The 142,393-nt window shown below is 49.5% G+C and overlaps 2 protein-coding genes, 2 long non-coding RNA genes, 2 other non-coding genes and 1 pseudogene across 14 annotated transcripts; 3 read left to right on the forward strand and 4 right to left on the reverse strand.

Annotated features, from left to right (window-relative positions):
• The first annotated feature begins 36,669 nt into the window (after positions 1–36,669).
• Positions 36,670–36,741, forward strand: TRNAC-GCA (transfer RNA cysteine (anticodon GCA)). The gene has a single exon. It is a non-coding gene; the product is annotated as a tRNA-Cys (tRNA).
• Positions 36,742–39,338: 2,597 nt separating this feature from the next.
• On the reverse strand, positions 39,339–60,245 carry LOC127034675 (zinc finger protein OZF-like). Its single transcript, XM_050923805.1, has 6 exons — positions 60,189–60,245; positions 48,688–48,770; positions 45,029–45,155; positions 42,356–42,469; positions 41,528–41,987; positions 39,339–41,359 (listed from the first exon to the last, which is right to left on the reverse strand). The coding sequence occupies exons 2-6, from the start codon at positions 48,751–48,753 to the stop codon at positions 40,447–40,449; spliced, it is 1,680 nt and encodes a 559-aa protein (XP_050779762.1). The 5' UTR covers positions 48,754–48,770; positions 60,189–60,245; the 3' UTR covers positions 39,339–40,446.
• LOC127034660 (zinc finger protein 391-like) lies at positions 60,127–95,543 on the forward strand. 9 transcript variants are annotated; one of them, XM_050923754.1, is made up of 10 exons: positions 60,127–60,342; positions 78,521–78,607; positions 80,188–80,409; positions 81,056–81,078; positions 82,408–82,523; positions 82,778–82,810; positions 83,719–83,823; positions 86,178–86,266; positions 86,674–86,770; positions 93,005–95,543. In XM_050923754.1, the coding sequence occupies exons 1-10, from the start codon at positions 60,163–60,165 to the stop codon at positions 94,048–94,050; spliced, it is 1,998 nt and encodes a 665-aa protein (XP_050779711.1). In that variant the 5' UTR covers positions 60,127–60,162; the 3' UTR covers positions 94,051–95,543. The 9 variants fall into 9 exon arrangements, with proteins under 9 accessions (XP_050779711.1, XP_050779709.1, XP_050779710.1 ...); XM_050923752.1 differs by lacking the exon at positions 86,674–86,770 and adding an exon at positions 86,996–87,122; XM_050923753.1 differs by lacking the exon at positions 86,674–86,770 and adding an exon at positions 86,996–87,122 and having other exon boundaries at positions 82,411–82,523.
• On the forward strand, positions 61,679–65,092 carry LOC127034718 (uncharacterized). The gene is made up of 3 exons (XR_007769466.1): positions 61,679–61,893; positions 62,926–63,039; positions 64,508–65,092. It is a non-coding gene; the product is annotated as an uncharacterized LOC127034718 (long non-coding RNA).
• LOC127034725 (uncharacterized) lies at positions 67,116–67,818 on the reverse strand. The gene is made up of 3 exons (XR_007769473.1): positions 67,768–67,818; positions 67,520–67,591; positions 67,116–67,132 (listed from the first exon to the last, which is right to left on the reverse strand). It is a non-coding gene; the product is annotated as an uncharacterized LOC127034725 (long non-coding RNA).
• Positions 95,544–97,528: 1,985 nt separating the features above from the next.
• On the reverse strand, positions 97,529–97,699 carry LOC127035078 (uncharacterized; annotated as a pseudogene).
• A 6,484-nt stretch (positions 97,700–104,183) lies between these two features.
• On the reverse strand, positions 104,184–104,380 carry LOC127035101 (U2 spliceosomal RNA). The gene has a single exon (XR_007769575.1). It is a non-coding gene; the product is annotated as a U2 spliceosomal RNA (small nuclear RNA).
• Between the last annotated feature and the right edge of the window lie 38,013 nt (positions 104,381–142,393).

The raw sequence follows: 142,393 nt of genomic DNA on the forward strand, positions 1-142,393 counted from the left end.
GTAAAGACAAAACTTTTCAGTGCTGAGGTTTGTTTGTTTCTTGAGTAGGTGAGTGGACTGGTAATCATGCTTTTAGCCATATGAGCATTGCTTTAAAGGAGCCTCTCTATCTTTCTTTCAAGGAGCCTGGGTGATATGCTAGGTATGGAAAAGTTCCTGTTCTGTGCTAACAACCCAATTGTTTTGCATGACTGCACATCTGTTAATAGCTGGCTCTTGCCTTGGGAAAGAGTACCAAGTTTTGGGCTGCATTTGTGCCTTATAATATTGTATCTACATTTTGTACCATGCAGGTAATTAAGTATTTCTTCATTCCATGGGAACGTATATAGCACAGTCATTTGTAATGCTGCTAACACAGTATCGAGAAGCAATAAACAGAAGGTACAGCAGAATTTATTGTTAAATCTCTGGGTGGTGCATGAGTAAATTTATAAAGAGAATTATGGGCAAAAGACACAGGTGACATAATTTGTGTGTAAGTTACAAGGCTTTTGTAAACTAGTCAGAAAATGGGAGTAAATTGCACAGTAGTGTAATTTGCATAGATTTAGCATTGAGGGTAACAAGTCCTTAAATCTTTTGGGTCAAACGATGCTCTCTTTTACATGGACGCAAAATCCAGAGTAACTCCACTGACTTTCCACTGGCATAAGTGAATGAAGAATTTGTCCTCTTAACCTTTGCATTTTTAAGTTGTAATGATGTGACCTTACAAATTCTGTTATGAAAAAAAATCACATTTAAGGTACTCAATATTTTCAAATGTGTACATTTATTTAGCAGTGACGGACTAACAACACTGGGATAATCCAAGTGTAATGTGGACTGCCAGAGCAAGTTTCCACACATAACTCTGGCAAAACAGCAATACCATCTAGCAAAACTGCTATCCCAGTGCTATGTCTCTCTTGAACAAGGATTGCAGTTCTGACCAGACTGATTAATGTTTTGAGGTGGGGCACCAATCGGGAGTGAAACGAGAACACCAAATGGTTCATTTCCACATGTGAAATAAGCCAGCCTTTGTGTCTCATTCTCTGAAGGTGGAACAATTTATGCACTAATTCACTTCCCAGTGTTTTATATTGATGTTTGAAAATAAAAAATGAGATGGATCCAATTGAAGGACTTGATCCTGACCACCTGGGACTTCTTTTGTCTTCAGTGGGAAAAGCAGGTGCTCAGAGCCAGGCTCCAAAACTCCACAACTGGCCATTTCTAAACCTTTGGGAAGTTTAGATTGAACTCTGGATCCATTTTTCATAAACCAAATACTCAGGTCCAAATGCTCCCCAACTTTGTAAACATTCAGAGCTGAATCTGAACATTACCGCTTGGTCCCATCTCTAATAAAAATAATTCTTGGTCATTTTCCATTTGGGTATTATGTTAAATAGTTGCCAAAATGTGGTGGTTATCAAGGTGCTGTATCAGATGGTTCACTTTCTGACTTGACGTTTCTCTCCGTATTTTCTATTAGCATTTCCAGTACCAGATTGCGGGGGGGGGGGCATTTAATTATAGCAAAATTGCAGCACGTTTAGATGGGATTTCCAAAGGAGCCTAGGAATATTAAGTGCCCAGTCCTACTGTACTTCAATGGAGTTGTAAGCCTTGCTCCCTTAGCTTCCTTTGAAAATTCCAGCCTAGATCTAAATATTTTTCTTCTTTCACAAATCCCAGTGGTACAGCCTCAGGATGAATATCATGTGCAACAGACGTGGAAGTTAAAATGAAAGGGAAACTTTTTTTAATTCCTTTTCAGTCTGCAGGAAGACTAACTAAAACTCCAACAACAGCTCTGAATGCTATCCCGGCATTACGACTGTTTCTAAAACTACGAACAGCAGAGAAATCATAATTTTGTGTTCAGTCCTCTCTAACACACAGTTCTGGTTTCCTTCTGAAAATCACCGTGAGATTGTTAGGTGTTTACATTTACAAAATATCTGTACTTTGGAAACAAGGGGCATTAACATTTTGATAAACTGTATTGTTTACTGCTGTTGACTTCTCAAGGAGGGATTTCTCTGCTGAGCCAGTTTCTAAGGAATATTAAAACAAAGGATGTGACCCCCCCACCACTGATGTCAATGGCCAATCTCCTGTTGTCTTGAAGTGTTAATTGTGGAAGCTGCTCCATGAAGGCAGCCGCCTGGAGCCCCATTGACTTCAATGTGGCTCAACAGGAATACAGGGGTCTATTTACTCAGATCGGTTTACAGGATCAGGGCCTAAGGCTGGTAACTGAAATGAAGAAGCTACTGAAACCAGGTATAAAACAAACTACAAATATTGGTTTAAATGTTAAGTGCCATTCCCACCACCACCATAACCCCAGTGTCACGTTCAAGCCAATTAGAGAAGAAGGAATGATCTTTTTGCTTCACAATTTGCATTAATGGAAGCCAACTACTAGCTATAATTTTTGTCTGGCAGGCTTTGGGAGACTAAGGGTACGTCTACACTACAGGATAAATTCAAATTAGCTTAAACTGATTTTATAAAACAGATATTATAAAGTCGATTGTGCGTGTCCACACTAGGCACATTAATTTGGTGGTGTGCGTTCGTGGTCCGAGGCTAGCGTCGATTTCTGGAGCGGTGCACTGTAGGTAGCTACTGTAAAAGAATGAGGCCAATAATGTCGATTTGCATCCACACTAACCCTAAATCGATATAGTAATATCGATTTTAGCGTTACTCCTCTCGTTTTGTAGGAGTACAGAAATCGATTTAAAGAGCTCTTTAAATCGATATAAAGAGCAGTGTAGTGTGGACGGGTGCAGCGTTAAATCGATTTAACGCTGTTAAAATCGGTTTAATAGCGTAGTGTGGACCAGGCCTAAACAGTGCTATGCTTACCCTCTCCTACATATGACTTCCACTGCCTCCAGGTACCCATGGTAAGCTGCCAAGAGGGGGGTGTCATTCTATCTTCATCTGAGGTATTGAGATCTTTTCTGGTTGCTTCTTTCAACAGATCCAGGTTGCCCTCCGCGGCTGCTTTGTGATACCTGGTCGACATTTCCAATAGCTCCCAGGTCCCTGAGGCTGTGTCTCTCACTCTGAATTACAGCTGAGATGCACAGCTGCACTTCCGCTACCAGGATAGTTAATTAATAATTACAAGCTGAGACGTCAGCTTTAGCAGGATAGAGATGAGAAGGCAAAGTTCATCCCTATAGAACTTGTTCAGATCTCTGCATAGTTAATAAGGCAGCTGTGCAAATAGGTGTCTTGGTTTTGCAGAAGGATGACTGTGCCATTTGCCATTAACTCCAGTATTCTACATATGAAAGGCCTCTGGGTTTCATTCATCTACCATTGTCCCTCCTCCCTTTTTTATAATATGGGGTGAAATTCTGCCTATGCTGAAGTTAAAGGAAACTTTGCCATTGACTTACATGGGGCCAGGCTTTCACCATTGGTGTTAAGACGAATCTCGATTTTGACAGGTGAAATACTGGAGGAAGAAGCATACCTTAGACTGAGCAGCATTTGCCATTACCATTTTGTAGCAGAAGCTGAGGAGAACTAAAAGAAGATTGAGTAATAAAATGCCTCCTTATCATCTATCCTGGTCATGATCAACACACCTGCCATTTGACATATTTTCTCCCCTTACTGTTTTCTATATTTAATTTGGACTTGACAAAATCCAAATGCAATAATTAGGAACAATAGTATTTGACACAGTGAGCCTTTTACTATTTATTATGGTCCCGGGAAGAGTAGTGGTAGCAATTACAAACCTGGCATTTTAAGTGAGTGAGGAGTGTAATTACTGACTGCAGTAAACCCTCATTCATTTCCCACAATGCATACCACATAAGTCAGTGAGGCCTCTGCACAGGTTTCCCTCCCCGCCTCCAGATGCTGGTTAGGAGCGCTTCAAGAGATGAACTTTTCATATGTTTTCCTATATGGAGAAAGAGAATTGGACCAGACTGATCCTGTAAGGGCATGGTCCATCCTCTGGTGCCCCAGAAATCTCTCAAACTCTTCAGTAAGTGGCAACTTTGTGTGAATTTATTTATATCACTACCACCCATACAGTCATGCAGCCAAGTATTTACAGTACTTCTTCCTCTTTCCCACAGGGCCAGGGAGGAACTGCAGTCTCCCTTTTTCAATATATTAGCACTTACTAGATTCAGCTAGCTAAGGTCCTCACTCCCTTTCTGTCTCTTCTTTTATACCTCTTGGCTGATGGCTAAATGATTCATCAGCCCTCCCAGCTAATTAGCTAATTAACTGTATATCCCCAATCAGCCTTCTCTGGGAGAACTAATTAGTGCCTAAAAATCAGAGTGCTGGGTCACCGTTAGCTCCCAGCACTCTACCACACACCTCCCTCCCTCACTCGCTGAATGCTGAGGTTCCTTTTCTCTGACACCTGCTCTTCTTTAGAGGAAGCACCAGGTACTTTTTGCCTGTGTTTGCCCTCAGGCTGATTATCCTGCCTCCACCCACTCAACTCACAATTTATGGGCTGGGGATCCCGTAATTCTGTTTCAGATCACTGGTCTTCACACCAGGGACAATTCAAGGATCTAGTTTCCTCCTCTTTACCCTCATTCTTTTGGGACAGGGCAAGTCCTAGCCCTTCATCATCTCATTTTCCTATGGCCCCTCATTCTCTTAGTCCTACCAATGTATCTTGGGGTTCCTCCTCTCAAGGCCTTGGTAGTGAACATTCTGTGGACAGCCTACCCTTCTCCAATATTTTCCGGTTTCCTTTTCCTCTGATGCCTGCTCGGACAGTTCTTCTTTGAGTGATTGCTCACATCCATTCCAGTTAGGTGTGCGCGCTGCGCGTGCACGTTCGTCGGAAACTTTTTACCCTAGCAACTCCAGTGGGTCGGCAGGTTGCCCCCTAGAGTGGCGCCACCATGGCGCTCGATATATACCCCTGCCAGCCCACCCACTCCTCAGTTCTTTCTTACCGCCGTATCGGTCATTGGAACTGTGGAGCGCGGCATTGCTGTCCTCCACGTCCCTAGCTCTCCTTGTTACTACCGTTGTTACTACAGTTGTTAGTTAGTCGTTAAGTATAGTTAGTTAATTAGTTGTAGTGTAAATAGTATTTGTATATAGTTATCCGCCGGTCTGGGCTGTAGCCCTTCCCGGCACCCGGCACCGGGCTCATGCCTGGTTTGCCGGGCTTTAAGCAATGTGCGGCCTGTAAAAAGCCTATGCCAACCAGCGACCCTCACGACGCGTGTCTAAAGTGCCTGGGGGAATCGCACAGGTCGGACAAGTGCCGCATTTGCAAGGCTTTTAAGCCCAGAACAAAGAAGGAGAGAGACCAGAGACTCAGGACTCTCCTAATGGAAGCGGCACTTGACCCAGCAGCTTCGCAGGCCGTGATCTCGACGCCGGCACTGGATCCCACCGGCACCGGAAAGACTCCCCGGCACCGACCTTCCCCGGCACCGAGTGCAGAAACGAGACCATCAACGTCTGCTACTCCAGCCAGGCAGACTCGAATGGAGCGCCCGGCATCGACATCGGCCGCGGCACTACCGGCACCGTCGACTCCGGGCCCGGTGGGTCCGTCGAGTCCGGTACCGCCAAGCTCCCCCATAAGATCTGGGGTTGAGCTATTGGTCCCATCCACGCCGGAGACCTTCGCCTCGGCACGGGACCTTATCGCCCTGACTGAGTCGACTCAGCCGCCACCCCCGGTACCTCCGGTGCGGGTAGCATCTAGGGGCAAGCCCATGATGACGGCACCGTCTCGGGACTCACGCTCGCGATCGAGGTCCCGACGCCACGGTCGCTCGAGATCCCGCTGCCGCTTGCAGTCCCGGCACCGCTCCCCTCGGCGGTACCGGTCGCACTCGTGGCACCGATCGACCTCCAGACTGTCACGGTCTGACTCCAGCCGTCGATACCGGCACCGTGACTCGAGGAGCCAGTCTCGCCGTCACTCGCCGCACCGGTCGACCTCCCGGCACCGAGCTGGTGGCAGGTCCCGGTCCCGGTCGACCTCCCGGCACCGAGCTGGTGGCAGGTCCCGGTCCCGATCCCGGCACTGAAGCAGCGGCCGGTACCGGTCCAGATCCCGGCACCGAGACAGAACCCGGTCCCGATCTCGGCACCGCTATGATGCCCGGTACCAATCCCCGGCACCGAGAAGATCTTCGGTGCCGAACCGCGCAGACTCTTATCAGCCGGGGTCGGCCCCGCCATGGCCTTCTAGACAGCCGTCGGTGTCATCTCAAACGGACAGCGTATATGCGCTGGGCACCGACAGGCAGGCGGCATTATTCCAGGACCCTCCGCAACAGGACCAGGGTCCGCATCAGTGGGGGTTTTGGACACCCTGGGCGTACCATCAAGCCCAGGGCCCCCAACAGCTTCCTGCTAGGCCTGCAACGGCGGAGCACAGGGTGCCAGAGGCTTCGTTGTCTCGCCCCCCTCCCTCCCCTGATGGAGAGGAAGGATCGAAGCAGCAGGACCCTGGTCTTGCTCCTGAGACAGAGGCGAGGGCTGAGGGGGACCCCCCACTGGACACTTTCTTGCCAGGGGTCTCCTCATCCTCCTCCCCCGATGAAGCGGTGGCTGGCACTTCCTCCAGTAGCCCCCCTCCGCTAGATCTCAGGGCACACCAAGACCTCCTTAGGCGAGTAGCACAGAATCTGAGCTTGCAAGCCGAGGATGTCTCTGAGATCGAGGACCCCATCGTCACCATCCTCTCATCCGATGCTCCCACCAGGGTCGCCCTACCCTTCATTAGGACGATCCAGGCCAACGCCAATACAATCTGGCAGTCACCGGCCTCCATCCCCCCTACGGCGAGGGGCGTCGAGAGGAAGTACATGGCCCCCTCCAAGGGCTACGAGTACCTCCACGTTCACCCGACACCGTGTTCCCTGGTGGTGCAGTCGGTGAACGAGAGGGAGCGCCACGGACAGGAAGCCCCAGCCCCCAAATCCAAGGAGGCCAGGCGTATGGACCTCCTCGGCCGCAAGGTCTATTCGGCTGGGGCCCTTCAGCTCAGGGTTTCAAATCAGCAAGCCCTTCTTAGCAGATATGCTTTTAACTCATGGGTGGCAGCGGACAAGTTCAAAGAGCTGCTGCCACAGGAGGCCCGTCAAGAATTTGCGGCCATTCTGGACGAGGGCAAGAAGGTTGCACGAACCTCGTTACAGGCCTCTTTGGACGCTGCAGACTCGGCTGCCCGCAACCTCGCCTCGGGGGTAACGATGCGCCGCATCTCCTGGCTTCAGGTTTCTGGCCTTCCACCGGAGCTCCAATACACCATCCAGGACCTCCCGTTCGAAGGCCAGGGCCTGTTTTCAGAAAAGACAGACCCCAGACTGAAAAGTCTTAAAGACAATCGGGTCATTATGCGCTCCCTCGGGATGCACACGCCAGGAACGCAGCGCAGACCCTTCCGGCCACAGCAGCAACAGCAGCGTAGGCCATACCCCCAGTTCCGCCAACGGCAAGACCTTAATAGGCGCCGCGGCAGGAATGGAAGGCGTAGACATTCGGGGAACCAAGGGGGGCAGAATCAAAGCTCCTCCAAGCCCCCGCCTGGGCCCAAGCCTTCGTTTTGAAGGTGCGCCCGAGGGCGCAATAACAGTTTCCCCCACGGATCCTTCCCCCCTGTTTTCCAACCGCCTTTCGTTTTTCCTCCCGGCGTGGACCCAAATAACATCGGACCGCTGGGTCTTACGCACGGTGCAGACGGGATACCGCCTGCAGTTTATATCATTTCCTCCTTCCCGCCCCCCTTCCTCGTCCCTCTTCAGGGACCCCTCTCACGAGCAATTCCTTCGGCAGGAGGTACAGACGCTCCTCAACAAAGGAGCTATAGAGGCGGTTCCGGAAAACGAGAAAGGCAAGGGATTTTATTCCCGCTACTTTCTGATCCCCAAGGCCAAGGGAGGCCTCAGGCCTATCCTCGACCTGCGAGAGCTCAACAAGTACCTAGTGAAGTTGAAGTTCCGCATGGTATCCCTGGGGACCATTATCCCATCCCTGGATCCGGGAGACTGGTATGCCGCCCTCGACATGCAGGACGCTTATTTTCACATTGCCATTTGGCCACACCACAGACGTTTCCTTCGATTCGTGGTGGGCCGCCTTCACTACCAATTTGCAGTCCTCCCATTTGGCCTTTCTACGGCTCCGAGGGTATTCACAAAATGCATGGCCGTCGTTGTGGCACATCTTCGGCGCAATCATATCCACGTGTTCCCTTACCTAGACAATTGGTTAATTCGGATCACCGGCCTGTTTGCTACCTTGGGCCTCATGATCAACGTAGACAAGTCCACCCTGCTCCCCACGCAGAGGGTGGAGTTCATCGGGGCCGTCCTGGACTCCACCGTGGCCAGGGCTCTTCTGCCGTTACCAAGGTTCCAGGCGTTGTCGGCGATCGTTCAGCGATTGCGGGCAGCCCCCTTAACATCAATACGGACATGTCTAACCCTGTTAGGCCGCATGGCAGCATGCACATTTGTGACCGGTTACGCTCGGCTCCGCATGAGGCCCCTCCAGTTGTGGCTCATCGCACATTACTGGCCGGCAAGACAACCACTAGACATGCTGATCACAATTCCCCAGGGGGTGTTGGATTCTCTCAGCTGGTGGCTAGACCAGTCCGTAGTGTGTGCGGGGCTCCCATTCCACCCACCCCAGCCCTCGGTGTCCCTAACGACGGATGCCTCAGATCTTGGCTGGGGGGCCCACCTGGGATCCCTGAGAACACAAGGCCTGTGGTCCCCGCAGGAGGTGAAGCTGCACATCAACATGCGGGAGTTGAGAGCGGTTTGCCTTGCTTGTCAAACGTTCTGTCACCAGCTTCGGGGTCATTGTGTCGCGGTGTTTACCGACAACACGACGACCATGTACTATATCAACAAGCAGGGCGGCACCAGATCCTCTCCCCTATGTCACGAGGCGATGCAACTCTGGGACTTTTGTGTAGCCCACTCCATTCACCTCACGGCTTCCTTCCTCCCCGGAGTACGGAACACGCTGGCGGACCGCCTGAGCAGGTCCTTCCTCTCACACGAGTGGTCCCTTCGCCCGGACGTCACCCTCTCGATCTTCCAGAGGTGGGGTTATCCCCGTGTGGACCTCTTCGTGTCCCGGGGGAACAGGAAATGCCAGGCGTTCTGCTCTTTTCAGGGAAGGGAACCCGGGTCTATAGCGGATGCCTTCCTTATTCCGTGGACGACCCACTTGTACTACGCTTTTCCCCCATTCCCGCTGGTCCACAGGGTCCTTCTGAAGGTGCGCAGGGACAAGGCCTGCGTGATCATGGTAGCCCCGGCGTGGCCCAGGCAACATTGGTACCCCATGTTGCTGGACCTGGCCATAGCCGACCCAGTTCCCCTGCCCCTTCACCCAGACCTGATCACCCAGGAACACGGGACTCTCTGTCACCTGGACCTGCAGTCGCTGCACCTAGCAGCGTGGCTCCTGCGTGGCTGACCAGTTCTGAACTGTGCTGCTCCACCCCGGTACGGGAGGTACTCTTGGGCAGCAGGAAGCCTTCCACTAGAGCGACATACTAGGCCAAGTGGAAGCGTTTCTCCTGTTGGTGCGTGGAGAAAGGTCTCCGCCCGATGGAAGTTTCGGTGGCCAATATTTTAGACTATATTTGGTCCCTCAAACAACAGGGCCTGGCAATATCGTCCTTGCGGGTCCACCTGGCGGCTATCTCCACCTTTCACCCGGGTGGGGATGGCCGCTCCATTTTCTCTCACCCGACGGTGACTAGATTCCTGAAGGGGCTGGAACGTTTGTACCCTAACGTCCGACTCCCTGCTCCAACCTGGGATCTTAACCTGGTGTTGTCTCGGCTCATGGGGCCCCCCTTCGAGCCGTTAGCCACTTGCTCCCTACTCTATCTCTCTTGGAAGACTGCCTTTCTAGTAGCTATCACCTCAGCTAGACAGGTGTCGGAACTCCGGGCTCTCACGGTAGACCCCCCGTATACAGTCTTCCATAAAGATAAGGTGCAGCTGAGGCCACACCCGGCCTTTCTCCCCAAGGTGGTCTCAGCCTTCCACATCAACCAAGAGATATTCCTCCCGGTTTTTTTCCTGAAACCTCACTCTTCAGGCAGGGAGCAACAGCTCCACTCGCTTGATGTCCGTAGGGCTCTCGCGTTCTATGTGGAGAGGACCAAACCGTTCCGCAAATCCCCCCAGCTTTTCGTGGCAGTAGCGGACCGCATGAAGGGGCTTCCCATTTCTTCGCAGAGGTTATCCTCGTGGGTAACGTCCTGTATCAGGACCTGTTATGACTTGGCCCACGTCCCTACGGGCCGTGTGACTGCGCATTCTACCAGGGCGCAGGCGTCGTCGCTGGCTTTCTTCGCCCGTGTGCCCATCCAGGAAATCTGTCGGGCAGCGACCTGGTCATCGGTCCACACCTTTGCTTCCCACTACGCCCTGGTCCAGCAGTCAAGAGAGGATGCGGCCTTCGGATCTGCAGTGCTCCATGCCGCTACTTCTCACTCCGACCCCACTGCCTAGCTATGGCTTGGGATTCACCTAACTGGAATGGATGTGAGCAATCACTCGAAGAAGAAAAGACGGTTACTCACCTTTGTAACTGTTGTTCTTCGAGATGTGTTGCTCACATCCATTCCACACCCGCCCTCCTTCCCCACTGTCGGAGTAGCCGGCAAGAAGGAACTGAGGAGCGGGTGGGCCGGCAGGGGTATATATCGAGCGCCATGGCGGCGCCACTCTAGGGGGCAACCTGCCGGCCCACTGGAGTTGCTAGGGTAAAAAGTTTCCGACGAGCGTGCACGCGCGGCGCTCACACCTAACTGGAATGGATGTGAGCAACACATCTCGAAGAACAACAGTTACAAAGGTGAGTAACCGTCTTTTCTTCCTTTTCTCCACATTCTCCTCACGAATGTTCATCCCCTTCTTTCACCCCGTTTTGTATCCTGTCATCTAGGGTTCTCCAACTCCCCTACTTCGAGCCCTTTCTCTATATTCTGTGGCAGCTCACTTCCCTTCTTTCATGGGCTCTGGGTGCCTACTTTCTTACTGAAGGGGGGGTCCAGTCCATCCCTGAGAGTACTGGATCGGGACACCTATCCACACCACCAACCCTTTTTCCATCTGACCTTTCCCTAGATCTCCGGGAATATCTCAGCCATTGTCAGGGTAGTTAACACTGGAATAAATTGCCTAGGGAGCTTGTAAAATCTCCATCACTGGAGATTTGTAAGAGCAGGTTAGACAAACACTTGTCAGGGATGGTCTAGATAATACTTAGCCCTGCCATGAGTGCAGGGGATTGGACTAGATGATCTCTTGAGGTCTCTTCCAGTTCTTTGATTCTATGATCCTATGCTTACTGGATCATTCATAGCTAAAAAGAACCAGCAGTATCCAGTGAAGAAAAAAAATTGACCTGTCTCAAGAAATGTGGACGCCAAATATTAAAATTACATACTGTGGCATGCATGGCATATGGCTTTATACAGCTTGTCTTTTCCACATTTAGCTCAGAAGCAGGGGAAGCAGTGGACAAAGCCACTGGTAAATGAAATAAATTTATTTAAAGCATCTGGTGAGAAAACTATTGCTGGTGATGATGTTATTTGCCCATGGAGACTGAGACAGGGGCTGCCCATGTGAGTGGAATTGTGTTCTGAGCTAGGGCTGGATGAACCTTGTCGTGCCCTGATCCAGGTACACAGTAAGTGCACGATATGAGAGATGAGGTACTGTCTAGTGTGGGCCTGAATTTTAAATTGTTAGCTCTATCCCTTCTTTGCCTTAAAACTAGGGAGTTACAAAACAATATTTTCTGTATGGCTCTCCAAAATTATTGGTTTCTATTATAAAGATAAATGTAGTGGCTTCTATAGCACAAAACACTTATCTCTGAGTAATCTCTCAGAATGAAAAGACCCACTTTTGTTTAGAATGTTAATCCAACGAAACAGGTTTTTTTCTTGCAAATTTTAATTGGAGGCAAAGCAAAACCTGCTTCAAAAAGAAAGAAACTACAGGACTTCACAAGCCTTATAGTTATTTATGTCACAAAAACAGGCAGCATAAAAAAAATCAAACAAAAACTTCATTTAGTTCTAAAACCCTGGTGTTTGGTAGTCTTTATTTTTGTCGCCCATCTAAAAACTTCAGCTTAAAATGTAATAAATGATTCAGTGTCAAATGAGCTGATTTTTTCAGCCTGCAAGGAATTTTTCTTCTTAGAGGAGAGCTCAAAACTGTGAACATTTTAAGGCTCCTGAACAATTAGAATGAAGCTTTTCTTTTTGTGCTGAAAGGAAGTTCCAAACCTTTCCACTTCAAATTGAAATGTCTTACCAGGCACAGGAGAAACTCTGCTGCTATTGTACTTGTTGTTGTAAACTAATGGATTATTTAACTAGCAGTTTTCATCTGTGATTGGATTTCTCAACATCCACAATTATTGTTCTCCTATTTTCTTCTAAGGTCAGGGTTTAAATAAAATATAGGCAGATAGATATACTGTTCGGATTTTAAGACCACAGAATGATTTGTTAGTAATTTTGTTCAGAACAGTTCCATACAATTCAGAGCCCTGTTTTTCTTTATGCCTCAGAGAAAGACAGGCTGTTGTGCCATCTGTTTTGCATGAACTACTATCTAGCACACCATTTCCTGACTGCACCTTTTATGAATAGTAACTGCAGTATGGTAAAACTATAGGAGGAGGAAGCAAGTGTGTCCCCTCTGCTTGTCTAATGAAATGCACTCCTACTAATAGGCTCAGAGATGAATGAATCCAAAATCACCCAGGGTAATTGCGGCTACACAATTTGACGATGACAACAGTAGGTGCTAACAACAGCAAGAGCTCAGTCGTCCAGTCCTTACGTAAACAGAGTCAGGATGAGCGCTACCCTGACATCTGGTGGTGAATTGTAGGGAATGTGGAAAGAATTCCAAGAATTTCAAAGAGTGGGCAAAGATTTGCATTGGCATCCACCCCCCACTTAGCATAAGCCCACAGCAGACTGGGATGGTTATTTTAACAGCTCTGGGATCCCCAATTTCTTTGTTATTGGGGCAGGAGGAAAAAAAAGTTTGTCACCCTGATTGTGTGAATGGGGAGCTGTGGGACTGCTTTGTGACAGAGATGACACAACCTCAGTTGGGTGGTACTTGCTAAACATGGGCCATGGGTTCCAAACCCCATGAATTGGGGGGGGAGTCCCTTTTGAGGGCTTAGAACACCAACTGTATATCTTTCTCTTTCTCTTTCTCTTTCTCTTTCTCTTTCTCTTTCTCTTTCTCTTTCTCTTTCTCTTTCTCTTTCTCTTTCTCTTTCTCTTTCTCTTTCTCTTTCTCTTTCTCTTTCTCTTTCTCTTTCTCTTTCTCTTTCTCTTTCTCTTTCTCTAATGTTAAAGAGTAGAGCTAACTTTGATTCTATTAGGAGTCCCTCTAAAGACTACTGAGCTGAATTCATGTTGAGTCAATGGTGCACCAACACCAGGGCTCCCCTGCTAAGAGTTGAAATCACTGAAGGGGCTGAGCTGAGATCACTGAGTGCTGTGTTAACCTGTGGGGGAGCCTGAAGACCTATCCTTAAGTAGCTGGCAGAGCAGAGTGGTTTGCAGTGTGTTGGAGCAGTGAGCAGAGTGAAGTAGTTTGCACAGACAGCTGGAGAAGCAGCCCAGCTGGAGTGGTGAAGATGATCATGGTGAAGGCTGCAGCAGAACTTCATGGAGAGGTGGAGCAGTTGGCCCTGGCTCACGTAAGGTGCCCCTTAACACCCTGTGTGGATTCCCCCCTTCCACCCAGGCTGGGGGGGTAAAACTCGGCAGATAAACTCTTGAATTCTGGGGTGGCACTGACCAGAGACTTTTGGGTTGTTGGACTTTGGGGTAATTGGACTTAAGACTCTAAAGGGGAAAGGACAGTGCCAAATGTACTTGGAGGTGGGTTTTGTTTATGGTTTGTGTTATAATCCTGTTTGTGGTGTTTCTCCAATGGGATGCCTCATTGTTTCCTTCCTTTATTAAAAGGATTTTGCTACACAGACTCTGTGCTTGCGAGAGGGGAAGTATTGCCTCCTAGAGGCGCACAGGAGGATGTGGTATGTAAATGTCCCAGGTCACTGGGTGGGGGCTAGAGCCAGTTATGCATGGTGTTATTAAAAATGGAACCCCTGGATACTGAACCCGGCCCTTGTTGCTGCCAACTCAGACAAGCAGAAGGGTTACACTTACACAAGCAAAACTCCCACTGCAGTCCCAAATGAACTTTTAATGGTGCTTCAGTTGGTGCCTGGGTCAGTCCTCTCCCGACCGTCTCCCCTCTGGGCTCCCAGTGAGAGGTTTGAGAGCACAGAGCAGAAGAATGTAGTCATGTGGACAAAGGCCCCCTCCTGCAATGATCTCCACTTCTATGAAGTTAGTGGGGCTTTATGCAAGCACAGGGGTCTGCTTGTTGTGGCAAATTGCCAGTACGGTTATGCTAGGTCTCGCGCTTTCTCTTCTTTGGGGAAGGTTCAGGGCACCATTGCTTGCCTCTGAATCGGTATTTTAATCAGCCCACTAGTGTCCTTGAGGAGGGGAGTGGAGAGGGAGGGACCTGGGCCCACCCTCTTCTCCAGGTCCCAGCCCAGGGGCCCTGAGGATAGTGGTGAACCACTTGAATTGATGGTTCCTTCCCCTGGGCTACTTCCTGCTCCTACCCTTCAGCTTGTAACTGGGCTTCTTGCCCTCCTTCTACATAAGCCAGTTGCCCCTTACCTAGGGTTTTTGGATTTCTCAGCTCTCCGCAGCACTCCTCCAAACTTTCCTTTTGGTCTCTCTCTTCAAAACTGTTCTCTGCTCCAACTCCTTCAAATGCTCTCTGCTCCAACTCCCACACTGTCTGACTGAAGCAGGAGGGGGTTTACCACATGACTGACTGCAGGTGCTCTAATTGGCTTCAGGTGCTCTAGTTAATCTATAGCAAGCCTTCCTCCTCTTGCAGGGAATAAGGCTCCCTGCTAACACTCTCCTGGTGCCCTCTGGCCATGCTGTATCACATTGTGCACAGCTCATTGCAGGATTGCGGGAGCTGATGCCAGCACTCACAAAGCCCCATCCATTTTCTACTCATCCATGCTCCTGATACTCACAAGAGCATATATAGGGGCTTTTGTAGCGCCAGAGGGAATGGAGGAGTGTGATCCCACTTAGATTTATCTTCCCTCCAACCAACGATATTTATTCCTCCTGCTAGTACTTAGGAGCAAAGGACATGATCTGTTCTTTTGCATTTTGCATTCCTGAATTTCAACCCCACTCAGCAGATTCATCCCCTCCCCCCGATAACTTCAGTAGCACAAACAGAACTGAATAGAAAGAGAACATTGCCCTTCTTGCCATCTGAAATTCTTGCCTCCTATTAATGTCTGACATAAACTGACATTCAAGGCCCACAGAAAACTGTGCCCATGCTCAGAGGAGCTGAATTTTCCCGAATTGCTAATTCACTTCCTCATTGAGTTCAGGTGGCCAGAGCTAGCCTTGGACAATGACATTTTTTCCAAAGTCAGAAAATCAAAGCGAAAAAGACAAAAGCTGAAGAGTGGGAGATGTGCCAGTCTTCCACAATGGAAGTGATATTATTACAGGGCCAGCTTTAGGAACTGCGGGGCCCGATTTGAATACCCGGGAGCAGTCTGGGTCTTTGGCGGCACTTCGGTGGAGAGAGGTCCTTCACTCCCCACCACCAAAGTGCTGCTGAAGACCCAGACCGCCGCCGGGTATGCAAAACAAATTTAAAAATTAGGAACAGGCATGGGGCCCTCTTAGGCATGGGGCCCGATTCCGGGGAATCTGGGGAATCGGCCTAAAACCAGCCCATCAGATAATAACAGGGCTTAGATACTGCAGGGATGAACACTATAGAAGACCCTAAACTAGATGGCAAATATTTATATAGTTTAATTCCTGAATTAATTATTTTTCCCACTGAGCTCAGAAACTAATTATTCTTTCATGTTTCTACAATCCTAGTAGGTTGAATTTAATTTCCTGAGAAGAGGAATGGTGGTTGTTTTCTGTAGTTTAAGTAGCATATTTTAAATTCAGAAATATAATAAAGCAATTATTTATTATCTTACCATACTGTTGGTTAATCATCTTCTAAAAACTCATAAGCTAAAAGACTAAGACAGTGAGCTTCTGATGCTGCAGGTCCCTCTAGGTTATATTTCTTTCCCTCTGCGCTTCTTAACATTGACTGGTCCAGCCCTGCCCTAAGCTGACATGAGCTTTCTGTTCAGTTTATAACCTGCTACTAGACATCCAGAAGCCACCCAGATCCAATAAGATCCCTAGGTTGTGAAATGTAGCACTAAAAGGAAGGCACGTCCCTCAGTTAAAGAATCAGGATCATCTCTGCCTCTTCCTGTTGTTTCCCCAAAAATACCAGCATCACCTATGTCTTACCTAGATTGAGCTTCAACCTGCTAGCGTTCCTCCTAGCCCACTCTCTCCATTGACTTCCAGGGACTTTGAGTCAGGCCCTAGGGAATCGAGTGAGTGTAACAGTGTACAATTTGGCCCTAAACTGGAAATATCAGACACATAATTCAGAGACAAGGTGGCAAATCTATCTCACCTTTTGTGACTTACCATTCCAGGGATCTCAAAAAAGTTTACTTCTTACCAAAAATGGGCCAAATGCTAGTCCCACCAATGTCAATAGCACATTCCCATTTACTTCATTGCTATTAAGATTAGCCTGTATCTGATCTAATCTATATTAGGATTTTAGATAATATCCATTGCCATAAAATGTAGTGGGTAATCTAGGCACCCTATGTTCTGCTCGCCTTTCCATGCCCACTTGACATAGTGGTGTGTGACAGTGTTAACTCTGAGTTTCTCATTATCTCATATAGACAATGAACACTTACCTTAAAGGAACATTGTCAAATAATGTAGGTTCCCAAACTAGCTACAGTATCACCGTGTGCTGGTGCTATACCAGCTCTTCTATGCAGAACGCTGGTGACAAGCAAACACACTGCCAGTCACCTGCTACCATTTATTATCCTAGTGACCAATATTGTGGTGCCCATCAGCATCTGGGACTATAGGTCTTTCTTCCTTTTCAAACTGTTGTTCCTACCCATAATTCGGTTTCTAGGGTCACCAGACAGCAAGTGTGAAAAATTGGGACATGAGATGGGGGGTAATGGGCGCCTATAGAAGACAAAGCCCCAAATATAAGGACTGTCCCTACAAAATCAGGACATCTGGTCACCCTAGCCGTATCACAGGGTGAGGGCGTGCCATATGTGGCTGAAGGTTACAAGTCCCTAAGATCAGCTCTGAGTATGATTATATAAACTGCAGAAAGAAACCTACATAGATGTCTAAAGCTACTTAGACCTTGAACAAAATACTTCACGATTCCCCCATGCACCAATTTAACATCCCACTCACTAATTACCATCTCTAATCTTAAAATTTTCTACAGTTCCTACAAGGAATCTCTCAATTTTCTCTGAGAAGTCCTGGTGAATTTGAGAACATCAGGAAAGCTGAAAGATAAAATAAATAACTCAGAGAGGCTTATAGAAAGAAGGTGGCAATCAGTATTGGTCTACTGATCACTGCAGTTAACTAGATAGCAGGACTCTCCTGGATCCTCTCTGGAGCTCTGACACTGACTTGTGACTCAATCCCTTCAGTAAAGTTAATGGCGAAAAAACCCACTGTGGAAGTACAGAAAGAACTGACAGGGGTTTGTAGGGGATCTTAATGCATGATAGTCTCTGTTAGCAAGAGTTAAGCTAACTGTAACCCTAGTAACGTGAGATTTGTAGAAGCAAGGATTGTGTGAGGCAAGTGGAAAAGAACTGTGTGAGAAGTTGTTTTTTGACCTTGCATAGATAATACAATATGTAGATTGGCTTCTCTTAAGTGAGAAAAATAAGATAGCAGAATGTCCTCTGAATAAACAAAATGCAGCTGTTGCTTATTATTGTCTGTATTATTGCTTGTTATTGTCTATAACAAAGGTATAAACCCCTCCCTCTATTGCAATTGCTGGAGTTAGAATAAAGTATTTGATTTTGCTGCACCCAAACAAAAAGTGAGAACTGAGTTTTTTTCCGACAATCTTGGGGCTCGTCCGGGATGGCAATGCCTACTGAGACACAGGCAGCTGCTATGGATCGTTCCCTTTCGAACCCCATGGTGCCACAAGAGAGGTATGAGACCTTTTGAAATCTCTATTGGAGTGTCATCGGAGGACTGTCCGTGGGGCCTTCTGTCTCTGTTGGGCTCATGCCATCTGAACTTATTGACTGTGCAGTAAGATCAGATGCAGAGTGGTAGTGGGGAAAAGCCCCAACAAGGTTAGTTTATAGCAGTACTGGGGAACTGCTTGGCTGGCCAACAAGGTAATGCACAGGGAAATGCATTAGGTATGCACCGGTGCTGAGGGGTTTTTACCGCCTCAAGAGGGGTTGTTATACTGCCTCATGGTATTGGGTCCGGACATAAGGTACAGATGCACCGTGGTATTTGGAAATAAAGGCCTTGGTGTGTGTGTGTTTGTGTGTACACCGGTGTGAGTGATTGTTACTGGAAGATGCCCAGAGTACCCTGTGAAGCAAAAGCTTGTGACCAGGACTACTCTAACGCAAGCCCGGTAACTAGTGGAACTTTAGAAGATCCGACCCACGGCGGGCTGACTCAGCCTGGCATCGTCCTGTGAGGAAGCTACCTGGGTCTAGGAGCATGTGAATCCATCTTCCCTCCCCCTTTCCTTTCCATGTGGGCTACTGACAGTCTGATCATTTCACTGGACGCAATGAGAGTAAGGGGTGCTGTCTCCCTGAAACTAGCCGAAGCTCTTTGCTGAAAGGAGATGTAGGAGGGTCATGGCCATCCTTGTTAGCCTCTCCTGTGTGAGTGCCATGTAGGGAGAGACCCTTAGTTTATGTGCTACTAGCGCGGACAGGGCATCCCCTTGTGTGTGTGTGATTGGAAAATGGGTAGGGGACAGTCTAAGCATTCCAGCTCACCCCCTAAGGGTACCCCATCTTATTTCATGTACGTACATTATGGTCCAACAACCTGCAGGTATTTAGACAATTGGAATCTTTACAAGCGTGAAAAATCTATCTAAACATTGCCCGATAGAAGGTACCTTCAGTCTAGATAAGATCATACATCTAAGAGGAGCTTTTAATCACCAAAAAGCCTATGATAGTGTGAGTAATTTGTCTATTGAGGAAAAGAATGGGTTAATTTGAAATTCAGCTTGGCCCAGAGATAAAGAGAAAGTTTCTCTGCATTCAAGGTCAAGAAGCAATGCAGACTGTGCTAAGTACAAAGAAAAACTGCTTTAAGCCCCAGCTGGCTGTGAAAAAAATTATAGACAGAGGCAAACCAAAGGCAACACAAGTTACAGAACTGAGATTACATTTGCAAAGCTTAATTGTCCAGTAAGATCCAACAGCGTGCCTTTGTGACCCCGCAGCCGGTGTGGCTTGGTGACACTGAAGAAGCCACAGGCAGCCGACCTGGACTGGAATCTCTGAAAGAGACACCGCAGGAGATTCCAGGGTGTAAGAGAACAGCCCTCCCAAGAGCAGATGCGTGTTGGAAATTCTGGACAAGCTGTATACAGGATAATCTCCCGTCCACCTCTCTCCCTTCGCTGAACATTATACACAGACGTGGCCAGTCTGGACATGTGTGAGTATGAAAATGGCATAGGGCTTGAGGCATTAATGTTTTTCCAGAGTGATGTGGGAGCGTTCCCAACACTCTCCATTGTTGTTTTATTATTTTATTAATGAAGCTTTAAAATTCAGCCATATGGTGTGTTTTCTTTATCTTCCCCAACGTCCTGCAGTGTCAGCCTGATCACCTGACATGAGGGATAGATTGGTAACAGAAATTTATCACAATTTGGTGAGCAATTGAAAAGGGGGGAGCCCTGCAGAATTTACACCATCTGTTTGTTTTACTCTTGTTATTTTTATGTTTGCTTTGCTTGATATTGTTGATGTTATATGTTAAGGATTGCATGATTAAAGGACAGCCCACTCTCAGCTGCAGTAAGTCTGAGAATTGGAGAGGGGTTTAGCATTCCTCTCTCCACCCTGGTTGATCGGGAAGGGTGGCAGGTGGATATACCCCAATTGTAGCAGGACTGGACAATAGAGAAGTTGGAGAAAAGGGAAGAGATGTGTACTTGATAACTAGAATTGAGCAATTAAGAGCATAGATCATGAACCAGGCAGCAACTCAAACCTATGCCCAGGGCAAGTTGCAGGCCTTGAGACAGGACTTCCAGGTAGAAAAGGAAGCCCTGGCTAAACAAGTACTGGTCCTTCAGGGACTTGTCAAAATTTAACCATTATGCTCAGCTTACACCATAACAGCACTGTGTTTGCTACAAGAGGAAACTGAATAGTTCAACGCCAATGCGCCATGCGTTTCTGCCCAGGTGGCAAGCCTCACAAGGGAGGACTCGGGTAGTCTTGTGAGTAACCTCCAGCAGTACATTCTTAAACACTCAGTTTGTCAGCAGCACCTACAGGATAATTTGGTTCTTAGGATGAGTGAGCATGGATTTGTCAAGAACAAATCATTCCAAACCGATCCTCTTTCCTTCTTCGGCAGGGTTCTGGGCCTGATGGAGGTGGGTAAACAGTAGATGGGATCTAGCCTGGAGTTACTAAGGCTTTTGACACAGTCCCATAGGACATTCTCACAAGTGAACGAGGAAAATACAGTCCAGCTGCAATCAGTGTAATGTGGGTGCAGAGCTGGTTGAAAGCCCAGACTCCAGGAGCCCTTCTCCATGTTTGGCTGTCCAACGGAGAGGGTATACCTAGTGGGTCCGGCAGGGATCAGTCCGGGGTCTGGTACTATTCAATATTTTCATGAATGATTTGGAAAATGCAGTGGAGAGCATGCTTCTAAAATTTGCAACTGACACCAAGCACTTAGCACAGGATTGGAATTCAAAATGCCCTTAACAAATTGGAGACTTGGTCTTCTTGAGCGAAACTCCATGGTTGGGCTCCTCTCTCTAGACTGGGCTGAAGTGAAACCCCAGAGCCAAACACTCCTCCTGGGCAGTGCGCTCCGACCTTGAATGGTCAGATGCTGCTTAGCACTGTCAGAGCAGCTTTTGCTGGGGGATTCTCCCAGCACTTTCCAATAGCGGGAAAGTATGAAATCCCCATGTGACTGCTGGGGACAGAGCCCTAGAGTGGGGAGCAACTTGCCCAAAGTCCTCCAGGAAAAGGAAAACAACCAGCAGTGGAACCAACAGGAAACCCAGCAATGGAACTCAGGAATCCTGGGGGTGTGCTAGGGTGACCAGATGTCCCGATTTTATAGGGACAGTCCGAATTTTGGGGTCTTTTTCTGATCTAGGATCTTATTACCCCCCCCCATCCCCTGTCTCGATTTTTCACACTTGCTGGCTGGTCACCCTAGGGTGTGCACATTTGTGGGTCCCAGGTGCTCCCTGCCCCCCTCATTGAAGCAGATGGGCAGGGTTACTGCCTTGGGAACTGCAGGGCACCAATGGACATGGAGTTGGCTGGAGGTAGGGTCTGGCTGCAGGCAGGGCAAGGGGTGCAGGGCTAGCTGGCTTCAGGCAGGGGGGTGCATCAGGGATTGGCTGCAGACAGGGGGTGCAGGGCTGGCTGCAGACAGGGGGTGCAGGGCTGGTGCAGGCTGAGGGGATGTGGGGGCTGGCTGGCTTTGGGCAGGGCCACAGGGAGGTGCGGCAGGAGTTGGCTGGAGACAGGGCAGGGGGTGTGTCAGGGGCTGGCTGCAGGGCTGGCCTCAGGCAGGGCAGGGATGATGTGGCTGGTGCGGGCAGGGCAGGGGGTGCAGGGCTGGCTGGAGACAGAGGCTGGCTGTGGGCAGGGCAGGGCAGGGGGTACAGGGCTGGCTGCAGGCAGGGCATGGGGCAGGGCCGGTGCATGGATGTTTCACGCCCTAGGCAAAACTTCCATCTTGCGCCCTCCCCCCCATGCCCCTGCCCTGAGGCGCCCCACCTGTGGCAGCTCCCCCCCTCTACCCTGAGGCGTCCCTTTTGTGGCAACTCCCCCGCTCTACCCTGCGGCACCCCCCTCGTCCCAGCTCACCCCTTCTCCGAGCACGAGCACCCCGAGCACGCTGTGGCCGCTTCACTTGTCCTGCCTCCCAGGCTTGCCGTGCCTAAACCTGCCAGGCAGTCAAGCAACCTCCTCTGAGCTACAGCAGCCCTGACAGTGGACAATAGAGGCACCTTAACCCCTGAGTTCCTTCAATGTGTCCCCCTTCGGGGTCCCACTCCGATCATCAGATCCTCGGGGTATGTCTATACCACCTGCCGAATAGGTGGGCAGCGATCGATCCAGCGGGAGTCGATATATCACGTCTAGTGTAGATGCAATACATCGAGTGCTCTCCTGTCGACTGCTGTACTCCAGCTCGGTGAGAGGCGCAGAGAGAGTCTATGGGGAGCTGCAGCAGTCGACTCACCGCAACTGTGATATTATAAATATCATATAATATCTCACTGAAAGGTGACAGGGTCAGAAAGAGTTAATTAACTCACCTCACCGACTGACCTGACCCATGGGTGAACCTTAAGAACTGGTTAGCAAGATCTATAAATGAACAGAGCTTTGAAATGCAAGTCTGCATTGTTAGAGGTAGAAGGGGATATGTTTGCTTAGGTCTTGAGATGTAAGCAAACAAGTCTTGTCTGTTGCTATAGCAAAAAAGGAATATTAACATTTATGATGATACTTGAGTGAAATAGTATTATTGTCTATGTGTCTCTTTGAAGGTTGTGGTAATCTGTATTTGAACTGTTTAATGAATAAATTACCCTGTACTAATTGCCAGGATGTTTGGAAGGAGAGTTAAGCCTATTGTTTTCTCAGGCCGAAAGGCTGCTGGAAATGTATAAGAACCCTGGGACACGATCCTTCTTCATCTCAGATCTGCTTTAGGTTTCAAGAGGGGGAAACTTTAAGCCACAAGGATTGAGATCCCCAGTCATTGAATGGAGCCACCCTGAATATGGAAATTGGACTGTAACCTATGGACTATTTCTAAAAGGACTTTTGGCTACTACAAGCTCACCTCTACTATGTATCTGAACTTCAAGAATTGAATTCAAGTCTATATGTCTATTAATCTTTTAACCAACATTCTCTCTCTTTTCTTTTCTAATACATTTTAGCTTAGTTAATAAGAATTGGCTATAGCATGTATTTTGGGTAAGATCTAAGTTATAATTGAACCTGGGTATGTGGCTGATCCTTTGGATCAGAAGAACCTTTTCTTTTATATGTTGAAGTAAGATTTTCAGGAATCATCATCATATCTGACAGGTGTGTCTGGATGGAGGCCAGAGGCTGGGTACTTTAAGGGAACTGCGTGGTTTAAACTTCTAAGTAACCAGTGAAGTACTACAGAAGCTGTTCTGTGCTGGTTGGTAAATCTAAGTATTGAAATAATCACCAGCGTTTGGGAATTGTCTGCTCTGTTTTGTTTGCAGTTCACCCTGACTGAGTGACCTCAGCTGGTTCCCATGGGCAGCACCGTCACACCTACATCCAGGCTGTACGGGTCCAGGGGCTCTTAGGGGCCTTGGGGTGCACAGATACCTACGTCCAGGCTGTAGGGGTCCCTGGGGACTTAGAGAGTTTTTGGGGGAACACAGATACCAACCTCCAGGCTGTAGTGGTACCAGGGGGGCTTAGGGGGTTCGTGGGGGGCATAGATACCTACATCCAGGCTGGAGGCATCCTGAGAGTTTTAGGGGATTTTTTGGGGCCCAAGATACCTATGTACAGGCTGTAGGGGTACTAGGGGGTCTTAGGGGTTCGAGTGGGCACAGATACGTATGTCCAGGCTGTATCGGTCCCAGGGGGGATTAGAGGTTTCGTGAGGGGCACAGATATATACATCCAGATTGTAGATGTCCCGGGGGGTTAGGGAGGTTGTGGGGGTACAAATACCTACATCCAGGCTGTAGGGGTTCCTGAGGGGTTGGGGGTTTCTGAGAGGCACATATACCTACGTGCACACTGGAGTGTCCTGGGGGGCTCATGGAGTCTATATAGGGCACAGATACCAATGTCCTAGCTGTATAGGTCCCTAGGGGGCTTAGGGGGTTTGTGGGGGCACAGATACCTAAGTTCAGGCTGGAGGGGTCTCCGGGGGGCTTAGGGGGTTTGTGGGGGGCACAGATACCTATGTCCAGGCTGCAGGGGTCCCGGAGGGGCTTAGGATCTGTCACGGAGTGTGGGGGAGTCCGGTCCTGAACCCCTCTTCCTGGGACTCACAGTGACTCTCAGCCAGCCAGTAAAACAGAAGGTTTATTGGACAACAGGAGCGAAGGATACAGCAGAGCTTGGAGGCACAAGCAGGACCCCGCAATCGAGTCCTTCTAGGGATTCAGGAAACTTAGTTCCCAGTTTGGGATTCCCTGAATTCCAACCAACCAGAGCAAAACCGAAACTGAACTAACCTAACTCCCTCCAGCCGGCCCCTTCCTGTGTCCAGCTTCATGGGCAAAGGTGCTGACCCCCTCCCTCCTGCCTAGCTCAGGTTACAGGCTGAGCATGTGTCCAGTCCTAAAGTCACCCGCTGCTCTCCCATCCCACACACAGACAGTCCCCACTCCATCACAGTAATGCCCAGAGCATTTCCCGCATGGAGCAGCAGTGACACTGTGTGATCACACAGGGTAATGCACAGAGCTTTACTCTCATGGAGCAACAGCGACATCGTGTGGCTGTGCAGGGTAATGCACAGAACATTTCCTGTATGGTGCAACAGTGACACCTTGTGGCCACACAGGGTAAGGCACTATCAATTTCCTTTATGGAGATACAGTGACACTGTGTGGCCACACAGAGTATTGCAAAGAGCATCACACCTATGTAGAGGCTGTGGAGATCCCTGGGGGGTTTAGGAGTCGTGGGGGGCACAGATAGCTACGTCTAGGCTGGAGGTGTTCCGGGTGGGATTAGGGGCTTCATGGGGGACACAAATATCTACTTCCAGGCTGGAGAGGTCCCTGGATGTCTTAGGGGGTTGTGGTGAGCAAAGATACATACGTCCAGGCTGTATTGGTCCCTGGGGGTTTAGAGAGTTGCTGAGGGGCACAGAAACCTACGTATAGTCTGGAGGGGTCCCCGGGGGACTTAAGGGGTTGTGGTTGCGCAGATACCTATGTCCTGGCTGGAGGGGGCCCTGGGGATCTTAGGGGTTTGTGTGGTGTACACACACCTACAACCAGGCTGGTGGGGGCCCTATGGGTCTTAGGGGGCTTGTGGGGGGCAGAGATACCTCTGTCCAGACTGGAGAAGTCCTGGGGAGGGCTTAGGGGATTCCTGGAGGTCACAAATAACTCCATCCAGGCTGGAGGGGTTCTGGGGGTATTAGGGAGTTGTGAGGGGGCACAGATATCTATATCGAGGCTGTAGGGGTCCCTTTGGGGAATTTTGGGGTACAGATACCTACGTCCATGCTGTAGGGGTCGCTGGGAGGATCAGTGGGTTTGTGAGGGTGCACAGATACCTACGTCCAGGCTATAGGGATCCTGGGGGGGCTTAGGGGTTTGTGGGGGGCACAGATACCTTCATCCAGGCCAGGTCACCCTGGGGGCCTTAGGGGGTTCATGTTGGGCACAGATACCTGCGTCTAGGCTGGAGGGGTTCCGGGGGGCTTGGGAGGTTGTGGGAGCACAGATACCTATGTCCATGCTGGAGGGGTCCCATTGTGGCTTAGGGGATTTGTGAGGTCAGAGATACCTATGTCTAGGCTGGAGGGGTCCAGGGGGGGATTTGGTGTGTTGAGGGGGAACAGATACCTATGTCCCGATTGTAGGGGGCCCTGGGTAGCTTAGGCGGTTTGTGGGGGTCACAGATACAAACATCCATGCTGTAGGGGTCCCGAGGGTCTTTGTGGGGCTCTGAGGGTCACAGATACCCACCTACAGGCTGGAGGGGTCCTGTGGGTCTTAGGGGGGGTTGTGAGGTGTACAGATGCCTGCATCTGGGCCTGTGGGTTCCCTGGGGGGCTTAGAGGTTTGTGGGGAGCACAGATACCTTTATCAAGGCTAGATGAGTCCCGGTGGGATTAGGGTGTTGTGCGGGGGCACAGATACCTATGTAAACAGAAGCAGGATGAACTCTACCCTGACATCTGGTGGTGAATTACGGCGAGTATGGAAAAGAATTTCAGGGGCTGATCGTGTTTGCGTAGGCACACCCACCCCACCTGACACAGTCACGGCAGCCTGGGATGGTTGCTTTGGCAGCTGTGGTATCCCCAGTTTATTTGTTGTTGGGGCATGAGATGTGGAGTGTTGTCACCCTGATTGTGTGGATGAGGAACTGTGAAACTGCTTTGAGACAGGGATTCTCACCATCAATTGAGTGGCACTCGCTAGACAAGGGAGTGGGCTCCTTGGGTGAGCCAGAAACACCAATTGCACCTTCTTCTCTTTTAACAGTTGAATAGCAGAGCTGATTTTTGATTCTCTTAAGAATTGAAATTCTAGGTTCCTGAGCTGAAATCACTAAAGAGCTGTATTAGCTAGTGGGGGAGTCTGAAGCTATATTGCAGAGCAGAGCAGAGCAGCTGATGGAGAGGAGCAGTTTCTGGGACGGTTGGAGTGGCCTACAGAGTGAGATGAGCAGAGCAGTTTTTGGAGACAGCTGGAGCAGATCACAGGTCGGCTGGCGGAGCAGAGCAGCTGGTGGACTGAGCTGAGCAGTTCGTGGGGAAAGCGAAAGCAGAATCCCACGGAGAGGCAGGGCAGTCGGCAGTGGACCATGTAAGGTGCCCCTTTCTACGCAGGCTGGCGGGGGGAAATCTCTGCAGATAGACTCTTGAACTCTGGTCCTGCGAGACTGTGGGTGATTTTTGGGTTGCTGGACTCTTGAAACATTTGAGGTATTGGACTTTGGAGTCTTGGGGTGATTTGGGGATTGCTAGACTCAAGAGCCCAGGGAAAAGGACACGGCCTAGTTGAGGTGTTTTCCCAATTTAATGCTATGTTGTTTATCTCATGTTATTAAACATTTTCTGCTACACCCAGACTCTGTGCTTGCGAGAGGGGAACTATTGCCTCTTTGAGGCACCTAGGGGTGCGTATGTAAAATTTTCCCATGTCACTGGGTGGGGGCTCGAGCTGGTTTGCATTACGTTGTAGGGAAGGGACCCCTATGTATTGAACCCAGTCCTTGCCGCTATCAATTCAGCCTGGCAGAAGGGTTCCACCTATGTCCAGGCTGGAGAGGTCCCTGGGGGCTTAGGGGGTTCATGGGGGTCACAGATATCTAGGTCCAGGCTGTAGTGGTCCCTGGGGGGCTCAGGGGTTTGGTGGGGGGCACAGGTACCTACATCCAGGCTGCAGTGGTCCCGGAGGGGTTTAGGGGGTGTCACGGAGTGCAGTGGAATCCGGCCCTGCACCCCTCTTCCTGGGACACACAGTGACTCAGCCAGCCAGTAAAACAGGTTTTTTTGGCCAACAGGAGCGAAGGATACAACAGAGCTTTTGGGCACAACCAGCACCCCTCAGTCGAGTCCTTCTGGGGGTTCAGGAAGCTTAGTTCCCAGTTTGGGATTCCCTGAATTCCAACAACCCAGCTCCAAACCAAAACTGAACTAACTCCCTCCAGCCGGCCCCTTCCTGTGTCCAGCTTCACGGGCAAAGATGCTGACCCCCTCCGCCCTGCCTAGCTCGACTTACAGGCTTAGGTCCTGTCCCTCACCTAAAGTCACCTGCTGCTCTCCCATCCCCCACACAGACAGTCCCCACTCCATCACAGTAATGCCCAGAGCATTTCCTGCAGGGAGCAACAGTGACACCATGTGGTCACGCAGGGTAATGCACAGAGCATTTCCTGCATGGAGCAACAGTGACGCCGTGTGGCCACGCAGGGTAATGCACAGAGCATCACACCTACGTAGAGGCTGTAGAGATCCCTGGGGGCTTAGGGGTCATGGGAGGTACAGATAGCTACATCCAGGCTGGAGGCATTCTGGGAGGCTTAAGGGGGTTTGTAGGGTCACAGATACCTACGTCCAGGATGGTCGGGACCCTGGGGGAATTACGGGGGTTGTGGGGGGGCATAGGTACTTGTGTCCAGGCTGTAGAGATCCTGGTGGGGAATAGGGACTTCGTGGAGGACACCAATACCTACGTCCGGGCTGGAGGGGTCCCTGGATGGCTTAAGGGTTTGTGGTGAGCACAGTGATCCCTGGGGGTTTAGGGACTTGGTGAGGGGCACAGATACCTATGTATGTCCTGGAGGGGTCCCTGGGGGGGCTTAGTGTATTGTAGGGGACACAGATACCTATGTCCAGGGTATAGGGATTCTGGGGGGGCTTAGGGCGTCGGGGGGGCACAGATATGTAAGTCCAGGCTGGAGGGGTCCTGGGGGGCTTAGGGGGTTTTTGGGGGGCACAGATATGTACGTCCAGGGAGGAGAGGTTCCTGAGAGGATTAGGGGGTTTTGCAGATGGCAGAGATACCTATCTCCAAGCTCTAGGGGTCCCTGGGGGGCTTAGGGTTTTTTTGGGAGGCACAGATATCTATGTCCAGGTTGGAGTGGTTCCTGGGGGTTTAGGGGGTTCCTAGGGGGGCACAGATACCTAGGTCCATGCTGTAGGGGTCCCTGGGTGGATTTTCTGGGGGGCACAGATACATACGTCTAGGCTGTAGGGGTCCCTGGGAGGCTTAGGGGGTTTGTGGGGGCAGAGATACCTACGTCCAGGCTGGAGGGGTCCAGGGGGGGCTTATGGGGTTCGAGAGGGCACAGATACTTATATCTAGTCTGTAGGGGTCCCTGGTGGGCTTAGGGGGTTTTGGGGAGCCCCATATACCTAAGTCCATGCTGTAGGCATCCCTACAGGTGCTTATGGGTTCGTGGGGTGCACAGATACTTATGTCCAGGCTGGAGGGGTCCTGGGGGGGGTTGGGGTTTCGTGGGGGACACAGATACGAACCTCCAGGCTGTAGGAGTCCCAGGGGGTCTGTGGGGGTACAGATACCTACATCTAGGCTGGAGGGGTCCTGGGGGCAATAGGGGGTTTGTGGGGGGCACAGATACCTAGGTCCAGGCTGTCGGTGTCCCGGGGAGATTAGATGGTTCACTGGGGGCTCAGATACATCCAGGCTGGATGTGTCCCGAGGAGCTTAGGGGGTTCGTGGGATGCTCAGACACCTGTGTCCAGGCTGTAGGTATCCCTGGGGGCTTAGGGTGTGTGTGAGGGTCACAGATAGGTACGTCCAGGCTGAAGGGGTTGCTGGGGTGTTTAGGGGGGTTGTGGGAGCACAGATACCTACGTCCAGGCTAAGGGGGTAATAGGGGTGCTTAGGGGATCAGGGTGGACACAGATACCTACGTCCAGGGTCTACGGGGTCCCGAGGGGATTGGGGGTTGAGAGGGGAACAGGTACCTACGTCCTAGCTGGAGGGTTCCTGGGTGGTTTAGGAGGTTTGTTGGAGTTACAGATACCTACGTCCAGGCTGTAGGGGTTCCTGGGGCGTTAGGGGGTTTCTGGGGGTCACAGATACCTACGTGCAGACTGGAGGGGTCCTGGAGGGCTTAGGAGATTTATGGGGGGCACAGATACCAACATCCTGGCTGTAAAGATCCCTGGGGGGCTTTGTGGGTTAGTGGGGTCACAGATACCTACGTCCAGGCTGTAGGGGATCCCGTGGGGATTAGGGGGTTTATGGGGGGCACAGCTACCAACGTCCTGGCTGTAGATGTTCCTGGGGCACATAGAGGGGCTGTGGTCGCACATAACCCTACATCCAGGCTGTCGGGGTCCCGGAGGGGATTAGGGGGTTCGTGGGGAGCTCAGATACCTAAGTCCAGGTTGGAGATGTCCCAGGAAGGATTAGGAAGTTTCTGGGTGCACAATCTCCAGGCTGTAGGGGTCCCTGTGGGCCTTACGGGTTCGTGGGAGGCAGAGATAACTATCTCCCATCTTTAGGGGTCGCTGGGGAGGCTTAGATGGTTTGTGGGGGGCCCAAATACCTACGTCCAGGCTCGAGAGGTCCCTGGGGGGCTTATAGGGTTCGTGGGTGGCACAGATACCTATGTCCAGGCTAGAGGGGTGGCTCGGGGGCTTAGGGGGGTTGTGGGAGCACAGATACCTAACTTCAGGCTATAGGGGTCCCGGGGGTTCTTAGGAGTCGGGGCGGGCACAGATACCTATGTCCAGGTTGTAGGGGTCCCGAGGGGATTGGGAGTTGTGGGGGGCAGAGATACCTACGTCCAAACTGGAGGGCTCCCTGGGGGTTTAGTGCATTTGTGGGGGTCACAGATACCTATGTCCAGGCTGTAGGGGTCCCGGGGGGCCTTAGGGGATCGTGGGGGTCACAGATACCTAACTTTAGGCTATAGGGGTCCCGGGGGTGCTTAGGAGGTTGGGGGGTTCAGATACCTATGTCCAGCTGTAGGGGTCCCTTGGGGGGCTTAGGGGTATTTGGGGGTAAAGATACCTACATCCCAGCTGAAGGAGTCCTCAGGGTGTTCGTGTGGGTCAGGGATACCTACGTCCAGGCTGTAGGGGTCTTGGGGGGCTTAGGGGGTTTCTGGAGGTAACAGATATCTCCGTGCAGACTAGATGGGTCCCGGGGGGATTAGGAGATTAATGGGGTGCACAGATGACAACTTCCAGGCTGTACAAGTCCCTGGGGGGCTTAGGGGGTTGTGGGGGGCACAGATACCTAAGTCAAGGCTGGAGGGTCCCTGGAGAGCTTAGCGGTTCATGGGGGCACAGATACCTACATCCAGCTGAGCTTTTCCCTGGGGGCAGCCTACGTGCAGCTGCGATCAGCTGTTTGCTTGGCAGGCTCTGCTCAACTGCTCCCCCCTCCCTGCTCCTGCGGGGGCTGAGTGAGTCCCCCCCACCAAACAGCCTCAGGGGTCAGGGTGGGCGGGGGTTTGGGGCCAGTAGCAGCACAGCCCACCCCACTTCCCTGGGGATGCCCCGCACCTCTCGGGCTGATGACTCTGCCATGGCCTCTGCGTGAATCGCTGCTCCCTGCCCGCCAGGCTCGGCTCCGGCCACAGCAGCATCGGCTAGGCTGGGGCCGGGGGCAGTGGGAGGTTGCGGGGAGGAGAAGCTCCAGATACCGGCAGGGGCGGAGGGGGAGGAGAGGAGCTGAGCTGGAGTGGGGGAGGAGAAACCCCAGACTGGGCTGGAGCCACGCTGGGGAGGGGCAGGCAGGAGGAGAAGCCCCGGGCCCCTGCAGGAGCTGCAGTGCGGGGGAGAAGTGCCAAGCTGGGGCAGGGGAGGAGAAGCCATGCAGAGTTGGGAGGCTGGGGGGGGAGAAGTCCAGACCCCAGCAGGAGCTGCACTGGAGGGGGGGCTGGAGGGGGAGAGGAGCCACCCTGGGGCAGGGAGGAGAAGCCCTGAACCCTGGCAGAAGATGTGGGGCTGAAGTCCCCAGTTCAGGAGCCCCAGCCACCTTAGAGGCAAAAATTGCAGGGCTGAAGCCCTGACCCCACTCTGTGTGGAGCTGGCCTGAGCTCCTCTCACTCCCATCACCCCTGTGGAGCTGGCTCCCACTCTCCGGCTATGGAGAAATTCAGCCCCAATCTCCCCATGTTGGGATCTCCATTTCCCCCACCATCACCCAGCCACGAATGGATTTAGAATGCAAACCCTTCCCAAAACACCCTGCAGCCAGTTGCACAGTGAGATAGTTACCCACAGTGCACTGCTCTCTGTTGCCATCCAAGAACTGCTAGCATGGATGTGCTCTGGTGACACAAGGGCCATAGGGAGGACATTCAATAGCTGTTTAGTTCAAACACTTTAACTAAAGCAGCAATGCCAGGGGGTTGGTGGTTCCTTTCTTTCCTCACTCTGGAGTAAACTCAGCTTTTTATTCCATCCTTGATGTTTCAAGGAATAACAAGAGATGACCAAGGAAAGAGGTGGACAGGGCGGGTCTCAGGGGAGGGGCAGAGAGGTGTGAGTGGTTGGCAGGGTGGGTCTCAGGGGAGGGGCAGAGAGGTGTGGGTGGTTGGCAGGATGGGTTGCAGGGATGGGTCAGAGGTGGCAATGGCGGCTGGTGGGCAGACCTTGTGGTAGGGAGTGGAGAGGCACGAGCAGAGGGCAGGAAGGCCTTGGGGGAGGAGAGGAGCAAGTGAAACATGGACCAGCAGTCCTCAGCCAAAGAGGAGGAGCAGGGGTGGGAAGTGGCCAAACAGGAGCAAGGGGGGTGCACAGGTGGGGCCTCAGAGAGAGGACAAAGGTGGGGGGCAGTGCCATGGTCTGGGCACCAATGCCCCCCCACTTCTAGGGAGCTTCCAGCGCTCACACCCAGCCTCCCCAAATGTAAGAGTCATGGGCCACTCTGGGTCTTCACTAACCAAGCCTCTCCCCAAGCTATGTTGATGGGAGAAGCCCTCCTGTTCACACAGCGCTATCTGCACCGGGATTAGATTGATATAACTGCATTGCTTGGGGAGGTAAGTTTTTTACACCCCTGAGTAATGTAGTTACATCAATCTAATTTTGTACTGTAGACCTGTCCAAAGAGCCTCGGGAGTAAAACTTCACCTGCTCCTCTGCTTTACTGAATCCAAACACAAACAAAGCTTGTCAGGCCCAGATGGAGGTTGGCAGAGAGTCAGGTGTGTGCAGATATGAGCCCTTCAGCAACTGCAGGCACCAGGCTTAGCTGGCTAAAACCACTGTTTTGTATAGAGGAGATCCTGGGTTCAAGTTCCAGTGGTACCTTACTGAGTTGCTTTTGGGGCACCTGGTATTGGCTACTGTCAGAAGACAAGATTTAGAGCTAGATGGACCTTCGGTCTAGCCTAGTGTGGTTTTTCTTATGGTTTAAATTACACTCACAGGCACTGAGGATAGAGTTACTGAAAGTTTGGGAGTTAGGAGCTGATAGGTTAGTGGTCCAGTCTCCTCACAGATGATCCCCTCCCTCTGGGACAGGGGCAGGATTGAGCTCTCACACCAAATGCTTTGTGGCTGCCAGAATCTGTGGGCAGCTTGTTTAGTTTATGCCGAGAGTTGAGTCCTGTTTTGTGCATTGTGTGTGAGAATGAAAATCCTAAACTGCCCTTTGAAACAACAAAACAGACTGACCAATGGAGAAATGCCATGAGTCCAGGGTAATACTCCACTGCGGTTTTACCATTTCCACTTGCTAAACTCCCTCCCAAACTTCTGGGCTCCTATAGCAGGGTACTGAGCCTGAGCTGAGACACGGACACTGCAACTTTACTACAGACCAAGCCGCATGACCCTGATTAATCCAAAACGGGCCAGTCGTGGGTGTTTCATTGCACTGGAGACGTAGGCTAATGTTATGTCTACACTGTGACTAAAACACCTAGGGCACCTGTCTCAAAGCCTGGCCAGCTGGCTCAGGCTTATGGAGCTTGGGCTGCAAGACTATAAAATTACAGTGCAGACATAGGGGCTTGAGCCCAACCTTTGAGGCCCCATGAGGGGTGAGGGTTTCTGAACCCAGCCTTCAGTGTGAACACAAATATCTGCACCACAGTTTTTAGCCCAGCCTGATGCGTTGTAATTGATTTAAAATCTAGATCCAAACAGTTACCACATTTGCAGATGGAGAAATGTCAGGGAGTTGAGTGAAAGGCCTTGCAAGCTCAGCTAATTATGCAACATGGCTTATGGCCCATCTAACAAGCTCCTCAAACAATAGCTCCCAATTTTCATTCACATTGTTCTGTTTAGTGTTTTCTCCAAAACACTTTCACTGATCATTTTGGTTAGCTTTGGAAAGTTAACCCTTTCAGTGCACCAAATATAAATATTGTGGGTGGGGACTGCCCTCTATTGGTCATAAGAACAGCCATACTGGATCAGACCAATGGTCCAGCCAGCCCAGAATCCTATCCTCCCACAGTGGCCAATGCCAGGTGCCCGCAAGGGAATCATCAAGTGATCCATCCCCTGTTGCCCATTCCCAGCTTCTGGCAAACAGAGGCTAGGGACACTTCAAGAGCATGGTTTTGTATCCCTGCCCATCCTGGCTAACAGCCAATGATGGACCCATCCTCCATCAACTTATCTAGTTCTTTGTTGGACCTTCTTATAGTCTTGACCTTCGCAACATCCTCTGACAGAGTTGCCCCAGGTTGACGGTGTGTTGGGTGAAAAAATACTTCCTTTGGTTTGTTTTAAACCTGCTGCCTATTCATTTCATCAGGTGACCCCTAGTTCTTATGTTATGAGGAGTAAATAGCACTTCCTTACAGAACCAGACTAACACGGCTACCCCTCTGATACTTCCTTATTTACTTTCTCCAAACCCATCATCATTTTATAGGCCTCTATCCTAGCCCCCCCTTAGTCATCTCTTTTCCAAGCTGAAAACTCCCTTCAGTCTTATTAATCTCACCTCACAGGGAAGCTGTTCAAGACCCCTAATCATTTTGGTTGCCCTTTTCTGTACCTTTTCCAATTCCGATAACTTTTTGAGATGCGGGGGGGGGGGGATCAGCTCCAGTATTCAAGATGTGGGCATACCATAGATTTGTAGACAGGCAATATTATATTTCTGTCTCGCTAGCCATCCCTTTCCTAATGACTTCCCAACATTTTGTTCGCTTTTTTGACTGCCGATGCACATTGAGTAGATGTTTTAAGAGAACTGTCCACAGTGACTCCAAGATCTCTTTCTTAAGTTGAAGAGCTAATTTAGACCCCATCAGTTTAGATGTAGAGTTGGGATCATGTTTTCCCATGTGCATTACTTTGCATTTATCCACATTGAATTTCATCTGCCTTTTTGCTGCCTAGTCACTCAGTTTGGTGAGATCCCTTTATCACACTTTGCACTCTCTTTTGGATGTAACTAACTTGAGTTGGGTTGTATCATCTGCAAATGTTGCCACCTCACTGTTTACCCCTTTTTCCAGATCACTCAGGAGTATGTTGAATAGTGCTGGTCCCAGTACAGACCCCAAGGGGACACCACTATTTACCTCTCTCCATTCTGAAAAATCAGACCCTTTCTTTCTTGCCTTTGAACCAGTTACCTATCCCAGGGAGAACGTTCCATCTTAACTCATTTTGCTTCAGAGCCTTTGGGGAGAGACCTTGTCAAAGGTTTTCTGAAAATTTAAGTATACTAGATCCACGGGATCACCTTTATCCACATGCTTGTTGACTCTCTCAAAGAATTATAGTAGATTCGTGAGGCATGATTTTCCTTTACAAAAACCATGTTCATTCTTCCCCAATGTAAGGGGTGGCAGACTCACCTGGCGGTGCCTCCTGCTGGTTATCTTGGGAATTAGCTATCCAGCCATCAAAGTACCCTCTGCAGGCCGGTGATCTGCCTTACCACAGGTGGCCCCCTGTCCCTCCCAGGATCCCGGTGCCCCTTTTACCCTGTCAGTACCCCCACAGTTCTGGGTCTCCCCCTCTCACAGGAACCCCCACCCACTATCCTCACTTCACCTCAGTCTTTGCTACTGCCCAGTCTTCATCTAGCCCCCATTCACTGGGGCAGACTGCAGTATGAGCCACTCATCACAGGCAAAGGGGTTTGGACCGGCCACCTCTGCTTCCCCACTGCAACCCTGCACCTATTCAGCCTATAGTCAGGCCTGCAGCCTGGGGCTTTCCAGGCCAGAGCTCCCAGCTCCTTTGGCCCTTCCCCAGCCCTGCTCCCAAGCTAGATGTCTTGCTTAGGTCCCTGCAGCTAGGCCCTTCTCTCACTACGAGCAGAGGGAGACTGACTGGGCTTCTGGCTCACAGCCTCTTATAGGGGACAGTTGGGCCTGATTGGGGCACGGCCACAGCTGAGCCTATTTGCCCCAGTCAGCCCAGGCTTCTTGCCCCAGCCACAGCCCTCTCCTGGACTGTTTCAAGCCCCGTAGGGCAGGAGCGAGTAACCATCTCGCTACATCCAACGAAATCTCTTTAGCTATGTGTCTAATAATTGGGCTCTACAATTTCACCCAATGTGCCTGGTACTGAAGTTAGCCTTAGTGGCCTGTAATTGCCAGCTGCCTCTCTGGAGCCTTTTTTATACACTGCTTCAGGCAGGGACTAATGGCAGCCCCAGACTTTCCCTTTCTCCCTTCTGGGAAATCAAGTTCAAGTTCTACAAGGAGCTAAAGAAGCCTCAACCCTGCATCTGAATTCATGTCACATTTCTCACTACCCGACACAAACAAATGTCATTTCAATCCCAGTGAGTCCACTTCAGTCATTCCTCAGCCCCATCCCTTCACCCTCCTGCCTTAGCTTAAGGCATTGTGCCACCCTGTGGGCGTTTCATGTCCCTCCTCAGTTTCACATACAGACACAATTTCCTTTGCCGTTCAATGAACAGCAAAACCTTTCTGTGTCTCTAGTCTGAGCCAGGGCATTTAATTCCATTGAAACCTTCTCTCCTGCAATGGCAATGGTCAGACAGAGGGGACGTGGCCACCTTCAGCCCTGAGAGTGAGATATTCACTCTTCTCTTTCTTCAAGATGCTGTTGTTAGTCCACAAAACATGTACCATGGAATAAAAAGCTGAGTTTACTCCAGGGTGAGGAAAGAAAGGAGCCACCAACTCCCCCAAAAATCTCTGTGCCCCAGAGAGAACCTGCCCCTGCTATTGGAATCACTGATGTGCTTCAGCTACAATGGGGAAAGTATCTGCTCTCATGGGGGTATAGCTCAGTGGTAGAGTGTTTGACTGCAGATCAAGGGGTCCTTGCTTCAAATCCAAGTGCCCTCTAATATGCCTCTTATTTTTTTATTTTGAGTTTTGAAAAAAGGGAAAACATTTTCATTTCCATTCTCCATTATGTTCAGGAGCTCCACTATACAGGGCTGCTTGAAATGAATATAAACACTCAACATTTCACTGTCCAAATGCATAAAAACCGAGCAAACCTGACCATCAGCTGAAATCTGTTCCAATCCTCTGAGTGTCTACTTTATGTTTTCATCCATTAAACAAAGGGGTCATATGAATGTACATTTGCAGATCCCTCTTCTCCAGGGCTGTGCTGTGCAGAAGAACAAGAACCACGTCCAGTTGGGGTTCAGGAGTCTGATGAGCAAAGGCAACTTGGTGCGGGATAAAGTCACCAGCACTTTGGCTCCTTCACAGTCAACCAGCAGCTGGGCCCCCAGGACAAGGCATGAGAAGACGACAGTGGCTGTGAGCAGGAAAACAGCCCCCAAGAAGCTGGCTAAAGCTGTCAAGATCCTCAGGAAGGTCACCATGCCCATGTCTAGAATGTACTGACTGCAGCGGGGACCAAAAAGGCAGAGAAAAGCCCTCAAAAGTTCTAAGCTGCCAAGCCCCAGAAAGTGATCAAAATCCTACCTAAAATCAAGACAGGATAAGGCTAAGGTCATCTCCAAAGCCAGGGCTAAGAAGGTAACACTGAGAAAGAAGTGAAGAGATTTCCATTGGGATGACTCCTGCTCCCCTAATGGCTCTTTTATGAATCACCATGGACCAACCGGAGAGATCAAGGTCCTGCAGGACAAACAGTCTCACGGGCAATATAATGAAGTGGTGGCAGTGGGGGGAAGTGTTTCTCTTACAGAGGGGAAGTGCTGTGTTTTGTGTAACACCTGCCAGGTGAGTGATGCACTGACAGGGCAGCTGCCCATTGCTCCCACGAGATCATTCTCTTCCATCTGCTTCTGCTGTTATTTCAGAGCCAGCACTAGTGGAAGTGTGTCCCTGTCACTTCACCAGCTGTAGAACAGGCTCTGTCTGCATCCCAGCTCTGATTAATCCCACTTTTTAATGTATTTCTACTGTGTGATACTTTTCCAGTTCTCTGCCTCATTCTAAGATTCCTGTGAGAGACTGACTGTGGGGAGGAATGGACTAATTTGTGTGACATTCGGTAAGTTGCCATAGTATGTGACTGAAACCTCTGCTGGAGGTGGGCAGGAGCCTGTTACACACATAAAATAGCTAAGCTTTACCAAACTATCTGCTACACATTCAAACCTTCCTGTAACACACAATAGAAATTGCGGTTCTGAGAAATGGCAACTTTCCATTAACACAGATCATTGTTTTCTGTACTTCCAGAGGCATTGAAATAGAAGCACATTACCTTTCAACAGCTGCTATTTCATGATCAGCAGCAGAGCCTCTGTCAATTTACCACCCATAAAGCTGATTGTTTCTAACTGCAGGGTTAGCCAGACCATTCAGTAACATTATCGCTCTGTTTACAAAGCCTTTGGTTAGTGACAAATCATGAGACTTATCCCTTCCTGCTGTAATTCCACTGACTCCAGTGTTCTCTTTCCCCAGTTATGGTTTCAAGAAAAGAAACAAATTAAAACAACCTTCAGAACTAACATGCTGTGGGAAAGTGAAAATGTTGAGAGCTCAAATAATTCAGTTTCTTCTGTGTCTTGTGTATGTCTATCTGCTTTGTGTGTGTGACCAGTGGGGCGTTTGTTTGCTCCAGGCAGGTTCAACCCTGTCAGATTTGTCTGTGGGGAGGGGCTAGAGAAAACAGACACCCTGGCCTTCCAGGTTGGGGTTAGGCAAAGGAATAACGACCCTGTCCTGTAAAAAACAAAAAATGTTACAGAAACAGTGGTAGGAACAGTGCTAGAGAAACTGGTAAATAATCACAATGCCCAGGCTTGAAGTAATCGGAAATACAGAATTCAAAAAGCAAAGCTCAGGGGAGATTTGGGGTTTATTCTCTGAGCTTAGCCATGTGCTATAGCACAGGGAGCACTTTTGGAAGTCTCCCATCCCACAACTGAGGAAAGGAAAAGGATTCTTAGGTTCTAGCACAGATTGAAGGAGTAGAGTGATGGGGAATAAGGAACTTCCTCTGACTTACCCTAACTACGTCTGTTGTTACAGAGGGTGAAATGACATTTTTCTCTATCCCTGCCCTGTTCCTGCTCTTTGTTATAGTTCAATATATTTTAAGTGTGGAAAATGATAATAAAAATATCTGCTCCCCAGCACAACCTGAAGCAACATTAGAGTAACTGGGAATGAAACAATTTGTTCCCCAAGGGAGAACTCAATGATTAACAAGGGCTTTGAAATGGGGGAACAGGATAACTGTGATGCTCAGGGTTTGTTTAGACTAGGAAAAGTGATGGAGTTTAAGTCAGGTCAAGGCGAAAGCTAATGCCAACCACTGCACCTGGGCTGCATCTGCACTACAACTTTTTACATTAAGATGACTAACTTGAGCAGCCAACGCCATGTACAGTCCTAGTGGATGGAAGGCACAGGTAGTTTTTGCCTCAGTGTACCTTGCTGGTGTCTGCGACACGTAAGGCTCGAGTGATTTTTTAATGGGGGAGGAACGACAAGACATAATAAAATAGGATTTAAAGCCAAATGGCTGTGTTTATTTAGCGGGGATAGTTACACTTTAGGCTAGGAAAAGTAACTTATTAGTAATAGCTCTTATTTACTTAAACTATACACTTTTTTATACAAAAAGGGAAAGCAAAACAAAAGAGCAGGCTATAAAAGCAAAGCTAACCGTATCCCTTATACACAGAATAAAACAGCAGGCAGAAAGCAGAAGGAGGGAGATAAAGACAAGGCAATAAAACAAGTTATAAAAACAATCTTGACCATAATAAAACAGCAGGCAAGAAACACAAGAAGGGGGGTAGAGACGGGGGTGGGTTAGCAAACGCAGGCTGCTTGCAGGAGTTACAGAATACGTACCACAACCCAGACGTAACTGACTAGCAGCACAGACCCCAAGTACATGACGAATTGGGGGATGTGGTTTTGTTTATACGACACGATACGACACGAGCCGGCAAAAACGGAGGGGTCTCCTGGCTAAAAGGGTGATCAAGCCTTTCAGCTGACACGCGGAAAACTACTGACTCTGCCCAGGCTACAGTTTTGTCTGGGGGCTTTTACTCGTGTTGATTTCGGATTGGTCCCTAGTTCCTTCGCCTTCCAGGTTCCGGGTTGGGGCCCAATAAGTCAGCAGAGGCTGCACACAGCACGCTACTTTGTCCGAGACAGGCTTGCATGCCTATATATGGCTCACAGGGGCGGGCACTCTGCATGATATTCCTTTGTTCATAATACTGTTGCATTACTGCATACAGCTCTGGCTTATATGGCTCTTGCCTTATTTGGGCACGGCTTTGCTCTGACCGACAATTGGCCAGGCTGATAACTGGAGCAAAGGTTTAGGGTTGCGACAGCTGGGATCAAACCTCTCTCCCACGGACCTGGAGCTGATGAACATTCCTGGATGGAGGGACACACACTCCTATGACTCAAAAGGAAAGGAGTTGATAGAAAAGATCATAGGACTGACCCCAAAGAAGGATGAGCTGCAAAAGGAAGAAGCAGGCAACTTATCTGGTGGAGCTGAGAGACCACGGTGAAGATGATGCAAAAATCACTATGTGGGAATTAGCAAATGTGATTTTTTAAAAAAAATGTTTTTGGCCATCTCTAGTCAAGGGATTTATTACAATTTTCTCTTGTGGATTTTCTGATGTCTAATGAGGCTTGAGCACTGATTGAAGCTTTTCCTGCACTCAGAGCTTTTCCCACACTCTCTCCCATGTGGATTCTCCTATGTGAGACAACGTTTGAGCTGTGCTTGAAGCTTTTCCCACACTCAGAGCATTTGTACGGTGTCTCCCCCGTGTGGCTTCTCTGATGTCTGATAAGGTGTGAGTTCCAACTAAAGCTTTTCCCGCACTCAGAGCATGTGTAGGGCATCTCCCCTGTATGGATTCTACGATGCGTGATCAGGGCAGAGCTCTGACTGAAGCTTTTCCCACACTCAGAGCATCCATATGGTTTCTCACCCATGTGGATTTTCCTATGTTTGATAAGGTTTGAACGCTGATTGAAGCTTTTCCCACACTCAGTGCACGTATAAGGTGTCTCTCCTGTGTGGATTCTCTGATGTGTGATAAGGATTGAACGCTGATTGAAGCTTTTCCCACACTCAGTGCACGTATAAGGCATCTCTCCTGTGTGGATTCTCTGATGTGTGATAAGGATTGAGCGCTGACTGAAGCTTTTCCCGCACTCAGTGCAGGTGTAGGGCATCTCTCCTGTGTGGCTTCTCTGATGTCTGATAAGGTGTGAGTTCTGACTGAAGCTTTTCCCACACTCAGAGCATGTGTACGGTGTCTCTCCAGTGTGGATTCTCCGATGTCTGATAAGGTGTGAGCTCCGACTAAATCTTTTCCCACACTCAGAGCATGTGTAGGGCGTTTCTCCTGTGTGGATTCTCCGATGCCTGATAAGGGCAGAGCAGTAACTGAAGCTTTTCCCACACTCAGTGCACGTGTAAGGTGTCTCTCCTGTGTGGCTTCTCCGATGTCTGATAAGGTGTGAGTTCTGACTGAAGCTTTTCCCACACTCCGCGCATGTGTAGGGCGTCTCTCCTGTGTGGATTCTCTGATGTCTGATAAGGTGTGAGCTCCGACTAAATCTTTTCCTGCACTCAATGCATGTGTAGGGCTTCTCTCCTGTGTGGATTCTCTGATGTCTGATAAGGTGTGAGTTCTGACTGAACCTTTTCCCGCACTCTGAGCATGTGTGGGGCGCTTCTCCTGTGTGGATTCGTTGATGTGAGATGAGGGCTGAACTATCGATGAAGCATTTCCCACACTCAGAGCATCCATAAGGTTTCTCAGCTATGTGGATTCTCTGATGTCTGATAAGATGTGAGCGCCAATTGAAGCTTTTCCCACACTCATGGCACCTGTAGTGTGTCTCTTCTAAGTTGATTCTGTCGCTTGTTATAAGGTCTGAGAAGTTACTAAAGTTTCCCTCTGGCCTCCCCTGAGTCTCACAGGCTTTTGGTTTTTCTGGGAGTGCACAACTCCCGGAAACATTCCCTTTGGATCTTCCTGATAACATCCCATGTGGTTCTCTTTGCTCAGCATCTTCCTGATGGGGTTTCTCCTCCTCATTCTGACTCACCATCCCATCATCTGAAGGGAGACAGAGAGAATCGAGACATAGATCACTACCTGCACCGGAAAGAAAGAAAATCTCAGAGAGAGGAATGGAAAAAGGGATGAAAAATCCAACATATGTGTGGGAGAGATCAAATCTATCAGGAGCAGATTTTCCCCAAAACCTTCCCCAGACGAGAGAGGAAGGGATCAGTTTTGGTCTGCATCTCACGAGAGCACTCAGGGGAAAGTGAGATCGGGGGCAACCTGCTGCCAGTTGTCAGTCAGAACAGGAGGGAAGCCATGAGTGACATCTGGAATAATGATTCCACATCTGCAGGGAACAATCCCGAACTTGGAGAGCTTACAGGGTCCTTGTAGGGCATCCCAAATGTTTCCTGCATTCCCACACAGTTGTTGAGTTGGTTTAACCAATTCCTCACCTGGGAAGGCAGCTCTTGGAAGCACTTCTTTCTCAGAGCCCTGGAGGTCTGGGACCCACGGTTCTTCCCCTCGTTCCAGCTGTGAGATCACATCAGGTTTAGAAACTGGAAACTCTATTGCAGGCAAAGAAAACCAGGGAGGTCAGTGGAATTTCTGGGATACTTGTCACAAAGAATAGTCCATGGTTTTAACCCCCAGCTCATTGGTAAGCAATAACATCCCAAGGCCAGCTTCCTTGGCTCAAAGTGGCAGGAGAGTTATGATGATTATAAATCATATTCATTACATTAGTTGCTCCTTAGCACTAACAGTGGGTCCTCATTGTGCTAGGACAAGTACAAACACAGAACAGTAGATGGCCCATGCCCTGAAGAATTTACAATCTAAATATACAAGACAGACACAGAATGGGGGAAGGGATAGAATCCACTGTTAGAACAGAGATATTCAGGCCTGCCTGTAAAGCCTATAGTTTAAGAACTCAGGGGTACTTTTATCACTTAGCTACCTACAGGAGTATGAAAACAAAGAATCAAAATCACTGTCTGTATTTGTAAGGGCCTTCTCTTACCGTGACAGACTGAGGCCTTGTCCTTAGGCTAAGGCCTTTGACTAAGCAGCAGTGACAGCCATAAGCTGGGAAGCGAAGGGTCACAACCTCACATCCCAAACCAGTCACACTGAAATAAGGTGCTATTGGGCTGTTAGGAAGATGATCCTGTCCTGATAGTGCCCATCACCACCAGCTAAAGAAACAGATCTTAAGATGGTTAAAGAAAACTTAGTTTGATAGCAGCGTGTTTGGCAAGAAATCACTTCTCAATGCTTGTGGTTGTGAAACCCTCATTTTTGTATTGTTTTATCTTTATGGCCATCACTTTTACAAGTTAATCAGTCTGGTTCTCTAATTGTTTTTGTCTGCTGTATAATTAATATTGCTAGGTGTATGTTAATTAGGGTAGTGGGATACAATTGGTTAGAGAATTATATTTCAATGTGTTAGGATTGGTTAATTAAGTTTCAGTACAATGATTGGTTAAGCAAAGGTACAGTTGAGAATATTACTATATAAACTGAGTCAAACAGGAGGGGGAACAGGAACAGGGAATGAGGACACAGGGTAAATGCTCTGCGGTATCAGAGCTGGTAAGGGGGACACAGAGAAAATGCTCTGCGATGTCGGAGCGGGTAAGGGGGACTTGCCGCCGAAGACCCCAGACCCCCTGAATCCTCTGGGCAGCCCTGGGTGACAGTCATTCCCTTGTCTCTGTCGGGTATTCCATTGATGTAGGTTACTCCCTGCCATTCCTTAATGACCCATTCATATCATCCCATGACAGCTACGTGACAAAACACCTCATGTCTCCTGCTCTTTATAATCATAGCAATACCAATCACAGCAGGAAACTGAGGTGTGTATTGGCATCATACAAGTATCACCAAAAGTCCCACCTCTATCTCACACACACTGCTCACAGCCCCTGGAGAGAAAGCAAAGCACAGGGACTGGATGTTAATCCAGCGAACACAGTGGACGACAAGCTGCAATCCTCACACACTGGTCAAAAAGCAGAGGCACGTGGGTCCCTACCCATAGAGAGGGGCTGGCTAGAGGCCTGATACCTGAAGGGCCATTCCTTGAGCAGACCATGGAGGCAGGTCAAAGGCTTAACTACTCCTGAACTGTGACATTGCAAAAGCATATTTTGGGGTATTAGGAAATCTAGTGACTCAGATGTAATGGGAGGGACAATTAAACTCCTCCAGTGTGAGGAGAAGGCCGGGGAATTAAACGCTAACATTCAGGAGCAACAGCCTCTAATTATTCCAGAAAAGGAGAATGTACGAAACAAGAACTGGGCCATCCAACCTCAGGAGGGACAGGCTCAAAGATCCAAGGAGCCTGGAGGGAAGACAACTTGTGGCTGCTGCAGATGGCGAGACTGGGGACAAGACTCTCTCCAAACTCTCACTCTTCTTGACCCCAACCTGATTTTATGATTTATGACCTAGTCTCACATCTTGTGGGCAATTTTATACTTGTAGAGGTAAGATGCCATGATCAGAGTATTGCTTATTAGCTTGGAACATGCGTGGAGGGGCAAGGAAGTGAACATAAAGAAATGGGTTATAAAGGGCAGGTCGACACTACAGCTGGGATTGACGCTCTGAGATTGATCTAGCCGTGGTCGATTTAGTAATACGATTTAGTAAACGTAGCCTAAGCTTGCTACAGTTCAGGGCCTTATATTAAGTTGAGGCTTTGTGAGAGTGGTTATGCTGAAGTCAGGGATTTACCTGAGGTTTGGGAAGGGATTCAGGGTTAAAGATCTGGGATCCCCCCACTGCTCAAGATCCCCAAACCTCTCCTCCCTCCCACTGACTCACCCAGCCCACTTCCTGGGTGCCCTTCCTCCACACTCCCCTCTCCTTCTTCCCATTACTCGCAGCTGGCACCACCTTCCGGCACCTTGGTAGTTTCTTGTGTTCCCTCCTCGTCTCTCATTACCTCCTCCCTCCCTGCTGCCTGCTAGTATATGGGAGATAAAGAAAAAAAGGGGGAAAAAAAACTTCTCAAAACTTGGATGATGAATAAAGGTATAGAGTTATTACTGCTCAGGTTCTTCAGAGACCCCGCAGCTTCCAATAACCCAGGGGACAGGACTCCTTACCCAGCAAGACCACTGTCTCATAGTTCTCCTGCATGACATCGCTGTAGAGGGCTCTCTGAACAGGGTCCAGCAGAGCCCATTCCTCTCTGGTGAAATACACAGCCACCTCCTCAAAAGTCACCGGCCCCTGAAAGAGAAAGAGTCCAACACTCAGGACCTGCTGCCCACTCACAACCCCACTATTCACAGAACAGCAGCACCAGGTAAATGGAAGCTACGGGAGGCACATGTTAACAGAGTCCCACCTCACCTTGCCTAGAGCAGCCAGGAGGCATCAGAGGGTAGAAAGAGAGAAACTTTGTGTCTCCCAGCTGACAGACGGAAGCAGGGTCTTCACATTTATCACATAGCTACTAGCCAGAGCTTAATATAAGAGATGAGGCTGTCTCTGGACCCTGCTGGTGGCTCCCTGGTAGGAATCCCAACATTCTCAAAATAAAATATATGGAAGAAAGGGGAACTCAATAGTAAAGAATCTAAGTTCGAAGGTCAGAATTGTAGAAAGTTGGCAATGGAGGCTATCAGAAATCAATGATCAACCAATGAAAATACGAAGGAATTTTTAAAAAGTACAAAATTAATCCTAACAAAGGTAGTGGTAAATTACTAGATGGAAATGGCAGAATTATCAACAATCATGCAGAAGAGGTAAAAGTGTTCAATAAATATTTCTCTCCTGGATTTAGAGACAAACAGATGATGTAACTCATATCATAAGATGTTGATGCTGACGCTTTCCATTCCAAAAGTAACTCACGAGGATGTTAAACAGCAGCTATTAAAGTTAGATGTGTTCAAATCAGTGGGTCCAGATAACTAGAGTTTTGAAAGACCTGCTGGAGGAGCGTGGTGGACTGTTAATGTTGATTTTAATTAGGACTTGGAACACTTGGGAAATTCCAGAAGACTGGAATAAAGCTAATGCCATTTCAATATTTAAAAAGTATAAAAGAGATGACGCAGCTAATTACAAGTGTGTCAGTCTGAAATTGATACTGGGCAAGAGAATGGAGCAGCCCATACCGGATTTCATTAATAAAGAAAGGAGGGTAATATAAATAGTACCCACTAAAAAGGTGTAGACAAAATAGATCCTATCAAACTAACTGGATATCCTTATTGGATGAGATCAAAAGTTTGGTTGCAGCTAATAGTACTGATGTAATATACGTAGGTATATGAGTTGGTTTAGTACAATATTTTGACTAGAAAGATACAAAATACACATGGCATACATTAAATAAATTAAAAACTGGGATTTTAAATAGGGAACCATGGTCGCATGGATTTCTTTCTAGTGGGTTCCCGGAAGGACTGGATCTCGGCCCTGTGCTATTTAACATTCTTATCAATGATCTAGAAGAAAATATAAAATCATCATTGATAAAGTTTGCAGTTGTCACAAAGATTGGGGGTGGGGGTAACTAATGAAGTGTCAGTAGGTTCAGATTTCAGCACTGGGAGTCTGGGAAGATTTCCCAGTCCTGGCTGGAGGGTTATTTCCTGTTCCACAAAGACGGGAAGTTCCATTCCCAACTCCTGTGCCTTGAAATTAGGACCTATCTCACACTACAGCCCATATTCAATAATAGTGGAGGGATTATATGATTAGGACATAATTATGAGGCATTTTGTACAAGATGAGTCATGTGTGGTGTCACTTGAAAAGTTATGATTTGCTAAATATGATTATCCTACCTGTGTGCGCGGATCATGTTTGTATCTGAAGTTATGGATATTGACTCTGTATCTGTTTTTCAAATGTGATTACTCTGGGTAACACCCACAACGAGCCTTTCAGGTACAACCATGAAGAAGACAGACAGTGCTGATGGCTCATCAACAAAGACAATGGAGTGTGGAAGAGCTTAGCCCTCCTGTGAATGTTTCAGCCAGCCTATGAGTCATGGCTACTATGACTCAGCAGGCCATGCTAGGGCATGTGACCAGACCACATGACAATGAACTTCATTTTGGTACCTGTATTTTTCCACAAACTGGACTGGGAACTGAGTTTAGAACAAAAGGTTCCTGCCACATGGAAAAGCTACATAAGGTGGGGGTGTGATATCATCTCTTGGCCTCATTCCCCGCACAAGAGAACTCCTGGAAGCACCTGAGGAACAAAGACTGAACTGGGGGAAGTGTTGGTCCCAAGGTAAAGGGATTTCAAGCTGTGTATGGAAACTTGGTGGACTGCTTGTATCATCAGTCAGGGTGAAAAACTGCTAATTCAAATTCTATCCATCTAGTATGTTAGGCTTGGTTTGAGTTTTTGCTTATTTGCTAAGTAATCTGCTTTGATCTGTTTGCTAACACTTATTGCTGGGAAATTGGCTGTCGTCTTCTCTGTCTCCTTGAGTGGCTTAGGTAACGCACTCAGGTAGTTTAGTTGGGTGTATGGCACCACCTGCTGTAGTGTTGGGTGATAACAGGCCCTGGAGAGGCTGACTGAATCTCCAGCAAAGCAGCATGAGAAGGGCCAGCCCAGCTTGAGGGTTAGAGGACACAGCGGTTCCCAGAAGACCCCCAGACTGCACCCCAGGGCGACAACCCATCACACCCTAGAGTACACAAGTCTCAGCAGGTTTGTCACATCCTGTCCCCTCCCTTTCTCCACCCAAGATATTTCCTGCCTCCCACCACCTCTAGCAGCTCCCACCAGTGGTGAGCTCCAGCCGGGTTGCATGAACCGGTTGTTAAATTTAGAAGCCTTTTTAAAACCCGTTGTTCCAGGACAACGGGTTCTAAAAAAGCTTTTTAAATTTAACAAAGGCTCAGACAGCTGTCCACCCAGCCACCGGCCCCAGCTCACCTTCCCCTCTCCTGTGAACACTTTGCTCTCCTTCTCCTCCCTCTCCCCTGCTTCCCGCGAATCAAATGTTCGCGGAAAGCCTGAAACAAGCAACAGGCAGGTAAGCCAGGCCAGGAGGGGGGGGAATGGCGCACGTAGCTCAGTTCAGCTCCACCTGAGCGGCTCCCCCTGGCCCCAGCCAAGCGCCCCAGCCGGGTACCGGCCAAGCACCAATGGCTTGGGCTGGTCCCAGCCGAGCGGCTCTGACTCGGCCCACCTCGGGCCCCGCAGCATCGGTCCTGGCCGAGCGGCTCCAGCCCAGCTCGGGGAGTCACGTCCTGCGGTGCCAGTTGCGGTCCAGGCAGAGTGGACCCAGTCCTGGCCCCAGGCAGTGTGGTAAGGGGGCAGGGAGCAGGGAGGGGGTGTTTGGTGGGTTGTGGGGGGGTGCATAGGGGTCAGGGCGGTCAGAGGGCAGGGAACAAGGGAATTCAATGGTGGAAAGGGTCCCGGGGGGCAGTCAGGAAGGAGCAGGGGTTGGATGAGGTGGTGGGGGGCAGTCAGGGACAGAGAGAAGGGGTGGTTGGATGGGGCAGGGGTTCCGAGGGGGCATCAAGAATGAGAGGAGGGGTTTGATGGGGTAGCAGGGGGCAGTCAGGGGACAGGGAAGGGGGGGATGTGTCAGGGGTACCCAGGGGGTGTCAAGGAGCATGGGGGGGATTGGATGGGGCATGACCTCCTCGTGAGGTAAGGAGGAGGGAACCTGTTAATATTTTGGCAGCTCATCACTGGCTCCCACCCTCCTATACATTTACTGCTTCTCTCCCTCCAAGCAGAACCCACCACCAGCTCCCTGAGAATCCCTTACCTGAGCCAGCTCCACTGCAGCCATTGCCTTCCCTCTGGGAGGATGGGATGATCTGGAGCAAAACATGGACGTTAATCTGTAGCCTGCCAGGGTGAGAAGGGCAATGTGAGAGAATTCAGACAGGGTTTCTCTCCTTTCCCTATGTCGATTCCCCCCAGGATTTTCCCCTGCTAATGGACATTCCAGGTTCTGCCACACTGTGAAGCACAGAGTGACCTTATTCCAGTACAGGCCTAGCCCCCTCCTACCAGGGTGTAACCCTCTGACACATGGTGAATCTCTCCCAGCAGCAGAGTCTCTCTGTTACACTTACCAAGTTTGCGGGTGATACCAAGCTGGGAGGGGTTGCAAGGACTTTGGAGGATAGAACTGAAATTCAAAATCATCTGGACAAACTGGAGAAATGGTCTGATGTAAATAGGATGAAATTCAATAAGGACAAATGCAAAGTACACCACTTAGGAAGGAACAATCAGCTGCACATATACAAAATGGGAAATAACTGCCTAGGAAGGAATGCTGTGGAAAGCGAACTGGGGGTCAGAGTGGATCACAAGCTAAATAGGAGTCAACAGTGTTGCAAAAAAGCAAGTATAATTTTGGGATGTATTAGCAGGAGTATTGTAAGCAAGACACGAGAAGAAATTCTTCCGCTCTACTCCACGCTGATTAGGTCGCAACTGGAGTAATGTGTTCAGTTCTGGGGGCCACATTTCAAGAAAGATGTGGACAAATTAGAGAAAGTCCAGAGAAGAGCAACAAAAATGATTAAAGATCTAGAAAACATGACCTATGAGGGAAGATAGAAAAACACTGGGGAAGACTCAGAGGGGATATGATCACAATTTTCAAGTACATAAAAGGTTGTTACAAAGATGCCGGAGAAAAATTGTTCTTCTTATCCTCTGAGGATAGGACAAGAAGCAATGGATTTAAAGTGCAGCAAGGGCAGTTTAGGATGGAGATTAGGAAAAAAAAAACTCCCTGTCAGAGTGGTTAAGCACTGGAATAAATTCCCTAGGGAGGTTGTGGAATCTCCATCATTGGGGATATTTAAGAGCAGGCTGGACAAACACCTGTCAGGGATTGTCTAGATAATACTGAGTCTTGCCTTGAGTGCAGGGAACTGGCCTAGATGACCTCTCGAGGTCCCTTCCAGTTCTATAATTCTATGAACCAAAGGCCAGAGAAGAGCAGAATCAAAGGAGTCATTCTGGGGGATTCTCCCTGTCACTGTTCCCAAGGCAGCTCTCTCAGGTTTACAAAGCTGTTTGATGCTCCAGCCTTTATACAGTCTCTCCTGGCAGTGCCCCTTTCATGGGCTGGGCCTAGTTTTAGCTTTTGTGAAGTGTGACCCTCGGGGCGCTGAGATTGGGCCTTCTTGCCTCAGCACATCTTTCTTCTTTCTGTGTCTCCCCAGTGAGTCCAAATGAGTAGATACTCCTGACAGAGACTGTGAACATAAGAACATCAGAGCTGCCCACTGTATCAGACCAATGGTCCATCTAGCTCAGTGGCCAATGCCAGGTGCTTCAGAGGGAATGAACAGAACAGGTAACCATCAAATGATCCACCCCGTCACTCATTCCCAGCTTCTGGCAAACAGAGGCTAGAGACACCATCCCTGCCCATCCTGCCTGTGACACTGGCAGATGAGGTGTTAGCTCTTGCAAAAGCCCCCATGTCTTCATTGAACAGGGGCAAACGCATAGCTGGTATCAGTCTGACTCACCTGTGTTAGTATTAGGGATTAGGATTATAAGAATGCGCTTACACTTTATTGACTGTTTGTGAGTTGCCGCCTGGGTTAATATCTGACTAGTTGCATTGTGAGCCTCTGTGGCTCTGTAAATCACCAGGCAGGAGAGAGACTTTACCTAGGTGAAGTGCTGACTGGCAAGTGAATGCATTACACCCTGCCTAGCAGAAAAGGTTCATCAACACCAGATAGACTATTATGCAATGTTAAAGACAACAAAAGACTGTTGTTGTGCTCTTGACTTCCCATTAGCTGACTTTGCAGCTCAGAGCACATGGCAGGAAGGGGATAAAAAAACCCATACAAAAGGAACTGATTATCTGCATGCTGCTTGGACTCTGGGGGGGCAAAGTTTCTAGGCATAAGCAAGAGATCCCCAGCTGATTAGCCTGGGTTAGTCCTAGGGAAGATATAGGGCTTCCTTATTATAAAAGCTTCTATTACCTTTTGAAATTTAAGACTGTAACTTGTCTGCATCTATAGGATTACGTGCTTTAACTTTGTAAACAACTTGTTTCCTTTAAAATAAGTCTTAATACAGGTTATTACAGGACAGGCTAGAAGTATTGTCTTCGTTGTGAGATCTAAGATTCAACTGACCTCAGTAAGTGACTGGTCCTTTGGGACAAGGTCAGGCTTGACAAAGCCCTGGCTGGGATGATTTAGTTGAGGATTGGTCCTGCTTTGAGCAGGGAGTTGGACTAGATGACCTCCTGAGGTTCCTTCCAACCCTCACATTCTATGATTCTATGACTGGCAGTAACCTGAACATTGCTGTGATTCGTAGGGTAAAGCAGTGGTTCTCAACTAGGGGTCCTGGGCCTGCTGGGGGCCACTAGCAGGTTTCAGGGCAGGGGCCAAGCAAGGCCAGCATTAGACTCACTGAGGTTCAGGACAGAAAGCTTAAGTCCCAGCACATGGGGCTGAAGTCCAGGGCCCTGAGCCCCACCACCCGGGGCTGAAGCCAAAGCCTAAGCAATGTAGATTTGTGGGGCCCCTGTGGCAGGTTTCCCCAAGAGAGGAAGAAAGTGCTCGGAGGACTCAGCCAGAGTGTTGAGCCCTGACACACTACTGGCTCAGAGGGTCTCTGCCAGTCAGGAAGGGCCAGCAGCGAGGGAAGGCTGGCAACTGATGGTTGGAGGGGTGAAGAGGTTTAGGGTATGGTGGGGGAAGAAGCCTCTGGGACTAGATAACCTGAGGCTGGGCAGTCTCCATCGGGACATTTGCTCCTCCTGTGCCCTTTCCACACCCTCTTGCGAACAGAGAATGACCACCCTGTCCCCACCCCCCGAGGCAGCCGAGGAGACTCTCCCAAGTTGCACCCACTAACTCTCTTCCCATTTGGGGTATAGCTCGAGGCAACAAATTACCACCAAGATGAACCCAGCTGAATGTTGCCTGTTCTGGTGCCACAGGGGGCTCTGGTGGGTAAAAGGCAAAACTGTAGCACTTCTCAGGCAGAACATATCTTCTTCAAGCCAAAAAAAAAAAAATCTGCGCTGGACGTGAATTCTGTGCATATGCAGTGGTGCAGAATTCCCACATGAGTAACTCACACCTGGCACAAACTTAACCTGCTCACTCCCATCTCTTCTCCCTATGTGTTGAGTTCCAGAGCTGCTGCTGTCATTAATGCACAGGCTTTCACTGCCGTTAGTGCTGGCAAGACCCAATCCAGTTACAGGACTGAACCCTTATTTTCCTATCACATGGGAGAATCTCAGCAGAGGGGGAGGTGAGAAGGGGAGGGGGTACAAAGGGGAAAGTTGTTGTAGCCATGTTGGTCCCAGGATAGCAAATAGGTATTTTTTAATTGGCTCTAAAATTACCTCATCCACCTTGTCTCTCCAAGAGATCTGAAAGTGGCACAAGGAGACAGACAGGAAGACAGAGCTCAGGACTCTAAACCAAACATTTCAACCCCCTGGAAGAAACTACATTTCCCTTCTGCCCCTGGGTATGTTTGGATCCTATATGAGGGACCACCCCATTCCCCTCACAGCAGCAAAAGGAGACTGCAGCCAGCCCCAGATGGTCTTTCCCAATCCTGGGATGTTTGTTATGACAAAGTTTGTGTGTGGTGGGTGCACGGGCTGGGTACAGCTGGACCGATCTGCAGATTGGGAAGTCAAGACAACTCTAGCACAGCTTGAGGGCTGTGGGCAGGGGGAGCAGTTCTGGAGCTGGGCCTCTAGCCTCTCTAGGTCCCATGGCACATGGCTCTGGCAGCATCAAGTGGGTCCATCACTGCAGGGGAAGGTTGGGGTAGTGTCTGAGATCAGGGTGAGAATTGGAGGGGGGGTCCATGCTCAAGAATGGGGGATGGAATTCACCTCCCCACCTCTCTGCAGAGCTCAGCAACTAGGGCCTTATCCAGTGAAGTGAATTTCACTCTGGGTGACTGAGTCAGCCACGGAAAGATCCTTGTGCTTTCGGTTCCACACTGGCCACAGGGTTTACTAGTTCTCCCTCCCCAGACGGCCGGGGGCAGCCAGGGATAATTAGTGGGTTATGGGAATTAGAAGATGAAAATTCACTAAGAACAATGACATTTGTGTGTTTATTATTAAATCCCCAAACACCCACCAATCCCCGTCCTCCTTCCGATGAGCTATAAATATCTAAGGGACACAGCTACTGATCCTGCAGTCAGTTCCTGCCCTTCCCCACTTTCTATAGCTGCACTTTTAAGAACATGGCAGGGAAACATGTAAATACTTCGAACCAAATTCCAGAAGCTGCTGAGCATGGAGAAGTTAAAATGAAATCACGGTACCGTCTCTCCAAGGACCTGGCCCCTAGTGCAAAACAACAGACGCTCCCCAGAAATCTGAAATGGCCACTTCATAACTGACAAAATGTTATTAATCTCTTCACTCCTGGGAATTACAAATAAGAGAAACAACCCAGTGATGGTGATATCCTGAGGAAAAGATCTCATGTGTCTTTAGATCATACCGATTTGTAACCTGGAACTTTATGCATTAAAATGCCTAATTCGTAGCCCTACGGCAATTGCCTGGTGTCACGACAGGGCAGAATTAAGGTTGGTGCCTTAGTTGTGAATTTCCATCCCCTAGCATATTGCAACTGCTGTTAAGTGGGTTTGACAAAATCCATTTTCTCTATTTCTTTCTTTTAATTTCAACAGATAGCGATATTTATTTTTAAGCCCTTTTTTCGATGTTTACAATTTCAATGTTCAGAGCTGTGGGAAGTTATGGGGGTTGTCAGACAACAATTGTTTAATAACAGTAACTGCTGAGATTCCAAAAGCCAAATCATATAACTGTTCAAAGAGAAATTGTCAATGTCACACCAAAATATACAGTGTAAATATCCTTAAATCAAACTCCACTTTCTCTTGAAGCATTTCTGTACATTACCTGTATAAATATTTTTTTTCATCTGTGTGTGTGTACAGTGAATTTAACATTTACTGCAATTTATTCATAAAAATCCAATCCTTTCAAGCATAATTTTAAGTAATGAAGTACTTAAATTCTTTCATTTCCTAGACTGGAATGTTTCATTTCAGGATAATTACACCCTCCTTGTGATGTATTTTACTCGCAGTACTGTAATCTCCTCGTGATGTAGCTCCTGTCTAGGAGCTCTGCTGAAGCCAGTGGCATTATGATCAGGTGACACACTGACATGAACAGAGACACATGGGGGAGGGTGGAGGACGAGGTAACATGGAGCCTACCAGAGTTGAATGTGGCCGTAAGAGCAAACGACCTCTCAGCCTCTCCTCTCTCCCACCTCCCAGAGTCAGTAATTCTGAGAAATCGTTCCATGAAATCTAAATAGCCCCAGTATGAAAGACAGTGATTAACGTCAGTACGTTAGGGGCTGCACCGCCAATCCCCTGCCTGGATGAGGAGGGTGAACAATTGCAGTAGAAATGGCTTAGGCTGGGAGAGGGCACAGCTGATGTGGGACTGGGAGTTGAGTTGACCAAGAGGCCAGAACTCATCGGGGGTTTGGGAGAAGTCAACAGGACTGGGTAGAGGCATTTCAGTGTATTTTCCCCATTAACCATTCTTCCATGTATTTAATTTAGAAACTTTTTATTCCTATCTAAACACCTTGGAGCTAAGCTGGGTTGATGCATTTCCACTTACAGTCGTACAGTTGTAATTAGGTGCTTAATCAGATGCTCATGCAACACAAAGCAGTCAATAAAGGGTGTGCTTTCATTCATTAACTTGACTGTGTGCTATGCATCGCTTTTAAAAAAAGATAGTGTGAGCGAGTGTCAAAATTTTAGGCATTAAGAAATGGTACGTAGGTGTTAGTTCATTTCTCATGCATTTATCTCCTAATTTTAATGTTAGTTTTGAATCAGTATTAATACCATGTTGTTTTAACAGCAGTAGGGTCCATTTGTATAATTGTTTGCAAGATTTCATTGGATATTGTGAACCAGCCATCTTCGCCTTTTATTTTGAGATTCCTAAATACAATCCAGTGCACCTCTCCTGAAAGACTGCAAGCCCTGGGTGGTGACATGTTCCTTAGAGAGCTAACACCTGACGAGCCCTTTCGCCCTAAAAATGCGCATTTGGCTCTTTGGCACTGCTTTATCCGCCCCACCAGAAAATGCTAGAGGTAATCAGGAAATTACAGCTGACCTTCACTAGGTACAGTTCTACCACCTATGGGCCAACATTCAAATGCTTCTGTTTGTTTATCTTTCATTCAGCTTTGCAATTCTTAGATTCCATTTAAAAACTAGAAGTGAAATAACCGAAGCAAGTTAAGACGAGAGTGGCATTGGGTATAGGTAGGGGTAAAACAATAAATGGAAAGACCTGACTATGCAAAAAGGAACATCGCAAACTATCAGAGCCCCAGACCCTCATCCAGCTGAACCCACCCCAGCCAGGCATATCAAGCTGGGTCCCTGAAAAATCGCCCAGCCCGTCTGGCAGTGAACGCTGCGTGTTCCAGGCAGAGCTACGGTGTGTGCGTCTGCTCTGCTGACGTGCTGCTTTGGTACGGAAGGCACCACGGCCACAGGGAGCAGATACATGGACTCCTACAAAACAGAATCCCAGATACACCTCCAATGTCACATCCCCCCCACCTCCCCACTGTCTGCCATCCCCTCCCCCACCTCCACATGGCCAGTCTCAGCCTATTGCTAACACTTCCTCCCAGCCTTCTGCACTACAAATAAATAAAACATGGTGTTACAAAAGGTAGATTGTGCCACAGAAACCCCATCTGGATGTCAGTAAGGTTTTTGATACAGTTCCACGTGGAAAACTATTTGTTAAATTGGAGAAGATGGGGATTAATATGAGAACCGAAAGGTCAATAAAGAATTGGTTAAAGGGAGTCTACAAGGGGGTCAGGCTGGAGGGAGTTACTAGTGGAGTTCCTCAGATCAGCCTTGGGACCAATCTTACTCAACACTTTAACTAGTGATCTTGGCACAAGAAGTGGGTGTGGGACACAAAGCCAGGAGGGATTGCCAATATGGAGGAGGACAGGAAAATCATACAAGAAAATCTGCATGTCCTTGAAAGCTGGAGTAATAGAAATGGGATGAAAATGAACAGTGCACAAATTCTAGTTGTTCTAGTTCTAGTTGTTAGTCTCTAATTGTATAATTTTGCAAGAAGCTGGGGATTTATCAATTGGAAGTGACAGAGGAGGAGAAAGACCTGGGTGTATTGGTTGATCACAGGATAATTATGAGCTGCCAATGTGATGCTGCCGTGAAATAGGTCAATGCAGTTCTAGGATACATCAGGTGAGGTATTACCAGCAGACACATGAAAGTGTTAGTACTGTTATACAAGGCACCGATGAGACCTCATCTGAAATACACCTCTACCTTCTGCCCTTAAAGTCTGTGAGTCTATAAACTGCGCTTTGTGTTGCACAGACACCGATGGAGATCAGGGCCCCATCGTGCAGCACATGGCAGAGAACCAGACTGAGATCAGCACCCCCATTCTGCTGGGCACTGCACAGACAGAGAGGGACAGTCCTTGCCCCAAAGAGATCACAATCCAAGGAGACAATGGGTAGGAGGAAAACAGAGAGGGGCTGTGACTTCCCCAAGGTCACCAGGCAGGTCAGGGACAGAGCCAGGAACATACCCATTAACGCCAGAGCCACATCACGCGCAGCTTGGAAAGGTCCCCAGACCCCATTGTATTAGGCTGCAGGAGGAGGTGGTTTGTCCATAGATGCACAGGCTGTCTTGGCAGGGCAGCTCAGCTGTGGTCCCTGCACACAGGTGGGGTGTGTGTTTCACAGGTCAGGAGAACTCAGTGTCCAGTCCTGTGGGGCTGTGCTCCTGGCTCATACCTCCAGCACTCACTGCTGCCCCCCCCTTACCAGCTGCACTGTTCAGCCAGCCCCAGGCCTCTGTGAGGTCACTGCCCCTCCCACTCCACCACTTCAAACCTTCAAACAGGGACATGGTGCACCAGTGCCAGAGTGCACTAGTGTAAATTCTGTCTGTACTAAGGGTTTGCACCAGTGCCTAAAACACCAGGGTGGCAGAGACCTTCAGTGCCCAAAACAGCAGTACGGTGGCACTAGAACTGGGATGTATTTCTAGCTCTGTCACAGACCTTGCACACATCAATGTTTCTCCTCCCAACTTTAGTCTCTTTACCCACCTGCCCACTCACTGGGGTCTCCTCTCTCTCCAGAGCCGCTCACCACTAAAATCTGTGTGTGTCACCAGAGCTGAGCTAGTTCAGCTCTGGAATAGTCTTACAATGGGTCTGTGGAGTCTCTTTTCCTGGAAGTTTTTAAGAACAGGGAGGACAAACCTCTGTCAGAGATAATCATCATATACTTGGTCCTGCCTCGGCAGAGAGAGCTGGACTTGATGACATCTTGAGGTCCTATCTAGCCCTACATTTCAAGGATGCTATGCAATATATACGTATAAAACAACATACAGAGAAAAAAAAAAACACACAACAACCTGATGTCAGGCCATTCAAACAACAACAACAAAACAAAAAACTACATTGCACAGCATAAAATGACACAATACTAAGGAGAAGAAAGGAACACAATGCAAACTAACACACCTTAGGACAAAAGTACACAGTGCAAAATAGCTCAACTCAAACCAACATAACACAGACACCAAAGACGCTGAGGCAAAACAATGCAACATAAAACTATGCAACACAACATGGTGCATCATAGTTCCAAAAGGCACCATGCAAAACAGCTCAGCGTAGAACAGGACACAGCACAAAGAGAATTATTTCAATGTAGGCCTAGAAGGGATCTTGAGAGGGCGTCTACTCCAGCCTCCTGTGCTGAGGCAGGACCAAGTATTCCTAGACATTCCCAGATGGTGTATCTCTAACCTAGTCTTAAAAACCTTCAGTGAAGGAAATTCCACAGCCTCCCTTAGAAGCCAATGCAAGGCAAACACAGGCCAAATCAACACTGTACACACACATGCTGGGCTTGTGGATAAGGGGAGAGGCAAGAATTCAAACAATCTGGATTCAGTTCCCAGTTTTGCACCAAATTCTCCATGCAAAGTTGAGTAAATTACTTCAGCTCTCTGAGCTTCAGTTTCCCCATCTGTAAAATGGAGAGTCGCCTCCCACCATTGGCCTATTTAGCATTTGAGCTTTTTGTGGCAAGGCCTCTCTGTCCCTGTGGGCATGTCGACACTGCAGTCAGACACCGGCGGCTGGCCTGTGCCCGCTGACTTGGGCTCACATGGCTCAGGCTGTGGGGCTGTTTAATTGTGGTGTCCATGTTCCGGCTGGGGCTGCAGCCCAAGGTCTGGCACCCTCCCACCTCGCAGGGTTCTACAGCCTGGCTCCAGCCTGAGCCCAGACATCTACACTGCAACTAAACAGCCCCTTCGCCTGAGCCCTGTGAGCCTGAGTCAGCTGGCATGGGCCAGCAGGGGATTTCTGACAGCAGGGTAGAGATACCCTTGGTGTCTTTTCCACACCTGTCACAATGGGGACTCTGATCTTGGTCAGTGTCTGTGCAGAGCCCTGCACAACAGGAAGCCTGATCTCAGTTGGGGACTCTGCAGCTCCCAGCATTACAGGATCCCTGATTTTGTTTAGGGCCCCTGCAGCAACTGGCAAAATGTGGGGGCAGGATCTCTGTCAAGGTCTGTGCAGCGCACAGTACAGTGGTGGGGTGTGATCTTTGTTAGGGTCAGTGCAATGCCAGGCCCAACGGGGACACAGATCTCAGTCGAGGTCTCCAAAGTGCCCAGAACAATGGAGGCAGCGGTTTGGGTCACAGTCGTGCGCTGCCTGGCACAAGGGGGGCCGTGATCTCAGTGCAGGTCTCAGTTTTACCTGGACAACAGTGCGGTCTGATCTCACCTGGGGTCTCTTCAATGCCTGGCAGAACACGGCCACGCTCAGCACAATAAGAGCCCTGATCTCAGTCACACACCTGGAGAGAAAAGTGGGAAGATTTTGGAGAATTTGATATCAGTATTTCAGAACTGAGGAGAAAATGGGGCACAAACTAAATATTTGCCAATATAAGGGACAAGCATCAACATGTGGAGAGATTTTATGTCACCATTCAACAGTTCAAGAGAAAAGAGCGGAAATTGGAGGGGATTCTACAGGGATATTGAATCAACAACAGGATGGGATGGATTCTTCCTGCCTCACACTCACAGGGCCAGAAGGGAGCCCTGGCTGATGTCTTTTCACAGGGGAAAGGAGTGGGGCTGCAGTCAGAAGGTCGCTGGCTGTGGGGAGGGGCTGGCAATGGGGTCTGGGAATGTGACCAGCAGGTGATGGGGAGGGAGGAGTAGCTGGACTAGGAATCCTGGGGCTGGGCCATCTCCATAGGGGATGCTTGCTCCTCCCTCCCCTTCCTGGCCCTTCCCACGCCCTGTTGCCAGCACAGAGTGGCCCCCCCAGCCCAGCGGTGTCCCTGTCTCAGGGCCGCCCCAGCCTCTGCCCATTAACCCTCTGCCCAGTTCAGAAATCACTCGGGGGAACCATCTCCCACCTACACAAGGACAAATCACTGCAGGTGAAAATGGGGGGAAACACCCCAAACCTGAGATTTGAACTGGCCATGGGCGAAGGGGAGAGAAAATGGGGAATAATCGGGGGAGGGGAACAGGGAACTTTTCAGGGGTTTGAAGGAAGGAGGAGTCACCCTGGGTGTTGCTCGTTGCTCTCTAGGGAGAAAGGGGGCAGGACGGGAGAGGAGGGGGGTCCCCACGGGAGGGGGCAGCAGTAAATCCGAGGGGATCTCAGGCCCCCCTTTCTCTCCCCACTTCTTGGGGGGTCACCTGCTCTCCCCCCCCCCGGCCATGTCTGGGCTGCACAGACATTTCCCACAAGCCCCTTTCCCAGCCCGGTCTCACCGCCCCCTCCCCGGCAGCCCCTACCCGGCCCCACGCAGGGACCCCAGTGGGGCCGGGCCCCTCCCCCCGCCACCCCCCGTGGGGCCCCAGGGCAGGCGCTGGGCTCCTCGGGGACAGCAGCTCTGAGCCCCCCGCGGGCGCTGCCCCCGACCCCCCAGGGAGCAGATCCCGGCGCTGCGAGATGCCGGGTCCCCCCCCCGGACACTGGGGCAGAGTCACCGCCCGGCCCCGGTCCCCGGGGCTCGCTCCGGGACCTGGAGCTGCAGCTCCGCGGGCAGAGCCGCGGCGGCTCCAGCGGGAGCAGGGCCGGGCCGGGCACGCGGGGGTTAATGAAGGGCTCTCCCGCCGCGATCTGCGCATGCCCAGAGCCCCAACGGCACAAACCCTTCTCCGGCCCCGGGAGAGGCTCCAACGGCCCCGCGCGAGCCAGGGAAAGCAGGAGCGGCCCGCGCGCGTTTGCAACTCGGCTCCGCCTCCCCGCGACGTCACTTCCGCTCCGGGGAGAGGCAGGAACTACATCTCCCAACCTGCCGCCCAGGTAAAAGACGCCAGCGTGACCCTCCCCCCCGCTCATCCTTTGCCCCGGCCCCGCCCCCTCTCCCAGCCGGTGCCTCTCAGACCGCCCCCCCCCCGCCTGTTCCCGGGGACCGGCACCTAATAACCGCCCCCAAACACCCCAACCCCAGCCTTGACCCCCCCGGCAGGAGCGTGTCCGCCCCACGCGTGTCCCCGCCCACCCCGCGCTGCCCCCGGCCCCACCGCGCTGCAGGGCTGGAGCAGCCCCCGCGCTGCGCTCCCGGCCCCGCTGCCGGCACAAAGGGGCGGGGGCCGGGCTGGGGGGCAGGAGAGGGGCTGGGGCTCCCCAGGGGAACAGCAGGGGCAGGGGCCGGTGTAGCAGCTCCTCTCCCCCCCCGCAGTGTCCGGCTCAGCACAGGGTGTCAGCTGGATCCCAGCCGCTGCAACCAGCACCAGCGAGCGCTGCAGCCCGCGGGGGGTTTGCAGGGCACAGGAAGGGGAGGGAGCAGCTGGGAGTGGGGGGGTGCAGGGCACAGGAAGGGGCTGGAGCAGCTGGGAGTGGGGGGGTTGCAGGGCACAGGAAGGGGCTGGAGCAGCTGGGAGTGGGGGGGGTGCAGGGCACAGGAAGGGGCTGGAGCAGCTGGGAGTGGGGGGGAGGGTGCAGGGCACAGGAAGGGGCTGGAGCAGCTGGGAGTGGGGGGGGGGGGGTTGCAGGGCACAGGAAGGCATTAACTCCTCCGTGCCCAGCCGGGGGGGCTTCTCCGGCTGCAGTGTCGCCAGCTCAGGCTGGGGTTATTGGGGGGTTGCTGGTGGGTTCCTGCTGGAGGGGGAGGGGCAGGAAATACTGAAGAGGTAGCAACTTCTGGGGAGTTAGGGCTTGAGGGGGCAGGGAATACCCTGGGTGAGGAAAGGGAGGGGGACAGAGTGTGACAAACCTGCTGGGACTTGTTTAACGTGGGCCTAGATTCTAGGAACAAACACTTGGGTGTTGGGGGAGAAAATTCCCTGATTTGTGAAACAGGAAATAGAGAAACCAACCCCCTGGGCAGGATTGGGAAAACTGACCAGACTTCCAGTGCTGAACCCTCAGCCTGCTAGCCAGGGGCTGGTGTGACATGGAAAGGGGGCTTCCACCAGGGAGGTATAGGGAAGATGTCCTGGCCCCTCACATCCAGCTGCTGGCAGTGGGGAAGGTGTTGGGTTCCTTACCATAGGGTTGTATCAGCCTCTGGCTAGTAGGTGTGTGATGGATCTGCAGGCAGAGACAAGGGGTCCCTCTTTGTTCTCTCACCATGATGCCCCCGGGCTGCTCTCAGCAGTGTGGGGATAGGACTCTGCCGACTGTTTCTCTCTTGGAGCTTCCATTTGGTTGGCTCCTCTCCCCCATGAATAGTGGGGCTGTGAGTGGGGCAGCAGGTACTGAGTGTTGGACTCTTGCTCTTTCAGGGGCCGGTGACCTTTGAGGAGGTGGCTGTGCATTTCACCAGGGAAGAGGGGGCTCTGCTGGACCCCACTCGGAGAGTCCTTTACAGAGACGTCATTCAGGAGAACTATGAGAATGTGACCTTGCTGGGTAAGGATTCCCATCCCCTCGGTTCTTAGAAGGAGAAATGAAAAGTTAAGGTTCACGCCACTCCCACAATGCCACCTCTCTTCTGCCCTATTTCAGCAGCACCCCGACATGCCAGTGACACACACACTAGCCCTCTGCCCTCCCCTGCTACAGAGCGCTCTGGGAACAGAGCAGTCCAGCAGAAAGTCTCACAACTTCTCTTTGCTAAGATACTATTTGGGTTCATCTCCATCATAGCAAACAGAAGCTTCCTCCCCCTGGGCTGCTCTCCAGTACTGAACCTCCTGCACACAGACCATCTGAGACTAGCAAAGTGTTACCACCCCTTTCCCCTCAACCAGAGTTTTCCTTGTGAGTCACTGCCTTCACTTACCCCTCACTAAGCCCCACAGATCACTCGAACATACGTCACCAAGGTGCTGACAATCCCCATGGCAAGAACACACCCTTGGGCACCTTTGCTGACACAGCCTACAACACTCAGCACAGAAATGAGGCAGAATTGGCCCCCCTGGTTTCACAGGCACAGCTCTGCCCAGCTGCTCCAACCCATCCCTCCATCAGTTAGTTACAGCTACAGCTGGCCCAGTGCACACATCTGGAGGCATGCGGATAGATCCTGGGATTCCCATCTGTGAACACAGCACAGACAACGGCACGTTCTCTTAATCTTTCCTCGGATCGATTATGGGTTCATAGCTTTGAAGGCCAGATGTGACTATTAGGTCATGTACTCTGATGTCCTTTATACCACAGACCATAGAATTCATCCTGTTACTGCTGCATTGAGCTGAATACCTGAGTCCCTGTGGCAGTTTGTTAACCTTTGCATGGCCCACACAGAACCATCTTCAGTGGTTCTTGCCAGCTGCAGGGTTAAGGGTTGGGGGCAAAGTTAAGGTAGCATTGGAGGGGTGGCGTTTACATTAACTTCTCATTTCCTGGTTTTCAGAGGTTTAAGTTTAGTCACCATCTATAACAGAGGTGGGCAAAGTACCCTCCTGTCTCCCTTGTTTTCTTTCCCTTGAGCAGGGTTTCCAGTTTCCAAACCCTCTGTGATCTCCCAGCTGGAAGGAGGGGAAGAGCCGTGGGTCCTAGATCTCCAGAGTTCAGAGGAAAGCGAGATCCTGAGAAGTCCCTGGACAGGTAAGGAAACATCAAATCAACCCAGAAACTGTAAGAGCCTGAAAGAACCAGCTGGGATTCCCCACACAGACTCTGTGAGCTCAGGACAGTCCCCAGCAGATCTCACTCTTGGCTTCCTACAGATGGTGATTGACAGCTTGGCTGGAGCTGCCTCCCTTCCTACTGGGTGTTTGGATGGGATGTGGGCTGGGCCGGCCTTGGAGAAATGGCACCCTGGGCAAACTTGCATTTTGGTGCCCCTGGCTCCCACGGGCATGGCACCCCCCCATTCCCTCTGTCCCCCATGGGCTCCCCAGGATCCCCACCCTCCCTTCCCCCCAGTCCCTGCACTGTGCCCCTTCACTCCAAATACCTGCTTCCCCTTCACTCCTAACTTCTGCCCCCTCCAGCCCCTCCCAACACCTGCCCCTTCCTGTGCCCCTAAGCCCTGCACTGTGCCCCCTTCACCCCAACCCCTAAGCCCTGCACTGTGCCCCCTTCACTCGTACCCCCTGCACATCCCTCCTGCACCCTGAACCCTTGCATGGTGCATACCCCCTTCACCCCAAACCCTGCCCCTGCACCTCAACACCTGCCCCTTCCTGAGCCCCCAACCCCTGCACTGTGCCCCCTTGCCCCAAATGCCTTCTCCCCCTCCTGCACCCCTAATCCCTACACTCCCTTCAATGCTAACTTCTGCCCCCCCCACACCCCAACCCCTGCCTCCTCCTGAGCTCCCAGCCCCTGCACTGTGCCACATTTGCCCCTAACCCTTGCATCCTCCTGCACCCAAGTGGGGAACCTGACCTAGATGCACAAAGCAGCTGGCATTGCTGCTCGCTCCCCCACTGGACTGCTGCTCCCCCTCCCCACACAGCCCTGGGGGGCTGGCAGAGGGGAACAAGGAGCGACCTCAGGGTTTCCTGCACCGAAGTCCCTTTCCCTGCAGGCTGTGTAAGTGGAGGGCAGGAAAGCAGCTGCTCCTGATGTCTCAGCACAGCCCAGGTGGGGAAGTGACCTGGATGCAGGAAGCCCTGGTTTGTATGTGTGTGTATGTGTTGAGGGGAGGATATGAAGGACTGTGTGTGTGGAGCAGGGCGGAGGATGGGCCCCTCTGCTCTGGAGCAGTCACCTGACTCTGACGGCTGGTTGTCCAACTGCCCCCTGCAGCTCAGGTCTCTCCCACTTCCCCACACAGCTGCTTATCTGCCTCCCTGTGCCATTTTCATCAGCCCAGTGAGCCTCTCGGCAGCAGGTCAGATGGGAATCCAAACCCTGAGCCCGGCATCCCATTGGGTGGGGCACCCATATGGCCTACCCTAAAGGCCGGTCCTGGGCGTGGAGCAGAATTGATCCCCTCCACTCTCCCATATGGGGATGAGTTTGGGGGAATTCAGTCCCTGATTTTTATTTTCTGTCTCTCCAGCACTTACTTGGGTTTGCTCTCTGCCTTTCCATCCTCAATTCTGAGATTTCTCCTCTCTTCTAGCAGGTGATGGGGTGGTGAGGGAGAGCGAGAAGCAGAATCCTCACCAGGAAGATGCTGAGCTCGCCGAAGCGCATGGGGAATTACTGCGAAGATCCAAAGGGAATGTGTCCAGCCCCCGTGAGCAGGGAAAAGCTGATGAACTACCACAGACCAGAGAGAGAGCAGGGAAACCACTCAGAGGAGAGAGTGGATGAACCCATTAATTGTCAGGGAACTCACAGGGACCTCAAGGAAACGACATCCCAGGAGAAAATCCTCACGGAAAAGTGAGAGAATACATGTAGTGAGTATGGGAAAAACTTCAATTACCGCTCAGCCCTTATTCGACATGAGATAATCCACACGAAAGAGAGACCCTACGAATGCTGTGAGTGCGGGAAAAGTTTCACTCAGAGATATACCCTTAACTCTCATCAGAGAATCCACACGGGAGAGCGACCCTACGAATGCCGCGAGTGTGGGAAAAGCTTCTCTCAGAACTCAACCCTTATTACACATTACAGAATCCACACCGGGCAGAGACCCTATGAATGCTGCGAGTGTGGGAAAAGCTTCACTCATAGCTCGGGCCTTTCTAAACATCAGAGAATCTGGAAAGGGGAGAAACTTCATAAAAACCTTCTCTAGAGCTGTCACAAGATTTTTTTCTTTAATTCTTTTGACAGTTCCCAGGTAGTGAGTGTTAAGGCTGTTTGCATCTTTTGCGAATTGAGGTCCCTCAGCTCCCACACATGAGTTGCCCACTTTTGAAGCTCGCCCGTCTTTGGGGTGGATCCTGTGATCCTTTCTATCAACTCCATTGTCCTGTGAGTCGCTGGAGCGTGTGTCCTTTCTACCAGGAATGTCATCCCCCAAGATGGGGGGTGTCTTCAACCAGCTACGTTGAGGTAAAATCTACCTGGGGTCTCATCACTGTGGTTGCCATGGAGTTAGCTAGCTTGAGTTCACTTTCCTGATGTAAAAAGACAGCTATTCTTGCAGTAAAGACATGGGCTATGGATAGTGCTTGGGGTTATCTTGCACATTTCCTCCTGATCTGACCTACCCACCATCACATTTCCTTGTCTAAACAAACCTGGAGATTCACATTTATATTCCTCCTCCCAGTGCAAAGTTATTGTTAGAGACATCAAGTTCCTCTCTGAGGACAGATTGTCTCATTCCCAGTTGTTCTCACTTTACCCTGCATTGTGCAGAACAGCAGTTATTTTGTTGACTTTTTTTCTCATTTAAAATATATTTAAATATGATGAAGAGCTGGAGCAGTGTCAGGGAAATAAGGGTCATTTCAGGCTCTGTGACACTGGAAGGAGATGGGGCGACTCAGAGATTCCGTCCTTCCCCATCACCCCAGAACTGTTACCTTGTGCCTGAGCCATGCACAGTTCACTCCTTTGTATTCCTTCACTTCCCAACATGTCTGGTGGGGTTATGTTCTTGGCTGTCCATGCTTGGGAATGGTGCTTGTAGGTCTTTGATCCTAAATCAGAGTCACTCTGACAGACAATGAAAGTGTCACAGACTTGGAAGGGGATTTCAAATGGATCCCAAGCACTGTTCAAATCCCCTTTTCTCTCTATTGGCAAAGCCACTTCTGGGAAGGTCGGCTGTTTTTCCCGCCTGTTATGAAGGTGCTAAAACTTCTGTAAATAACACTAATGAGACAGCGCTGGGTGAAGCAGGAAGAAAACAAAATGGGTTCAAGTAATTGATCCCAATTACTCCCATTGTCATCAACCATCTTCCGCAGTGCTCTGTAACAAAGGCACATTGATTTGATTGTTTAAGAAAAGAAAGTCACATGTACGGTCCTGTTTGAAACAGATCATACACAATCAAAAAGGTGTAATACGTAATGAAAAAGACTTCCCATGTAACACATTGCTTTTGAAGATTTTTTTGTGAGTTGCATCTTCTAGTATAGCACATTCTACTTGCTATTAGTACTGTACGATTTCCATCCATTCACTTACCTTTTTATGGATTTATTAGCGTTTTCAGCCAAGCCATTGGTTTGTGGGTGGTACGGACTGGTGAAGCTACGTTCTGTTCCCAATCTTTCACAAACATACAAGTTAAGCTGGAAGAAAATAAGTTACACCATAAACTTACATATAGACTTGTGTTGAGGAATGTTCCTTTGCGTATCTGCCACTACTTTTATGCTATTCCTGTTGCTAATTACACATATCTTCTCATATTTGTTTTGGAAACAAGTAGTTGTGTGTTTCTTTGTTAGATATGAAGAAAAATAATTTTATAGCAACACTGATGGTGACCAACAGCAGTTTATCGATATTAAAAAAAAGATGGTTGTTTGAGATCTATGGGTGACCTGACAGTGAGTTTGACTACATAGTACAAATAACCAGAAAAAAAGAAATCATTACCTTATTATTGAATTCTGCATTATGATCTGTCAGTATCCACTGTGGGCATCCACGTCGAAGAATCATGCTGTACATCATCTCTACCACCTCAAATGATGACTTATTTCTAAGTGGAAAGGCTTCCACCCATCTTGAAAGATAATCTATGGCTGTAAGTATATACTGGTATCCATCCTTTGTTACTGGTAACGGTCCTATTAAATCCATTCCCACCAAATTCCCAGATCCGAGTGACCTACATACAAGGGTACCAGTTACAGTCATACTTCACATGTTTATTACTAAATGTTCTCAATGAACCCATATGTGAGAAGCAGAGCACACAATGTAATATGGAAACAACAGCCATAGAATCCGAATGAACGCCCACTTTTAAATGCAGAAGAAAAAGAAATAAAGAATAAACAAACAAAAAGAAGTACAGGAATGGGTTATTGAAAACAATACCAGCGCAAAGCAGAAGAAATATCCCCAGCCAGTGCGAAGGCGTATTAGAGGTAATTGCTGCACTATGCTGTGCCACTTATATGCATTGGACTCGTTTCAAAATGAAACCCTCATTGTACTGCAGAAATAACTGTGGATAATGATAAACAATAACATGTCTGATTCAAAAATTCACCTTTATGCTTTTCAAGGTGGTATCCAGATTTGATTGCTTTCCCTCTTTCTGGCAAGTCAGACACTGTGCAACCTGTTTTGATGGAACAATACGATGACATGAACATTTCGTTATGGAAGTAGTATCACAAGAGAACAGAGTTCACCTTTGCATACCAAATATAATTTTATATTTCTTTCATTCATGTTGAACTTCTGTTTCAATTGTAAATAGCATTCATCAGGATTTTGTTTCATTACTTTACATACCCAATTGGCAATGTCTTTTGTCATCCCTGGCCAATAGTATTTTGATGTCAGCGCATTCCTCGTTTTGAATATTGCTAGATGTCCACCCTCTGGACTGTCATGATACCTTTCAAAGAGTTGCAGGGCTTCTTTCATGGTATGCACATTTTGCTTTCTTCCTTTTGCTGAATGGAACAATCTCCCTGCTGTTGATCATAGAAGATGGAGCACAGAGGATGATTAAGGTTTATTGGGACCCTGTGCCAGAGCAATTGTTGGACCCTACCCACCCTGTCCACCGGCTGCACCACCTATGGCCCTATTCCTTTCGTCCTCTTCCCCAGGATCTCAGCCACATTCCACCTAGGCTCCCCATGATTTTGCCAGCCCCACAACTCCTTGGCTCATTTCCCACCCACCCTGCTCTCCCACACAGCACCAGGACTGGAGAAGCTCTGTCCCTGTGTCACGGCTGTACCAAGGTGTGAGAGCTCCTCCAGTCCCAGGGCCGTGGTGGAGTTTTGGATGCTGCGGTTCTTTAGGGGGCCAGGAGCAGGGTGCTGTGGATTCTCCTGCCCCACCAGGCATGTCTCCTGGAGATGGGGTCGGGCATAGGGGCTTCCCCTGATGCCCTGTGGCTTCTGCCAGGGATGGGGTGCGGGCAACGTGTTTCACTTAAGCTATAACTGGTTATTTGCAAAACCATTAATTAATTATAAGGCATATGCCCATCAAAGACATCTATATACAGTATGGCTCATAATGCCTTGAGTACAAGGGGGAAATTTCAGTTTATAGCAGGGCTGCCCAGAGGGTGGGGGGCAAGTGGGGCAATTTGCCCTGGGCCCTGCATGGGTCCCCACAAGAGTTTTTCAGGGCCCCTGGAGCGGGGTCCTTCACTTGCTCCATGTGCCCTGGAAAACTCTCGCGGGGCCCAGGCCCCCAGACCTTCTTCCGCTCCTGGTCTTTGCCAGTGGGGGGGTCCTTTCTCGGGGGCAGAAGGACAACCCACAGCCGAATTACTGCCGAAGCGGGGCCCCCCTGCCACCAGAGACCACAGGCCCCGGAATCCTCTGGGTGACCCTGATGTATAGTTAGACATTTTTGCTCATTGAACATATAGTGATTGTTGGTGGTGCTTGCAGCAGACCAGATAACATAATTAAGAAATGAAACAAAGTCATGGTTTTTTTAAATAAAATTTAGACTCATTTCTCACATAACTGCACAGCACACTGCATTTGTTGCACCACTGGCATAGACAGATTTTCTGGAAAATATTAATAAAAATAGAGATCCCAATTCCAGTCCCATTGAAGGTAAGGTTAACACTCCAAATAATCCCAGTGTTGGGACATCATGACCATCATTTACAGGCTGAAGTTTCCTGTGTTATGTGTCAGTACTATCTTAAAAAAAGTATTCCTTGCCTTCCAATGAAATGACAGCATATCGACGCAGGTTCAGTCTGCCTGCTTTATTCATTCCTTCAGGATATGTGCTACTCCTTATGTATGCTAAAACATTTGCAATTTTTTCTTCAAAAGATTTCCCTGAGAATTGTTTACAAGAGAAAACAGTTACTTAAGTGCAAACATGGCATATCAATGCATATAAGACTCAAAGTTGACTTAGAAGATAAGCGATGTACATTGCAAACCCATAAGCAGGGTAAACCTAAATCAACAATGCATCATTCATAGGCCAATGACAAGACAGACATAAATAAATTGCAGGCATATACATAATTCTGAAATATTTGTGGCTTGCAAATTTTGGCTGTATTCTCTCAATGAAGAGTGAATGTTATCAAAGATAAGGAGATCACTACAAGATTGTAACAATGTATAGACATAGTGAGTCAGGATAGTAAATGTAACAACAAAAAAATGTTAATAAAAGAAGAAAACAAGCAGAGTTGCTTGAAGATAATGGGTTTTGAAAAAATATATAATAATAATATATGGGGATATACTTATCTCACAGAACTAGGTCATTGAGTCCAGTCCTCTGCCTTCACTAGCAGGACCAAGTACTGTCCCTGACAGGTTTTTTCGACCTTGCTTCTTTTTTTTTTTTTTTTTTTTGCCCTGATCCATAAATGGTCCTCTTAAGGATTAGGCTCACAACCCTGGATTTAGCAGGCCAATGCTCAAACCACTAAGCTAGCCCTCCCCACCATGGGAATACATGGAAAAATTCTACTTACTTGCCATTATGTATATTGAGGTAATTTTTTGCTTGGTGCAACTTTTTGGGAGAAAATAGTTTTCTGGAAATCTGAAGAATCTGAAATAGAGAAACCCCTATAACATACACATATCAGTATCACCTCATTCTCAGCAATGCCTTTAATCAATTATTTTAATGTAATTTAACTAATCAATCCTAACATAATGTTACTTGATTATTTAAGAAATTAGATCCCACCATCTAAATTGTTTTACACACAGCAAAATTACTTATATATCAGCCTAAGAAAATCAAAAAAACAGACACCACACAGATAAACAATATAGAAATTGGGAGCAATAAAGAAATCACCATGATTACAGGCATGCAAACCATTTAAGAAATGATTATACAGTTATTGTAAAGATTCTTTATTATTCATACAGTTAGCCAGGAATACCTTTAGTATTTCTGTACTTTTACCAGATTTGCCCATTACTTGGGGTATGCTCATTTACTGGGGTTACTTGTCTGGGTTTTCCCCCTGATATTTGTACTCTTCTGGAGGGGGGTGGTTGTGTAACTCTATCAATGTACTGGTTGTGTGCCCAATGGAATGAGTCAAACAGCACTTTCAAGCTGACACCTGTATTTGTCCCAGATGTAGCATGTCCCTATCCCCATCTTTACATCACAAGGAGAGTCTAAACAAAGTAAGTTAGATTTTTACAGTTTAATACCTGAGTTAGAAAAGGAAACAGAGAGAGAAAATGAGGAAACTCACCCACTCCAGGAAGCTTGAACTCCTGAGTCTTCACTGATGATCTTAGCTCAGAGTCTTGAATCTATCAGGAGTAGATGAAACCTCAGTGGTTACCTAGGGAAGTGGTGGAATCTCCATCCTTAGAGGTTTTTAAGATCAGGCTTGACAAAGCCCTGGCTGGGATGATTTAGTTGGGTATTGGTCCTGCTTTGAGCAGCGGGTTGGACTAGATACCTCCTGAGGTCCCTTCCAACCCTGATATTCTATGATTCTATTTTCTGATTCTAACTCAGGCAGAATTTGGGTCTATGCATGCATAAGAATTCTTACTTAAGAGTGAGCAAATGGTTTTGTAGAGAAAATATGCAATAGGTTGAATTGGTTGAAGGGAGAACACTAGATTTGTTTATGGGTAAACCGATGACTCCAGGAATTTCTTTAGGCTAGATAATAGGAGCTGATCACTTCTTACTATAGGTGATGTTCCTTCAGGGGGCTGACAATGAAATTTTTCTGCTTTGGTATTTTGGATATCAATCAGATATCAATCAAAGTTTCGCCACTGGAATTTGTCTAACTGCTAAGGTGGGTGTGAAGTCTAACTGCTAAGGTGGGTGTGAATGAGGGTAGGGGGGAGTTGCCTCAACTTGTCACCAGGGATGTAGGTATGCAGGTATGTCTCACACCTCCATTGACTGCTCCATGCAAGTTTTTTCTCTGATCAGTTTTGGTTTGGGGGAACAGACAGGATACTGTGCCTTAGTTACCAAAGAAGACAGGTATTATCTGTGACTGCTGAGTTCTTAACAAGATATTGATCATAAAATATTTAACCATATGTTGTGACTACTTACATTAAAGAAATCCATTCCATCTTAGTTTAGGAGAGAGAACAGTGATTGACCAATAATAATCTGGTGTTGCAGATCCCCATAGTACAATTATTTTTTCTTCTCCACTGTCAGTGCAGCTTTTATTTTGGTGAGTTTTGCACAAAGATACAGAAATGTGGACCATCCAAACATTCTGCAGCCACTGGTCATCAGCCCAAGCCTTCACTGTTGCAGGAGATTTTTGCCCTTGGGAACGTTCTAAGATGACACCATATAATAAACTTACTGAATATTTGTGAATCAGTTTCTACGCACAAGCAATGATGTGAGAACATAGGACTGTAAAAGCTGAGTTCACAGGCAAGATAAATGCAGCAAAAGGCAATCTGAAAATTTGTGAACTGTTATGAGACTTCACATAGACAAATAGTTATGAGACACTCTTTTAAATACTCAAAATGTGGGATGCAGAGTTTGATGGAATGTAGGGAAATTATTTCACTGCATCATGTCTCCTGTAGCAATAAAGTAGCACCGGGGCAGCAGATTTTAATATTTTTTGGTGGGATCCAGAAAAGGTCCAAGGGCGTTTTGCTATGGGTGGGGGCTTGAGGTCAGTACTTAGTTTACAATGGTGCCAATGGTGCCATGGCAACAGGTCCATCCTGCATCTAGCTGCAGACACGGTGCTCAGAATTAAGCGATGTTCTCAGGGCTATTGTACTCTATACTAGTTTTCAATTGCCTGCTAAATGCTTCAGCCATGCCACCTTTTCACTCAGCTATATCCTGATTAGTGGTGACTGGGAATGGGGGGCAGGGGCAGGGAGTGTAGCAGATGCCAATTTGAGGTGAATATTCTCTTTTCCAGACTGTACTGGGTTTATGGTGCTTTGTGCCTTGGACTGGAGCAAAGTAGCTGGTGAATAACCAAGAATCTGGTTAATAATTGTTCTCTAAATTCAGCTTTCTTCTTTCTCTCTCTGTGAATTATCACTAATTCAAAATAGTAGTGTGCAAATTGACTGGATAATGGTAATAGCATAATCTCTTCTTATAACATTGTAAACCTTACTGCCTGATTTTTATATTAAACACTTACTATACATAATACAATAAATCCAACAGAAACAAAACATAAGAAAAGTTATTCTTTCTGAGTCTTATTTAAACTTTTCCTGTAATCTCTTGCTTCAGAACGCCTCATGTGTCACCCATACTGTTTGCAATAGGATTCAAAACATGTGGCTTGGCAGCTGACTCTTTACTGATTCCTGAAGAGCTGGGAGCTCAATATTTATCCCAGATAGATACTATATGCAGAAGCACAACTCTGTGTATATCGGGGGCGGGGGGGGATTATTTACCTTTGTGCATATGTAATGGTCTTTGGTGTTTGTAAGACAAGGTATAATAATGAACTGTGTAAAAGGGGAGTTGGGAGGCTCCAGGAAGGTGTGTAAAGTGCTGGGATGTCAGGATGCCGGAGGCACTCTCACCACCACACTAGGGAGGTGTTCAGGGCCGCCTTTAGGAAGTGCAGGGCCCAATTTGAACCTTTTTGGAGGGGCCCCGGCAGGGATGACTAAAAAAAAAAAGTGTAAAAAAAAGCCATTCTTTTTTTAGCAACCGGTTCCCTATAACAAGTTCTGATTTAAGGGATGTGCCACAGTATGTATTTTTTGTACCAATAGGGTTACCATACATCCGTATTTTCCTGGATGGCGATTTAAGACCCAAAAAGCCTGACATGTCTGGGAAAATACAGATTTATGTTAACCCTACCTAAAGATCTTTTTTAAACAGATGGGTCTGAACTAGAAATGAGCTCCGTTTCACATGTGTGGGTCCCCGCCACTCCCTGGGAGTGTGCTAGGGTGACCAGATGTCCAGATTTTATAGGGACAGTCCCAATTTTTGGGTCTTTTTCTTATATAGGATCCTATTACCCTCCACCCCATCCCGATTTCTCACACTTGCTATCTGGTTACCCTAGGGTGTGCACAGGTGTGGGTCCCAGCTGCTCCCTGCCCCCCTCATTGAAGCAGGTGTGCAGGGTTACTGCCCTGGTAACTGCAGGGCAGCAGTGGACATGGGGCTGGCTGGAGGCAGGGCAGGGTCTGACTGGAGGTAGGGTCTGGCTGCAGGCAGGGCAAGAGGTGCGGGGATGGCTGGAGACAGGGGTGGGGTGGGGTGGGCTGGCTGGCTTCAGGCATGGCCACAGGGGGCTGCGGCATGGGTTGGCAGGGCTGGAGACAGAGGAGTGCAGGACTGGCTGGCTTCAGGCAGGGGTGTGTGGAAGGGGTTGGCTGGAAACAGGGCAGGGGGTGGTTGGCTGGAGATAGGGCAGAGGGTACAGAGCTGGCTCCAGCCCCTGCTGGGAGCCCCAAGTCCTTTAAATTGCCCCCTGTGGAAGCCAGGCCACCCCAGTACAGCGCACTGGCTCTTGCTGGTACACCGAACGAGGGCAGGGCCCAATTCAGGGGAATTGCTTGAATTGACCTAAAGGCAGCCATGCCAGCATATCCAGGACATTACTAGCACACTTTTCCCCCATTGAAACCTAGTAGTTGCACTGTCATCTCCCATAGCTACTTACTTTGCAGCATTTTTGTTAAAACTAAATTGGGAAGAAAGACGACTGATTCAGAACCTGTTTAATGGTTATGTCATTGCTAAAGGGTGTAGTGAGGTGTAAACTTGAAGAGAGGAAGGTTTCTGTGATGTAGCAAACTGTACTACAGTCGTACAGTATCTCAAATGCCAAGCTGCATTTCAGCAATCTGAGGTCTGAAGAACAATGTGGAACTAGCTATTTTGTGGGATGTCTACATTTCATTCCTGTAGTAACATAACTGGTGATAGGAAAGCAGGGAGAGAGAGGGAGGTGTGTGTGTGTGTGTGCTAGGCAAGGCTGGTGGCCACAGGGCCAATGGGTGTGGGTGGGCTGGGTGGGATCTCGGGAGTCATGTCTCAGGGATCTGCCCTGCTCCCCAGCAATGCTCCAGCTCTGAGCTGTCTCCACGGCCTGGGACCTGTGGGGCCCCACCTGCCTCCCCGGGGGAAGAGCCACCTGGGACTGGTGCAGAGGCTGGGCCAGTCTCGGCCAGTCACAGGGGACTGTACGGGGTGGGGAGAGGCTGAACTGGGTCCTGAGGGAGCTTGGCCTGGGTAGGCTGTGCTCCAGCCTGGCTGATTGCACCACTCCCAAGGGGCCGGAGTTATCCTGCCCCAGGACCAGCTCTGGCCGCGCTGCCAGCTCAGCCTGGCAGACACAGTCATCTCCCATCAGGGCTGGCTATTGTGGCTGGGGGTTAGGGTGTGGGCAGTGATGAGCTGCCAAAATCTTAACAACTGGTTCCCTATAAAAAGTTCTGTTTTAAGGGTGGGGAGCCGGGGCAGGGGGAGACATACCCATGGGGCCGGGGGCCCCTGCAGGGCCCAGGCCAGTTGCCCCACTTGCCCCCTCCCCTCCCTTCTGGCCAGCCCTGGAGCTTGCAGCAGGATACACACACCCCCACCACCTTGCCCGGCCTCTCAAAAAGCGGCAGCAGGACGACACTCTGGAGCTCAGCTGACCTGCCTAGCTGATGCCGGCGGCTGAACACGCTGCAGCGGAGGGAAGCAGAGGAAGGGCCAGGGGAGTCTCAGCCTCCCCGGCTGGGAATTCTGGGAGCAAATGCACACATACATGCATAAAATAAGAACGGCGCGAGGATTATTGGGGGGCGGCATTTTGCCTGGGGAGAGGGGGGCTGCAGGTGGCTCCAGCGCATTCCTGTGGACGGTCGACTGCTCCCGCGGCTCTGGTGGACCTCCCGCAGGCACGGCTGCGGCAGCTCCAGCAGAGCCGCGGACCAGCGCGCAGGGCGGCGAAATGGCTGTGTGCCTAGGGCACTAAAAACACTAGCGCCAGGCCTGGGTCCAGCCTGCGAACTGGAGTTCTTTGCCCACCTCCTGGCCCTTTAACAACCGGTTCTCCACGGAGGTCTAATTTTAGCAACTGGTTCTTGGAACTGTGGGAACCGGCTTCAGCTCACCACTGGATGTGGGTGGGTAGGTCTCTAGTGGGTCTGGGGGAATGCTGGGCAGTGGGGGCGTGGGGAGATCTGTGTGTGTTGTGTCACTGGGAAGTGTGGGGTGTCTGTGCGGGGCACTGTGCAGTTGTGGTGGTGGGGCAGTGAGGGGATCTGTGGGGGGCTCTGGGTGGGGAAGTGCAGGGCACTGTGCAGTTGTGGAAGGGCTTTGGGGGGGTCTTCAGCTGGGGGTGACTGGGCAGTGAGAGGATCTGTGGGGGGTTCTGATTGGGTGGGGGAGTGGTCTGGGAGGGCACTGGGCATGGAGGTTTGTGGGGGTCTCTGGGTGGTGTGGCGCTGGGCGTAAGGAGTCAGAGGGGTGCTGGACAGGGGTTTGTGGGGGTCTCTGGGTGGTGTGGCACTGGGCATAGGGAGTCAGAGGGGTGCCGGGCAGAGGTTTGTGGGGGGGGTCTCTGGGTGGTGTGGCACTGGGCGTAGGGAGTCAGAGGGGTGCTGGGCAGGGGGGTGTGGGGGAGTCTCTGGGTGGTGTGGCACTGGGTGTAGGGAGCCAGAGGGGTGCTGGGCAGGGGTGTGGGGGGGTCTCTGGGTGGTGTGGCACTGGGCGTAGGTAGTCAGAGGGGTGCTGGGCAGGGGTGTGTGTGGGGAGGTCTCTGGGTGGTGTGGCACTGGGCGTAGGGAGTCAGAGGGGTGCTGGGCAGGGGGGTGTGCGGGAGTCTCTGGGTGGTGTGGCACTGGGCGTAGGTAGTCAGAGGGGTGCTGGGCAGGGGTGTGTGTGGGGGGGTCTCTGGGTGGTGTGGCACTGGGCGTAGGGAGTCAGAGGCGTGCTGGGCAGGGGGGTGTGGGGGAGTCTCTGGGTGGTGTGGCACTGGGCGTAGGTAGTCAGAGGGGTGCTGGGCAGGGGGGTGTGGGGGGGTCTCTGGGTGGTGTGGCACTGGGCGTAGGGAGTCAGAGGGGTGCTGGGCAGGAGTGTGTTGAGGGGTCTCGGGGTGGTGTGGCACTGGGCGTAGGGAGTCAGAGGGGTGCTGGGCAGGGGGGTGTGGGGGGTCTCTGGGTGGTGTGGCACTGGGCGTAGGGAGTCAGAGGGGTGCTGGGCAGGAGTGTGTTGAGGGGTCTCGGGGTGGTGTGGCACTGGGCGTAGGGAGCCAGAGGGGTGCTGGGCAGGGGGGTAGCATGGTGCAGCATGGGCCCACACTGAAGGGGTAGAAGCAGGATGGCAGCACAGGGCCGGGCTGGACAGTGCCCGTCTGGCAGCTCCCGGGTTGTAAACAGCGCCCTTGTACTGGGCTGGGTGTTTGAGTGAGGGGTGCAGGCTCTGACCTGGGGTATAGCAGGGGGTGCAGACATGTAGGCTCTGGGAGGGAGTTAGCAACTCAGCATGTTGTATAAGAGAAAGAAGCTGCAGTGATTTCATACAGACATAGAAACTGACAGAAGACACTTTTACAAAGTCAAAATGCGAGAGGCAGAGTTTGAGGGAGGGAGGGGGCGTCTGTACAATATTTCACCGCATTCAGCCTCCTGGCTGGAGCAATAACAGCCCTGCAACACTTGTGTGAGACAGAGAGGAGCTGCGGTGTCTAAGCTTTGACAATGTAGGAATTGGGAGGTCTGTGCCTTTAAGACCCAGCCCCAGGAACCCGCCTCCTGCTCCGGGGCTGACATGCAGCGTCCTGGGAGCAGAACGAAAACAGCCTCTGCCCCCCCCAACCCCCGACACCCCCAGATTTGCGAGCACAGCGGATGGCTCATCCCGAAGGGCCACTGTTTCCCCCCATCCCCCTCCCTAAACGGGGGGTTTGTCCCCGCACAGGGTCTGGCAGCGTCTCCCCCCCCCCCCCCCGGGCTTAACCCCGGCTACCACCCCCCACCCCCGATTTTCCCCCTTCAGCCCCTCTCCCGCCGCTACCTACAGCAGTTTGATCCCCCGTGGCCAGTAAATTTCTGCCCCCTGCTCAGACCCTGGCAGCCCCCCCGCTGCGATTTGCCCCCCGTGGTGCCTTTAACCCCCCCCCCCCAGGAGGCAGCAAATCGTAAGCACAAATGAGGGCAGAGAGAGGGCAGCGGCGACTGCAAAGTTTACTGCGCATGCTCAATTCATCTGCGCATGCTCAGTGCAGCCAAAGTCAGGCATCTGTTTCCGTCGCTACACCGGCAGCGGGGCCATGGCCGGGGCCGCGAGCGCAGCGCGGGGGCTGCTCCAGCCCTGCAGCCCGCGGGGCAGCGCGGTGGGGCCGGGGGCAGCGCGGGGCGGGCGGGGACACGCGTGGGGCGGGCACGCTCCTGCCGGGAGGCGCCGGGCCCGGCTGCCTGGTTCGCTCCCTGCCCGGGGCGGTCCCCGAGCTCCCCGCGGCCGGAGCGGGGCTGCCCGGGGCTGCGGGGGGCGAGTGGCCGGAGCGGGGCAGCCCCTGCTGCGGGGCCGGGGCGACGGAGCCCGGGAGCTGCCGGGCCAGGAAGGGCCGGAGCGCGGCTCGGCTGCAGAGCTGGGAGCCCAGGCTGGGCGCGGGAGCGAGGGGAGGGGGAGGGGGAGCCGGGAGGGGGAGCCGGGGGGGTGCTCTGGGGTGTGAGATCCGGGGTGAGTGGGGACGGACTGTGGGGGAGCTGGGAGTTTGGGGTGTGCGGGGGGGGGTCAGGGCTCGGGATTGGGGATGTTTGGGGGGGCTCCATGTTCAGATCTGACCCTGCAGGAGCTTTGAGGGCTGGGGCTGGAGCTGGGGAAAGTGGGGGACTGTCTGAAGTTGGCTGCTTGGGATGTGGGTGAGGCCCCGGGAAGCTGGGGGTTGGGTTGCAGCCCTGTCACTGCAGCCTGGGGCCCTGCGTTTCCTCTGGAAAAGCTGCTCTGTTTCACCATCTCCTCTCAGTCTGAGTCCCAGGGACCCTGCACAGGCGTCTGCAGGGCAGGATGGGCCCTGAAATCTGGCAGCTGGGAGGTTTGCAGCAGTTTCTAACCCTCCCTCCCCTGCTTCTTCCAGGAGGCACCACAAAAGCATCTGGCCTCTCTGGGAAAAGAGAGAGAAGCAGCCAAAGCCGAGGAGGAGCAGCAAAGCGAGGAGCTGCTGGTAGGTGCCCAGAGCCCCCCACCACTTAGGTTTTCATAAGAATGACCTGGTGAATGCAGGGCCCACCCTGCCAGCCTCAGCCAGGGACCCATCCCCACTGGAGCCCAGGGAGAGGGCAGGGTCAGACATGGGGGTGACACGATGCCCTTAGGATGTAGGAGGCTGCTGGGCAGGAGAGGGTCAGTCTGTGTTAGCCCAGAGCCCCTACCCACAGGCTGTCTGGATGCCACAGTGACCAGGGATCCTTTCTAGCTCCTGGGGAGATGGGGAGGAAGGAGATGAAATGTGGGCTGCAGAGATGAAGGATTTGGCGCAGTGCAAGTTGATGAGGTTTTGGGGAGAAGTGTCCCTCCTGTTGGTGATGTACAGCTCACCCTGACCCCTCCTCCCTTCCTGGGATAAGTGAACTTCCCATCACTCACCGCAAGAGATCTCGTGTTCTGGTAAATAACTCTGCCACCCGCCCCGAGGCGCATTTATGATTTTCCCCAGTTACCGAGCAGATGAATTTCAGTGTTGATAAATGCAAAGTAATGCACATTGGAAAAGATAATATCAAATACACATAAAATGATGGGGTCTAAATGAGCTGTTACCACTCAAGAAAGAGATTTTGGAGTCACTGTGGATAGTTCTCTGGGAACATCCACTGAATCTGCAGCAGCAGTCAAAAAAGCAAACAGAATGTTGGGAATCATTAGGAAAAGGATAGACAATAAAACAGAAAATATCCTGTTGCCTCTATATAAATCCATGGTACCTTCACATCTTGAATACTGTGTGCCGATCTGGTCGCCTGATCTCAAAAAAACACAAAAAACAAAAAACATTGGAATTGGAAAAGGCACAGAGAAGGCCAAAAAAAATGAAGGGTCCGGAACAGCTTCCGTATGAGGAGAGATTAATAAGACTGAGGCCATGGCTACACGCCACAGCTTTTAGCGACACGGTTGTGCCGCTACAGCCGTGCTGCTAACAGGCGCACAGTGTAGCTGCTGTTTGTCAGCAGGAGAGAAGTGCCAGTGTAGACAAAGCCTGAGACTGTTCAGCTTGGACAAGAGACAACTAAGGGGGGGGGATAGGGTAGTGGTCTATAAAATCATGACTTATGAGGAGTAAATAACACTTCCTTATTTACTTTTGCCACACAACACAAGAACTAGGGGTCACCCAGTGAAATAAATAGGCGGCACGTTTAAAACAAACAAAAGGAAGTATTTCTTCGCAAAACACGCAGTGCACCTGTGGAGCCCCTTGCGAGAGGATGTTGTGAAGGCCAAGACACTAACAGGGATCAAAAAAGAACTAGATGAGTTTATGGAGGATAGGTCTATTAGTGGCTATGAGCCAGGATGGACAGGGATGGTGTCCCTATCCTCTGTTTGCCAGAAGCTGGGAATGGGTGACAGGGGATGAATCACTTGATGATTCCCTGCTCTGTTCATTCCCTCTGAGGCACCTAGCATTGGCCACTGTCAGAAGACAGGATACTGGGCTAGATGAACCTTTGGTCTGACCCAGTCTGGCTGTTCTTATGTTCTACGTTCACCTGTTACTGAGCCGACCTCTCCCTGTTGCAGAAACAGATGGCAGCCGAGAGGCAGAAGATCGTCTGGAAGTGGAAGGACCTGCGAGGGTTTTTGGAGGAGCAGGAGCAGCGGCTGCTGGCCCGGCTGGAAGAGCTAGAGAGAGCCATTGTCCAGAGAAGGGATGAGGGCGTCTGCAGCCTGTCCTGGGAGATTTCCCTGCTCAGCGAGAGGGGAGGAGCGAAGGGGCAGCAGCAGCTGAGCCAACCCCTGCAGGTCAGGCTGTCATTGCAATGATCATACGCAGCGTTTCTATAGGTGCTTCTGAGCCCTGGACCCCAAAGCACTTTACAGAGTGGGGTTGGGGGCATTATCCCTATGGGACAAATGGGGAAAGTGAGGCAGAGGAAGGGGCAGAGCCCTGCCCAAAGTCACACTGTGAGTCTGGCAGTGGCACCAGGGGTGGGTCCTGGGAGTCCTGGATGCTGCAGCCCCAAGACCTTCTCTCCTGGAAATGACTCTGCATTTTCACTTGGAGGGTGAAATCCCTTCCCCCACCATGCTGAGGTCCCAGGCCAGGCCCAAGGACCCTCTCACGGTAGGTTAATGGTTTTAGTGGGGCCAGGGGTCTTCTGGGTCTCTCAGCACTGGACGGAATTCGATTCTCAATGCAGAGAAATATTTTCTGCCTGTAAAGTGCCCGGGGAGAAGATTCTTGCAGTGGCGACCTGCCCACAGGGATTGTTGGGGCTGCGTAGGGGAAAGTCACGGGGTGGCTGGGAGGAGGCGGGCCGCTGCTCTGGGAATGTAAACCTGAAATTCCCCTACTGCCCGAGGCCTTAGTGGTGACCCCTGCAGAGCATCAGGCCTCCCCACACAGGGATACTCCCCCTGACGGCCTCCTCTTTCTCTCCCTCTTTAGGGTGCTGGGAGCACTGGGGGCAGGTAAGTCCTGGGCTCCATTTCGCTCCCCCTCATGGGCCGTTAGGTTTGATAACTGCACTGAATAGGAAGCTGCCCCCTGCCCTTGGAGCATATGATTCTGGCTCCCCTAGTGGCTGACTCAGGTAGGAGAGGAGCCGGTTACTGTCTGATCGCTAATGAGGTCACAGCAGGGCTGCTAGACACAGGGCAGATGGGACAGACCAGGCCTGTCTCCTGGACTGATGTGGCTGCATCATTCGAGGGCGCAGAATCTCAGCTTTCACATTTGTTCAAGTGAGTTGGTGGCCCTCAGCACCTCCCCAGTGTAAACAGAGGCAGTGTTGCCTTGCTGGGGCTGCCAGCAGCCTGAAGCCGTAGCTCAGAGAGCGTGAACTCTCCTGTCCCCTGTTAATGTCATCGGGGCGTCAACTGAAATGTCGACACTTCGATGTCAACATTGAACGTTCCCTGGTGATCACCTGAGCAGGTGGATCAGGGAGAGGGCGGGAGTGAAACCTTTGTGGGGTGGGAATAGGGGGTTGCTGTATTGAGGGGAGAACAGAGGAGAGACACAATGACAAGGAAGCAGAAGAGAAATGGAGAAAGGAGGGTGGGAAAGGCAGGGAAACACAGGGAAGAACCAGCAGGGCCCTACAGGGTGTCCGGGAAGGGGCTGTTTTCCTCCTGAGTGACACTGAGTGTTACAGGCAAAGACTTAGCAAATTAAGAACTAAAATTTTATTTCTGCTACAAAGGGCAGATTCTCCCCTTGTTTCTTGTACGTGGGTGTCCCATGGAGAGCAGTGGGTGTTCTGCTGTGAATGGAGCAGGGCACAGAGTCCTAACCTGATGCCCTGGCCACTGGCTGTAACGGACAGGGCAGTGTGGCCCTCTCTGCCAAAAGAGCTGGACACTCCAGGGTTACTGCTTCAGCTGAAGGGCTTGAGGGTTTTGGTGTTTAGGGCCCAGGTTCATTCCCTGCTGGAGCCCTGAGCTCTGTCTGTGGCCACTGTCAGCATGTAGGACCTGCCCACTCTTTGATCTGTGTCTCTTCTCTTTCCACATAATCCCAGTGCTGGTGGCCCTTGTTACTGCAGTAAACCAGCGTAGGGGGTGGCTCTGCCCCCCACAGAACCAGAGAGTCCCTGAGAAAGCTCCTGAACAATGTCTCCGTTCCTTGCTCTAGTGTCTTCCCATTTCCCGTCTCTCTGGGGAGCACAGGGCTGAGGTGACTCACCATAGCAATGACCATCTCAGGCTACAAAGCTCAGATCCAGGTTTCCTGGAGTTTGGAGGTTGCTGGGCTCAGGGTCGGGGCTCAGGCCTATTTCTCACCCCTCCTTTCCGCAGCAGGGAGGACGGGACGTTTCGGAAGCTAGAGCCGTCGTTTGCGGAGCTGGAGAAGAGACTCAGCGATTTCTCTCTGAAAAGTGCCATGCTGCAGGAGGTGCTGCTGGGATTCAAAGGTGAATTGGAGTCTGGGGGGTGGCGTCTCCTCTGGTTAGAGTGACCCCGGCCCTCGGGAGGAGTCGGGGACTCTAGTGATGTCACTGATCTTTGGCTCCATCTCACAGCCCAGCTCAGTGAGTCGCCCTTCCCCATGGAGAAGCCCTGTGGGGCTGGCTCTGTCTGCAGTGGCTGCGTTATTGGCCTCTGATCTCTGTCACCATCTAATGCGGGGGCCTGAATTCTCACCTCTCCCATCTTCTCCTTCCCCTAGAGACGCTGCGACGGGGGCTGGGGAGCGACACAGGTACGTGTCTGTCTCTGACTGGCCATGGGGAGATTTCAGACCAATAACCATGTTAACGACAGGGGATCGCAGCCTCCAGCACCTGGAAGCTGTGTAACAATGTGAAGGGATGTTACTTTGTTCTTGCACCACTATATTTTCAACTGACTTGTCTCTTAAATATTTTAGCTTAACAATGTCACATAAGCATTTAAAGTGTTTTGCAGGTTTTTTTAGTACTCATTTTTTTTTGCCTTTGCTTTCTTTAATTATTGCATTTTTAAGTGACTACATTAATTTTAAGGATTTTATTTTGCAGTTTTAATTGCAGTAGTATTAATTGTGTTTTTAATTAAGTTTACATAGTCTGATTTTAAAGCTTTTTTTTTTTTAAAGACCACTGAAGTCTTTGACAATTTTCCTGTGTTTGAGTGGCTGCTTGATACTTTTAAAAAAAAAAAAATACAAAGGCTGAGTTTTTTTTAAACATATTTATTTGAAAATTTGTTAGTATAGTTAGAATTTTTTTTTTAAATACAGACTTTTTTTTGTTGTAACATTTTAAATTGATAATGTATTCACATTTTTAACTTATAATTATTTTAGTGCACTATTTACCTCTTGTGACACAGGTTGTAGCTGATTTTTACACTTTAAATAAATAAAACAGCATCTAATTTTAGCATCTAATTTGGTTGAAACAGCAATTCAATATATATATATATATATATATATATATATATATATATATTTTTGCATAACCTGCACTACTTTAAGAATGCAACGTTTGTTTGGTTCTTTTAATTAACTTTTTGCTCTAAACTTTTTTTTATGCTTACATTGTGCCTTACATTAATTTATATTTCTTGGAATGATTTTATTCATTTAAGATAGAATTTTCATTTTTTTTTCTCCCAATACATTCCTAGCCATCCCGATGATGATTAATTTCTGGGAAACATCCTCAGCAGAATTATTTGAAGATCTTGCACCAGACAGTAAAGGCACAGAGGCAGTGGCTTGTGGGAAAGAGGGTAAGTTTCATTACTGATCCTGCTCTTAAAAAGAGGGCTCCTCTTAGAAAACTAGTTTAACGTACAAGCACTGAGAGACTTTAAGAAAGTCACTAATCAGAGGAGCAATGGGTCTCTTTGGAACATATTTTAACTGACAAGCCCTTAGAGCCTTTCTGAGAAACAGGATAGAACTGTGGTCAAAATGAAGTGCAAACTAATGAACGTGCATCATGAGGAGAAAGAGGAGGGAACCCAAATTAAAATATAATGAAAACAAAGCCTCTCAGAAAGGAAATATGTCAGTTTAGTAGCAGTGTTGCCATGTCAGGTGTGAGGTGGGAGATGATTTTCCCCCCCTCCCAATCTCTTTTTAAAAGTCCCAAAAGGAATAAAAGTAGGTGGCATAGTTAATTTTTTATTATTTTGTTTACTAATTAAATCCATGTCCCTAAGGCCAGATTTGGCCTAGGTAACTTTGTTGCCACATTTTCTTGTTTACCAAGCATAGAGCTTAGTACTGGCCCTGAACGACATCATTAGCCCCCTTTTGTTTGGACTAATTTAATTTTCTGTCATTGGTCATCTTGCAGCTGTGCATGGCATTCATGGCTGAAAAGAATTGAACCTACTTTTCATCAACTTGTTGCTATAGGGTATTGTAAGATCTTATGAACTTTTATCTTCTTTTTACAGTGAAGTAAGGCAGAGAGTTCAAAACATGGGTGTTACTGGAATTAACAGTTCCCAGGGTTGGTCTATATATGCCATTGCACTGGGTTCATTCACGCTTTGTCTGGGCACCATGTAGCACTCTCTTCCCATGCATAGTCAATGCCAATACAAAGGAGTGATCTAGGCTGGTGTTTCTCAGCTGGTGGTTGGCGACCCCCGGGGGCTCAGGAAAGGCAGTCAGGAGGCTGTGAGATGTTGAGTGTTTCATTATGATCTAAAGCAAAGAAAATCTCACTCCCCCACTCCTGCACTCCCCTGTTCATTGTGGTCAGTGTTCTCTGTCAGCCTCTTGAAATATACAAGTTATATATAGACTCAGCACGGATACATATTGTATTCTTACTTTTATAGTAAATGTACAGGGATCAGAAAAGATTTGGCTTCCAATAAGCGGTACTTGCTTACTTATCTCAGCTGTGAAACGAGGCAGTTTGCAGCTGTGCACAGTAACCCTTTCATTGCCTGTATCCCAGCCAGTGAGACTGAAAGCCCTGCGGTGGTTAGTAGAAATGGGGACAAAGCAGAAAGTTTTGATGCAAACTGGCATTGAGTGCTGTCAGCGATCGCAGGAGAGCAAAGGAACCCAAGGATCGTTGGTCACTCAGTCTCCCAGGCAGAGGGAGGGGAGGGGGGGAAAGAGAAGACAGAAAATGAAGGAGAAATAAGTAGGGGGTGGGAAGGTCACAAGCTCCCAAACCTGCCCACATCCAGTCATAGAGTCATAAAGTCTAAGGCCAGAAGGAACCACTGGATCATCTGGTCTGACCTCCTGTCTAGCACTGGCTGCCAACACCCCCCAGCACCTGCCCACTAAACCCAACAGCTGGAGTGAGACCAAACTCTTGCAGTCCACAGGAGACTAGACTGTTATATGCCCCAGGCAGAAAATAGGAGGGATCGAGGTGCCCCAGTGCCCCAGACCCCTGCAGTGGCAGGGAAATGGTTAAGTGAGATATTTCTGAGTGAGCCTAGTGACTGCCCCACACTGCAGGGGAAAATGGAAAAACCCCCAGGTCACCTACAACCTGACCCAGGGGGAAAATTTCTTCCTCATCCCACCTATAATGATCAGTTAGACTCTGAGCATGGGAGCACAAAGAGAGAGAGAGAGAGAGAGATCCACGCTGCCCAATATCCTGTCTTCTTCTGTGGCCATTCCTGAAGCTTCAGAGGAAAGAGATAAAAAAACCCTCTAAAAATACATAGGGGGGCAAAATCCCTTCCTGACCCCTAGCAGTTGTGGCTGAAACCCTGAAGCATGAGGGTGAGGAACATAATACATAAAATGGAAGTGAGCCCCACTTCATGGTCCACTATTTGTCTCTATTGACCATGCCTTCCAGCTATCAACAGCAAACTTCATTTAATTTACTGCACCTACACTGGGCAGACTTTGTCTGTCCCTGTCTCCGCCTGGTCCCCACTGTTGGGGGAGTTGCCCTCAGAGTTTTAAAACTAGCACAATGGGTTTAGCACTGGTGGGTAGGGCCGGGTCTGGGCTATGATAAAGTGATGAAATGTTTTCCCAGCATGTGAGTCAGAAACATCTTGTGCAGGGAAAGAGCCAGGGAAGATCATGATGTGTCAGGAACTAAAGGTCCTTCTGAAATCTTCCCTGTCCACCCTTCTCACCCTGACAGGCGGCAGAGTAACACCCACCTTTGGCTTCAGATTGTCCCAGCCTCCCAGGGGCCAGGGAAGGGAACTGGCTGTAGTGGAACCAGTCCAGGTAGGGATTATTGCAGGGTTGCTAGTGGGTTCCTGCTGGAAGGAGAGGGGCAGGAAATACTGAGGGCCTGGAATCTTTGGGGGAGCTTAGTGTGGAGGTGGGATGGGGGCAGGAAGTACCCAGGGTGGAGAAAGGGAGTGGGACAAGGCCTGTGACAAACTTGTTGGGAATTGTTTAACCCAAGTCCTGGATTCCGAGAACAGACCTATGGGGTTTGGGGGAGGAAATTACCCTATTTGTAGAATGCGGCTGGTGGGGAAACACTGGACAGTGCTGGGGAAATGTATCAGATTCCCAGTGCAAGAACATGAACCTACTAGCTAGAGGCTGCTAGGAGATTCGAAGGAGGGGTGAGAAGTTCCCCACCAGTTGGGCCTAGAGTAGATAACCCCTCCCCTTCCTTCCAGCTGCTGGCACTGGGGGAAGCCTGTTGGGATGCCTGCTGGGGAGTGACCCTGGAGCCTGCTGGGGGCCCCATCCCCCGCATCAGCCTCTGGCTTGTAGGTGTGTGATGGATGAGAAGACCCTTCCCCCCCGTCTGCTGTGGGGGTGAGAGGATCTCTGCCTCCCCTCCTGTTTTGCCTCCTGGCTGCTCTGAGCAGGGTGGGGGTGGGACCCTGCTGACTGTGAGCCTGCCAGAGCCTCCATTTGATTGGCTCCTCTCCCCCATGAATAGTGGGGCTGTGAGTGGGGCAGCAGGTTGTGAGTCGGGGGCTCTTGCTCTTTCAGGGGCCGGTGACCTTCGAGGAGGTGGCTGTGTATTTCACCAGGGAAGAGTGGGCTCTGCTGGACTCCCGTCAAAGAGCCCTCTGCAGAGACGTCATGCAGGAGAACTATGAGAATATGACCTTGCTGGGTAAGGATTCCCGTCCCCTCCGTTCTTGGAAGGGGAAATGAAGAGTTAAGGGTCACACCACCCCCACAATGCCACCTCTGCTGTGCCCTGTCTCAGCAACAGCCCACTGAGTGCCTTGAAATGGGGCAGACTAGGTCCCTCAGGGTTCACATGCACCTTCCTTCATATCACAGTCACACCTCTGCCAAGTTACTCCAACTCCTCCCTCCACCATCCAGTTCCAGCTACAGCTGACCCAGTGCAGGGAGCATGGGAGGGGAGAAGATGATGGGAGCTAGTGGTTGTGGGGTGCCACAAGGTAGGGAAGGCTGAGTGTAGTGGGAGGAAAGGGATAGGTATGTGGAAGACTAGAGGGAATCAGGGAGGGATGGGTACCATGGAAGTAAGAGGAGGTGAGGAATCAGAGACAGAATCTCCTGGGAACAGGGAGTGTGGTGGTTTGAAGTGGGAGCCTGGGAATGGAGACAGGGGGTGGAGGTCCCAGCAGTGGTGCTGTTGGAGGGGGAGGATTGGGTGGGAGATCTGGGATCCTTGGAAGTGGAAAAGACTGAGGATAGTGGGAAGGGGATGGGGAGTGTTTCCTCCAAGGAGCAAGAAGGGTCTGGTGGCAGTGGGAAGGGAAAGTTTCAGGGAGGCAGATATTTGGAGCCCTCCACTGAGAATGCTTTTGCCATAGTCTCTGATGACCTGTCCCTAAGCAAAGCTCAGAACCAGTGCTCCATCCTTATTCTTCTTGCCCCATCAGCCGCCTTTAATACCACTGACCATGGTTGTCTTCTTGACATCTTGTCTGCTTCCTGGTTCTCCTCCTACCTTTGTAACCACTTCTTCAGCGTTTTCTTAGGAAGATCGTCCTCACCCCCACTCCACTCTTCCGTGGGGATTCTACAGGGCTCAGTCCTTGGTCACTTCCGCTGCACTTTATCTCTAGGAAATCTCACCTCCAAACACAAATTCAGCTACTGTCCGTATGCTGATGAATCACAGATCTACCGCTCTACTCCAGACCTGTCTCCTTCTGTCCAAACTGAAACCTCCACCTCCCTCTGATGACTCCTTGTGGATGGCTAGCCATCAGCTCAAGCTCAACAGCTCATCAAATGTTGATAACAGAGCTCTTAATCCCCCAAGCCAGCCCCCCATCTCCTTTCTTGCTGTTCAGCCCAGAATTAGCTGATGGAATCGCAGAGCTTCTGGCAATATTTGCAAACTCAGATGACAGAAGGGGTCCCAGAAGACTGGAGAAGGGTTAACATAGTGCCCATCTTTACAAAGGGGAAAAAGGAGAAGCTGGAGCCTAGTCAGCGTGACCTCAGTACCAGGGAAGCTACTAGAGAAGTGTATAAAACATTCAGTTTGCGAATACCCGGAGGATGAAGGGGTAATCGGTAGCAGGCAGCATGGATTTAATAAGAACATAGCATGACAAACCAGCCTGATATCCTTTGATAGGGTAACTGGTTTGGTGGCTAAAATAGACCTGAATATCAAAAAGGCTTTAGACACAGTCCCATGAGTAAGCTGGAGAAATGCAGGCTCAACAGAGCTCCCATTAAGTGGATATATAATTGGTTACACAACCGCAAGCAAAGAATAACTATTATTGGAATGATGTCTGATTGGAGGGATTTCTCAAATGGGGTTTCACAGGGATCTGTTTTGGGTCTGTTGCTATTTAACATCTTCATTAACGACCTGGATGTAGGAATAGAGAGCATACAGATCAAATTTGCAGATGACATTAAGCTGGGGGGGTGGGGGTTGTCAACACTTTGGAAGATAGAGCAAAACTTGAAAGGGATTGTGATAAATTGGTGACCTGGGCTGTAGACACCAATGACATTCAACAAAGACAAGTGTAAGGTGCTACACTTTGGGAAGAAAAACCCAATGCACAAATCCTGACTGGGGGATAACTGGCATGGCAGCAGCACCACTGAGAAGGATCTGGGAGTTGTGGTGGATCACAACCTCAACATGAAGTCAACAGCGTGATGGTAATGCAAAAAGAAGCAAATGCATTAAGAGAAGCATAGCATGCAAATCACAGGTGGTGATAGTACTGCTCTGCTCAGTACTGGTTAGGCCTCAGGGGGAGTCCTGCGTCCAGTTTTGGTCACCAGTGACTAGACAGGATGTAGAGAAACTGGAAAGAATCCAGAGGCAAGTGACAAAGATGATCAAAAGGGTGGAACGCAAACCAGTGAGCAAAGGCTGATGGAACTGAGTGTGTTTAGTTTGGAAATGAGTTAATGGGGGGGATATAACAGTGATCTTCAAATACTCAAAAGGCTGTGTGAGCGTGTGTGGCCGTCTCTCCTGGTCTGTCTCAGGGCAGAGCTACAAAGTCTCCAAGCCCAGGCCCTCAGGCAGGGTGGGGGAGCAAACAATTAGGGGCTTTGCCTAGGTCAAGCACCACACAGTCTAGCGTCCTTGCTGAGTGGCCGGTCGACCAACACAGGCCTCCTGGCCAAAGGTGGAGTGGCAGGAGGTAGGGGGACCCTGGCCCACCTGACTCCACTGGGTCCCAGCTCCGGGTCCTAACAGGGGCAGTATAATCTGCCACTGGATCAGGGGGGATCCACCCACGACACCCTTACTTAGTGTCAGGCCAACACTCAGCCAGACGATGGTCTAGTTTCCCAGGGCTACCTCCTACAATCCCCCGGGTTTGGTACCTCTGGCCTCCATTTCCCTGGGTCAGTGGTCTGTGGCAGCCCCATCAGCTCATTGGCACCTTGACTGGCTGGTGACCCTGGGAGCTTTGGCCAGTCCTCTGGTGGCAGCCCTAGTGGATCCTCAATGTCCCACTCTGGCAGCAGGTGACAAGCGTCTATCTCCCTTGGCAGCTCCAGCCCAACTGAGCTGCAGGGCCCCCTCTTGTACTTCTGCTTCCTGTTCCACCCCTCATCTTCCGGAGGGGTGGATGTGGCTTTCCTGGATCTGTAGCCCAACGGGCGGATTGTGGTCCCTGCTGGTCTTCCCTGCTACAGGCTGCCATACAAAGGATGGAGAACTGTTCTTCTCTCTTGTCACAGAGTGCAGGACAAGAACAGGGGGTGCAAACTACAACACAGCAGATTTAGATTAAATCTCAGGAACAATTTCCTAACTGGAAGAACCGTAGGACAATGGAACAGACACCTACGGTGGTGGTGGAAGGTTATTCACTGGAGGTTTTCAAAAAGAGTCTGGTTTAGTCACAGCAAGTCCTGCACCTTGGCAGGGGGTTAGACTAGATGACCTTTGTGCTCCTTTTAACTCTATGGTTCTAAGGGGAACCGGGGTTCACCCTTGGAAAAAGCTAAAGCGAGCGTGTCACTCATTAAGGGTATGTCTGCACTGCGTCTGGAAGCTGCCTCCCAGCCAGAGTCCATGCTGACTCACTACAAATAACGGTGTAGGCGGTTGGTTTGTAGCTTGGGTTCTAAAGCCAGGGGTTGAGGGGGGTGGGTGGGCTGGATGGTCTGAACTCCAAGCGGAGCCCTAACATCAAAGCAATGTCTTCACAGCCATTTTTAATGCACTAGTGTGAGACCCAGCCTGGAAGGCAGCTGACTTCCTGATGCACCTTAGACATACCCTAAAGAGAGCGGTCCTAAGGGCGACTGTATGAAGGTTGGGTCACCTAAGTCCCTGTAAATCCATGACTCAGCCCCCTCCCTTGACACCCTGTCAGCAAGCCTTAGCGGGTCACAACTAAGGATGCCAAATTCAGGATGAACTGCTGAGAAATAGGGCAAACACAACCCCAAACTGGTGGTTACTCTTTTATAAGTTTCAGAGTAGCAGCCGTGTTAGTCTATATCCGCAAAAAGAACAGGAGTACTTGTGGCACCTAAGAGACTAACACATTTATTTGAGCATAAGCATGCATCCGATAAAGTGGGCTGTAGCCCACGAAAGCTTATGCTCAAATAAATTTGTTAGTTTCTTAGGTGCCACAAGTACTCCTGTTCTTTTATAAGATAGACCAAACCAGCCACAAAAGTAAACTCCTGTTTCACCACACTGGCTAACAAGAAAACATAGACGGTTTTCTCAGGCACTCTGGTTCTTATAACACCACCAAAAACACTGGATTCAGAGATGAGTGGTTCTTTACAACCAGTGTCTTTAAATGATAGTTTTTTCTGATCCCAAAGGGCCAGCCACTCCCAGGTCAATATACAACTTAAATCTTACCCAAAAATCATGCTGGTGCCAGTCCTTTAGTATCTATTATCTAAAGGTTTATTCATAAAAAGAAAGAAAGAGGAGAGTTTAAATTGGCTACGGGAATCAATTACATCCAGTAATGGCAAAGTTCTTGGTTCAGGCTTGTAGCAGTGATGGAATAAACTGTTGGCTTAAGTCAAGTCTCTGGAGTACATCTACAGCTGGGATGGGTCATTCAGTCCTTTGTTCAGAGCTTCAGTTTGTAGCAAAGTTCCCCCAGAGGTAAGAAGCAGGATTGAAGACAAAATGGAGGTGTTTCCAAGGCCTTTTATACTTTTGCAATGTGAAGGGCATCCCATTGTTATTACTGTGGAAAATAACGGCAGCAAGGTGGAGTTTGGAGTCACACGTGCAAGTCACATGTTCATTCCCAATTTCCCTCAGTCATTGCAGGAAGCCATTACCTAGATTCCAGACAGTCCACATGACAGAGTACATGACAGTCCACTCAGTGTAGATGGGCTTCCCCCGTGGTCCATTGTCAACCAGGTGTGTCTTGATGAACAACTTAATTTAACAGTCCTGCCAAGATGTGTTAGCTAGCTACCCTGTGGGTGTTACCCTGTTATGCTTATAAGAAGCACATGGGATCTTTTTCAGGGGAAAAGGCAACATGCCGCATTTATTGAAGGTACAACAATTAGCATAGGCATTCAATCACACACCACACACACCCACACACCCACTGTCCTGCCAGTTGATGTTATAGTTACCAGTCCAGAGTCTGGATCAACCTAGTGGCCAGCTAGTTTGATCATGGGTAGGAGGAGCCGGGTTCCGTCGGTTGCAATACAATCCTCTGGGGAAGTCTTGGCAGAATGAACCCAAAGTTTCATGCAAGGCACCCTGGTTATATACTGATTTTCCTTCATTGGGACCAATGAGTTTTGCACCGTCATGTTGTAATGAATTGTTTGACGAGTGCTTGTTTTCTTAAATTATTCTTTTCATCCTTTATCTTGATCTTTCATCAAGTAGTTCCTCAGGGAGTTCTCCCATGTTGGGTTTGATCACAGCTATTTTGTCCCCACTGATAGGTGCCTGTCTCATCTTTGAAGTCATCACTCAGCCGCCCTCTGGCATTTCAATAGGGACGTGTTGCAGCCTCCTGGTGCCCTTGCGGCTGTTGCCGCTTCCTCCCTCGTACATCTGTTCAGTGATGGCCTTCACGGTTATCTCTTAACACACACATTTCTCATTCACACACAAAACAGAATTAATTTACACACAACATTTTGAACAGGAACATCAAATTGCAATGCAAAAGAAAACAGCCATGGCATTCTTTTACTTATTTTAAAATGCTAAACCTGCAACAAATTGGTGACCCTCAAAGGTCTGTTACTGCCTTGAAATCAGTCCAGACACAGATTCTGGCTGATGTATCTCTACCCATTGGCCCATTTGGCCATTCCTTTCTGTTACTCAGAAAGGGTGTCTGGCAGGATGTGCTCAGATCATACACCAATACATTTAATACAGGGTACAGAATTATTCATTATCCTTCATTCTAAATCAGATGAAACATAAAATCCTACTACAACATTTGGGGGCAGAGTTTGAGGGAGTTTAGTTCCTGATTTTTATTTGACCTCTCTCCAGGACTTGTTTTGGTTTGGCCTTCCCCTTTCCATCCCTGTCTGAGGTTTCTGTCTCTATCACAGCAGGTGACACAATGGTGTGTGAGAAAGAGGAGCAGAATTCTCAGCAGGGAAATGTTGAGCAAATGGATAAACACAGAGCATTATCGCAGAGATCGAAAAGGAATGTGTCCAAGAGTCATGAGCCGGGAAACTCCTGTGAGATTCAGCACAGACCAAAAAGAGAGCAGGGAAACCATCCAGGCAAGAAAGTGGGTAAATGTATTTCCTGTCGGGGAACTTGGACAGACCTCAACGAAACCACAATACAGCAGGAAATCCTCACGGGAAAGAGAAAAAATATATGCACTGAAGGTGGGAAGAATTTATGTGACTACTCAGTCCTTATAAAGCATCAAAGAATCCACACAGGAGAAAGGCCCTTTGAATGCCATGAGTGTGGGAAATGCTTCACTAAGAGCTCATCCCTTTCTGAACATCAGAGAATCCACACAGGGGAGAGGCCCTATGAATGCAGTGAGTGTGGGAAAAACTTCACTCACAGATCAGGCTTTTTTCGCCATCTGAGAATTCACAGAGGGGAGAGGCCCTATGAATGCAATGAGTGTGGGAAAAGCTTCAATCGTAGCTCGCACCTTATTAGGCATCAGATAATCCACACAAGAGAGAGGGCCTATAAATGCAATGATTGTGGGAAAAGCTTCACTAAGAGTTCAGCCCTTTCTGAACATCACAAAATCCACACCGGGGAGAGGCTCTTTGAATGCAGTGTGTGCGGGAAAACCTTCAATCACAGCTCACACCTTATTAGGCATCGGAGAATCCACACAGGGGAGAGGCCCTATGAATGCAGTGACTGTAGGAAAAGTTTCACTAGCAGCTCAACCCTCTCTGAGCATCAGAGAATCCATACAGGGGAGAGGCCCTATCAATGCAGTGAGTGTGGGAAAACCTTCAATCGCAGCTCAAACCTTTTTACTCATCAGAGAATCCACACAGGGGAGAGGCCCTATCAATGCAGTGAGTGTGGGAAAACCTTCTCTTGGCTCTCAACTCATGTTACCCATCAGAGAATCTGTCAGGGAGATCAACACTATAAAAACCTCTAGGGCTATCAATACTTTCTTTTTCTTTAATAATTTTCCTGGTTCCCACACAGTAACTTTTGAAGCTGTTTGAACTGTTTGCAGCACCGTTATCCCTTAACTTGTCCAGATGAGTGGCCCATTTTTGCCTTTTTACAGTTTGCCCTGTTTTGAGGTAGACCAGTTTGTCCTTTCTACCAACTCCATTGTCTCATGAGTAATTCGAGTGTGCCCTTCCTATCAAGAGCCAGGGAACTTCACATTTATACCATTCCTCCTATTGCAAAGTTATTGTTAGAGTCACCAGTGATTCAGATTGCCAGTTGTTCTCCCATTGCTCTGGGTTATGCTGAAGAGCAGTTCTATTGGGAATTTTTCAAATTATATCTAAATGAAGAGGAGCAGAGGCAGGAAAAAAAATGTCATTTCAGCCTCTGTGACACCAGAAGGATACAGGGCGACTCAGAGATTCCCTCCTTCCCCATCACTGCAGAACTTACCTTTTGTCTGAGCCAGGCAGAGTTTATCTTCATCACATTCTATCCATCCACTTTTCAAAGTGTCATGTGATGAAGCATTCTCCGTTGTCTGTGCTTGGACATGATGGTTTGACTTCTTAAATCCTATATCAGAGTCACTATGAGTGCAGATGTAAGTGTCAAAGACCTGGAAGGGGAATTCAAATGGATCCCAAACACAGTGTGATCATTGGGAGTTTAAATCCGAGGTTCCATCTATTGGTAAAGCCACTTCTTACAAGGTAGCTGTTTTGTCCCCCATTATGAGGATACTAGGATATTAAAAATGTTGTAAATTACATAACTGACTGTTGAGATAGCGCTGAGTGAAGCAGGTTTGAATGGATCAGAGTAGAATGTGATGGGAGAATCTCTTGTCTTGATTCTGAATAATCAGATGTAACCTGCTCTGGAATTTCACTTGACACTTCCATTGTCATGTATTCTGTCTCTCTGTGATGTGGGTTTCTATCTTTCCTGAAGACTGTTTGGTCACCCAGTTGGATATTAGTTCAGTTTGATAAGATATAGCTCAGATTTATTGGAGAATTTAAGACAAATGACCATTTGCTAAAGTCCTCATTTATGATTTCAGCTTTGCTTTTCCCCCATCCCTCCATGATGACGTGGAGAAAGTTCAAGTGCAGTTCTGTCAACAGGAGAGAACTCTCCAATTTACTGGACATGCTAACAAAGAAACAGTAGTGATTCTCCACTCAGAAATGGTTAACAACAGCAGAACCCCAAGTACCTGAGGGAAGTGCATATGATCACCGTGTAGTTCAATTGTTGAAGTCTATATTATCTCAGATGATCTGGGGATAGAATTCCACATTAGGTGATTTTGAACTAGACAAAATGCCGATGTATTTGGTTCCCAAATGATATGTACCCCAGGCCCAACAAAAGATCTCTCCTAGCTAATCCTATGTTACAGGGAATGCTGCCCTTCTTGATGCAGATGTTGAGGAAATAGAAGTGGGCTTTTTGTTGAATTTATTCTTTGTAGGTGTTGAAAATGTGTACAAAATCAGTGCTGGAAATCAAATAGCTACAGAAAAATAGCTATTTTTGAATACAATCTCCAGCTCTGGTAACAAACAAAGATTATGATCCAGCCCTGTGTCCAGTCCCATATAGATTCATAGATTCTAGGGTCAGAAGGAACCAGTGTGATCATCTAGTCCGACCCCCTGCACAAAGCAGGCCACAGAACCCTACCCATCCACTTCTATAACAAACCCCTAACCTATGCCTGAGTTATTGAAGTCTTCAAATTGTGGTCTGAAGACCTCAAGCTGCAGAGAATCCACCAGCAAGTGACCCATGCCCCACACTGCAGGGGAAGGCGAAAAACCTCCAGGGCCTCTGTCAATCTGCCCTGGAGGAAAATTCCTTCCTGACCCAAAATATGGCGATCAGCTAAACCCTGAGCATGTGGGCAAGACTCACCAGCTAGCACTCAGGAAAGAATTCTCTGCAGTAACTCAGATCCTATCCCATCCAACATCCCATCACCAACCACTGGGCATACTTATCTGCTGATAATCAAAGATCAATTGCCAAAATTAAGCTATCCCATCATGCCATCCCTTCCATAAACTTATCAAGCTTAGTGTTAAAGTCAGATATGTCTTTTGCCCCCACTACTCCCCTTGGAAGGCTGTTCCAGAATTTCACTCCTCTAATGGTTAGAAACCTTTGTTTAATTTCAAGTCTAAACTTCCTAGTGTCCAGTTTATACCCATTCGTTCTTGTGTCTACATTGGTACTAAGCTTAAATAATTCCTCTCCCTCCCTAATATTAATCCCTCTGATATATTTATAAAGAGCAAGCATATCCCCCCTCAGCCTTCTTTTGGCTAGACTAAACAAGCCACGCTCTTTGAGTCTCCTTTCATATGACAGGTTTTCCATTCCTCGGATCATCCTAATAGCCCGCCTCTGAACCTGTTCCAGTTTGAATTCATCCTTCTTAAACATGGGAGACCAGAACTTCACACAGTTTTCCAGGTCTCACCAGCGCCTTATATAACGGTACTAACACCTCCTTATCTTTGCTGGAAATACCTCGCCTAATGCATCCTAAAACCGCATTAGCTTTTTTAATGGCCATATCACATTGGCGGCTCATAGTCATCCTGTGATCTACCAATACCCCAAGGTCCTTCTCCTCCTCTGTTGCTTCCAACTGATGCATCCCCAATCTGTATCTAAAGTTCTTATTATTAATCCCTAAGTGCATGACCTTGCACTTTTCACTATTAAATTTCATCCTATTACTATTACTCCAGTTTACAAGGTCGTCCAGATCTTTCTGTATGATATTCCGGTCCTTTTCCGTGTTAGCAATACCTCCCAGCTTCGTGTCATCCGCGAACTTTATTAGCACATTCCTGCTTTTTGTGCCAAGGTCGGTAATAAAAAGGTTAAATAAGATTGGTCCCAGAACCGATCCTTGAGGAACTCCACTAGTAACCTCCTTCCAGCCTGATAGTTCACCCTTCAGTATGACCCGTTGTAGTCTCCCCTTTAACCAGTTCCTTATCCACCTTTCAATTCTCATATTGATCCCCATCTTTTCCAATTTGACTAATAATTCTGCATGTGGAACCGTGCCGAATGTCTTACTGAAATCTAGGTAAATTACCAACCACCACCACCCCAAAAAAACAAAAACAAAAACCATCTCCCCTACAGACCCAGAGTCTGGAAAGCATTTGTCCCTCATACTGTTGAAAAGACTCACAGCAGAAAGGAGTCCAGCTTCTTAAATAATTCTCTAGCAAGACAAAGAAGAACCTCTCACGTCTATAGACTCACAAAACACTTCCAAGAAATTGTAACTGTATTGTGTTTATCATAAAGAAACAAAAACGCTAAAGACACCAGATTTTTCTGCTACTTCAAAAATATCTGCTTGAAAGAAAGATTGTCACAGTTCAACTCTTCTCTGTTTTTCAAACCAGAAGGTTCTCCCCTAAAGGAGATACACCATTCCTGGAGGCACTGCAATACCAGGTCGATGCATGGGGCAGACAAAGCAAGCTTCTGTTCTAACCCACCCGTTTCAAAAATCAAGCTAATATACAGTCCTCACATCAAGGACATATCAGATTTAAAAATTTTATTAAAGTAAATGTTTGAAATGAAATATACATAGGTTGAGAGGGAAGGTACTCTACATCTGGGGTCGGGCTTGGGTTATGGGGGGTTACAGATACCGTTTGCAAAGATGAAAAGATACATACATATCGCATAACCGGCATAGACCCAGATTGGGGTGCAAGGGTTTTTAAAGGGTCAGTGAATAAGTGGGCTCGGGTTCACCACCCATGGAATGAATAAGGAGTCCAAGTCAGTATCGATGGAGCGGATAGGTACATGGGTGGGGTGCGTCCCTTGGTCCCTCAGGGAAGGAAGTGGGTTATTTCCCTGGTCGGCTGTCTCAATTACGCAGTGTGGTATTGGCGGTGTCCGGTGATGTGTTCGGTATAAATGTCTCTGGACCACCTGATGGTGTCGGACACCATGATCTGTCTCATGAGCCGGGCACAGCGTCGACCGACCCCACATGCTCTCAGAACCGGCTCGTTGTGGGGGTCCCATGAGCCCAGGGCTCCCACGATCAGGGCGTGTACCTGGACTTTGTAGCCCTGGGCTCTCAGGGTCTCAGTCAGCGAGGCATACTTCGACTCCTTCCGTGCTCGGACCTAGTGGAAGGCAGGTGACTGGTTTTCGAAAGGCACCGTGACATCTACCAGGAGGACCTTTTCTGCGTCCGTCACGACGATGTCGGGTCGCAGTCGGCTGTCTGTCCCAAGGATGGCGGAGTCGACGGTGATCTTCCCCAGGGATGGTGGGATGGCTTTCACTAGTCAGTTCTGGATGGCATTGTGGCGTGCCGCCAGGCTCCGGAGTGCTGCTTGCATCCACACAGGACGTGCGGCAGGGTCTTGTTCACGTAGCCGCACTTCCTGCAGCGCTCGTCCCGGCTGCCGTGGCGGATGGCTCTGTTGAGGGGAACGCAGTTGAGTCGGGCCCTGTGGATGAACCGCCAGTCGGCGAACCTGGTGAAGCTGCCCCCAGGGAGGAAGTGGTTACTGGCATCCCACTTGCTGGACACCTCAAACACCTTGCCCTGGTCTGGCTTCCGCTTGAGGTTCTCAGCGTAGTGGTAGCGGATGGCATCTTTCAGGGACCTTTCTAGCATGGCTCTGGCAGTTGGGGTGACGATGGTGTGGTCCAGGGTCTTTAGACGTCGCACCAGTATTCCCAGCTCCTGGCGTTCCTCACACCACTTCCAGCAGCAGCCGATCCTCTTACCCAGGCATCTTGAGGCGTTGCGGGCACGGGACCAGAGAGAGGATAGGTCTCCCCCCCTCTCCCAAAGTTAGCCTCCAGGGAGCCGCTGAGGTAAGTGGCAACGTCCCGCTCGGAGGGGGCTCCGGCGATGCATTTCCTGACCACACCCCGTACAGACTCCTGTGCGATGCTCCTCACTGTCGGGTCCGGGCACGTCACGAGGCGGAACGTGTGGGTCATTACCACCACGTTGCACAGGTCATCCATCCGAGGTATGTTGGCACCGCCCTGTCTGTGGGAAATGTAGATGATGTCTGTGCACATCCTCTGGGGAAAGTGGAGCTATTTCTTAACCAGCTGTCTGATGGTGCTGTCGGCCTTGTTCAGGGGCACCTTGGCCACGGCCAATCCCCTGAGGACAAAGGAGATTTGGGGGATCAGGAAGGTGTTGAGGGCTTTGATCTTTTGCCAGGGAGCAAGCAGAGAGGAGTCGATTTGGATCTCTGCGATGGTGTCTTCGGGGTTCTGCCGGACGCGGACTCCTGTGGGTATGCCGAGGTGTTGGTATCTCTCTCCCTCTTCGAAGGAGGTCATGGACTCGCCCTGGATAAGGAACCGCGAAGGCCAGACCAGTGCCCTGGTGCCACGGTCGACGTGGAGGAAGGCGCACTTTTTGGGGTTGAAACGCAGGCCGATCCACTCACCAGCTTGGCTGGTGACGTCGAGCTTTTGCTGGAGGCTTTCCGAGCTGTCGGCGACCGGGGCCAGATTGTCTGCGTTGGTCAGAATGCTGATTTTCTTGCCATGCAGGTTGAAGCTGGACAGGCCATTGGAGATGGCTCGGATGAGCGGTTCCATGGCCAGGTTGAAAATGATGAGACTGAGGGGGCGGATGCGGATGGCGTCCGTCTCTCCGTCCGTGGCATGGATGGTGGTGGTGCAGTCCTAGTAGAGGTCCCGGAGGATCTGGATGAAGGTAGCCGGCATCCCGAACTCTCCCAGGGTGGTGAAGATGTGGTGGTGGGGTATGGACCCGAAGGCGTTGGTCAAGTCGAGCCATGCTATGATGCACTGCCTCTTGGACCTCCTGACCTCCTGGATGGCCGTCTGAAGGAGGAAGTTATGCTCATAGCATTCCTCGGAGGACATGAAGTCCTTCTGGACTGAACTGACGGCACCCCCGCAAACTGACCACTCCATGATCCTTGCCACGAGGCAGCTGGCGTACAGCTTGTAGATGGTGGAGCAGAGGGAGATGGGCCTCCAGTTGCCGAGGTCGTCTCGGTCCCCTTTTTGGTGAATGAGGACCGTCATGGACTTTTTCCAGGAGCGAGGAACACGATGGAACTGCTTGCATTTGGTGAAGATGGCAGCAAGCACCAAGCAGCCGGGGTCTTGCTTCCTCAGCAGGTGGTGGCGGATGCCATCTTTTCCAGGAGCGCTGTTTTTGTTCCTCGTCAGTCTCTCCTGCACCTCCTGGGGGGAGAAATCTCGCTCTAGATCTTCAGTGAGGTCGATCCAGGGTAGCAGAAGGCACTCTGGGTGTCGCAAGTCGGTCTGGGCCTCGTTATCGAACACGTCCTTGAAGTAGGAGTGGAGTCTCTCAGGCTGGATGGCACAGTATGAGGAGGTCCTGTCGAGGATCTCCCTCATGGCTTTCAGCCGGTTCATCCTGTATAGTTTCTGTATATGGGATGCAGCCGCCGGATCGTAGCAGCGGCCGACGTGCCCTCTCCTGCCTTCTCTGGCAGTGTTGTTATGGCCCAGCGCGGAGAATCTGCACATGGCCTGTGAGGTCTCCTGGAGTTCCCTTCTTCTGGCAGCAATTTCCACAGAGTTCTGCAGTCAGTCTGTCCATCAGGCTGTCGAAGGTCTCGAAGTCCTCAGCCTTTGCCAGTTCTCCCACCCAGGCAGATTGCCATGGTGTGGCGACCCTCGCTCGTGGCCGTCGTTCCTCCTGCTGCGGTGTCTCCACAGGTTCAGGTGCTGGCCTTCTTGTTCCTCAACCTAGAGAGTGGTGTTCATGTGGGTCCTGAGGCGGGGGTCCTGATGTGGTGGTGGGGGCCACTCTCGGTGTCTCTGAGCCAGCGCTGGATCTTCCGGAAGGAAGTGGGGTTCTGGAGCACCGGTGCTGGGCTTTGTGGGGGCGTGGCTCTGTTTGGAAGCACTGGGGGTGGTTCGAGATCTTCTGCAGGTGGCATCCGGCTGTCTGCAGCTGGTATCTGAGAGAGGGGTCCTCGGTGGGGCATGGGTTTTTTGGCAATTGGAGGCTCGTTGGGTAACCTTGGAGGGGGTGTTGGGTCTCCCGAGGGCAGGGTCTGACCGTGGGAACCAGGGGCTGCAGGAGGCTCCTCCATCGGCTGGGTCTCGCCATGTGGCCTGGCATGCGGTGTTAGTTGCTCCTGTGGCAGGGTGACATGAGGTTGCCTGTGGGGGAGCACTGCACCATCTCGTGGTCGTGTCACGCTGGATGTTTTGTATGAGGTTGCTGAGGCGTCTGGTGAGGTTGTTGACCTGGGAGGTGGCAGTGATCCCCTTCGCAGCAGGGTCCAGCATGGGGATTCTGGAGATGGGGCTGGTCCTTTTGGTGCATCATCGGTCCTAGAGGCGGGGGTTGCACTTTCCTCGATTAGCAGTTGGTCCCCCCTTACCTGCCGTGATGGTGGGGATGCTGGTTGGGGTGCTGAAGCTGCACTATCAGTGGGGGTTGGGCTTGGAGCCCACAGGACGTCAGCAGGGTTCACCTTTGTGATCGTGAGGGGTCCCTTGCATGTGGCGTGATGGGACTTGCATTTCTTTTGAGTCTCGAAGGGGGCATTGCAGCGGCTACACCGGAAAGCAATCCGTTTGTTGTAGGTCTTGCAAACGTGCTTGCTGAGGGCCCCGAGGGTCTGGACTCCATGGACAGGGAGGCAGAAGGGGGCAGAGGAGGAGGCCTGTAGGGACTGGGTACTGGAGGTAGATGTGGTCATCGTCCCCTGCCTCACCATCTGTAGGGTGGACCCTTCTTGTGCCTGCAGACTCACCGAAGGTGATTCCTCTGGGTCTGGTGGAGAAGCTTGAGAAGGTGAAGTCGCTCCTGGGGGTGTGCTGGACTCACTGGCCATGATGTTTCTTTGCCCAGAAGGATAGCACGTGGCAATGAGATCCAGGGCTCTGGAGTCCATTCCCCTTCGAGCGGCCCTCCTCTGGACAGGCGGGTGGTAAGAAGTTACAGAGTCTCAAGTTAAGGAGGTTGTTCCTTCTGGAGCATCCCTTTCTGGAACAGCGGAGCAGCACTCGGCATCCTGGTCCTCAGTCTTCTGGGGGGCTCCTCCGGTGGCATCCTTCCTGGCAGGGCAGCGCTCAGCTTCCCGGTCCTCAGTCCTCTGGGGGGCTCCTCCAATGGCATCCTTCCCGGTGGAGTGGCACTCAGCATCCTGGTCCTGGGTCATTTGGGGGTCTCCTCCGGCGGCATCCTTCCCAGTGGGGCGACAATCAGCATCTTGGTCCTCAGTCATGTGAGGGGCTCCTCTGGTGGCATCCTTCCTGGCGGGGCGGCGCTCAGCATCACGGTCCTCAGTCCTCTGGGGGGCTCCTCCAGCAACATCCTTCCCGGAGGGATAGTGATCAGCCTCTTGGTCCTCTGTCATGTAGGGGGCTCCTCCGGTGGCATCCTTCCCAGCGGGGCGGTGCTCAGCATCCTGGTTCTGGGTCGTCTGGGGGGATCCTCTGGCGGCGTCCTTCCCAGAGGGGTGGCGATCAGCATCCTGGTCCTTGGTCATCAGGGGGGCTCCTCTGACAGAGTCCCTCCCGGCGGGGCAGCGATCAGCATCCCGGTCCTTGGTCATCTGGGGGGCTCCTTCAGTGGCATCCTTCCTGGCAAGGTGGCCATCAGCATCCTGGTCCTCAGTCATTGAGGGGGCTCCTCCAGTGGGGTCCTTCTTGGCAGTGCGCCCATCAGTATCCTGGTCCTGGATCCTCGGAGGGGCTCCGCCAGTGGCATCCTTCTGGGCAAGGCGTCCATCAGCATCCTGATCCTGGATCCTTGGGGGGGGCTCCTCCAGTGTTGTCCGTCTCGGGAGCAGGAAAGTGGTGTTCAGCATCCTGGACCTGGGAAGCAGGTGGGGATCTTCTGGGGTCCTCCTCCTGAGGAGCTGTCAAGACATTCTTGCTCCTGGATGTGAGGTCCCCAAGAGCTGGCCTTTGCTGCTCAATCTTCCTGTAGAGGTGCCTGCTGGGGTTTTTTTCTGCCAGCTCCTGATGTTTTCATCTTTGCTGGTGGTCCAGGTTTCCAGGAAAGTGGAACACACAGGAACAGCAGCAATCAATAAGGGTGTAACTGAAAGAAAAGAAGAAAGAAATTTCTTTCAAGGTTTCAGCAGTACAATGCATATGCAAATCAGCTTCAGCAGAAGCATAGATCTGGAGGGCAACATCAATTTTTTCAAAAATAGCTGCAGGAGATTCTATCTTCAGGACAATGGTTTGTAGATGTCTATTTGAAGAAATTAAACTAATAAGAATAGCTACAGCTTTTAGATAATGTTTTCACCTCTTAGCTCAGAGAGCCAAGAAGCAATACCTATGCTCTGCGGTGCGCGCACACCTCCTGCCCCTACTGCTTTCTACCTCACCGTGGCGAGCTCTCAGCCACGCAACGAACACAGTAACTAGGTAACTAAGTGAGCCTCACTTCCCTAAAATGACTCCAGTGGAAGAATTCAAAGCAAGAACCCTTGACACACAATTCTGTTAAAAAAAAAATAAATAAAAAAGACAGTTCCCTCTACACTCCTCATTTGCACAAAACCCACCCACTGACCTGCTGCCCCTGAGCTGCTTGCACACCAACCCCGGACACTTTTATTTTTTTTTTAATTATTTTCCTTGAGTCAAGCTAGGAATGTGACTCAAAGGGCCACAACCTTCCTCCTCTTCTGCTCCTATGAACTAGCCCTCGTCTGGGCAAAACATTTACAGAGACTGTTTCCTAGGTTAAGACGGTGTCATTTTCCCAACGAGAAAGAGATGGAAATTCTCTTTTCTGCAGGGAGACGAGGGAAAGAATGATCCAAACCATGCAATTAATTCTGGAAGGTAGACTAAGGAGAGCGGTTTAAGAACCTACACAGAATAGACTAAGAAAGCAGCTGTTTAACTGACCTACAAACAACGATGAAGTAAAATCTGCAGGAGCAGCCTTTCAACTCAGAGGCCTAATAATAAGATGTAACTAATAACTGATGAAAGAGTTACAAATGACTTGAAATCATATTCTTAGTACAAACCAAATGGTAACACAGACAACATCACTTTTCTTCGCTGCTCTTCAACCACGATATTCTCCCCAAAGGGAGGTCCACCGTTCATGGAGGTTCAGTGCCACATTAACAGGGCGCTGTGTGCAGTGGCTGGAGGAAGCTCAATATTCCATCTCCCTATTCCAAAAAATCAGTTTAATAGCTAGTCCTGAGATAGAGGAAGTATCAGTTCTTAAAGTGATAAGAACAGATTTAAAACTTTGATTCCAGCAAATGTTAAAATGATCTAAAATACAGGTTAATAAAAACATTTCTAGTCCTCTGCATAGAACGCTTAAATTATCCCCAAATAGAAGGTTTTGGTTTAAAAAGTCATAAAAGGCACGTCATCCAGAATCTGACACTTGGTGAAATCTAAGTCTAGAACACACAACCGATTTGGGGGTTGTGCCCTGCTTCTCAACAGGCTGCCCTGAGGTTGCCACTCACAGTCACGAGCTACTCCAGATGACTCAAGCCCCTCCCTCTCATGGATCAGTAACCGGTTAGCAGATAGGAAAGAAAGGGTAGGAATCAATAGTCCGTTTTTACAACTGAAAGGGGTAAATAGCAGGCTTCCAAAGTATGAGACGAGACTACAGACTTTAGGGCTGGTCAGCTTAAACAAGAGATGACTAAGGAGGGATAGGATACAGCACCAGTTCTCAACCAGGCATCTGCCAAAGGAAACCTGGGCTCAACCCACCACCGCCAGCCACCAAGCCTGCCTGCCTGGTTTGCAGCAGGGGAGGGGCACAACACAAAATTGTAGCATCACTACAGAACAGAAGAGAGAGCTGTCCCTCTGCCATCATCAGTAAGGGTTGCCTCACCACCACAAACAGGCAGCAGCTATCCAAGGAGACACACACCACTGCTCTGTTCAAGAAGCAAAAGTCCAACCACAATTCTGCTTTCTTTTTGCTACATGAGGTAACAGCCTTACCAAATTGGGTAGAAAACCATAAACATTACTCTCCAGGGAAAACTTCTGTTCTGTTGCAGGGAAGCAGAGAGGAACAACAGATTTATACCATCTGAAGAAGAACCACAATCTGTTGCAGAGGCACTGCCAGGGGAAAGGCGCCTTCCGCTCAACTCGGAGTGACTACACTGACAGCCCCACTAAACCTCTCCCTTTTAGAGGAAATTTAATTGAACCAATTTAAATCCCAAATTGGCTCATCGGAACCAGGAACATTGCGAGCAAAACCAGCCCCTTGGGCAGCGACTCACTGCGCTGCATGCAATGCACCCTGGGTATGGAAATGAGAGTTCCCCGCTGGCCTCCAGCGCTCAAAGGAGTCTTTTCTCAGGGCTGCCCCTGCTCGTTCCCTAGCTGGGTGGAGATTGGGATGCCGGGGGTAGGAAAGCTGCTCTCCTGAGACAGTCCCACTGATGCCCAGGCGCATGGCAGAGGGAGATGGGCAGAAAGCCAGAGGGCAATCAGTCCCCCGCTGGGTTAGCAGGCTTAAAACCCAGAGCAGACACACACACCTTGCAAAGGAGCAGGAGCTGGGATCTTGAACAAGTGTCAATGTAGGGGGGAGGGATAGCTCAGTGGCTTGAGCATTGGCCTACTAAACCCAGGGCTGTGAGTTCAACCCCAGAGGAGACCAGGTGGGGATTTAGTGGGGGATAAGTCCTGCCCTAAGCAGGGGGTTAGACCCCCTGACAGCCTCTGATTTTACTAAGATGTTTTTAAAAAAGTGTACGCTACAGAGTTTAGGCATAGAAGTTTCTGGTGGTCAGGGAATAACGTTACAGATTATTAAGGGGGTGCAAAATTTGGTTTAAGATCAGGTGGCATAAGGAATACATCATCTGAAATAGCCCTGATTGGGAGTAAAAGGTTAATGGGTCAACGTACAGACACTGAGATAGGAGGGTAAGTTGTTCATATGACGGCTATGTTCAGGTGTGGAGTATAATGAGTGGATATGATGATGAGGCTGGATTGACCCTCATTTGGTGAGATTTAACGTTCAGTGAGCTTACGACTCTGGTTCATACGGTCCAATGGAAAAAGTCTCTCGCTCATTGAGATTCTATCTGGCAGCCGGGATGCGACCCGGCATTGTACCTGCTGCTTGGTCTGCCTCTGCTACAAAGTAGCTCACCTCAGATCCTCGGGGTTTGGTGAGCTGCAGCTAACCTGACCTGATACACGGGAACAGCTTTAAACAGCACCCTCTCTGCCTGTGCAAACAAACAAACAAAATCAACCAACCATCTTCCCAACAGCCTGGAAAGCCTTCATCCCTCATACTAACGGTTGAAAAGACTCCCCGCAGAAAAAAAGGATCCCAGCTCCTTAAACAATCCTCTAGCAAGACAAAGAACCTCACATATCTATCCACAGCCTCACAAAACATTAGACTCTGAGAAAACATATTTTGTTGTAAAGAAGACAAGGGTTTCTAACCTGTTTTCAACAATTTGAACAAATCTGCTCTAAAGGGGCATCATTACAGAAAAATTTGTTCTGCTTTTCTAACCAGAAGATTCTCCCCAGAAGGAGAGGCACCGGTCCTGGAGGCACTGCAATACCAGGTCAATGCATGGGGTGGACAGAGCAAGCTCCTATTCCAGCCCCCTGTTTCTCACCCTCATTTGGTGCAATGTAAAGTTCAGTGTTTTTTAATCTTTTCGACAATCTAGTTTAAGCAGGGTCAGTTTGAACTCTACCCTGACATCTGTTGGTTATCTGTTGTAAAGGTCTTTTGGAGCTGATGTTATTTGCATGGTCACACCCATCCCGCATTGCATGATGGGCCTGCTTGTCCAAAAGGTTGTTTTTGATGCTGTGGGGGTCCCTAGTCTTTGTTATTGGGGCAGGATTAATAAATTGTTGTTATCCTGTTTATTTAAATCAAGAATAGAATAACTGTACCTAGCATTTGAGGACTGAGAGCTTTATCCTCATACTTAAAATGTTCGCCTTTAAGGTTATGGGTTCCAAAACCCAAAATGTTGTGGATGGAAGGAATAGACATTTGTTTTTCTTAGGTTAAGTGGTTTGTCTTTCCTGTATCTGGTATGCAAAGACAAAATTTTTTGAATGTGAGAGTTGTTGGTAATATGCTTTAACCTTAGATCTCCTTTTTTGCATTGACAGGTAAAAGGCCTAGCATAACCGTGCTGAGAGATAAGGAGAAAAACATGGGAAGTGATGCTTGGAATGTTCCCATTTGCCCCCCAAGTTACTCAGCCCCCTAGAGTCTAGAAGTTAATCGGCAGAATTGAGTGTAAAACAGTGGCTGAATGCCACACCCCCAGCCCCGACGGTTTTGCAGATAACTATATTTTTGCAGTTGTCAGTGGGTATATATGAGGACAGAGCCAGTTACTAAAAATATGTTTAAGACTTGAACCCTACCTGGATGGGATCCTCCACAGCCATTTCCTGTCCCTGTCCCATGGGAGGATGGGATGAGCTGGAGCGAGACGTGGGTGTCATTCTGCAGCCTGGCCGGATGAGAAGGGCAGTTGTGGAGGTTTCAGAACGGGCTTTAGTTCATTTCACATCACAATTCCTCCAGGCCCTTTCCCTGCAGACAGACATCCTAGAGTCTGCCTTGCTGGGAAAATGCTTGATCTCTTTATTACAGTGTAGACCTGACCCCTCCTGCCAGGGCTAAATCCACAGGCATTTTTCAGCCTCCGCAGTAATAAAGTCTCTGAACAAAATGCTAGAAAGGAGCAGAACCAAAGGGGCTGGGTTGGCTCCATAGGGGACCCTGGTTATCCTTCCCCACCGGTGCCCCAGCCATGCCCTGTTGCTGGCAGAGAACAGCCACCCCATCTCCACCCCAGAGGGAGCTGTGTCTCAGGGCTCCCCCAAACAGCACCCAGTAACCCCGATCCCTTTTTGGGAATGACTCAGGGCAACAATTTCCCACCCAAACAAGGACGAATTGCTGTAGATGAAATGGGGCGTGGGGGAGAAGCCTCCCAAATATGAGGAGAATTTAAATTGACATTTGAGAATTATGGAGAAAATCAGGAAAAATAGGAGAATAGAGAGTCAATAATTTTAGGAAAAATGAGGGAATCTCCTTGGGTTTGATAGTCCTGTGTGGTGAGGGGAGAGAAAAGGGGGAGAACTAGAGAGACTTGTTACCAATACTTGGGAGGGAAATGCCACAAACAGGAAAAGGATGCAAGTATCTCACCCCCTCACTCACAACCCCCCCCCCAGTACTTTCCTGGCTGCACAGAGACCGTTCAACCCCCACGTGTCCCACTGCCCTTCCCCTGCCTGCAGCTCTGGTTTCTCCCCTCCCCTCCCACCCCCCGCCAGCCACACAAAGGGGAACCCTCGGGCCCCAGTCTCTGTCCCCACCTGGATCCCAGCAGGGCCGGGGGCAGAGTCTGGCTGCACCGGAGAACAGCGGCTCCGCTCTGGCTCGGGTGGCTCCAGTGCTGCTGGCGGCACATGGACAACCAGGGAGCAGATTCCCGGGGGCTGCAACAGCTGCGGATCCTGGGGCGGAAAGTCAATTTCCTGCCCCTCCCCCGCAGGCCTCACTCACCTGGAGGCTCTGGCTCCGGAGCTGGTGGTGGCAGAGTCCGGGGCTCTCGGAGGCTGGTTCCCCTGGAGAACGGCCCAGCCCGCCCGGCCCGGCCGGGAAGGAGCTTTAATGCCGGGATCTCCCCGCACAGACCCCGGGGAGCAGCAACACTCAGCCCGGGCTCCCGGGTCACAGGGAGGCAGCAGCATCCAGTCAGTGCCAGAGCCCTGCCCCCAGGAGCTGCCCCGCCCCCACTCTGTGCCAGAGCCCTGCCCCCAGGAGCTGTTCCGCCCCCAGGCTGTGCCAGAGCCCCACCCCCAGGAGCTGTTCTGCCCCCTGTCTGTGCCAGAGCCTTGCCCCTGGAGCTGCCCCACCCCTGAGCTGTGCCAGAGCCCCACCCCCCAGGAGCTGCCCTGCCCCGGGCTGTGCCAGACCCCTGCCCCCCAGAGCGGCCCCACCCCTGGTCTGTGCCAGAGCCCTGACCCCTGGAGCTGCCCCACCCCTGAGCTGTGCCAGAACCCCATCCCCAGGAGCTGCCCCACTCCTAGTCTCTGGGTTTCCTTCTCCCGGCTCTGGCCTCCTGCTTCCCAGCACCCACCGCTTCCAGCTGCTCCCGTCCTGTGTCTGCAAACAACCCCCCCCCCCCGGGGTGGACTGCAATCCTTACTGGGGCTGTCTCCAATAGCTGAAGTTCACCAGGGGGAATGAAGAGAGGGGATGGTCCCAGGATGTGAAAGCAGAATTAGGGGGTGGGGAAAGAAAAACTGTTTGGAAAGGTGGGTTTTTGCGAGGGGGGAGGGTGATCCAGAAGAAGTTGGGCAGCGGAGGCTCAGAGAAATTGAGGGGAATCCCCTAGGTGTCCCAGTGTTGGCCAGGGTTTGTACAGCACCTTGCACAATATGGGGCCCCGATCTCAGTCATGGTCTGTGCAGCACCTGAGAGCCATGATGTCTGTTTCCTGATCACAGGCACTGGGAATGGAGAGATGGAAACCTCAGCACCTGAAGGGTTAATGTAACCCTGTGTGCAACGCCCACTGGGTGGCACAGCTGCTCTTATGAGGAGTTGTTTTAGTAGAAAGACATGCCAATCCTATAGGGTCTAGTGGTCAGGATTCCTGGTTTTTGACCCTGGTTCAGTTCCCAGTGTGGGAATAATACAGAGCTTTTGCTCAGAGGGGAGGAAGGGAATGGGGAGGGCTCCTGGAAGCAGGGCATTTGGACAGTGTTGGGAGGGGATCCCAGAAGTGGGGGTGGGGGGCAGAGCTCTGAGGGGAGATCAGGGAAGGATCCCAGCAGTGTAGGAAGTAAGCAGCATGGAGAGCCCAGGCCTGGCATGGAGACTGGGGAGAGCGACTCTGTCCTTCTAAATTCACCACCGGCAGACTAGGCAGGCTTGGAGGAATTACCTATTTGTTGGTAAATGTCAATTCCAGTGTAAACACACAGCCCAATGGCAAAATATTTCCATAGATAATAATCAAAATTGACAGATGGGCAAAGTTAGAAACATGCTGCTTGAGAACTTATCCTATTCTAATCCTATAGGGGTCCCTTCTGCCTTAGGCACCACCATGTGGGCGTTTCATTTCCCTCCCCATTTTCACACAGAGACACATTTTACTTTGCATGGATCCATGAACACCAAAACTTCCCTGTGTCTCTTGTCTGAGCCAGGGCAGTCGATTCCAGTGAACCCTTCTCTCCTGCAATGGCGATGGTGAAACAGGGGCCATGGCCACTTTTCCCTGGCAGTGAGATATTCACTCTTCTCTTTCTTCATGTTGCTGTTGTTATTCTATGAATCATCAAGGATAGAATAAAAAGCTGAGTTTACTCCAAGGTGAGGAAAGAAAGGAGCCACCAACTCCCTGAAAACTCTCAGTGCCCCAGAGAAAACCTGCTCCCTGCTATTGGAATCCCTGATGTGTTGGTGGCTTGTTTATTTACACTGAGGATTGAGTCCTGCTTAGTGCACCATGTCTGGGAATGAAAATCCTAAACCACCCTTGGAAATAACGAATGTGGCAGCACATGTTATTGTCCCTGCCCCAAAGCAGACAGACCAATGGAGAAATGCCATGAGTCCAGGGTAATACTTCCCTGCGGTTTCACCATTTCCACTTGCTAAACTTCCTCCCAACCTTCTGGGCTCCTAGAGCAGGGTACAGAGCCTGAGCCCAGACACGCACACTGCAATTTTACAGCCCAAGCCGCATGACCCTGATTAATTCGACACAAGCCTGCCCTGGGTGTTTCATTGCACTATAGACCTACCCTAATGTCATGTCTACACTGTGATTAACACACCCAGGGCACCTGTCCCAAAGCCCAGGTCAGCTGGCTCAGGCTTATGGGGCTTGGGCTGCAAGACTATAAAATGACAGTGCAGACATATGGGCTTGAGCCCAACCACTGAGACCCCAGCAGGGGTGAGGGTTTCTGAACCCAGGCTTCAGTGTGAACACAAATATCTGCACCACAGTTTTTGGCCCCACAGCTTTAGCTCAATGAGCCCACGTCAGATGACGCAGGCCAGCCCTGCTGCCATCTTTATCCCAGGAGAGATGGACTCTAAGGGTACGTCTCCATTGCAATGGAAGCCCAGGTGTGGCACGCTGTGCTCAAAGCAGCACCCTGGTAGCCCCATATTCACCACTCTCATATAATGATGATATGGTTTGTACAAAGTCTGCCTGGTGAGGATGGACACTGCTTGATTCACATCCTAGCAAAGGAGCTTCCTAACAAGCTGGAAGAAACTATGAAAGAAGGGTGGAGACTTCATGACTTGGTCTCTCTCCCCCATAACTCAACAGCTGGAAGCACATCTGGAGGACAAAGACTGAACTGGACTGATTCAGAAATCAGAAGAGAATACTAATAATACATTCAAACCAAATTCCCCAACCAGACTAGTATTGGTTTTTCAGCAGAAAATTTTCAATTTCGTGGATTTTGTTTTCCCAGTCAAACCTTGCCAAGGTAAGCAGAAAGAAAATGTTTGAGTTGCCTCCTTCAGAACAACTTGGCCCTAGATACTCTAGCTGTGGTCACTGTCATGGCCTTGGTGAGGTGGGGGCATTTTAATAATTTGGGCAAGTCCCAGGGTGTTTGAGGGAGATTATGAGGATGTCACCTTTTGAGATAAAAGCTAAGAAATACAGAACTAGACAATTCTTTCAGAAAACTGGAGTTGAGGCATATTTCATTTGAAGCAGGGGGGTCTGAGTTCCTGAGAAGGTTTCTGTTTGCTGGAAGCAACATGGTTTGGTCTGTCATTGTACCAAAGGGGGAGTGAGTTGTTTGTCAAGGAAGGGAAAAGGCTAAATGCAGCTGATAAGGAGGGGATGTGAACCCATGTGTACAGAGCACAATGGATCAACAGTCTATCACCTTAACCACTCAGCCACCTCATCTGAGCTCTCAAGAAAGGGACAGGAGGAGAAATCTAAGACCAACAGAGATAGGGACACTATGGAGTTTTTAAATACTAAGTGGAAGCAGGGGCTGAATGAGCTCCCCTCTCACATCTAGTGAGGAGCTGTGGGAAAGACTTCAGGAACAGACTGTGTTTGCATAGACACACCTACTCTGCCTAGGTATGCAGCATGGTGGGGCCGCTTCCCCAAAATGACCCGTTTTTGGTGGTGTTGGGTTACAAATCACTTTAGGATTGAGTGGAATGAAATATTATTATCCTTCCTGTATTAGTGAAGGGCAGCAGAACATACCTAGTCCATCCTGATGGAGGGGTGGGTGGGTGGGTGAGGAATAGCTTTTAATGGACTCATAGAAGTGATTGAGGACATCTCCCTAAACCAGTGGTCCCCAAACATTTCACACTGTGCCTTCGTATCCATGGCTGTGACCCCTTGGAAGCCACAGCTGAGAATATGGGCTGGGAGTAGGGCTGTTGCTTGCTGGCGAGAGGGGTGTGGACAGGGGTAAGGGGATCAAGGCTGGGCCAGGAGCCAGGGCCCAGGCTGAGAGTTGAGTTGGGGAAGAGCTGGGGCAGAGTGGGGCTGAGGGGTGCTCCCTCCCTGCCCTCCATGGAAGCTGGCTCAGGCCCTGAGATGCCCCCAATAATGTTCCTCTGTGTCTCCCTAGGAGTCATGCCCCACAGTTTGGGGATCACTGAACCATACTCACTAACCAGGGGTTAGTGATGCCAAACCCCAGGGAAAGGGAGAACAAGGGCAGTGGCCCTGGCACCAGAACCTTGGCCCCAAACACTCTTCTGCCTGCGGCCCTGCCCTCTTTCGACCCTTCCACGCCTTCCACCTGCGGCCCCATCCGCTGGTTACCTTTGTTTCACCCCTTCCCCACTGGCCCCACGCTGCTCACTCATTTACTCCTCCACCCCCCCACTGCAGCCCTGAGACCAGAAAAGCTCTGTGTCCCTGCTGCAGCCCCTGGGCCAAAGCGGTGGGTGGGAGCTCCTCTAGCCCTCGGGCCGACATGGGGGAGACTTTTCCAGGGGCCCCAAATCAGCCGAGGCACTCGGTGATCAAAGGGGCACCACGAGGCAGTGCAAAGGTGCACACTGCCAGTGTAGTGTCAGACACTGCTTCCTGGGGAGGCTCCCACATTTCGCCCTGTTTGTACCCAGTGGAGGAACATTGTGGGGGGAGGAGCAAGTGTTGACACAAAGATACAGCTCACCCACCCGCAGCACTCCTCCGTGGCCCCATAGAGGGTTGGAGAGAGCGAGGAGCAACACTAAGTGCCCCATCCATCCTGGTCACTTTCCCCACCTGGGCTGTGCTGTGAGGGGAGCATCAGAAGCTGATTCTCTCTGCCTTCCCCTTATGCAGCCTGGCTGAGGAAAGTGATCTGGATGTAGGGAGCTTGGATGTGCTGGAGATATGTTGGGAAAAGGGACTATCTGAATTCCCAAGGCAGGAAATGAACAATCTACAGTGACATCATTAACCACAAACACACTCTAACCATGCTCCAGCCAGTAGGGAAATGGGCAGGAATTCCTGCTGTTCAGCCATGGCCACATGTACAGAGCTGCACAGCAGTGAGTGTGTTGGGGAAACTGGTCTGAGCAAACAATTGGAAATGACCCTTCAGTGAGAACAGAACCAGAGTGTAGAAAGGCCCCCGTGTTAAGTGTTTGTGACTGAGGCCTTAGGGAGCTGGGATATGACACCATAGGGGTCCTTCTGTGGAGGGTTGAGTCTTGCCAGCTAGGGAAAGCTGGTGTGTGGTGTCTTCATGGCTGTACTTTCAGTGGTGCAGATTTCTCTATCCCATTGTTCCATGGGCATCCTACTAGATTGCCAGCTGCCTTTCAACTGCAGTGTGGAGACTGTTTGTGTGTGGGGAGAGACAGTGTGTGTGTTGGGGAAGAGGGAGTGTGTTGAGGTAGGTAGAAGCGGATCATTATTATCCCTACTTGAAAGAGGGAGAAGCTAAGGCTGAGAAAGGAGAATTGACTTGTCTTAGGTCACACAGCCAGTCACTGGCAGAGTTGGGAATAGAACCCAAGAGCCCTGATTTTCAAACTAACCATCGGATCTTGAATTTCATACACTGAATGACCTGAATAAAGTGCTCTCAGATGAGCTCCAGAACAACAACACTGCACAGTAATTATTCAGCAAGTATTTGAGGAGAACTGCAATGTTAGAGAGAATCACGAACTGCTCAGAGACAATTAGTGCAGAGAAGCAGCAAAATTCATCAAACATAGAACTGGTTCTGACTTATTTCCTTGGTCTGAAAAGAGAAGAACAAGGACCTGAGTCTCCTCCCTGTCAATAACCCCCTGCTCAGCCAATCAGAGTAGAGACTGAGGATGGGAGGCTGAGGGTTCTCACCAGAGCGCCCAAAGGATGGCCCAGGTCACCGATGAGGATCACTGCCTGAGCACTATTTCAGCCCCACATTTTTGGGTGGACCTCTCACAGTGGGAGCTGCAGAGCACTCCCCCGCAACACACACACACACACACACACATACACACTCTTGGTGTTGGGAGAAGAACAGGAAAAAGGACAAAAGAAGTAAGAGACAAAGAGAAAGGAGGGAGGGATGGATGGAGGAAAAGTTGAAACAAAAAGGACAAAGCCTAATGCCCCAGTGATTCTAAGGGACAAAATCCCAGGTGCAGAATAAAATTCTGCCTCCTTAAGCTCATGTTTTCCATGCCTAGAATGCAACTGTCACCAGATAGATCAGACTGAACAGGTTTCAAACCTCCAGGAGGCTCTTACTTTCTAAACAGGGACGGCTGTTTTCTAGTAAAATCACTAAAAGGGAAGGAGAAAACTTGAAAGAGGTTCCTCCTGGTGCTCACGTCCGTGAACCCGAATACTCTCTCAGTCCTCAAAGAGAGACCTGGAGAAGGAGACTTCCTGAAGCAAAGCCACAGGGGTCTCTGAGGTTTCCCTGGCCCCTTGCCCCTGTCCAGCCTGGCTGATGTCAGCATCTCTCTGTGAGGTCACCACCTCCCCACCACCTTTGACCAATAGTCTGAGGTCCTGCAAAAGGCCTTTGTGATGTCACTGCCACACCCCTCCCTTGCTGTGCCAATGTCCTGCCCCTGGTCAGGCACTTTGGAGGTTTGAGCTACTCCCTGTGGATCACCCCATTCAAGGAGCATTTGTTCTAGGAAGCAAGCCGGCTAGACAGGAAAACATCAGACGCTGCTCCCAATGCTACACTCAGTTTTTCAGAAATTAGTCAATTTTATGTACAGAAGAGACCATTAGAGCATCTAATCTGATCCCTTGCATATCACAGGCCTCCTGTATGACACAAGAGCTACTTTTGGGGCAAACACATTCCAGAAAGGCATCTAGTCTTCATGAAATGACATCAGGAGATGGAGAATCCACCACTCTCCTTGGTAGCTTGTTCCTGTGGTGAAACAACCTCGCTGTTGAATATTTGTGCCTTAGTTGTAATATGAATTTGTCTCTTTTCACCTTCCAGCCATTGGGTGTTGTTATGCCTTTCTCTGCTAGATTAAAAAGCCCTTTCATACCCAATATTTTCTCTCCATTAAGGCACTTCAATGCTTCAATGAAGTCACCTTTCAATCTTCTTTTGATAAGCTAAACAGGTTGAGCTCTTTCAATAACTCACTAGAAGACATTTTTCTCCAGCCCTCAGAACATTTGGTGGCTCTTTGCTGCCTCAGCTCCAATTTCACAACATCTTTTTCAAATGAGGACACCAAAACTGGAGGCAGGATTCCAGTATCAGTCTCACTGATACCGTGTCACCTCCTGTGACGTTATTGACATAATCTGTAACTGTATAGATCACCGTTGCGACCACTGTTTTATATTTGCAGCCAATATTGTACATAGGTTGTCGCGTAAGGGGTCTGTGGAGAGGTTCTGATTGGCTGATTATAATGATGCTGTCTCTAGATGTGTATCATTTTTGTAGTTGACGTCATGAATATTGGCTCTATGCTGTCCGTATTTCAAAGTTGTGCTCTGTTTCCAGGGAACACCCCAGAGAAGTTGGTGTCAGTTCTGCCTAGCCTGCTTGATGGCTCATTAAGGACCATTAGCTATACAATCGATCCATTGAGAGAAGGCAGATACACCTTGTAACTCAGCAAAGTATGCAGGGATCTGTCTATGGACAGAACTCTAAGGTTTTTCTATGCCATGTGCTAGATAGAGTGTCCTTGGGACAAAGAAAGCAAAGATCACATGGCAAGAGACTATAAAAGGCTGATGCCTCATCTTCAATCCTGCTTCATACCTCTGGAGGGACTTTGCTACAAACTGAAGCTCTCTACAAAGGACTGAATGACCCATCCCAGCTGTGGATGGACTCCAGAGACTTGATTTCAACCTGCAGTTTATTCCATCACTGCTACAAGCCTGAACCAAGAACTTTACCATTACTGGATGTGAAGGGTTCAAATCCATGTGCAGTTTATATAACAACCTGGTCTATGGATTGTGCCAGCTCTTTTCCAGACCCAAAGTCCAGAGTATGGTCAAGGACCAGAGGCCTAGCAAATCGTGTTCAGCTAAGAGAAAGCTGGGGTAAACAGAAAGCCTTGCTTGCTAAGATAGGCCTGGTCAGCAAATTGCCAGGTGTTGGAGCTAAGAACAAATAATTGTATCTTATTCAGAGTTGCAAATTGAACAAAGGGTCTCTATTCCTATTGTGTTAGTCTCTTCTGTAGGGAGACGTTCTTCCCACAGATACAGCCTTAAGTTTAGGAAAAGTTGGCACGTCAGTATAAGATATGGCATCCTTCCACCTCCCTTCCAAGGGACCAATGCTTTGCCTTTAGACACACAGAAAACAATCTTTATTGCCATATACTTTCACTGTTTCTTTGTTTTAACCCCTAGTAATGTACCTGGTGGACAATCAAAGGAGTTGCTCCATTCCTATGGACCCCAAATCAGAATTCAACATATATATTTTATACTACTAACATTTTATCGAAGTATTCATTAAATGTTAACTTGCTAACTTGAGACCATGGACAGAGACATTATATAATCTGTTAACCACTGGCTAATGTGCTATCTTGTCTTGCTGCAAAACCTATTCCGGTGTGTGGAACTGCCTACCCCGTCACTTTCTCCCGCCTATGGAAAACCTATATATTCTATTGTAATCAATTGGTTGGCAGTGTCTCTGAGCCTAATAAGCAAGGTGACACTCCGCCAGTGCTGTGTATAATAAAATCCTATGCTTGACCTCTCCACAGTGTGGATTTATGTTCTTCAGTGGGTAGTGATCGATCTATTGGGGATCCATTTTATCTTGTCTTGTGTAGAGGTGATAAAATGGATCCCCGATCACTCTGCCATCGGCTCCAGAACTCCACCGTGGTGAGAGGCGGAAGCGGAGTCAACGGTGGAGAGGCAGCGGTCGACTTGCCTCCATTCTCATGGCCAGGTAAACCAACCTAAGATACTCCGACTTCAGCTGCACTATTTGCGTATCTTAGGTCGACCCCCGCAGTGTAGACCTAACCTAAGAGAGATCTAAGGGCTGGTCTAGGCTAGAAACATCTGTTGACTTAGCTCTGCCTCTCAGGGGGTGAGAAACCCACCACCCTGAGCAATGTGATTCAGCTGCCCTACGCCCTGGTGCAGGCAGCACTAGCTCAATGGAGGAATTCTTCTGTTCCTTCGCGTCTCTACTCAAGGGAGGTGATACTGTCACATGTTATGTGTAGATTTGCCTAGAGGTTAAACCAATCCCAGCCCCACTTGGCACCAAGAATATGGCGGCACTACAGCGAGTAGAACTCTAGCCCTTCCATAGGTAGGAGGCTTCACACCTGTGTAGGGAGACCCCCATAGATCATTATTCCTTCATCTTAACCACTCACCTCCAGTTACTTGGCTAAAAATCTTTCCTCACTGCACTGTGACTCTGTTCTCACTGAATTGTCATTTCCAATTGTTTGCTCAGAACATCTTCCCCAGCACACTCACTGCTGTGCAGCTCTGTAAGTGTGGCCATGGCTGAATAGCAGGAATTCCTGCCCATTTCCCTACTGGCTGGAGCATGAGGAGTGTGTGTTTGTGGTTAATGATGTTGCTGTAGAATGTTTCCATTCCCCTATTCAACAATTCGGACAGTCCCTTTCCCATCGTATCACCAGCACATCGGTGATTCCAATAGCAGGGGGCAGGTTTCCCCTGGGCACTGAGCTTTGCCAGGGGGTTGGTAGCGCATTTCTTTCCTCACCATGGAGTAAAATCAGTTTTTTATTCCATCCCTGACCTTTCATGGAATAACAGCAGCAGCAGGAAGAAAGAGGAAAGTGAATATCTCCTTGTCATGGGGGAAGGTGGCCATGTCCTCTCTGTCTGACCATTGCCATTGCAGGAGAGAAGGGTTCACTGGAATTGAAAGCCCTGGCTCAGACAAGAGACACAGGGAGGTTTTGCTGTTCATGGATCTGTGCAAAGGAAATAGGTTCTCTGGAGGAGGGAAATGAAACACCCACACGGTTGTGCAATGCCCTAAGGAATGAGGGTGAAGGAATCAGGCTGAGAAATGAGTGAGATGGACTCACCTAGGGTTGAAATAACATTTGTTTCTCTCCTGTAGACGGTGAGAAATGTGACATTAATTCAGACAGGGGGTTGAGGTTTCTTTAGCTCTTTGTCAAAACTTGAATTTGATTCCCAGGAAGGGCGAGAGGGAAAGTCTGGGGCTGCCTGGAGTTCCTTGCTGGGTCTCCTGGGCAGTGGAAAATATCCCTTGTTTGGTGCTGCCAAGGGGAACGTGCAGAGCTGAGACGTCCCTCGGCTTCGATCAAAGGGGGATGTTGGGTGGAATTTATCACACAACCCTCCCTGCTCCCCAGAGCCACACGGGGAGAATCTAGAGAAGGGGGAGTCATTCCTCACCTGCGCTCCCAGAAGAGCTGCCAGGACTCCTTCCTGCCAGCTACTCACCCCTGGATTCATCCTCAGCTCCTGGGATCTTTCTGCTCCAAAGGCTCCAGAGTCCTGGGGTGGGGAGGGCGTCACTGCACAGTCTGAAACACAAGGGAGGTTTCTGGAATTGAAGGAAGGAGCAGAAAATGGAGAGGAAAGAAACAGAGAGAAAACACCTCATCTCTCTTTCCTCCCCCTCCCAGCAAGAAATGTTATCAATGACCAGCGTTAGGGGAAATGGTGCCCGGGGCAAAACTTGTACTTTGCCACTTCCCCGTCGCCCCTGGATGATCCACCTCCTCCTTTCCCCCAGCTCCTGCACTCCCAGCACTTGCACCTCCTTCACCCCTAACTCCTGTCCCCTCCTGTGCCCTAACCCCTACACTGTGTCCCCTTTGCACTTAACTCCCACACTCCCCTCCTGTGCCAACAGCCACTGCCTCTGTCCTGCACCCCCTTCACCCCTAACCCCTGTACCCCCTCCTGCACCCACGTGGGGACAGTGACCTGTGTGCATGGAGCAGCTGGCATTGCTGCCCGCTCCTCCATGGAACACTGCTCCTCCGGGCACCCCTAGGGTCTGCGGGGCCGGGGTGGGAGGGCGAGAAGCGACATCATCTGAGCTCCCTGCATCCAGGTCACTTTCCTCAGCTGAGCTACATAAGGGGAGGGCAGAGAGCAGCAGTTTCTGATGCTCCCCTCACAGCACAGCCCAGCCCAGGTGCAGAAAGTGACCAAGATGCATGGAGCACATAGTGTTGCTCCTCACTCCCCACAACCCTCTATGGGCAGGGGAGAGCAGTGAGCACCTTTGCACTGGCAGACGGTGCCCTTTGACCCCCTGCCGGGGGGCCCCACCCCTAAGACTGGCCAAGCTCCCCAGCACGAAAAGCAGAGAACACAGGGAGACTGGCCACACACTGAGCAGTGGTACCCTTGGCAGCTCGTAATGGAGGCTCAGGGACAGTGGAGCCCATGGTTAGGGGCCCTGGCTAAATTAGACCACCCTGGAAAAGTGTCCCCCATGTCAGCCCCAGGGCTGGAGGAGCTCTCACTCCCTGCTGCTGCCCCACAGAGCTTCTCTGGTCTCGGGGCCGCAGGGGGGCAGGGGTAAAGGAGTGACAGGGTGGGGCTAGTGGGGGAAGGGGTAGAACAGAGGTGACAGTGGATGGGGCTGTGGGTGGAAGGTGTGAAAGGGGGCGGAGCCACAGACAGAAGGGGAGGGGCATGGTTCCAGTGCTGGGGCCCCGCACTTGTTCTCCCTTTCCCTAGGCTTTGGCATCACTAGCCCCTGATTAGTGAGTAGGGTTCAGTGGTCCCCAGAATGTGGGGCATGACTCCTAGGGGGACACAGAGGAAGTTTCATGGGGGCACCTCTGGGCCTGAGCCAGCCCCCATGGAGGGCTGGGAGGGAGCAACACTCAGCCCCATTCTATCCCAGCTCTTCCCCAACCCCACCCTCAGCCTGGGCCCCTGACTCCCAGCCTGGCCTCAACCCCCTTACCCCCGTCTGCACCCCTATCCCCAGCAAGCAACAGCCCCACTCCCAGCCCCGGTTCTTGACCATGGCTTCCGAGGGGCCACAGCCATGGATAAGAGGGCACAGTGTGAAATGTTGGGGGGCCACTGGTTTAGGATGATGTTCTCAATCACTTCTATGCAGTCCAATAAAAGCTATTCCTCACCCACCCACCCCTCCATCAGGACGGACTAGGTATGTTCTGCTGCCCTTCACTCATACAGGAAGGAGAATAACATTTCATTCCACTCAATCCTAAAGTGATTTGTAACCCATCACCAGCCAAAACTGGTCATTTTGGGGAAGCGGCCCCACCATGCTGCATACCTAGGCAGAGTAGGTGTGTCTATGCAAACACAGTCTGTTCCTGAAGTCTTTCCCACAGCTCCTCACTAGTTGTGAGAGGGGAGCTCATTCAGCCCCTGCTTCCACTTAGTGTTTAAAAACTCCATATTGCCCCTATCTGTGCTGGCCTTAGATTTCTCCTCCTGTCCCTTCTTTGACAGCTCAGTTGAGGTGGCTGAGTGGTTAAGGTGATAGACTGCTAATCCATTGTGCTCTGTACGAATGGGTTTGAATCCAATCCTCATTAGATGCATTTAGTCTTCATATCTTCTTTATAGACAACCATCTCCCCCTTTGGTACAATGACAGATCAAACAACATTGCTTCTTGCAAACAAAAACCTTCTCAGACACACCGACTGCCCCCCCCCCCGCTTTAAATTAAATGTCTAAATCCCAGATTTCTAAAAAAATTCTCTTCTTTGTATTTCTTAGCTTTTATCTCAAAAGGTAACAGCCTCATAATCTCCCCCAGACACCCCGGGACCTCCCCAAATTATTAAAATACCCGCATCCTGAGCAAGGCCAGAACAGTGAACCAGAGCTAATGTCTAGGCCAAGCTGTTCTGAAGGAGGCAACTCCAACATTTTCTCCCTGCTTCCCTTGGCAAGGTCTGACTGAGAAAACAAAATTCCCCAAACTGAAAATTTTCCGCTGAGAAACCAATACTAGTCTGTTTGGGGATTTTGGTTTGAAAGTATTATTGTTATTATTCGCCTCTGATTTCTGAATCAGTTCAGTTCAGTGTTTGTCCTCCAGATGTGTTTCCAGCTGCTGAGTTGTGGGGAAGAGAGACCAAGTCATGATGTCTCTTCCCCTCTTTCATAGTTTCTTCCAGCTTGCTAGGAAGCTTCTTTGCTATGATGTGAGTCAAGCAGTGTCCATTGTCTCTGTGCTATCTCAGAGAAGCCTGCGTTGTACACGGTTCCTGGGATAGTCCATGGGAGTGTGGATACCTTCAATGGGCCAGCAGCGAGTCTGGCTCCTCCCTTGTCGCACCTGAAAGGCTGGTGGGGGGCATTTCTCAACCTCATAACATATCTCAGTAACGCACACAGAGCAAAACTTCATAACTTCTCAACCAATGCGAGCACACACAATCCAACAAGATATTAATGTTGAACAGATCAAGACTTTAGAAATGATACCTCACACGGCAGACTTTGTACAAATCATATCATCATCATATGAGAGGTGGTGAATATGGGACTTCCAGGTGCTGCTTTGAGCACAGCATGCCGCACCTGGGCTTACACTGCAATGGAGCCATACCCTTAGAGTCCATCTCTCCTGGGATAAAGATGGCAGCAGGGCTGGCCTGGGTCATCTGACTTGGGCTCATGGACGTAAAGCTGAGCGGCTAAAAACTGTGCTGCAGATATTTGTGTTCACACTGAAGCCTGGTTTCAGAAACCCTCACCCCTTGTGGGGCCTCAGAGGTTGGTCTCAAGTCCATTTGTCTGCACTGCAATTGGGAGGGAGTTTAGCAAGTGAAAATGGCAAACCGCATTGAAGGGACTGGACCACTGACCTATCAGCTCTTAACACCCAAACTTTCAGTAACTCTATTATCAGTGCCTGTGAGTGTAATTTAAATCATAGGTCCATCTAGCTCTGAAGCTTGCCTTCTGACAGTAGCCAATACCAGGTGCCCCAAAAGCCACTCCCAGAAGCACCACTGGAATTTGAACCCAGGATCTTCTGTTTACAAAACAGGTACTTTAACCACCTAAGCCACAGTGCCTGCTATTAGTTAAAGCATCGTGTCTGCCCACACCTGACTCTCTGACAAGCCTCACTGGGCCCTGACTAGTGTTGCTCGTGTTTGGCTTCTGTAAAGTAGAAAAGCAGGTGAAGTTTTGCTCCCAAGGTGTGTGTGTGATTCTTTGGACAGGTCTACACTACAAAATTAGGTTGGTGTAATTACATTACTTAGGCTGGCAATGCAGTTCTATCAACCTAATCCCAGTGTAGATAGTGGCTCAGCTGTCAGAACTTTCTGGAGCTATGAAAGGGGAGGGGCCCAGCCTCTGTAGCAGGAATGCAGGGCAGGCAAGTTCACAGCAGGCATTGTGGGATACTGGTGGAGGCCAGTTATGGTGATATAATGACCAGCAGCATTTACACTGACAATTTGTCACTTTAAGTTTGCTGCACAAAGCTCTAGGCCTCTGGTCAAGGTGGTTTTATTTTGTCACCAAAACAGGGCAGTTTTGTCGCCAGACGTGGCATTGCATTGTGTGCACCAGCCACAAGCTGCCAACTGAGGTAGCGTTGTGTGTTTTTCACACACCTGAGCAATATAATGATGCTGAAATAACTTTGTAGTGCAGACCTGACCAAAGATTCACACACACACACAGCTTGCAAGGAAAACATCACCTGCTCCTCTGCTTTGCAGAATCCAAACATATGCAAAGGTTGTCAGGCCCCAGTGGGGATGGCAGGGAGTCAGGTGTGAGCAGACACTGTGTTTTAGCCATAGGCAGGCACCATGGCTTGGCTGGCTAAAGCACCTGTCTTGTAAACAGGAGATCCTGACTTCAACTCCAAGTAGTACCTAGCTAATTAACTCTTGGGGCATCTGTACTGGCTACTGTCAGAGGACAAAACACAGAGCTAGATGGGCCTTTGGTCCAGCCCAGTATGGCTGTTTAAATTATACTCACAGGCACTGATAACAGAATTACTGAAAGTTTGGGAGTTAGGAACTGATAGGTCAGTGGTCCAGCCTGTCACAGATGATCCCCTCCCTCTGGGACAGGGGCAGGTCTGGGCTCTCACACCAAATGCTCATTGTGGCTGCCAGAATCTATGAGCAGCTCATTTAGTTTTCATCGAGGATTGAGTCCTGCTTCGTGCACCGTGTGTGAGAATGAAAATCCTAAACCACCCTTTGAAATAACAAAAGCAGCAGGACATGTTATTGTCCCTGCCCCAAAGCAGACAGACCAATGGAGAAATGCCATTGAGTCCAGGGTAATACTCCACTGCCATTTTACATTTTTGGTTGCTAAACTCCCTCCCAACCTTCAGGGCTTCCAGAGCCCGATACTGAGCTTGAGCTGAGATGTCTACAGTGCAAATTTACCATCCCATGGCCCTAGCATGGGAGCCTGCACTGACACGGGACAGCCGTGGGTGTTTCCTTGCAGTGTGGACATAGCCTAGCATTATGTCTACACTACCATTAACACACCCAAGCCACTATTCTCAAACCCTGGGTCAGTTGATTCAGGCTTGTGGGGCTTGTTCTGCAGGGTTATAAAATTACAGTGTTGACACTTGGGCTTGAGCCCAGCCTCCAAGACCCCACGAGAGGTGAGGGTCTCCAAACCTGGACTCCAGTCTGAGCCCCAGGAGCCCAAATCAGATCATCCAGGCCAGTGGGATTTTATCACAGTATAGATGCCCTCTTGGGGTATGTCTACATTGCAATGTAAGCCCAGGGTTAGCAGAAGTCATGTCAGCAGCCCCAACACATAAACCTAAACCATGAGGGAAAGACCCACCCCCAAATAAGCTGGGCAGTGTCCTTCTCCCTACGGTTCGTAAGTCCAGCAACCAAAAGTAATTTAACATGAGCCATCCCCTCTCTGCACCCCACTCACAGCTGTTGTCCTTAGTCAGTGCAAGCCCAGAGGTGCCTCTGTAGAGTTCACCTGCCATCTTGGGTGGAAAAGGGGGAAAATAAGAAGGCACCATACTCACTATGCTGTCGAGGGACTCACTCATCCCTCCACAGTCACCCTGTCCTAAAGTTGGTCTAACACCCACATTTTAGTATTGAGACCCAGACCCCAGCCCACTTGGCTTTGGAACGCCTGTCCCCTGCCTAGCAAGTGCTATTGAATCGAGGGTGAGTCCCTCAATCGGGATCTGCCAAGCACAGTTGTGCTGCCCTCAATTCACACAACAAGGATAACAACCCTTTATTTCTCCTGCCCGTATAACATGGAGACTGGGAATCCAAAACCAGCCAAAAGTGATCATTTCAGCAAGCAATCCAACATATTTCCAACATACTGTAAAATCCACATCCTGACATACACAAAACCTTGCAAGAAAATCTTCCTGAGGGGGTCTGAAGCACCTGCTGCTGAAGGGAAAGAGGGAGCTGTGGGTTGGGATTGAGGAGCAGTGTGAGGAGGGGGGGGCCTGTGGGTTGGGATTGAGGGGCTCTGGGAATAGGAGGGGGCTGTGGGTTGGGATTGAGGGGCTCTGGGAAGAGGAGGGGCTGTGGGTTAGGACAGAAGAGAAGGGAGAAGAGGAGTAGGCTCTGGTTGGGAGTGAGGAGCAGTGCACATAGGAGGGACTGAAGGTTGGGATTGAGGGGCACTGGGAAAAGAGGGGACATGGGTTTAGGCTGAAGAGCAGCCTCGTTTGGGGATCCAGCAGGACAGAGGAAGACAGCAGATGATTCTAATTCCTTAGAGATATTCTGTATGTTTGTATGCGTGTGTGTGTGCAGGGAAGGAACATGCTATATGCCCAGAGGCCTTTATTCCTCCAGCCTGCAAGGACAAAGGGGCTGTCAGGAAGTTGCCCCTTCAAATCCACACACAAAAAGGCCCTTCTGAGAAAAGGGAAAATCCTGAAGAGAATAAGTAACATCAAAGAAGACTCCAGCAAGACAGTTTAAGGTCTTCGTGAGTAGTTTGCCACCTGACGGGGGACTTGAACCCTGGACCCTCAGATTAAAAGACTGAAGCTCTGCCAACTGAGCTAGCCCAGCTCACAAAGCAAAAGAGCAAGTTGTAGCAGAGGAGAAACTAGTCAAGAAAACAAGAGCAGGAAACAATAGAGGAAACCTGCTGCTCTCTCTGGCCTGGTCAACACTACGAGTTTATATCAAATTTAGCAGCATTAAATCGCATTAACCCTGCACCCATCCACACAATGAAGCCCTTTATATCGATATAAAGGGCTCTCAATACCAGTATCTGTACTCCTCCCCGGTGAGGGGAGTAGCACTGACATCAGTATTGCTATTTCGGATTAGGGTTAGGGTGGCCGCAATTCAATGGTATTGGCCTCCAGGTGCCATCCTACAGTGCACTATTGCAACCGCTCTGGACAGCAATCTGAACTCAGATGCACTGGCCAGGTTGACAGGAAAAGCCCCGTGAACTTTTGAATTTCATTTCCTCTTTGCCCAGCGTGGAGCGCCGATCCGCACAGGTGACCATGCAATCCTAGAATCAAAAAAGAGCTCCAGCATGGACCGTATGGGAGATATTGGATCTGATCTCTGTATGGGAAGATGAATCTGTTCTATCAGAACTCCGTTCCAAAAGACGAAATGCCAAAGCATTTGAAAAAATCTCCAAGGCTATGATGGACTGAGGCCACAACAGGGACTCAACACATTGCTGAAACTTAAGGAACTGAGACAAGCGTACCAGAAAGCCAAAGAATGAAATGGATGCTCATGGAGAGAGGGGCGACTGACGACTGTAGCTATCCCACAGTTCCCGCACTCTCCGAAAACCATTTTGAATTCTTGGCTGAGTTCCCAAAGCTTGAGGGATCAAAAACATCATCGCGGGTGGTTCAGGGTATATGTCATCACCCCCCATTCCCCATCCCCCATGAAAGCAAAGGGAAAAAAATCATTTCTCGCCTTTTTTCAATGTCACCATGTGTCTACTGGATGCTGCTGTCAGATGTGGTACTTCAGCGCTACACAGCAGCATCCCCTTCCCTTCCTTTCCCTTGCGGACGGCAGATGGTACAGTAGGACTGGTACCCATCATCGTTGTCCCATGAGTGCTCCTGGCTGGCCTTGGTGAGGTTGGCGGAGGGTGCCTGGGCAATAATGGGAATGACTCCCAGGGCATTCTGTTCTTTAAGCTTTGTCTAATGGAGATTCAGTCCTGCCTGGAATATCATAGCAGCTGGAGGCTGCCCTCCCCTCCCCTCTTTGAGCTCTACTTGCAGAGGCAATAAAGTCAGTGTTGTTTCAAATTCATGCATTCTTTATTACTTCATCACACAAATGGGGGGATAACTGCCACGGTAACCCAGGAGGGGTGGGGGAGGAGGGAAACAATGGGTGGGGTTGTTGCAGGGGCACCCCCTTGAATGGCATGCAGCTCATCATTTCTGCGGGATGCCTGGGGCTCTGACCCAGAGCAGCCGTTTGCCTCTCTGGTTCTTTAGTAGACTTGCCCAATAGTCTAGACAGGACTGACTCTCCCTATAGACAAAACTCAAAGAAGAGAATGACCTGGGGAGTCATTCCCATTTTTGTCCATGCGCCCCTGGCCAACCTCACCAAGACTGGTCAGGAGCACCCATGACAGCAGCAGATGGTACAGTATAACTGGTAACTGTCATTGTCAACTTGCAAAGCAGCAAACAGGACAGTATAGCTGGTAACCATCTTTGCTAACTTGCAAAAGGCAAGGGGATGCTGCTGTGTAGCACTGCAGCACCGCGTCTGTCAGCACCATCCAGTAGATATATGGTGACAGTGAAAAAAGGCTGAACGGGCTCCATGGTTGCCGTGCTATGGGCGTCTGCCCAGGCAATCCAGGGAAAAGGGCGAGAAATGGTTGTCTGCCGTTGCTTTCACAGAGGGAGGACTGAGTGACGATATTTACCCAGAATCACCCACGACACTGTTTTTGCCCCTTCAGGCATTGGGATCTCAACCCAGAATTCCAATGGGCAGGAGAGACTGCAGAAACTATGGGATAGCTATGGGATAGCGACCCACAGTGTAACACTCTGGAAATTGACACTAGCCTCAGTACATGGACGCACAGTGAAGAATTAATGTGCTTAGTGTGGCCGCGTGCACTCGACTTTATACAATCTGTTTCTAAAAATTGGTTTCTGTAAAATCGGAATAATCCCATAGTGTAGACATACCCTGTGATTAACAACTTTGGTGACTAATTGAAAGGCTGATGGTTCAAACCCAAGTGAAGATGGAGGTGTTTTTTTTTTTTTAGTGATGAGAATTCAGTACATTTTAACAGGCAGAAAATCGCCTCAATGCTGCTCTAGCCTCATTGGGCAAGCATAAGTATCACTTTTGCCAGATGCATTGGTGGTATAGTGGTGAGCATAGCTGCCTTCTAAGCAGTTAACATGGGTTTGATTCCCAGCCAATGCTATGATATGATGTTCTCTCCTCTGGGCATTGGTTTAATTTCAGTCACATTGTATCAGTTTATCAACGGAATGAGAGAATCAATGTTATGCAACACACAACAGAGGAAGAAAGGGGTGGGACTATACAATGAGCTGTTGGAGTTATCCTTGTATTACAATGTTTGGTTTATTTTTTTTTAAACTTCCTTTACTTCCCTCTCCCTTTTAGACTCAGAGCCTTTAAGGTCAGAAGGGACCAGTGTCATCATCTAGTCCGACCTGCTGCACCTTACAGGCCAAAAGACCCCCCTCCCCTCCTGTAATAGACCCGGGAGGGGAGGAAGCTCTGTGCTCTGCCCCAACCCAGGCAGCACATGGACAACCTCTGCTCGCCTCCCCCAATGGGTGTGCAGAGATGTGCCAGCAGCATTAATGTGGCTTCCTGCCCACTGTACCTCCATCCCTCCGTGCCACTCCCAGAAATGGCCGGCATGTCCCAGCATCCCCTGGGGCAGAGGGAATGTCTCCATTCATTGCCTCTGCCCCGAGTACCAAGTTTGCAGCCCCATTGGCCACGAACAGCAGCCAATGGGAGCTCTGGGGACAGTGCCTGCAGGCAGCGGCACACGGAGGCCCCCTGACATGGCCCACTGAGGAGTTGCTGATGCAGGGTTGTGTGTACTGGTCACTTTGAGAGCTGCACTGCCCGGGGTAAGTGCCACCCCTCCTGCACCCCAACCCCCTCCCCTAGTGCAGAGCCAGCACCCCGCACCCAAATTTCCTCCCATAGCTTTGCTTGTCTTCCTTTCACCCAGAACCATCCTTCTTCTCTTGGGATGCAAGTCACACAAAAGAGGCCAGCAGGAAGAGCTGGCCTCCGTACGCCAACCTCCAAAGGCAGAGGAAGCCATGCCACAAGGCTTCAAAAGGTGACTGGCCAAGATCCTCTAGCTTTCCCCTGCTGATGCCAAGGCTTTTTCCTCAGCTCATTTCACCACCCTCTGCCATGCAGGGGTTGGGGTTATCGCAGGTGTTACCCAAAATTGGGCCAGCTAGTAAGCATAGGGAGGACTAATGACCCACCAGAGTTTGGCAAAAAGCAGCACATTTATTATACTGACAGCTAAGCTCAAAATAAGCGGGATGGGGGCTCACACTCGCACTCGCATACTCACGCTCCCAGGACTGGCATGGCACTGGAGATGTCAGGATTCTGCAAGGTAAGTGTCCCACAGTGCAGCTATGGATGGTGTGATGAAGGTAAGTCTTCCTGAGGCACAATGAAATACAACGCAGAGAACCACTGGCCAGGCGGTCCGGGCAAAGGGCATTCACTGGAGGTACAAGCTTGTGAGTGCTCTCCTGAACACAGGGCCCCTTCCCCTTTTAAGGGCCTGCATCTCATAGCCTGCAACTAGAGATGACTTGGCTGCATCTGGTTTGTCACACTCCACCTTGGGCGGTGTCCATGCTCTGGGTGATCGCTGGCTAATTAGAGTCCCAGACACCTTGTCTTGCTGGGAGCTCTTCTGCTCTTCAACCAGAACATTCATCCCACGAGCATTCCGGGAGGGAGCAGGAGGGGAAAAGCCACTTCACAGGCATTCAGAGAGGGAGAGGAGACAAAAGTGGGAGCAGGAGAAGTATAACAGACCTTTTGAGCACACAAATCACTGCTGCTCCTACAACAGCAGAGACAGGCCAGTAGGAGCTGGGAAAATTAAGCCCTCATGTTTCTGCCTGGTTTCTGCCAGGGACCTTTCGTGTGTTAGGCAAATGTGGTAACCACTACACTACAGAAACTCTGTCAGAGGGTTCTGCCCCTCCCTTCATAAGAACATAAGAATGTCCATACACACTATAACGAGAGTGAGCAGTTAAGGTGAGCTATTAGCAGCAGGAGAAAAAACTTTTTGTAGTGATAATCAGGATGGCCCATTTCCAACAGTTGACAAGAAGGTGTGAGTAAGAGTAGGAGGACAAATAAACATAGGGAAATAGTTTGACTTTGTGTAATGACCCATCCACTCCCAGTCTTTATTCAAGCCTAATTTAATGGTGTCCAGTTTGCAAATTAATTCCAATTCAGTAGTCTCTCATTGGAGTCTGTTTTTGAAGGTTATTTGTTGTAATATTGCAACTTTTAGGTCTATCATCGAGTGACCAGGGAGATTGAAGTGTTCTCCAGCTGGTTTTTGAATGTTATAATTCTTGACATGTGATTTGTGTCCATTTATTATTTTACATAGAGACTGTCTGGTTTGGCCAATGTACATGGCAGAGGGGCATTGCTGGCACATAATAGCATATATCACATTGGTAGATATGCAGGTGAATGAGCCTCTGATAGTGCAGCTGATGTGATTAGGTCCTATGATGGTGTCCCCTGAATAGATATGTGGACAGAGTTGGCAACAGGCTTTGTTGCAAGGATAGGTTCCTGGGTTAGCATTTTTGTTGTGTGGTTGCTGGTAAGTATTTGCTTCAGGTTGGGGGGCTGTCTGTAAGCAAGGACTGGCCTGTCTCCTAAGATCTGTAAGAGTGAGGGATCGTCCTTCAGGGATAGGTTGTAGATCCTTGATGATGCGCTGGAAAGGTCTTAGTTGGAGGCTGAAGGTGATGGCTAGTGACGTTCGGTTACTTTCTTTGTTGGGCCTGTCCTGTAGTAGGTGACTTCTGGGTACTCTTCTGGCTCTGTCAATCTGTTTCTTCACTTCAGCAAGTGGGTATTGTAGTTGTAAGAACACTTGATAGAGATCATGTAGGTGTTTGTCTCTGTCTGAGGGGTTGGAGCAAATGCAGTTGTATCTTAGAGCTTGGCTGTAGACAATGGATTGTGTGGTGTGGTCTGGATGGAAGCTGGAGGCCTGTAGGTAAGTACAGCGGTCAGTAGGTTTCCAGTATAGGGTGGTGTTTATGTGACCATCGCTTATTAGCACTGTAGTGTCCAGGAAGTAGATCTCTTGTGTGGACAGGTACAGGCTGAGATTGATGGTGGAATGGAAATTGTTGAAATCACGGTGGAATTCCTCAAGGGCTTCTTTTCCATGGGTCCAGATGATGAAGATGTCATCAGTATAGCACAAGTAGAATAGGGGCGTTAGGGGACGAGAGCTGAGGAAGAGTTGTTCTAAGTCAGCCATAAAAATGTTGGCATACTGTGGGGCCATGTGAGTTCCCATAGCAGTGCTGCTTACTTGAAGGTATACATTGTCCCCAAATGTGAAATAGTTGTGGGTGAGGACAAAATCACAAAGTTCAGCCACCAAGTTTGCCGTGACATTATTGGGGATACTGTTCCTGACGCTTGTAATCCATCTTTGTGTGGAATGTTGGTGTAGAGGGCTTCTACCTCCATAGTGGACAAGATGGTGTTTTCTGGAAGATCACCAATGGACTGTAGTTTCCTCAGGAAGTCAGTGGTGTCTCAAAGATAGCTAGGAGTGCTGGTAGAGTAGGGCCTGAGGAGGGAGTCTACATAGCCAAACAATCCTGCTGTCAGGGTGCCAATGCCTGAGATGATAGGGGCTTCCAGGATTTCCAGGTTTATGGATCTTGGGTGGACGATAGAATACCCCTGGTTGGAATTCTAGGGGTGTATCTGTGCAGATTTGTTCTTGTGCTTTTTCAGGGAGTTTCTTGAGCAGATGGTGTCATTTCTTTTGGTAACTCTCAGTGGGATCAGAGGGTAATGGCTTGTAGAATGTGGTGTTAGAGAGCCGCCTAGCAGCCTCTTGTTCATATTCCGACCTAGTCATGATGATGACAGCACCTCCTTTGTCAGCCTCTTTTATTATGATGTCAGAGTTGTTTCTCAAATAAATTTGTTAGTCTCTAAGGTGCCACAAGTACTCCTCATTCTTTTTGCTGATACAGACTAACATGGCTTCCATTCTGAAACCTCTTAATTTATCTAGTTCTCTTTTAAACCCTGTTATAGTCCTAGCCTTCACAACCTCCTCAGGCAAGGAGTTCCACATGTTGACTGCATCTGTGTGAAGAAGAACTTCCTTGTATTTGTTTTAAACCTGCTGCCTATTAATTTCATTTGGTAGCCCCTAGGTCTTATGTTATGGGATGAAGTAAATAACTTTTCCTTATTCACTTTCTCCACACCACTCATGATTATATGTACCTTTATCATATCCCCTCTTAGTCTTCTCTTTTCCAAGCTGAAAAGTTCTAGTCTCTTTAATCTCTCCTCATATGGGACCCATTCCAAACCCCTAATCATTTTAGTTGCCCTTCTCTGAACCTTTTCTAATGCCAATATATCTTTTTTGAAATGAGGAGACCACATCCGTATGCAGTATTCAAGTTGTAGGTGTACCGTGGATTTATATAAAGGCGTAAGATATTCTCTATCTTATTCTCCTCTTTTTAATGATTCCTAACATCCTGTTTGCTTTTTTGACTGCTGCTGCACGCTGCATGGTCGTCTTCAGAGAACTATCCATGATGACTCCAAGATCTTTTTCCTGATTAGTTGTAGCTAAATTAGCCCCCATCATATTGTATGTATAGTTGGGGGTATTTTTTCCAATGTGCATTACTTTACATTTATCCACATTAAATTTCATTTGCCATTTTGTTGCCCAATCACAGTTTTGTGAGATCTCTCTGAAGTTCTTCACTATCTGCTTTGGTCTTAACTATCTTGAATAGTTTAGTATCATCTGCAGACTTTGCCACCTCACTGTTTACCCCTTTCTCCAGATCATTTATGAATACGTTGAATAGGATTGGTCCTAGGACTGACCCTTGGGGAACACCACTAGTTACCTCTCTCCATTCTGAACACACCGATGGGCGAACCTGGAGAGAGAGGTGGCAGCCCTTCGACAGGTCAGCTGGTAGAGCAAAGGACTGGAGCCGGCACTCAGGAAGTCATCCTGACGTCGCCCTTCTGACTCTGGCTTGAAGGAGAGCTTCTTTGTCTTCCCCTTGCTGTCAGAGCAAGAGAAGAAAGACAGGTCAGGTGGGCCAACTTGGTGCACAAGTCCGTGCTGTCTTTTCTTGCTTGGGAGCCTGAAATGAGGGACTCGTGGTGGGTCAAGGCACAGCTGTGCTTCCAGAAAAAAGCCCACTGCTGCACACAAACAGCATACCAAAGCATGGGAGTGAAGCAGGGACCTCTAGACTGTCAGTCTAACACTCTCCCACTGAGCTGAGTCAGCACCTGAATGGCACTTTTTGGGCCTGCTGCTTCTCTGTCTGGGATGTTTTTGTCAGCCCTAGCACACAAAAAGGTCATCATTGTGAGCGCCCACGAAGGCAAGATGAATTTTTGCCTGCCTTGCTCAGCTTGACTTACTTCCTCACCCCATTCCTGCCTTAGATCCTGGGTTACCTGGTGGCTGAAGATGGTCCACTGTCTCAAGCAGTGCCAGAGCCTGACACAGTGCCCCTGGGCAGCCTTCGCTCTGCACATGCTGGCCGTGCACATTTGCAAATACTTTAAAGCACCTGTCAGTAAGTTCTGGGGACAGTTGCTCACCTTCAGAGGAAGCTCCCTAAAATTGGGCTATCACACCCAGTGGTACATTGACCTCTGTTCAGATTGAGCCAAAGGGGGAGGGGCCTCGCTGCTGTGGCCGCCGGTGCTGTGAGGGCAGCCACTGTTGTGGATGAAGTAATCCTGCAAGCACCTTCCACCTAGCCACCCACTGAAAATCCTGTAGGGTGTAAGGTGGGAATAGAAGAACACTGGCGGGGGGGGGAGGAACTTCCTAACCTCCTAATCAGCAGGTAAGTATGCCCAGTGGTCTGTGATGGGATGTTAGATGGGTTGGGATCTAAGTTACTACAGAGAATTCTTTCCTGGGTGCTGGCTGGTGAGTCTTGCCCACATGCTCAGGGTTTAACTGATCGCCATATTTGGGGTCAGGAAGGAATTTTCCTCCAGGGCAGATTGGCAGAGGCCCTGCAGGTTTTTCGCCTTCCTCTGCAGCATGGGGCACGGGTCACTTTCTGGAGGATTGTCTGCAGCTTGAGGTCTTCAAACCACAATTTGAGGACTTCTATAACTCAGACATAGGTTAGGGGTTTGTTATAGAAGTCGGTGGGTGAGATTCTGTGGCCTGCATTGTGCAGGAGGTCAGACTAGATGATCATAATGGTCCCTTCTGACCTTAAAGTCTATGAGTCTACTCCTCTCCCTTCTGCCACCATCAGCCATCCGATACCCGGTGCTGCATCCGGTGGGGTCAAAAAAAATACGGCCATATCGGAAGAGTCAGTTGGGTTCTTTGCGGTTGCCCCACCATTCCCCTCAGGCCTGACCTGCCCTCCTGCTCAGCAACCACTGAAAATGGAAACACAAAAAAGTAGAGCTGTACAAGGCTTCAAAGCCCACCAGGTCCAACCCCCCTTCTAATACGGCAGTGTTAAGGTTCCTCCCCCACTCTGAACTTTACGGTACAGATGTGGGGACCTGCATGGACACTTCTAAGCTTTATTACTAGCTTAGATTTGGTAACACAGCCACCATTCAGAAATTTCAGTGTCTGGAACACTTTCTGTCCCCCTAAAACCTTCCCCTCCCTGGGCAGCCTTGAGAGGCTTTTTTACCAAGTTTCTGGTGAACACCGATCCAACCTCTTGGATCTTAACACAAGGAGAATTTAACCATCCCCCCCTCCTTTCCCCCACCAATTCCTGGTGAGTCCGGATCCAATCCCCTTGGATCTTAAAACAAGGAAAAAATAAACAGGTTCTTAAAAAGAAAGCTTTTAAATAAAGAAAGAAAGGTAAAAATCATTTCTGTAAAATCAGGATGGAAAATACTTTACAGGGTAATCAGATTTATATAGCCCAGAGGAACCCCCTCTAGCCTTAGGTTTAAAGTTACAGCAAACAGAAGTAAAATCCTCTCAGCAAAAAGGAACATTTAGAAGTTGAGAAAACAAAAATAAGACTAACACGCCTTGTCTGGCTGTTACTTACAAGTTCGAAACGTGAGAGACTGATTCAGAAAGATTTGGAGAGCCTGGATTGATGGTCCCTCTTAGTCCCAAGAGCGAACAACCCCCAAAACAAAGAGCACAAACAGAAGCCTTCCCCCCCCAAGATTTGAAAGTATCTTGTCCCCTTATTGGTCCTTTGGGTCAGGCGTCAGCCAGGTTTCCCGAGCTTTTTAACCCTTTACAGGTAAAAGGATTTTGGTGTCTTTGGCCATGAAGGATTTTATAGTATTGTACACAGGAGGGCAGTTCCCTTCCCTTTATAGTTATGACAGGCAGAAAAGCCGCATTTCTCCTGACTAGGTAGGGACGTCCTATTGCCCCACAAGAGGTGGAAGGCCATCGTGTCTGGTCTCAGCAGCACTCGTGGAGCAGGGGGAAACACATGGCTGAGGAAATTCCCCACAGATGGGTCTTGAGCATCACAACCTTGTAGGTAATGACAAGGTCCACTTACACCACTGGCCAAACCATTCCTCACAGGCCAGCAACCATTTCTCCCAGTTTGCATTCCCCACCTCGTCCCAACTGAATGCTAGAAGGCCCATGTCATAAACAGATAGTTAAGAGTTAATAGAACAGGAGTACTTCATGTCTCTTTTGCCTGGAAAGGGTTAACAAGTTCAGTGAGCCTGGCTGTCACCTGACCAGAGGACCAATCAGGGGACAGGATACTTTCAAATCTTGAGGGAGGGAAGTTTTTGTGTGTGCTGTTAGTTTTTGGTTGTTGTTATCTCTGGGTTCTGAGAGTGACCAGACGCGCAACCAGGTTTCTATCCAATCTCTCTGATACAGTCTCTTATATGTCCAGAATAGTAAGTACTAGGTAGATAAAGCAAGTTAGGCTTATGTTTGTTTTCTTTATTTGCAAATGTGTATTTGGCTGGAAGGAGTTCAAATTTGTATTTTACTGAACGGATTTTAATTTGTACTTGTATACTTAGGCTGGGAGGATATTCCCAGTGTCTATAGCTGAAAGACCCTGTAACATATTCCATCTTAAATTTACAAAGATAATTTTTACTGTTTTTTCTTTCTTTAATTAAAGCTTTTCTTGTTTAAGAACCTGATTTTTTTTTATTCTGGTGTGAGATCCCAGGGGACGGGGTCTGGATCCACCAGGGAATTGGTGGGGAGAAAGGAGGGAAGAGGGAGAGAAAGGTTAATTTTCTCTCTGTGTTAGGATTACTTTCTCTCTCAGGGAGAGTCTGGGAGGGGGAGAGATAAGGAGGGGGGAAGGTGAATTTTCCTCTCTGTTTTGAGATTCAAGGAGTTTGAATCACACAGTGATCTTCCAGGGTAACCCAGGGAGGGGAAGCCTGGGAGAGACAACGGGGGGAAAGGGTTTACTTTCCTTGTGTTAAGATCCAGAGAGTCTGGGTCTTGGGGGTCCCCAGGCAAGGTTTTGGGGGGACCAGAGTGTACCAGGCACTGGAATTCCTGGTTGGTGGCAGCGCTACAAGTACTAAGCTGGTAATTGAGCTTAGAGGAATTCATGCTGGTACCCCATCTTTGGGACGCTAAGGTTCAGAGTGGGGAATTATACCATGACAGCCCAGCCATCAACCTGCCCACTCTTGCAGCCCTCCTCTTCCACCCTCACTGATAGGGGGGAGTATTGAGCCTCTCTCCCTTAGGCCCTTCAGCATTCCTGGGGAACACCAACACCGCCCAAGTGACTTTGGGCCAGTAGGTCAACCAATAGGGCTGCCTCGTAGGCCAGGCTGCAGCCCAGCTTCAGGACTCAGAGGAAATGAAGCTCACATCCCTAGGAAACTTGAGCCACACACAGTATTCATGCAAAACAGTAAAACTCACATAGACTCAACAGTAAGACACACATAACCCCCCCACACACAAACACACTTTGTCACACTGATGTTTTAGATTCCTGCTGTCTCTGTCTTGGTACATCATTTCACCCCACTTCTCTATACTAGCCTATCTTTTTTTCTTTCTCTCTAGTCTGTTCCAAGTCTGGCCGGCCTTAAAAATGACTCAGCTCTGTTATATGCTGTACTTGGCACCACAGGCTGAAGCAGCATCTCTCTGGGAATGAGAAAGCTACAGTGAGATGTTCTCCCAAGTCCATTTCATGAGTCAGGATCCAGGGGCCGAGAGCGCTAGCTGTCCTTGTGTCCTGCCTGCAGCATCTGAGACAGAAGCTTCTGTTCTTTTATATCCCTCCTGTGAATCTGCTATTCCACATTTACGGCCTTTCCCATTCCTCCAGAAAAGCTATTAAGGGGCAGATCTGATGGAGCTATGGCATCAGCTGAGGAGTTGCTCTTCTTGCCAGCAGGAGATTTTGGGCATGATTTTCCTCACTTACACTGTTGAAGATCAGCATTAACTCAGTGGAGTTGCATCAGTCTGTATGAGAGGAAAGTTGACCCATGCAGATGAGCTGTTTCTTAATGAGACAATGTGTGTGTGTGTGTGTGTGTGTGTGCGCGCGCGCGCTCCTTGGGGGTCCCAGGAGCACCACTGCCCCCTTGGAGGGAGGTGGTCAAAGCCCTGTCTGTGCTTCCCTCCATTCCCCAGCCTGCTCCTGAAAACCCCCTCACTCCCCAGCGTCTCCTCCCCCAGGCCTTTGTTCAGCTTCCCAGGCAGAGGTGTCACCTGGCCTCTAACCCCTTCCTGGGTTCTCACATTACATGCTCAGGCATCTTCCCTCAAGGCCACTCTCCCATCTCCCAGTGCAGACCTTTCTCCCAGGCCAACACCCCCCCATGCAGTATTCACAGACCACAGTGAGAACAGTCCCACTTCGACACACTCTCATTTTCTGTCTCTAGAGGCTACGTCTTCACTACCTGCCATATCGGCAGGTAGCCATTGATTTCTCGGGGATCGATAGATCGCATCTCATCTAGAAGCGATATAGCGATCCCCAAACGCGCTCCTGTAGACTCCAGAACTCCACCAAAGAGAGTGGCGGTAGCGGAGTCGACAGGGGAAGCCCTGGACGTCGATCTCGCGCCATGAGGATGGTAGGTAATTCAATCTAAGATACTTCAACTTCAGCTACATTATTCACATAGCTGAAGTTGCGTATCTTAGATCGAGCCCCTCCCCTAGTGTAGACCATCCCTCTGAGTGACCTTGGCACCAAGCGCCCTGCTCTTCGCTGACCTTGGCTCTTATCGTCCCAGGCTTGATGTGATCTTCCCGCTTTCCAGGCTTAAGCTTCTTATTCTGTTAGTCACCATTTCTTTCCCCTTTCCTTTTGTCCTATTTAATGAGCAAAGCACTTACACAAATAGGAGGAGGAAGCAATTGCCCTGAATGGGGAATGAAATTTACCAGGCAACCACAGGGATCAATTCTGGTCTCACTTACACTAATGTCCCAACACTGGCATCCATCGAGTTACTCCTGTTTTACACCAAACATGAGATCAGAATCAGGCCCTTTGCCTCCCCTGACACTATTCTTCCATTCTATTCTTCTTCTGGGCACCGCATTTCAAGAAAGATGTGGAGAAATTGGAGAGGGTCCAGAGAAGAGCAACAAGAATGATTAAAGGTCTTGAGAACATGACCTATGAAGGAAGGCTGAAAGAATTGGGTTTGTTTAGTTTGGGAAAGAGAAGACTGAGAGGGGACATGATAGCAGTTTTCAGGTATCTAAAAGGGTGTCATCAGGAGGAGGGAGAAAACTTGTTCACCTTAGCCTCCAATGATAGAACAAGAAGCAATGGGCTTAAACTGCAGCAAGGGAGATTTAGGTTGGACATTAGGAAAAAGTTCCTAACTGTCAGGGTAGTTAAACACTGGAATAGATTGCCTAGGAAAGTTGTGGAATCTCCATCTCTGGAGATATTTAAGAGTAGGTTAGATAAATGTCTTTCAGGGATGGTTTAGACAGTATTTGGTCCTGCCATGAGGGCAGGGGACTGGACTCGATGACCTCTCGAGGTCCCTTCCAGTCCTAGAGTCTATGAGTCTATGATTGGCCCTGCACCTTATCTTGGGATGGGGCAATGTGGGTCAGTCCGAGAGAAAAACCAGAGGGCCCAATTCATTACCTGACCTGCACCCATACAAAAGGGGTGGAAAATGCTCCCAAGTCAGAGTGGTAGGTCTTTGCACTGATGTAGATATACATGATGACATAAGGTGCAGGGCTCACCATTAGCCAACTGGAAAGGGAATTTTAGATGGGCAGAATACAACTACCCAGACTGGAATTGATTCAGAATATGGGATTACTCAAAGGCTTTTTTTTATTCATGTGCTCTTTTAATAATCCTAATGCTTGGTGTTTGATAGCACTTTATATGCTCAAAACACTGTAGAAGCATTAGCTCTTTTTATGATCTATAAAGAAGGTCTGAAAGGTTGGGTTTTTTTTAAGATTATACCTCCCCTCCCCTTTGCCTTGCTTTTTAACCTAGGCACCGTTTTTGTACCAAGTGAACAATTTAATTTAGGGGAGTGATTTTTGAGCTAAATAGTTACACCAGTAAAAGTCCTAGAGTAGATGCCATTATACTGCTATTGTCATAACTATAAACGGAAGGGAACATCCCTCCTGGCCAGAGGCTCCAAAATCCTTTTACCTGTAAAGAGTTAAGAAGCTCAGGTAACCTGGCTGACACCTGACCCAAAGGACCAATAAGGGGACAAGATACTTTCAAATCTTTTGGAGGGGGAGGCTTTTGTTTGTGCTCTTTGTTTTGGTTGTGTTCGCTCTTGGGACTAAGAGGGACCGGACATGAATCCATTGTCTCCAAATCTTTCTGAACAAGTCTTTCCTATTTCACACTTGTAAGTAACAGCCAGGCAAGGTATATTAGTTTATCTTTGTTTTCACAACTTGTGAATTTTACCTTTGCTGGAGGGAAGTTTATCCCTATTTTGTTGTAACTTTGAACCTAAGGCTAGAGAGGGTTCCTCTGGGCTCTTTGAATTTGATTACCCTGTAAAGTTATTTTCCATCCTGATTTTACAGAGATGATTTTTACATTTTCTTTTTAATAAAATCCTTCTTTTAAGAACCTGACAGATTTTTCCATTGTCCAAAGACCCAGGGGTTTAGGTCTTTGATCACTTTGTAACCAATTGGTTAGGCTATTATTCTCAAGCCTCCCCAGGAAAGGGGGTGTAAGGTTTTGGGGGGCTATTTTGGGGGAAGAGGAACTCCAAGTGGTCCTTTCCCTATTTCTTGTTAAATCACTTGGTGGTGACAGCGTACCAGGTTTTAACCTAAGCTGGTAGAAATAAGCTTAGGGGGCTTTCCTGCAGGTCCCAACATGTGTACCCTTGAGTTCAGAGTGGGGAAGGAACTGTGACACACATTTTTCTGCACATTTTCTGATCGACTTGCATATCTGGGTTCCAAATCAGCAATTCTAGATACGATTTTGATGGCTTTTATACCTGGCTTTCAGCTTCTCATAGACAGACAAAGGGAAGGGTTTTTTTCCCCAATTTTTAAAAATTTCTAGCCCTCCCATTGGCTTTTTTGATCAGGTGCCCACTCCCTTTCTTTTACCTATGCAGGGAAGATTTTTTAATCCTTTACAGGTAAAACAAGCAGAGAACAGCCACCAAGAGAGACTTTATAGCTAACTGGCTGGCTGGGTGTCCACAAAAGGGAGCTACACTCTCCTCTCATTTATCACAGCAGCCAACAGGAAAGTTGGAGGGAGGAAGTCTTAGACCTGGCATATCTCGTCTGTTTCTCCCTTGCTGCTTGGGCAGAGGTGGAAAGGGAGCAAAACATGCCTTGCTGAAGGCTTTGCCCTCGGCCTTGAGGATTAAGTCCGAGCCCGCAGCATGGTTGCTGGGAGATGAGTTTTTGTGTCGCAACCAGCTCACTCTTCGGGCCATCAGCTGAACACACTGAGGCCAGCAGGGACAGCTTTAAAGCAGCAAAAGGGTTCCTTTGATCGTCCAAGTAGGTAGTATAGGGTTAGTACTTCCCCTGAGTGGGCTCAAATCACCATCCTTTTGATTAACAGCTAAATGTGCTTGACCAGCGTGCCACAGAAATGCCACCTATCAGGGCTGCTCCCTAGCAGCCTTCACAGCTGCCTGCCAGCACTAGAGCTCTCAAGGTGCTAGTTCCAGATGCTGGCAGCTGGGTGCTATGTGCAAAGACCCAGCAGAGTGGTGCAGTGGAAGTGTGCTAGGTCCAGAGGTTGGTGGATTGAAACCATCCCCTGCTAGGGATGTGCTTGTTTCTTTTTACTCTGAGCCTTCAAGTGAGGCGATGACCAGCAGAACGCCTAGGCCATGAGGCAAAAGGTGGGTGAGATGGCAGCCTGCCAGGGAGTTCTCTGGCACCTCTGGCTGCCTGGGCTGAAGGCAAGAGGCAGGCCTGTGCAAGGCAAGGGTCTCCTGTCCTGGCCTGAGGCAGCAGTGCTTCCTTGTCCCTTTTCCCACTCACACCGGCTGGCGGTTGCTACAGGAGCACACATGGGAGGCTCTCGGGACACTAGGCAGCGGTGTGTGTGTCAAGGCTGATTCTCCACTCTGGCACTTCAAGTGCAGAAGATGGGGCCCCACAAGGATTCTAAAAATTAATACTTGCCAATCCAGGCTGGTATTAAACTCCTAAGGTTTTTCTCTGATCTTGGGATAGATAGACGCTGCTATCATGCAAATGCAAAAGCTCTTGGAACCCAGGAAGGTACAACTTGGGCATTCCTTCCTGTGGGGTACTCTCAAGCCCTTTCACCTCCCTCTCCTGGGGAAGAGCTGAGAAAGGAAAACGAAGAAATCAGCTGTTGCCGTCAGCTAATTAAAAAGCATGCACAAATCTCTTGCGACACCAAAAAATCCAATCCTGTTCTTAAAATAGGTAAATGTTATTAAAAACAAAAAAAGAAAATACATCTGGATCTTAGGCTTTTACTAGATTTAAAAATCCCACTTACAAAATTAAACATCAAGAATAACCTTCTTGAGGTCCTGCTTATAGGTTACAAGCAAAACAAAAGCATTTGGGATTAGCAGAGAGGAGTCCACAAGCCAAGAGGAATAAAAGAAATAACCCTAATCGCATCTTCCTAGACATTCACTGATTTACTTACATATTTGAGGTTTCAGATAAGTGGGGTTGAAGTACGATTTGATAATTTTTCATACGTTGCTTAAAGCTTCTCATAGCAAAATTGCTGCCCTGGTCCCCTCTACCCCGGAGAACAACAACAGACACAAAGGGGAAGTTTCTTTCCCTATTTAAAAAAGTTCTAGCCTTCCTATTGGCTATTTTTGGTAAGGTGCCCACTCCCTTTCCTTCACCTGGAGGACGTTTTTTAACCCATTACAGGTAAAGCATGCAGAGAACAGCCACCAAGAAGGACTTTGTAGCTAACTGCCTGGCTTGGTGTCCATAAAAGGGAGCCACACCCCTCCCCTTCATTTATCACACCTGCCATAGCTGCCCCACCACAGCCCCCCCAGCCCCTATCACTGC

The sequence above is a fragment of the Gopherus flavomarginatus genome, chromosome 15, assembly GCF_025201925.1.
Source record: "Gopherus flavomarginatus isolate rGopFla2 chromosome 15, rGopFla2.mat.asm, whole genome shotgun sequence".
NCBI lineage: Eukaryota > Metazoa > Chordata > Testudines > Testudinidae > Gopherus > Gopherus flavomarginatus.

Bases quoted from the DNA above. Each gene is read 5' to 3' on its own strand.
- LOC127034660 (XM_050923752.1), top strand. From the start codon at position 60,163: ATGCCCAGAGCCCCAACGGCACAAACCCTTCTCCGGCCCCGGGAGAGG. The intron at 80,410-81,055 runs GTCAGGCTGTCA...CTCCCTCTTTAG, and splicing joins AGCTGAGCCAACCCCTGCAG to GGTGCTGGGAGCACTGGGGG. The intron at 83,824-86,177 runs GTAAGTTTCATT...TCACCCTGACAG, and splicing joins AGTGGCTTGTGGGAAAGAGG to GCGGCAGAGTAACACCCACC.
- LOC127034675 (XM_050923805.1), bottom strand. From the start codon at position 48,753: ATGTTTTGCTCCAGATCATCCCATCCTCCCAGAGGGAAGGCAATGGCT. The intron at 45,156-48,687 runs GTAAGGGATTCT...TTTCTCTTTCAG, and splicing joins CTGCAGTGGAGCTGGCTCAG to GGGCCGGTGACTTTTGAGGA. The intron at 41,988-42,355 runs GTGAGGAATTGG...TTTCCGGTGCAG, and splicing joins TCCAAGAGCTGCCTTCCCAG to GTAGTGATCTATGTCTCGAT.